Source organism: Scleropages formosus, chromosome 23 (assembly GCF_900964775.1).
Source record: "Scleropages formosus chromosome 23, fSclFor1.1, whole genome shotgun sequence".
NCBI classification, from domain to species: Eukaryota; Metazoa; Chordata; class Actinopteri; order Osteoglossiformes; family Osteoglossidae; genus Scleropages; species Scleropages formosus.
Genome location: NC_041828.1, coordinates 14,758,173 through 14,902,351, shown reverse-complemented (window position 1 = coordinate 14,902,351; position 144,179 = coordinate 14,758,173). Strand labels below are relative to the sequence as shown.

General features: G+C 40.8%; 1 protein-coding gene across 2 annotated transcripts; it reads left to right on the top strand.

The window, feature by feature from the left end:
- Positions 1–59,230: 59,230 nt before the first annotated feature.
- On the top strand, positions 59,231–132,207 carry khdrbs3 (KH domain containing, RNA binding, signal transduction associated 3). 2 transcript variants are annotated; one of them, XM_018731860.2, is made up of 10 exons: positions 59,231–59,624; positions 96,500–96,618; positions 105,922–106,038; positions 109,213–109,359; positions 109,979–110,103; positions 111,567–111,753; positions 118,151–118,233; positions 127,880–127,938; positions 129,805–129,938; positions 132,188–132,207. In XM_018731860.2, the coding sequence occupies exons 1-9, from the start codon at positions 59,534–59,536 to the stop codon at positions 129,894–129,896; spliced, it is 1,020 nt and encodes a 339-aa protein (XP_018587376.1). In that variant the 5' UTR covers positions 59,231–59,533; the 3' UTR covers positions 129,897–129,938; positions 132,188–132,207. The 2 variants fall into 2 exon arrangements, with proteins under 2 accessions (XP_018587376.1, XP_018587375.1); XM_018731859.2 differs by lacking the exon at positions 132,188–132,207 and having other exon boundaries at positions 129,805–130,227.
- Positions 132,208–144,179: the final 11,972 nt, after the last annotated feature.

Sequence of the window (144,179 nt, the reverse complement as noted above, 5' to 3'; positions counted from 1 at the left end):
AACAAGTCAACCACCTTGCAACCCATGCAGCAACAAAACATGAGGAAGGGAAAGAAGGTTCCTCTAGAAGACAAGAAAACACCACTGACATTAAACACACAAAGAGCGCAAACAGAGAAGTTTACCATAGAAAGACCACTTTCTCTCACTTTCACTTTTGTTATTACACTTAAATGGCCAACCCTGGCCAGCTTTCCTCTGTGGGTGTCATTCCAAGGTATCATGGTGTGTCTTCGGCATTAACTCTGTACTATATTTTCCAAAAAAATGTTAAAAAAGTAAAAAAAAAAAAAAAAAACAACAGAATTGAAGGACACTAATGTCCTCACACTTACCAGCTGTATCAGAGGACACTGTATTTTTTTTATATTATTTATATTCTATACTGTCTTTCCATAGAATTATATTTGACCGGACTTTTTAAAATGTCTCAGCTGAGATGGTCCATATTAGTGCTACATTTCAGTGCTGAATGGTTGAGAGTGACGTTTGAAAAATGTCTAAAAATGTCAGTGGTACAGTTTCAAAAGTCCATTTAAAAAATAAATCAAAGTAACAAAACTTTTACAGAAATGACTCACAGCCTGAGTCATTCTTTAACATTTTTTGAGTCTGTGTTCAAAGCTAAAACTGGCACATACTGTGCGTACAACAGTAGCGCAGGTTGCACTCATGTAAGACTTGCCACAACTCAGCGGGACGTGGTGTGGGGATCACAGGGATCTTAAAGCGCCTGGTTCAGTATTGTTTGGCCAGCAAGCCCCATGGGGGATGACCGTCCTGCAGGGACCGCAGACAGAACACTGGTATATGCCAAGCCACCGAGGTCAGTCTCATGTTAACAATGTTCCTTGTAATTTTCAATCTTGTTAGACTGAAAACTACCAATTCCACCCAAAGGTTCACTTTGGCTTACAGACCTTACATTTTTCTTCAAATCAGACAGCATTAAATATTCTAGTTATACTTTATTAAGCGTAGAGGGTCAACTAAAAAAAAATCGTGAGACCTGGGGCCCTGTACTATTTTATTTCAAAAATGTGCAAACCCTTGGCCCCAGATTAATAAAATAAGATTCAAAATGCACTGATTACTCTTCCAAGGACTTTACAAATATAAAAAGATAGCGAATGTGAAGGTTTTTTTTTTTTTTTACTTAAGTGAGCCGTTTTATAAAAGTTGTATTTTATTTTAACAGTCCATGTTGGGTTGTAGTTTTGAAGGGTAGAGTTGGTTAAGGAATAATGTTTTTTGCTATATTCGTTGTTCATTGAAAGCCACTTATAATGAAAATAAATTAAAAATGAATGACAAAAAAATGAGAATGTAACTTTTTTCCAAGGAACACAATTCTGTCATACCTCTGACACCAATACAGCCTACTGTATGTTGATTGTGGTATTATATATTTTGTCCTCATTGCTTCAGCTTTTTTCTTGCGGTATGAACAGAATGGGTGAAGTTTAAGGGGGGACATGTGGGAATGATCTAACTTGGAAGGTATGTACAAGATGCGTCTTTGTTTCCTCTAATACACACAGACACACACACACACACACACACACACACACATTGTCTACAACAGTTTGTCCAGAGCAGGGTCACGGTGAGCTGGAGCCTAACCCGGCAACACAGGGTGCAAGGCCAGGGGTGGAAGGGACAGGACTCGAACCCCAGACCCACTGCAGAGCAGGCCCCGGCCAAGCCCCCTGTGCCACTGTGCCACCGTACCCCCCCAAGTAGAAAATAATATAAAAAAAGGTTGCTGTTGGTTCCCAGGGCCTGTAGAGTCCCTCCGACTCCTCCTCCTCCTGCAAAGACCTGCACAAACTCAGGGAGCGACAGACATCTGGAGGCCCAATTTAGAGTGCCGAGCGAAGTGTCGACAGGAGTCACTTGGTCTTTTTCTCTTCTCCATCGCAGGGCCTCCCTCGTCCTGCTGGTCCCCATTGCAGTGCTGCTCACATTTACATTCACGCACTCCTCTAAAGTAACATACACCACAGTATAGAAAAGTGTACTCAAGAATAAATGAAGCACTTCGGATAGAGAGAAGTATCAAAGTTCGGCCCGTTTGTTTGATGTTACCATTTGCTGGTACATGTTACCCAAACATGGGAGTGATGTTTAAATAACAAATGGCAGCAGATGGGCTTTCCTGAGTTGCCAGTTCATTCCTTTTTAACATTCTGTTGTTCCCCTCTCTACAACTTATTTCCTCCATTCTGTATTTCAAAGTCGCTGCTGTCTTTCCCAGAGCCCTTCCAGGCCCACTTGTCCGTTTGTTATTCTAGAGCTGATCCACAGTTTAACCGCAAAGGCGACTTCTGTCCTTCTCATTAGCTCTTGTCTTCCATTCGCGCGGCATAGATTCAGACGTGAAGCGTGGTCAGACAGAAGTTCCTGAATAACAGTTTACCTTCGTGATAAGAAAGAATCACAGTTTCTGTTGTTTCAGATAACGTGCACTGATGGAAGAACATCATGTTGAACAAATCACGTGACCAGAAAAATGCCATGTCAGCGCTACCGAAGGATATGCTGCGGACGTTAGTTGTAAAGTATAAGGATAATCACGTGCTTATTTTCATCACTATTTTTATTAACTTAATTTGGTGTTTATTTTACAAAATTAACTGCTTAAAACTTTTTATTAAAAACACTTTACAAAAAAGTTTATTTTTATTCATATTTTTAGTATTCAATAAATTTTTCATAGAAATTGACCATACTTTCAACTGCACCACATTTAATATTTCTGTAAACAGAAGCAATAATTTACGTCTGATAATTAATACATCTATTATGCCCAGTATTAATTCTACTACCAGGCAATTATGATGAAAGAACTAGAAAGGATTCTTTTACTAAAAACAAGAGCCAAACCAAAGTTCTTGCCCAGCCACTATCTTACTCTTTCCTGCAGTCATGTTCTCAGTCACTCCCCAAACTGCAAAGTCAGTCATCCGTACTCACTGACATTTACTTCCTGGCATAACCTATCCGACTATAATATTCCATTTTCATTTTCTCCGATAATGTTAAAACACAACACCAAGTAGCTTTCTTCTGGATTTGCGCCCGACATGATTTTCCAGTGGTGAATTTAATCTTAATTAAACAATACACATATTTTATGAGCTGCTGGGCATTGCACATTATTCAGCTTAATATAATTGGATCAATGGTTCTCATATTCATTCAAGCCATTAGACTAGGTTGTAAAATATAACAGGAATGCACTGTTTGTCCATGTATGGTATATTGCAGTAGACGCCACCAGTGTTAATTAATTTAGCAATAGAGCCTCTGGAGGTAAGGAAAGAACAATTAATATATCATGTATCATGATAAACAATGTGCTTGGCAAGTTTTTATTGACATCATAAGCCAGGAAACCACGTCTGAGACCAACAACACCCATATTGCCCACAAATGTTAATTATTTTATTTTTTGTATGTTTGTAATGAAAGGTTTAGTCCTTTAACAGAGCTATTTAACCTGATGGCGAAGTAAGAACTTGAAATTGTAACAAATTAAAAGGCTGCTTTCAATGTATTAAATCATTTACTTTTTAATGGAAATAAAATGTCAAGTCCTGCGGTAATAAGCACCAAAGACAGTGTTGCACAGTATAGACAATATATATATTTTTCCTTTTTTGGCTTCATTTGACTTTTTCAAAGGTCTCACCTAAGATGATTGCTCTTAGTGCTACCTTTCACTACTGAACAGAAAACACTGAGCTCTGATAACAGTTCCACCCTGCAGGAAGACACCTATATTCATATTATTTCATATCTATTCCCATTAAAAGTTCAGTTCTTTAAAAAAGTTTCTTTTAATTTTTTTTTTTTTTTAAACTAGCCTTTAAAAATGCTAGTATAGAAAAACATAAAGACATTTTTCCACAGTTTTATTTGCTGCACAGAGCTGTCATAGTAGGGGCTGCTGTTTAGTACTGGCTGTGTCCTTGCACTCCTTCTGTAGCATTTTATTCAGTTTCCCATGATGTGAGATGCTGATGCAAGGAAGGTGGAGATGGTTGAGCAAATTAGGATCCATTGAAGTTTCTCTCTGACCGTGCATTATTTTCTGGGCTGCGGCAGCCTCCTTGGCAGTACGCTGCTGTGAACAAGAATACATGGAATGCCAACATTCCCCATTTTTAATGGCACTACTGTTAAACCAGCAGGAAAATGTTGAGGGACACCATACACAGACCACATTAAAGGTGTGGCATCTTAAGAGCACAAAGTTGTAAATGGAGGAGAAATGTTTGAAATTCTGCAGGAGCTGTATTCCTGTATTCAGTAGAAGGCATGAATGCAGTTGTGCCACAGTAATGCTCTTACCAATTCTACTACAGCAGCATTATAAATCACAGGCCTAGACTCCGAATGTAAATGAGTTCAGCCCTGGAAAGGAAAGTTTCATTTGACCACAGAAAAGGTAGCTGAATTTCCCCACTTTGCCATCAGAAAGGTTTAAATTACAACACATGATGAGAAGTGTTGGGTTTCACAGTGGCCCTCCATCCTCTCTTTCTCCCCTCACCGGGGCTGCAGTTCTTCTGTGGTCAGACTACACGGCTAAAAAGTGGACGGCGAGGAACCGGCCAACGTCTCCTTACCAGCACATAGCAAACAACATGTTTCATGGTCTTCAATCCTTAAATGCTGCAAAGCAGTGGCAGTGGTATGTGTGTCTGTCTGTGCCTGTGTGTGTGTGTCTGTGTGTGGGCTGAATTGCACTTTTTTAAAATACAGAGAAGTAAAACCTTAGCGCAGCATTTTCCTGCAACAGAGCACAGTAGTGCTGTGAAAAAAAGAGGCAGTCCTGCCTTTTAGATATTGCTTGCTGCGCCGATACGGATGTTCGAAATAAGAAAAATTCACGGGTGTGACAAAAGGCACTTCCTGTATTCAGGAAGCGATATTTTAGCACAACATAGAGTAAGGTGAAAAATGAATCCTTTTGGCTCAACCTCAGGAGTCGAAGTCTGATTAACACGTTTAATCAAGTGAAACATTTTTCGCTCAACATTTCTAATTAATTTTTATGGGCAATGACCTCATGATATTGTGCGTATAATAAAAATGATCCTGGGTTACATTTAGTTAAAGGTGACAGCAAATGCCATTACGGACCAACTGCTACGTATTCATTTCTCAAATACACTGGCTGGTCTGTCTTGCTTATGGCACATTCAGAATGATGGAACTGAAGCCTCTGCCTTGTGTCTCCCTCTTCAGTAAAAAAAAAAAAAAACAAGAAATTCTCCAAAACACTGGAGTGCAAAATTGAAATGGCCCAGTAAACTAGAGTATTAGTCAAAGAATAGATGAATTAATGCATCGAGGGGTGTTTTGATATCTCATGAAAATTCAATTTATTTTTAAATATATAAACTGTGGATTTTGACGTAATCTGTCAATTTTCATAAAATATTCCTGCATCCTGCAGGGTTAATGTACAGTTAATACTGAAGCACATATAAATGAGTTGACAGTGTCAATAAATTCTAACCAACATGAGACTGCATGAATTTACGGCGTTCCCTAGGTTACTGTTCGGCAACTGCCACATGAAGATGGTCATGGTGTTGGTTGTGTGGAGAAGTGTGAAAATGCTTTGTAAAGGAGAAGTTTATATTTTGAAATAAATCATTAATGCTTCACTACTATGAGCAGTAACTTTTAAGCAAGCAGCATCCAGAAAGCAGCTCAGAGTATGCAAACTTTGGCCTCAAGCTCAATGCAAGCCACTGTAAATAATAGAATTTTTGCTGCTTCAGTGTTCTGGTTTTCATTTAAGGCTTTAAGTTTTTTCCTGCCATACTGAGTGCAGAAAAAGAAACATTTTCTTCTGTAATGTCTTTTTGGTCCTCTATGTACTAATTTACACAGTACGAGTGCACCTATTCTGATCTATACGCTATTTTGCTGTGTCTAAATAAAACCTGACTAATTAATGTTCTCTTGTGTAAGAATGTTCCTGTTTGTCTGCCTAAATAACAATTATCTGCCGTGGATACCACTCATTAGCTCAATGTTTGTCTCATGGAAAACGTATTTGTACCAAGAAAAGCCACATTCTGTTAAAAGGATTAATGCAGAGTTCTGCTAATCTCATATTCATGCTTATTAATTTAGATGTATACTGGAAATCCTAATCCCAGACCCAGGCTTCAGGAGTTCCATATTCCGTGTCAGTTATTAAATGCAGTAGGACAAGTAAATTGAATATCGTGGCCTCAACACCAAGTTAGACGAGAGCCGGTGGCAGAAGAAGGGTTAAAGCAAATACTGCAGCAAATAAGATGGTCTCAGTCTGGACTCAGCCAGGACAATATCTGAGAAGCAAGTCATGCTTCAAAAACACCTACTCTCCCTTCTTTAAAATGCTGACAACAGGGAAATAAAATTGGTGCAATTGGAGCACATGCCTGGTACCGTTTCAAACTGTTGGATAACGGCAATCTATAGCTATTTTTAGTGTAAACTTGCTGAAATAACGCATTACACATTAAAAATGAGCTGCGGAGTGAATTAAAAAAACGTTAAAATGTTTTAAAATTGCGTGCGGGTTTGTTCACAGATGTGAGCGTTAATGAATATGTACTTATGAGCATGGTCCCTAAAGCGAGCATTAGGAACATGACTGGTTGTTAAAGTGTGCCTTTCTTCATTGAATGAGACATCATCTGCATAATGACTGTACTGGGCTCAACTATCCAGAATAATGACTATGCACAAGTTAGCACAGCTAGCTTAACGCAAATGTAGGCCCGACAGCAAAGATGAACGGCACCAAACAAAGAGCAGCAACGTGGCCTCTGAGATAACATTTCTGTCCTTTCTCCTTCTCCGTACCGTCCCTCTCTAGGCTGTCAAGTCCTTACAACAGAGGGACGCACAATGAACGCATGTCTCGCAAACACTTTTCAGATCCACGGTGGCTGCAGAATCGGAGTGTTCACAGAACAAACTCCCTTTGATTAAGAGCTGTTGCTGATATCCGTCTCGGTCACATCTCACTGGAGGCGGTTTGTGTCGTTTCACTGTCGGTTGAGTACGTGGTATCGAGACAAGTTAATTTCAGTAAAATCATCAGACTGTTTGCCTGCAAAGGCAGTTTCACTAGGCTTTGAGTTTTTATATCTACTCTGAATGTGTTATAGTTTACCCCCTTGCTTTCAATAACCGCCTGTCCTGGTCAGGATCACGGCAGTCTGAAGCCTATCTCTGAATTACTGGGTGCAAGGCTGTGGGGTACACCATGGACGGGACACTAGTCCATCAAAGTGTAGCCATACACATTCACACGCTACAAGCAATTTAGCATGACTGATTTGCCTGAACTGCATGTCTTTAGAGTATGGGAAGAAACCCCTGCAGACAAAGGGAAAACATGTAAACTCCATACAGATGGAGCTGGATTCGGACCTACGCCCAAATAAGCTAGGCTGTAAGGCTGCACCACTACCTGCTGTGCCACTGTGCTGCCCTTTCATCAATTCAAATAACTGAATTCATAACGGGAGGGGTGCGGTGGCGCAGTGGGTTGGACCACGGTCCTGCTCTCTGGTGGGTCTGGGGTTCGAGTCCCGCTTGGGGTGCCTTGCGGCGGACTGGCGTCCCGTCCTGGGTGTGTCCCCTCCTTCTCCACCCTTACGCCCTGAGTTGCCGGGTAGGCTCCGGTTCCCCGTGACCCCATATGGGACAAGCGGTTCTGAAAATGTGTGTGTGTGTGTGTGTGAGAATTCATAACATTAAGTGTTTCACCTTACTTTTCACAAGAATGATATATATAAAAAAACGGGAATAATATTCTACACAGGTTGATTAAAAACACCTCGAAACAAGTGCTCATAATGAACTATTTCTAATACTACAGCATTTATTAAATGCCATCACAAAGTCTGTAAATAATGCATAATGTGTGTTTCCCATTTTAATACCATCCATAAACCAAGAAGCCCATTCATACAAAGTTAACCTTTCATTGTGCTGTATGGTGATTAATGAGGCACATAAAATTAAATAAACCTACACTATAAGCCTTTCTCACTCGAGACTATAAAACAGAAGGGCATACACGTGGGCCTTAGATTCTTATCCTTCTTACAGATTATGACATTTCATGTGCACATTGAAATGATTCATTTTATTATTCAGGTTATAATCTATTTAAATAAACATACAGTGAAGGGCTGGGAAATATCGTGCATATTTCGGATGACAAAAGGAAAAAGAATGGATGCTTTAAATGTCACACGTTACCATTTCTTTCATTTAAACGTAGGGGTTCGTCACAGCCGGCTGGTCTGACAAGCGGTCATAAAAAAGATATCATCCCCACAAGCTGTTTGGATTGTGAATCCAATTTAAATGTAAAAACCCACAGTGATAATGAACATCTGGGCTAGAATTAGACTATTTGATGTGTGGTGTCAACTACATCACTTGGATATTTATATATATCCAAGTGAAATAGTGCGTTTCTGTATATAAATATTATTACTTCTTCCCATTCTCCTGGCGATAAAATGCTTAATTTAAATCATTAGGCCACTCATATATCCTTATTCTGCCACAAAATAAATTGACTTCAAAATTAAAAGCATAAACTTCTTGATAGATCTTCAATGACTGCAGAATAGTTAACCCACAGTTAAGTACTATGTGGCATGTTTCATGCTCTTGATAGTGTAACCAACTATTTGACTGATGAAATTTCACTCTGGGGCATGTTTGCAAAATATCCCTAACAAATAACACGTTTGTTGTATCAGACATGTAATCCCTCACTGGCATAAAAAGATAAAAAGGCTGTGTGTGTCCGCAACACTGAAGTGGGTTACATAAACACACGGCACAAAGCAGACAATGATGGCTTCCAGTGGGACAGAGTAAAATGTTTGGATGTGACAAGACACAATAAAACATAAGTACTGCCCTTGAGAAAACTCTGGCAAGCAAATCAGTACCCGCAACTTCTTTATAATGGCTTTATAATGGTGTAGGGTCCACACTGGGCCACAGCCACAAGGCAGGAGTACTCTATGTGATGTTTCAGGCAACAAAGATATTCTTTATTAAATGTTGGCCTTCTTGCTTTTTGACGCAAATGTGCGAAAGACAAACATGAATATGATTTTTAAATTTAAAAAACATCTTCTTTATACTGATAAACAATATACCGGAAAACATATTCAGCTTTTTGTGTAAGTAAGCTCATTAAAATAAAGCTCCTGCCAGTTCCCTCCTGCTAGATCTGTTCAACTGTAACAGAGTGCTCCAAGTGGCAGAAAACGCTTGGAATTCGTTTCCATCTGCTATCCAGATTTACCTGAAGCTACACTGAGACCATCGCAACCGTTCCTGGGTGTTCACGGAAAGTCATTCAGCTTTAATTTCTGCATGCATTATTTATTCGCAGTGTTGTGAAAAGTATAAAGTGTTTAATGTTTCATTCCCTGGTTTTAACACACATTTCCTCTTCTCTTAATTTGAACACTTCATTTGGTGCATTAATATAAATTCATTATTTATTCACTGGACAAGCACCTTTACCAAGAAGCGCTTACACCCTTCCGTCACTCATTTCCACAGCTTAAATATCCCAGTAATTTCTTGGCTTTGAACTGGTGTGTAATTTAGTTGCCCTACCTCTTTCCTACAGTTCCCATGAGATTGAATGCTTGACTTCATTCGATCCCCCGTTTTATGAGGGACCATCTAATTAATACTCACATATTAATTGGTTACTTGAAAACTTCCTGTTAACAGCTGTAATGAATTCTCTACCCACACCAACATATACCATTACATTTATTCATTTAGCTGATGCTTTTCTCCAAAGCAACTTACAATGTTAAGGTTACAGTTAGCACAAGCTTACAATTATTTACCCATTTATACAGCTAGGTAATTTTTCTAGAGCAAATTAGGGTAAATACCTTGCTCAAGGGTACTGCAGCCAGAAGTGGGGAATTAAACCTGCGATCTTTGGAGCCAAAGGCAGTAGCTGTGACCACTACACTACTGGCTGTCCCGGTAGTCCAAACATCTGCATACCTGAGAAAAGAAATAAATCAGTAACGATTAAACTTCTGATGAAAAGATACTACGCAAAACCATGCATTAAGTATAATTTAGCTGAAAATAACAACAAAGCTCTAAAAGTGCCACAGGGTACAATAAAAAATTGCCCTCTCTCACAATCAGCAAGATCAGCATGAAGCAGACGCACTTTTATTTGTTATACTAAACTGGAAAAAGACTGCATTGTGACAAATGGAGTTCATGTCAGCTTGATCATCCGACTGCGATAAAAGCAGGTCTCCTATAATAGCCTTAAAGCTATCCTGGCATATTCAGTTCATAAATGTCATGCACTTGCCTGCCTTTGGCCACTGATATCAGTTGCAGATGCTAAGTTTTCATGTTCACGCTTACTACTTTATCAGTACCTGTTTAACACTTTCTTATGTACATGCGTCCAAAGCGACTTGCAATGTTAAGGTACCTTCAATTATTTACACAACTGGGTAATTTTCACCGGAGCATTTTAGGGTAAGTACCTTGCTCAAAGGTTCTACAGCGGTAGGTAACAGTCGAACCTTTGCTAATAGCTGTAACCACTATGCTATCAGCTAACCCGCCGCCCACTACAAGCTATGAACTGCATGTAACTATAAACTTAGTAATCCTACTTTACTCATCATGGTGCTCCTAACTTCTTATAAACCACTGCTGTGTTTGAAGTAGAAACCTGAGGATGAAGGCAATCTTACCCTTGTTCCTCCATCTCAGAAAGAAGGCATTTGTTTCCACTGTTGTGCATCACTGAGTACCGAGCACATTTCACGCCAGTAATTCACTACTTATCTCTGACCTTCAGCTAAATGCTGGAACCAATCTGGTTGTGCTAAATCAGTAGCATTTTTAAACATCTTATTATAATTAATCCATCATTGTAATTTATCCATTTCCCTTTATCTTTTGTATGTGCCATTATTTCACTCCTTTTTATTTTTTCCAACTTTACATTATTTTGCATTATTCATTGAAGATTTTATTGGTGTGAATTAAGGAGCTTAATCACCACTGGGGTTGTTTTATGAACTGCGGATATTGCCGCGGGCTGTGCATGGGAAACCTCACCTTTCCAAGTAGCTGACAACATCTCAGCTTCAAGGAAGTGGAAGGTCACGGTCAATGTCACCATGCTTGCAGATTCAGATTGTAGTAAGGAATCTGGCCCATTCAGTGGATGATAAAGGGAAATATCAGTTCTGTGATCAGCCTTACATTTCAATCAGTAGCAATCTCCCTCAAGTCAAATGTGAAGAAAAAAGATGAGAGATAAAAATATGTGGTTTTTACACCAAAATGTCAATGTATTACTAAACCAATGTTCTTCACCAATGCAAGTTTTAAAACTTCTTGGGGTCCAGACCATTTACCTGTGTTTTCAGACTGTCTCCCAAAAGAAATACACTACTGCAATTGCAAAGAAAGCCATATACAGTTATGAGAAAAATCTTTGGTGTACTCTGGATTGCTGCATGAAATGGATCCAAAAACGCAATTTGACCTTCATCTCAATTATAATAATAAACACAGTCTCATTTAACAGACAACACACAACATTTTACATTTCCATATCCTTACTGACGTAATGATGTAAACAATTAAGATCACTGGTGTGAACCTACCTCTAGGGTAATGGTATTGTCACGACCATGCCGCCACCTCAAGCAGCAGCACCTGACTCTAGTCAAGCACCTGACTTCAGTTGAAACACTTGGCCATAAAAACCACCACTCAAGCATCTTCCAATTGTGGAATCTCATAGAGACAGTTGTCCTTCTTGTGCTTCTGTCTTGTTCTTCTTTATCCCTGGTTCCTGATCCTTGTTCCCTGGCTCCTGACCATTTGCCTTGCCCTCTGACTTCGTCTACGGCTCCTTGCTCTTACTCTGACCACCGATCAACCTACTCTTCATCCGACAACAAGAACTCTATTGATCCCTTAGTTTCACATAATCTCTCCTGCACTTGGGTCCAACCTTCCCCATGTCCTCTGTTCTGCGTGGCAGGTATCTGGAAAAGAGGGTAATTGGAGGCAGGTATTAGTCAATGAATCAGGTGTTTCAATAAGTTCAGGTATGGGTTTCACCTGTCATACAAACAGCCATGCAATTTTGGTTACCCGCTCTTCACAATAGAATTCAGTTAAAGCACAATATGACCCAATCAAAAGAGATTTCAGAAGAGCTCAGAAGAGGAGTTGCTGATGCTCATAAAACTGGAAAGGGTTACAAAGGGATATCTGGAGACTTGGAAGAAATTCAGCAACACAGCTACTCCCTCTAGGAGTGGGTGTCCTACAAAGATCAGCGGGATGACTTTCATAAAACCCTCAAACGATGGCGAAGAACCCTAGAGTGACAGCTAAGGGTTGCACTTGATAACATCTATGTTCATGAGTTTACTATAAGAAAAACACTGAAAAAGTGGTGTTCATGGGAAGTTACCACAGAAGAAACCACTGCTCTCCAAAAAAAAAAAAAAAAAAAAATCACTTATCCAAAACTCAGAGTGGCTCAAACAGTAGAAATTCCATATTCTAAAGGGTTCACAAACTTCACTTTGCAACTGTAAATTTACAAAAAATAAAAAAAATTAAAAAATTAAAACTGACATAATAAAAATATAGTTTTCTTTAATAAATTTAATACAGGCTAAACTATTACATTTATATACAGATTCAAGATAGTATTAATGTAATATTTTTACAGTTAAATTGAAATTGCATGACAGTTGGCACTGTACACCAGCCTTTAAAAATCACAGTTCTAAGAAATGGGATAAAGCAGAGGCTTTCCATATGAACTGACAGTTTGAAGGAATATTTACTTTCCTTTCCTGGGCAATACCTTTATTTCCATCACTGAGAGATGAACACTGCTAGGGGGTAGATATCTAATCCAATAAATCATAACACTGTTTGTCATGTTCCCCTTTGTGCCACTTTTGCAAAAAGTTATACAAAAAAACCACCCAAAAAAACTGGGGATAGTAAAGATCTTCGAATAAGGAGACAGGCACTGGTACAGGATTGTTTTTTGTTCCAATTTCCTGCTGGCACATTTTACAGTTTTTGTTTTCAAAAGAAGCCACAGTCTTGGTAGCCAATCTTGAAGTCTCCTTCTATAGAACATTTCTTGACTGGCAATATGGGTCCAGAGATAAACAATTACAGGAAGAGAAATTGAACTGCTGTGTAGACTGCCATGAATGCAGAGCACTGTTTCTTGTCAACTGCTAAGGAACCACTGCCTAGCAACAGCAAACTTTTCCCTGTCTCAAAAAACAAATGTGTAATAATATTTTTGCCTGAGTTTAATGAAGAAAATTATGAGGATTCTATTCCCATGCATAATAAAGATATTGCAACACACTCAAGAACATTTTAGGGAGGTCACTTTGGTTCCATTCTTTTCGCAAATCCTTCTGAGAGATCTAATACACACTATTTTAAACCACTGCCTAGCAACAGAAAACTTTGCTCATTCTCAGATATGTATTTATTCTGCCTGAGTTGTATCATGACAACTATGAGAAGTGTATAGCCATGCATAATAATGATGCAAGGTACTCAAAAAATTGTTGGGTCCATTTGGTCCTACCCTGAGAGATTTAATATGTGCTATTTTAAAGTTCTCCGTCGGAGTATCAGATAAAATTAATGAAACACAGCACAAAACCATTTTGGTTTCCTGGGTATTACTACACACCTCCCCCGTTAGCCAAAAGGATAATGCAAGTGAGATTTAAAATGGGCAATTTCATTCACCAGGGAAGAAGAGCGCGGGGATATCAAAGCAATATGAACTGAGGCCGATACTCGTTTCGGAAGACGCTCCAGTCATTCCCATCTGAAGCAGTCATTGATCTTTAAATGGGATTGTGGGGAACTGGCGGACGGGTACATTTGCACGTGGGTGAATGGAAGACGCATGTGGGGGATTGGATAACAAGATGCACCTTGAGCCGTTTGAGCCGGTGGGAGCGGGCTAATTATGGAGGGGATAAATATGGGGCAGTAATGGCACAGTGAGAAAATGTTGAGGGAGAGGATTTTAGAGGAAGAGAGTGGGTGAACACACCCCCGTGCTTTTTAGAAACACATCGGCAGGAATTAGCTCTGTGGGACGACGCACGTCTCAGGGCGTCTGTTTCCATGTGTCAGCGTGAGGCCGACTTGCAAAGACAGGCGGCTGGGGAGGGAGTTCGCGCACCCGCAAGAAGTGTTGAAGACTAAACCAGGTCGATAAAGATGAGACGGCAGAGACCCTGCAGGAAAGAGGTGAAAGGACAGCCGGCTTTGGGCGTGAGAGCTTCCCTGATAAAGGATCATCTGAGAGCACCAGAACCTGAAGCTGTGCAACTACGGGACCACTGAGTCGAGCTCCGGTGCTATTTTGTGGCCATCGTGGTAGCGGTCAAACAAACAAACAAAGAAAATCTGCATCACTACATTCGTCTATGGGTATTATGATTAAGGATGAAGTCGTTTGCAAAGCGTAGATCCCTGATGCCAGTTCTATGGATTTTGAGCTTGAGATGTCAGAAGGAGCATTTCTAGTTGCACAGCTGGTAACGCAAACACGATATCGGGCCCTGTTTGCATATAGATTCATGGTCTCCCCGAACTCCTGACGCAAGCAAAAAAAAAAAGAAAAAAACTTAGAATTCAAAAGATTCTACAGGAAGCAAATGAACTGTCATGCTGAAGCAATTACAAACCATTTCCCTAGATCGGCTCAAAAAGTCTGGCTGCCACATGTGTGTAAAAAAAAAAAAAAAAAAAAAGAAAAAAGCATGATGCTCCACTTTGCGACGTGCCTTATTCGTACAACTTCGCCAAAACAACATTACAGCAACACCCATGTCTGCGCTACTGTGTGTGGATAAGAAGGAGGGAGTTGCCTGTATTCCACAGTGTTATTATTTTTTAAGTTGGCTGTAGAGAGGTGCATTGTGGGAGGCGGGGGAGGGCAGAAAGTAGCTTGGGAATGTTTGGACTCTGCTTTTCTGGGAATTGCTCCATAGAACAGCTACCCTTCATTTCTACCGTGCAGTGAAGCGCTGCTTGCTTGAACACGACTGTGAGCCGTGCAGAAGGAGCCCACGGAGGGGCGCTCCCACTCCACTGAGGCAGCTGGGGGACGGCCATTCTTTTATTAATTCCCTAATAAGCAATTAAGAAGCCTGCGGTCAGGGAGGCAGTGTTTAACTCAGTGTGAGGAGGGTGACAAGCATTCCTCAAAGTGGTGGTAGGCGCTGCTGACATTATTAGTATTCCAAAAGCAGTTTCATTTGCATAAAATCCTCCATCTGAAAAAAAAAAAAAAAAAAAAACCTGAAGAAATCCAAATGAGATGTAACAGTGTTAAAACACAGTGACACCGTTTTCTCACCCCTCAATACAAAAGTGAAATGGTTGGGAAACAAATATAAGGTTTTTCATTGCATGCGTTCGAATAAAATGAAATAAAGAAGGAGAAAAAGTGCTCTATTCCTCCAAAGGTAATGATGGTTTTGTCCTTAGGGATAATTCAACGTCGCTCTCTATCAGCTTAAGAAATAGGAGGGAAAGCTATCATGGCTGGACCGTAAAAGGGAAAAATCAATAGTTCCCTTACGGAATAAAGAATTGCTGTTTAAGTGCGAGTGCAGTTTCATAATGCAAATCTAATTTCAAATTCAGCTCGTACCAGCGGCTCCTGGAGAAAAGAGTGAGCCCAAATGAAAAGGGTTTTTAGGAGGCATTTTACAGCAGCGCCTTGAGGATCAGCGGAAAAGGAAAAGGCCTCGAACGGGCCCTGACGGAGCGGCGCTCAAGGAAGTGACGGGAAGCAGACGCTCGCCTTGCCGACACGGTGAGGACTGTGGGCCTTCGCGGAACGAACCTGCTGAAGAAGAGGCAGGAGAAGCAAGGCTAACCTCTGGGGAGGTCGCCCTCCCTGACAGCGGCGTCGCCGCCTCCGAGACACCGGGTGACACGCTCTCAAATTGTTTCTCGGCGCGCTCAGATCTTTTCTCCCAAAAACAAACAAACAAATAAATAAATAAAAGGTTCCACGTTGAAGAAGTTCGCCGAGCTAGGTGTGCTTCGCTGAGCCTCAAGTGATACCGGCGTTCAGAAAGGTATATACCCCTGTGATTGCGCCTCGAAGTCAGTACCTTGACAGTGTCTCATTCCTTGTAAATTAAAAACGCCCATATGTACGGGCTTTTAATTATACATTGGCACACAATGATGGTGATGGTATGCTGATGAAATGTCAAATGTCATATTCTTCGTAATTACATTCCGGAGAGCCGTACAGATTCCTGCCAGGGCTCTTGATGATTTGCTTTGAATCGCTCCATTTCGGCGGGAAGACGGAGGGCTCCAGCCCTTTCTGCTAGACGACGCAGCTCTGGCCTCATCAGCTTGGATCGCTGCTCCGTTCACTTAGCGAATCCCCTAGTCGTGCAGATTACGTGACATTTTCCCTTATTATGCTACTGTTTTTAATATGCACCACTTTAGGCTGCTGAGATGATGCTCAACTTCAGTATTGCTGCTGGGCAATATGTGATGTGCATTAGGGCTCTGGAAAGTAGGTACCTCACAGCTTCATCCCACATCAGCATAGCTGTTTTACTGCTATCAGATCCAACTGGCTTGATCTTGCCTCTTGTAGTAATTTTTACCGGGGCGTACCTTTTGCTGACGCTAGAACATTTTCTCCTGAAACTCCAGCTGAACTCCAGAAGCCTTGTCTTGCAGAAGATCCGGCGATGACTGAGCTCAGCGCACACCTTCGGGTGGCCTTTGCACACAAACGCGACGGGCTCACGTACTCCCACCCTGCGGATGTCAGCTGCCCGTCACCGCGTTCATGCGGTCGCTGTCCGGACGCTCTTTCCCTTTCGATTGTCAACAACACTGGGTCACGGCAACACAGAAACAGAAGCAGTAACGCAGACAGATTATGAATAAATCCGTATATAGAGCAAGGGCAAAACTTTACACTCATTTCAAAAGTGTAACCAAGTGCCATTGTTCAAGAAGTCCGCTCTCCAAAACTGTGTCCCAAGTTCGTACGAGTTATCACACATTAAACGCATCTCTTGGGTCATCCATGCGTTGCCTTTATAGGCGGAACATCAGGTATGGGCCGCAACAGCCAAATATTACTGTTCATTTAGTACAGGTAACGCAGGTCCTAATGTGTCTACGACGCATTGCTGAGCACACCGATTTTCCATGTAGTTTACGAATATTTAACCACATTCAAATCCTCCTGTTTCTAATTATACTGACAACCCAGGTAATCATTCAAACTCTGATAATTTTACCGTGAAGCAGTGCAGCAGCAGAGCAATAACACAGCAGTGTAAATAAATGTGGAACACCGTGGCGACGGTGACGCGGCTGCCACACGAGCAAAGGGCCGCAGAGCTCCAGTCAGATGGAATAACAAGATACATATTAATAAAGCTGTCTCACTCAGACAGCCTAACAGCTCTAACAAGAGCCTCCTCGTTTTGTACACTATTTCACCTGTGTGTTTATCGCCGGGGGTGCGGTGGCGCAGCGGGTTTGGCCGAGTCCTGTTCTCTCGTGGGTCTAGAGTTCGAGTCCTGCTTGGGGTGCCTTGTGATGGACTGGCATCCTGTCCTGGGTGCGTCCCCTCCTCCTCCAGCCTTGTGCGCTGCGTTGCCAGGTTAGGCTCCGGCTTGCCGCAACCCCGCTTGGGACAAGCGGTTTTGGCCAGCGTGTGTGTTTTCATCGCACGTGTATAATAATGTTTGGTTTGCATTGATTCTGTCCATCTTTTTTTGTCATTGACATCACATTTAACACAAACTGTTACTCTTCCCCATAATGCTTACATTCACACAATATTACCTGAATATTAATCCCTTTTTTTTTCCGATGAAAAACATTTGTGTGAAACGAACTGCAGGCACACTATTCCTTGGCAGCCTCGAGTGCGAAAGCTGCTACGTGAGAGCGCACACCATGTTTTGTGGTACAGCAGTGACATCTGCTGCTTATCCTAAGCAAAGGATTGTGGGAAAATAAGTAATTCAAGCGGCAGCTGGCTAATATGCTATATTAAAGGCAAAGGCAGAAGAGAGAAAAACAATGAAGGAAATGACAGAAAGAAGCAGCTCGTTACATTTCTTATTCCAGCCTCTGTGAGCAAAGTGTCTGCTTCGGCTCCTCGTGCGTGTGGACAGGTATCCCTCACCTGAGTCACCAAGACCCCACGTGACCCCCCTCCTTCGAGGAGCGAATCCCCTCGACGCTCTGCTCTCCCTCCTCCCTCTCCTATTCTAAAACACGTATTTCTTACACAATTCATTTTCTCTGCAGACTTTCACGTGACTTGAAGCGCTCCCAGTTTCTACCCAATTAAACAATTAATACAGCTGTATATTTACCGAAACTATTCAAGTCACGCGTCTGGCTCGAGGCTACGGCAGCGGCTTCGTCTCCTTTTGTTGAAACCGGCTCAGCTCCTTAACCGCTATGTTGCATTATGTTAATTTAATGCTACTTTGCGTATAATTTATCTAATTTGTTGTGGGGAAAAAAATCAGAGGCTTCATCATTTTCCAACAGAGCCCTGTTTTATTGAACACACCATCTGCTGTAGAGGCTAATGCAGATGCTCATTCATCTTTGTGCATTATGTACTTATATATCCATCACGCGTTTTTCTTTCCACCCTTCTACCCATTGTGAGCAAGTACTTATCCAACGAGGATCTCAGCGATTTGCGAGTCAGTTGCAGGAAACATAGGGTGGGACAGCACTCCGCTAGAAGGCAACTGTTACTGCTACTACCACTGGTACTGCTTAGTAAAATGAATAATGTATTTCTGCAGAGATTATCACCGTCTCTACACTGTTCAAAGCTGCTACATTAAAGTGATTATAATCTATCAGTAATACTAATTGCATATACCCATTCCTTAGACTGGACTACTGCGACCCTAAGGGCAGAATTTTTCATATTCTAATACTGGTTATTCACCTTTTTATTTTACTGAAACATGGAGCAGTGGAAGCAGCCCCTGCTGTGTAAAAAAAACACAGATAAAATGTTGAAATACTCTATACTTTGACATCATCTTCCTGTGAATAAAACAAATGTGTTATTGAATGGACACACAGGTTTCTTGAGGGAGTTTTGTCACTTATTTTGTTTTCTTTAACCCTTAACTTAAATGTGAACACTCGACGTGTCTACTATAATGCAGGGTCAAAGTGGTCTGGAGCCTATCCCTGCAGCATAGGGCATGAGCCAGGGTTCACCCTGGATGGGATGCCAGCCTATCTCAGGGCAATCACACACACCGCAGGCGATTTAGTCGCCAGTTCACCTGAAACACACCTCTACTGCGAGGGGAAACTGGAGCACCTGAAAGTAAACTAGTAAACTATATGAACGCAGGGAGTCCATACAAACTGGGACCCCAGTTTGAACCCACGTTCGAACCCAAAGCCAGGAACTGGAAGGCACAAGCACTACCCGCTGTGCCACCCACAAGTGTAATAAACATAGAAAAAATATCATCTGTGAAAAAAGTGCAGACGTGATCCCAGCTGCTCTGCTGTTCTTGTGAAACACTCACTGATACTACTTGGCAGAACCATTAATCTCAGGCCCTACTCCTCCACAGACAGCTGAAGAAAGATTGCCGTGTTAGAAATGAGCGATGGAGCTCAGGGGTTCACTTCCCGAAAAGCAGAATTACGCAGATTAGAGTTCAATAGAATGTCAATGAACTAATGACCAAAGCAACACTGCAACGCTCGTCTGTGTGACATTCAACACAAAGTGCATCTCACTACAAGCACATCGTGCATCTGGTTTTCGCGCTTCTAGCTGGTATTGATCTTTCCGTGGATCTTCAGCATCAGTTGAGTAATGACGCTGTTAAACTGGTTTGAAAAAGTGTACATTTAAGAGGAAAATCACACCTTTTACCCAACACCTCAGAAGCCATTATTACCGACAAATTCTTACAATTATCCTTTTTGTGTTGAAATGAGGAAAATGTGGATCCATAATGGACACTAAATCATTAAGAGCACATTCTTTCAGCTATCACTTATGCATACCATGGATGCAAAATGTTTCCACCCTTTCTAAGCCATCAGCTATAAAATGATGCATCATGAAGAAGAAAAAAAAAAAAAAAGCCAATTTTTAAATGCGTTCCCCTTAGGGTCCATATTCCTCTTCTCTGCTTCAGTGAAACTGTCACTTGTGTACACCTGTAATATTAACTGTGGTTATTTTCCTTCAAATTTGTATGGCAGTTATGAATGACAAAAGTTAAAACACCCAGATGTTTAGAGAAAGCAAACACACATCATTATAGATAATACATGCTTTATTACTTGGCATATAACAGAATTAGAATGACTCAGAATGCAAAACCCATTCACCACAAGGTATCCATACATGACAGATCAAGAAGCACAACAGGGCAACTAACCTTTTACACTGGGACAGAATTTAAAAATATACATTTCTTTCATTACAGGAATCAATCATACGACGTATTTCACCTTTAACAAAACACCATGATCGAGACAAGTAACAGCTGTTATCTTCAGAACATGGAGCTTCCACATTTGCCCCTGCTGTTAAACTAATGAAGTAACAGTTGTTAAAGTTCACCAAATGCACTAGATCCAATACACTCCCCCAGCGAGCGACTGCATCGACAGGCCTGCTGAGTTTCTCCAAACCAGTCAAAGTAAACACCCTTCCCCCAGCCTTCACTGTTCACTCACAGCTGAGTGTAGGATGTTTACATTAACTAAACTTAGACTGTCGGAAAAATGGAGGAAAAAAAAAAAAAAACAGAACACTTTCAATTAGACTCAGAGGGACGTGGGTGACTGTTGAACACTGCATACATAAAAGAAAGTGTTAAATGTGTTATACTGAAAAGAACAACAAAAACTGTTATATGGCCATAACACCTCTTTTTAAAAAATAAAATAAAAAAAAAAAAAAAAAAAAAAAAAAAAACCTCAGGATTTAACCTGAAATACATTACTGGAGAAACGGCAACTGGGATGTGTTTCCATTGTTCCACACAACAATCAGTCAAATCAGAGGGAGGAAAAAAGAAATGACATTGCTAAAATTCATCCGCTGTCATGACAGAGAACACACTCCCACAAATCCCGGTGCACATCAAGATACTGAAAGTTCTGTAGCTCACAAAAATAAGCAAAAATCACAACAGGCCAGCTTGGTCTGTGCATGTCAGATGAGAGACAGCGGAAGAGGAGAGAACGTCAGACAAGGAGGAAGGACAGTAACACACACAAACTCTGGCAATGTTTTTTTTAGGCCAAATGACAGAGCTTGCCTGTCTCCAAGGCGCTTGAGGCAGTCGGCAGCCGCAAACATCTGACTGAAAGCTTAGATGGTATTGTACAGCTTCCAGTCGGGGATGTTTACAGCGTCAAACAGCCAAATGTCACGTGGCAGGCGAATCAGTTCTTGTAACAATGAATGAAGCTCCATTCTGCAGAGTGACACTCAGAAAACAATGTAAAATACCAGAGATCTGTTGGAAACAAAACACTTTTCACCCCCCCCCCCCCGATGGATCTTGCAAGCAAAGCAAGGCCTTGACTGGTACCTAGAAGTTAAAAACAGTGAAAAGATTTGTTGATTTAATAATCATGAGAATTCCCTCCATTTCCCTCCGCTCACAACTGTAGCATTACAATGTGTCAAGAGGTAAGGAATTAAAGTGTTGTGGATAAACAACAGCACTAGTTATCAGTATCCTTTAAAAATCCTTTCATATCTGTTGCTCCTCTTGAGCAGCACATCTGGTCTGGAAGGTGGAGGGAGGGGAAATAAAATAAAAAACATAATAAAAAAGTCATTATAATAAGGCAGGCCCTGGCCTATTTTCCTCACTTGAAAGCTCCTCTAAGTATAGCAGCGGTTTAACTTTGATCTATCCTCCAGAGTGACTGCAGCAGCTTGGCTGGAAGCGGCCTGCCGCGTGTCCCTGGTTCTATGTGCAGCAGTGTGGCCCTGGACACGATCAACAGGAACTTTTCCACTGGCTGTTTCCTGCTCGAGGCCGTTGCCTATTCTTGTTCCAATTTATGTAGCCTAAATATTTATCGTTCACACAAAAGCCAAGTGTCCATGAATGTCTGCACTGTATGGGAGGTCCACTTCCGCCTGCTGCTCTTAAGTAAATGCTCTTTATAGTTCAAGGCCCACTACTTTGATAGTATCTCTGACTCTACTTTCACTGGGAAAATAGAAGTGCTCACTGTCAACATCAAAAGCTACTGTATGAAATTATGGTCTATGCAAAAATGTAATTTTCAGCTTAATAAATTTTAAATTAGAAACTGAAAGCACATCATTCCTAGAAAATTAGCCATTTCAGACATGGAATTACATTATTGTACTAAGTAATTAGGCAAGTTTAAAAACCTAATAGGCTGCCACCAGGGCTACAGTAACATTTCCTGTGTACTTTTTACTATAGAGTTTACTACAGATCAGTTCAAGCATGTCAACAGGACTCTCTTCTAATGTAACAGCAGCACTGTAGGAGATGAAAAACTTTGTAGAAACATGCTGGTAAGCATTTTCTGGAATGATACAGTAAGCACTAATAAGTTTATATCATGCGAAAGGCAATGTTTGCATCTCAAGTACACATACTTCAGGCTTTCATAACAGCCAATTACTAAAACAGGTATAAGAAATCTTCGCATTATGCCACCTCTAGTGATATCAATAACAACTCAAAGCACACTTTTGTTTGAAATGCAAAAAAATAACCTAGAAGTCCCATTGCTATTTTCCAGTGAAAAGCACAAGAGCATAATTACAGGAACAGAGGTTTCAGACAGCAGCCATATTAAACTGATCAATTACAATGAACACTGTGGATTTAATAACTATTAAAATGGCAACTCTGGTTCCCTGCCAGCACCATAATAGGGTGCTACAAATTCAAAATTCAATCAAACAAAACAATTTATCACACATGGAGGAGTGAAGGTCTTGATATTCGTAAACCCTTCTCTGCCCAACCTTAATGTAAGAGTTTACACAACGAGTATTAAGAGTTGCAGAAAGGCAACAGGAGTAAAGGCTTATTAAACCTTGTACACATGGATAAGCCCAACACCACTTTGCTGTCCTGAAGGCCATGTGTCAATGAATGCTGATCCATCAGCAACTAATTCTTTGTAGCTACTGGAACAGTAGTGACATTCCTGTCGAAAATCTGGGATTCTTCTCCTTGTAGAAAATGATTGCCACCTGTAATTACTATAAGTTACATTTACTACAAGGGGGGGGGGGTACATTTCAATCTAGTGCGCTAGGGGTATTTCATCAAGTGGCATAGCCTGCTTAGCGAGACTAAGCGAGTAAACAGGTGATTATGAAACTGGAATAACTTTTAATTTTCCAGAAAATGAACAGTTTTTACAGAGAGAAACATTTCACATTAACAGAGTGTGGAAGAGTAAGATCATTAATGTATCACATTTAATCACGGCTGAGGAAAAAGTGAGCAGCTCCGTGGGAAAACAAGTTCACTTCCTTATTTACCACTGTCCTAGATCATATTCAAAAGAACAGAAAGAAGAACAAATATTTTGTGGGGCAATTCAGATGACTCAGGTCAACAGGCCTGTCTTTCCTCTAAATCAAATTTATGACCAAATTTAAAAAAAAAAAAAAAAAACAGATCATGTTCTCAATTACAAACACTGACTTGAAGCACAGGAATATAAGAACGTTCTCTGGGTAATTCTAGAAGTACTTAGGTTCGCACAATGGCACTGCAGGCTGACAAAGTTACATTATTCTAAAAATATACTGTTAAAGCTGGGGAGGACTGTTTCTAATTAGTATACATAAAGGCTTTACTAATATTCAATGTTTTTGTGATTGTAAACCCACACAAAAGTGAAAAACTTATAAACCTAACATGCAACACTACAAGTTTTACACACGCACAGCTTATACATTTGATCAAAACATGCTTTCAGCAAATGCAAGAACCACAAACCATAAAGATACAGTTCATTAACCCACAGATCACGTAAAAAGCCCAAGAGCCGAGCTGAGAACGTGGTAAATGAGGCGGCGGCCAAAGCGGCACCAGGTAGCCGTTTGTTATTGGTGTGACATCGGAGCGACCCTCTCCACGGTCACAGCTGTAACCACACTCTCCAGGTGATCCGTAATCTGACAGCACTTCGCATTAGCGACGGGTCACAAATGCACCGCGGCCACGTGCGTTTGCTGCCATACGAGTTTCCGGCGAATTAATGTGCAACGTCTTCAGCCACTGGACACAGCGGGGAGCGGAGTAACACGCTGCCCGGTGCCACCACTTCAACTGTATCACATCTGATCTCTGCACCCAGCCTCACAAGGACAAAGGGGAACTTTTACATATGGAATCTTAGCTGTTACACTGGAGTAACAGAAGCAAACGCTACACCGTGTGTCAATATACCTTGCACACACTGTATCGCCAAGTGAACCTATATCGACTTAAGTGCGACTAAGTTCTTGTATCCATGGAGACAAGAACCAGAAAGGAGCGGTGAAACAAAGTGAACTTTCCTGCCACAGAGTGAGGTCTGGAGGAGCATGTCAGCAAAAAAAGAATAAATCAATGCAAAGCAAAGCCTGAACGCTGGATCAGGAAGCAAACAGCGGCAGCTCTTGAACCACCGTCACCGTGTTCTAGTCCTGGAGGCCCAACCCAAGTGGCTCCTTTCCGCCCCTGGCTGGAAGAGCCTCCTCCGGGCTGGTGCTGCAGTGCCTGGGCGATCAGATCGGTGAACGGTGCCACACTGACTGAGCGCGAACGAACTGAAGTGAAGAGAGAAGAAAAGAAGAGGTGGCAGAAGCAGGGAGGAGAGGAGAGGGCAGGGCACAAAGAAAGAAGCCCGAGAACAAGTAGTAGTGGTGGCAGAACGTGGGGCAGAGAGACCGATCGGTGCTGAAGGGCAGAGCAGCGCGCGCGCGCGAAGCAAACACAGCACAACAACACCGCCACTCTGACTTTGAAAAGGAGACGTCTTTCCAATTCAAAAGTTTGACCACTTTCGACGGAAGCCGTTTTCACGTTTGCTGTTTCGACCTGGGAAGACATTATATTATAGCACTACGACTACATCGCTACACGATGGCCATCTGTCCGGCCAGAAAGGACAAAGTCAGTGTCACTCAGAAATGAGCTAAGCGGCTAATGCTAGCAAGGTTAGTCATGGCCAACTTGCTCAAAACAAGACAAGCGATTCAATTCGGAAACGGCCGGGGTTACTGCAAAATGCAAGGAAGTTCTAGAAGTCAGAATGCACGCGGAAAAGCTAACTTTGACAGCCTGCCGAAGTGACCTGGACTCTTCCCAAATGATACTTGTCCAGTCCAGCTAGCTTGTTCTTCAACTAGCGCTAGTAGCTACAGTTGAAGAAAGACAACTCGACTACGAGGCTTTTACCAAATCCTTACCACACCCTCCAACTCCAAATTCCGGTAAATTGAGACAAATCAGTTTAATCGCAACCAATTGCTTTTAAATCCTCCGGCCTTTTCGGTGCAGTTTAAAAGCCACCTCCGCCATTCTGTTTATTTCCTTCCGTCTCGCTTGTCTTTAATTTGACCTTTAGTTACCCGACACTGATATTGACGTCATTGTCATGGAAACGTAATTCCCCGCCTACAAAATGGCCCCGATTGAAAAGTGGACCATTAGGAGGAGAGAAAAAAACCCACCTACCGCCTCTGCCTGGGGTTGTTCACCAATAAGACCAATCCCAGTTAATGACGTATAAAATAACTCGCACATCTGTGATTGGCCCCGATGTACCAAAGAGAAACTCTAGACCAATCAGCACTGACTGCATACACTGTTCGGTTCTCTCATACACTGACTGTTCTTAAAGCGTGTAGGATGAGCGTCAGCTGAGGTGCCAAACGGAACGGATAGGTGCGAACAGTGAAAGAGTCCCTAAGCGAAGAACTGTTTGTGGCTGGATTTTTCAGACATAAAACCTTGCCTGTGTTAAAAAGGCAAGTTAGTCTGAGTCACAAACAGCTATCATTTTGATAACGCGACGCGGATGGTTCTTATGATATTCTTATATATCTCACTGGCTACTGATACACAAATGACCCTCCACCAGAGGCCACGTCACGTGACGTTGTCCCGTGACTGACAGGTTGAAATACCAGCAGTTTCCTTAAACGCTTGGATAAAGGGTGATGTTTTACATATGTCTGCTGTTTCCCGTGACATCCACAAGATGGAAATGATGCGCCACAGTGAATAACAAGGGTCTCACTCGTTACGCTGAGCAAGGTACTTCCCCTCAGTTACTGGGAAAATAATTGTAAGTAGCTTAGTACACAAACATTGTCAGCTGATGCGGAGAAAAACGGTTATAGATAGACAGATTACATTTAAATTTTAACAGACACCTTTTTTTTTTCTCTCCAAAGCAGCTTCCAGTGAACTCTAGTGTTATCGGCCCACGCACCTTATTCACCGCGGTGACTTACACTGCTAGATACACTACTTACACTGGGTCCCTCATCCAGACATCAGTGGATCACACTCTGTCTGTGACACACACACACACTATGGGGGAACCTGAGCAGCATGTCTTTGGAGTGTGGGAGGAAACCAGAGCACCCGGAGGAAACCCACACAGACAGAGGGAGAACATGCAGACTCCACACAAAGTGAGTGGGGATCAAAACCATGTCCTCTCGCACCACCCAGGCCCTGTGAGACAGCAGCGCTACTCGCTGTGCCACCCAGAGAGATAGAGATCCATACATACATGCATGTATACATACGTGTCATAATTTCAGAGTCATGGCTTTGCATTTCATCCAAAACATGAACAGCATTGCGTTCTGTGAAATTAATGCATGTAAATTTCAGATCCTAGGGGTTTCAATAACCTTGAGAGCACCAGAAAGTGTGACATCCTTGAGAAAAAGAGTCTGCAGTGTCTCAGTGAAGGGGCTGTTTTCATCATGAAGGCCTAGGTTAAGTAGGAATAACCAAAGAGCGAGATACTCGTGTGAAGCACAGCCTCTTGACAACGTAGCAGTGGCAAATTACAAGTGTCCCAGAGACTTACAATCGCTTAGATATGTCTGGTTGGGTCAACAAATTGAAGAGAGCTGGTGATTGTTCATTATGGTGCAAAAAATAAATTAATTGTAATCAAATAGTTTATGGGCGCAGCATGGTGGCCCAGAGGGTAGTGCTGGTGCCTCACAGCTGATGGGTTGTATGTTAGAATTAAAGTTTAAACTGGTCTGGGATCATGCTGAGCTATGGTGCAGGGTCAGTTTAGTTTTTAATACAATTACATTGCTGTGACCCAGTGTCACTGCTCTTGTAAATAAAAAAAGTAAAATAACTATTTAAATTAACAAATAAATAGAGAATGGCAGGTTCAAATCTGCAAATGCATTTCCTTCATTTGCTCTGGTTTCCTCCCAGGGACACATGTTTGAGGTAAACTGGTTACTCCAAATTTTCCCTAGTGTGTGTATGCGTGAGTGAATGAGTGTGTGTGATTGTCCTGTGATGGAGATGCATCCCACCCATAGTGTTCTCAGCCTCATGCCCTGTGCTTTCTGGATAACTTCTGAACTACCATGACCCTGCACTGGACAAGTAGTTACTGATAAAAGATGCATGTAAATTTTAACATTTCAGAATAATAGTATAGTGTTCAATATAGATGTAATACAGTGACTGTATTTTGTTAACTGTATGTCAATTCAGTCGTATGATACATTCATCTCTCTGCATGAAAAAAATGCAGTATTTACTATCTGCTTTACAAATTTATGAAGTGCTTCTTTGCCTGGGTTATGAACTCCACCAGCAACAGTGAGTTCAGATGTTCACTCTGAATACAAATGCAGTGCTACAGAAGGGGCTTGATTTATTTGCAGTCTCTCAACAATATAATTGACTTGCATTGCAAGGAATAAATTGCTGTCGAAAACTTTTTTGTATTCAATAATCTTTTCACGGATGCCTACAGGGACTTCAATCTCATTTTTTTTCTGAATAAAAAAGAGATTAAATAATAAATTGTACACTGTACAAAAAGCACAGCTCAGTGTAGTAATGGAAAGCCCCTGGCAACATCAGATATAGTTCAAATCAATTTTTTTGTGTTTGATTCAATCTACTACGCACTTCAGTTTGACTTCAGAGTTGTAGGTCAATCAATTATAGTATTCAGCAGCTTCAAAGTCAATGGCCGGTGGGACACAGTCAACAGCAGATAACTCTTCTGGAAAGCAGCGGGTAGAATTGGAAATCCAAAAGGAATTATAAAAGGATAATAATAACTTAAATAATTATAACAACATTTTAATGGTTCAGTGAAATGCAACGGCAAACTGGTGGCAGTTGAAAATAAGTGGTTCTGCCTCCTTATGGAAATGTATATTCAATCAATGAATTCTAAAATACATTAAGAGCAGGCTGGTTATATTTAATGTTTTTAAAATGTGAGGCTTTTGTCGAAGAGGTTAGACTCATTTGGAGTGCTTCCGTAATTTCTGGATGGGGAAAATTCTGAGTCACACTGGGTGTAAAATTCTACATTTTCCGCTGAGAGAGTAAATTCCTTGTGTTCCGAAAGGGTGAGGTAGACGAGTGAGGCCATTGAAGCGCAGTGTCGTATGCAGGATGACAACAGAGAAGCAGTTCTGCCTGCCAGGCTAAAGGGAAGGTGTGATGATACCTCTAGGGCCAATTCCACCGAAGGGGTTGTCTGGACACATCGCATCAACTGCCAAACACTAGTTCCCTTCTGAACAGTCTGAGGTTTTTCATTTCCTTTGTTTTCCTCTATTCTTTTGAGAGAGTCATGTTTTCTGGCATTATTATCTTTTATCATGTTCCCAAATAAGAAATACACAAATTCTGGAAGACATAAATTCATGTGCAAATGCTTCAAAAATGATGAGGCTAAACAATCCTTTAGAGACAGCAAGTTTTAAATAATGCAGTTAAAAACATTAAGTCAAATGTAAACAAAAGGAAGAACACTGTGTATGGGGAAATAAGTTATCATGGCCACCAAACTATTAGATTTGTAGTGAAGAATTGAATAGCTTTGACATGGAAAAGCATGCCAATTTAATAATGCGATTTTCAACTTCAGTTGAAAAATCTACATTGCTACAGTGAATCCTATAAAGCTACATTGAAAATGTATTCATAAACAAAAAATAAAATGATTATCATTGTTGCATTAGAACTTCTGATTGGGCCATCAGTGTAGATATTTTTTTTTTTGGGGGGGGTTACAAATTTGTCAGGTATTTCAGAACCAAAACTATATTATCAATTCTTCAAGATGTGCCCTTTCTAATCACGAGAATTCTAATGATGAGGGTTTTTCAGGAATGACCAACCTTCCCCAGGCTGCCATGCACAATGAAGGTGTCATACTCCTTACTACCCATAGAGGACACACAAGTATAACACTTTAGGTAAGGGAACCCTAGTAAAGTGGACACACACATCCTCTATGCATTGCGCTGGAACATGCACTGCACCGCAAAGAGGACAAAAACAAGGTCTAAACACATCATATTTCCACCTTCTGCTTTTGGCATATTATTATATGGCATTTATTATTATCAGTATTGTAGCCTTGGGGCAAAAACAAGGATTGTAATTGCTTCAGGACTTATTACTGCTGTTATTAGGGGCATTTTTAGTGGTATTCCAGCTTTGATTGTATGAATGAAAGTAATATGGCAATAATACCTCGCATTTTCACACAAAGCCGAGTTGTGACAAAAGACATACAGTACTGGCACAAAACTGCAAGGAAACGATAAAAAGCGAAGACATCAGTTAAAATAAGGAATCCCATATGTGTAGAGCTACCTGTCAAGTTAAGACAAGCGTAGTGGTGCAAATTTCTCTGATGTGTCTCTTCATGTTAATTACTACTTCATACATTTAGCCATTAAATATAGTGTTGTCAATTTGTTGTCAACATTATAAATTGATTTCTAGTTCTAGTCATTTCCAAACTTTTCAAATTACAGCGTTTTTAAGCGACAGCCACCCTATTTTTATTTGCCTTTTAAATGAGCAGATAACTGATGGTTCATTAAGAAAAACCAAAACTGGTTTGCATATTTGACAGTGATTTCACGTCACACTGTATCTCCATCCATCTTCTGGTTTGCTGCATCCTCTTTTGGATGCGTGTAAACTCTAATTCCTGCAGAAATAATCTTGAGAGAATTTCAGTACTTGGCAGGTTGAGACACCCTATAAGTCATGTTGCTCAGCAACGGCTATATGACTCACAGACGCGTGATAGAATACATGCAATATAACCCCTTATTAGCGGTATAGGAAAACGACACAGCTAATAATAGTCAATTGCATTATATATGCTGAACCAGCACAGAAATGCAGTGTCTTTCAGCAAATTCAGCTAAGCAGACATTAAGGTTTGAAAGCTGTCCAGCTGATAAGGCTGCAGAACTTTGTAAATGGTGAAGCGTACAGAGAAATAAAGAGCCTGAATGCTGAAGGTAAGAGCAAATATGCCGTGAGGTAATCCGTATATGCACGAAGACCTATCGCTCATCGGTTATGTCTTTGGGAGGAAACCCACGCAGACACAGGAAGAACATGCAAACTCCAGACTGAGCAGGGATGGAACCCCCATCCTCTCACACCACCCAGGTGCTGTGAGACAGCAGCACTAGTCGCTGTGCCACCGTGCTGTGTTATGTGTTGCTCATCTGAATTGCAGAAATCCACTCCCCAGCTTTAAAATGTTCTTTAAAGATTTCAACTTTGCATAAAAGTGGCTACTAACCCTAACCATTACCCTACCACTAACCCTAACTCTAAACATTACCGTATCCCTAACCCTTCCGCCTACACCTACTACTAACCCTAGATATTACCCTATCCTTAAACCTCCCCTCCCCCTACCACTAACCCTGAACATAACCCTATCCTTAAACCTCCCCCTCCCTCTACCTCTACCGCTAACCCTAACCTCAACTTTAACCCTTATTGAAAAAAGCAATAAACAGAATACCTAATAGCAATAGAACACAGCCTTAGTTAACAGGGTCCATTGTTTTAAAGGTCAATGCTGATATAACCATTTGTTTTGGGCTTCTGTTACTGTACGCGGTAGCAGATGACGACATACAAGGCTTTTCCAAACGAAAGAGCGTAAGCTTCTGTGTGGCTGTTAACAGTGAAAACAACAGGGATGTGGAAGTTAGAAGAGAAGAGGCACAATGTGCCACGATTCAGGAAGGTTTTGGGATCATGATTATTTCTGTAAGGAACTGTTTCAGTGGAACACAGTAACAAGAATCACTTTTCATGGATCAGCAGCAGCTCTTCCCAATCATACATTTAATAGTCACGGATGGGAAATTTCAAGGATAAGACATTATGAAGAATTTTTAATCTCTCTGCCTCGTGCCAGGAGACGTTGCCTTCATCAGAAATGGAGCTATTCCAAATTCATTATTCAAAACAAACAGGAGTACCATATAAAAAGAATAGATTAATTTAAAATGTTCAGTTGACCTTTTTTTGGCAATGCTATAGCCAATTTAAGACCTGTTTGTACATAAGTAACTGTTGACCTTAGCAGAGGACCTTCTCAACTGCAAGCGACCTCTAAGGACATGGAATCTGTATAAAATCACCTCGTACATGAGCCACTGCAGTCAAATGTTATGTCATCTGGAAGTATTTTGAGATCACCGCATACAACCAGCTTTCCATTACCAAAGATATATTGGAAAAAGAATTCCATGTCATAAAGGACCTGATGTCAGCAGTACAGTTTGTTGACTTCCCCGGTGGCTAAGTTTGCATTATTTAGAAGGAAATAAAGTAATGCTTATGGATATTCCTCTCTGTTTGTTGAGTTTATGATCTGCCCACTTCCACTGTGTAACAAAATCATTCCCTTTAAAAATAATGTGGGATCTCTTTCGGTGTGCAACTTACAGTGAAATTCAGCATTATTTTAGTTCTGCTGAATATTGCATTTCATTCCCCTGCAACAGGGCAGACCACTGCCTTTATTGAACATGGGCTCCTGGGACTGAAAATTACATTGACAAAAAGTATTAAATCTCTAAGCATCCACACAACAAACTCAAGAGAACTGTTAGCGGTGTAAAATGTGAGGAAGCTGACGAGACCAGTGTAAATGGGCACTGCATTCTGAAGAGCCTTCATATCTTCATGACTGACAACGATGTCAATCAAAGCCAGCCTATTCCATCCATCCATCCATCCATCCATCCATCCATCCATCGTCAACAACCGCTTGTCCTGAGCAGGGTCACAGTGAGCCGGAGCCTTACCCGGCAACACAGGGTGCAAGGCCGAAGGGGGAGAGGACACACCCAGGACGGGACGCCAGTCCATTAGAAAGCACCCCAAGCAGGGCTCAAACCAGCCTATTCCATACAGTATAAAGGTGTAGCGTCGGTCGTTTTGTAAGTTCAGTCTCGTTGTCGTTTCCAACACAAATTGGCAATACTGTTCTCTAACATGCCGGGTAGGCGTATCCATGACCCAGTGGAGAACTCTTCCGTTACTGCACTTCCCTGCATGCCTATTTCCTCCTCATTTTCACACCTTTTTCTTGCCCACCCAAGTCTTATACATAACCGTCATACCCTGCAGAATTAGGTGCTGCCCGCTTCTATGCAATGATCTACATTTAAAAAAGAAGAAAGCGAATCCCTCGCCGAGTGAGCATCCCAGCGGTCACAGGTTTGAGTGTAGAAACGGAGCCGTCAGAGACAGCGTTTCCGCCAGGGAAGCCAATTAATTATTCTCGGGCTTGCAGGCCGTCTCCATGCCCATGCCGCTTTCTTGTAAATTCCAGCGGGGTTCCTTGCCTTTGCAGAGCACCACTGTCCCTGATGGGCGCTGTGCTGCTTGGAACTACACCATAGTTAGGACTGTCATTTCCTCCAGGAGCACACACATAGAAATACATATATACCATGTATAGTGTACAGTATATATATTTTTAAATTAATTTCTCCTACATCTTTCTCCAAAGTGGCATACAGTATAAAGCTAGATTTCTATACAAATCGAGTAACAATCATTTCTACATATACATATACATATACTTATACATAAACTGGCATCTGGTCCAGGTTCCTAACCGTCACCTTATGGGGGGGCTCTCATCTCAGCCAAGGGTTCATTATAGTATAATACAAATTAGTCTTTTCAATGCTGATCTGCAGCTGGCGCATTTTGTTCAGATCAGACATTGAAAAGCTGGTCCATGTCTTTATTTCCAGCACAATAGACTGCTGTAATGCACTGCTCGCAGGCTGTTTGCAGTATAACTCATTCACATTTAATTCAAAATGCTGCTGCAAAAACTGTTACTGGAACTAAGAAGAAGTAACGCATAATAATTCTTCACTATTTACATTGGCTTCTCGCAAAAGTTAAAGATTTATTTTTTTTATATGCATACATGTAACAAAATAAATGAGAAGCAAATACACAAATGCGAAATATACATATATATATATATATATATATATATATATATATATATATATGTATATATTGCCTTCGTTCATGTCATACATTGGGATTGGACTTCTATTAAGTATATTAATACCTAAAATGAAAAGCACGCACAACATGCATAGGAAAGGGAACAGAATGAAAGGGAGATGACTTCATTGCCATGTGGCATTGCTGGTAATTGCTTTCGGCATTTCACAGTGATCTTCTGGTGTGATGTGCTGCACGGTGCAGAGTTATGAGCCTGCACATGCAGGGCAGGACAGGACAGTTGCACATTAGCGCTGGCATCACTGAGCTGTTGGTATGAATTTCAATTGCTTAATGAGAAAACCTTCAGATAAATTCATCTCTTCACCATTTGGTTACGTTTCACGTAAATAGCCATAACAGTTAACGCATTCTGACATAAAGGCTCATGCATGTGATGTATTTTTATCACTGTATTTTATAAATCAGCCTTAATGAAACTACTTAATGACAAAAGAAGGCAATTAATTAGAGTAAAATAATAGGCAAATATTAATAAGGCCAGAGCAGAATTTAGTTATGTAGCTGATGTTTTTCTCCAAAGACTTACAGTGTTAAGGTACTTACAATTATTTACTCATTTATACAGCTTGGTAATTTCACTGGAGCAATTTTAAGATAAGTAAAATAAGGTAAGTACCTTGCTCAAGGGTACTGCAGCAGGCAGCAGCTCTAACAACTATGCTACCAGTTTCCCCCATTTTGCCGAGAGACTTTGCGACTTTTGCTAGCTATAACTTAAGACGCAAATGTATGAATCGAAAAAACCAGTTACACCCACTAATGGCAAAAGGTTGCCCAAGAATGCAGATTTTGTCAGTTTATGAAATCCATTGATTGATTTTGGCCAGAGAGGTACGGAGTGAGTTACTGTTCGGTGTTTTCCGGCTGCGGTGAATCGCGACGGTACAGTCAGTACTTGCACAGCACAGTGGGTCTAGCAAAGTGCACTGTTCATTGGGTTAAGGAAGTAACACTGAAAGCCTTGTGGGAGGATTACATTACCCTGTGAATCACATTACAAAACATGCCTTATATATTCATCTCACTTTATTTTTTATCAATAAAATAAATCTGTTTTTTGTAGGACATTGTCAAATGCCAATATTATTGTAACAGCCTGGTAAATTATGGTCGAAGCTCCAGCCATGCATGTAAGAGTACTTCTTATTACAACTGCATTGTCTCACAACGCACACCATTTCCCTCAATGAATAAATGTAAATGTAACTCTAAATGTAAATGCAAACAGATGCTTGCGTGGTATAAGAAGGTAAAAGGGTGGGTTATATTGGGCACCTGCAGGTACGAAGCACAGAGATTATTATCGTTATTATCATTGATTCATATTTAACATCTTTACCCTCGGCAAATTCCAGGGCAAGATAAACTGTTCTGTAGTACTCACAAGTATCTACTCATCTACATAACAGGGAACGGTAACTCGCACACACACACACACACACACACTCTCACTAAGGTCCATTTAGAGTCACCAGCCCACTTTAAACACGTCTTAAACAAGGAAACTCAAATGAAACCCACATGGACATGGGGAGAACATGCAAACTCCGCGCAGACTGAGCTGGATTTGAACCCTCATCCGAGCCCACAGCCCAGGCGCTCGGTCTTCGCGCGATAACAAGGCCTCGGAGGAAGTACCGCTGCCACTCCCAACAGTACCAAGAGGCTGTTCCCAGAGGTTCTAGCCCGAAATAAAAACACCTTTTCAAACAGTTTTAGGAGGGCGAGAAACGAACGCATCTATACAGAGGTGGTTAATAAGCGGTGCTGCCGAAACTTACTCCGGCTTAAAAGCCTCCACTGGTTTCAGCGTGCCCTGCAAATTCATTCATCAGCCTAGCCTTGGAGGATTTATGTTTTGTGTTAAGTAAAGCTGAAGCTACTCATGTTCTCTCACTCCATCAATAGCAAATACATTAACAATATCTAGTGGCTGCAAGCACACTATTAATTTACCAGGGCCCGGCCCAAGGGGAGGAGAGGGATTGTTGGGAGCAACAAGGTGTATCCATTTCCTCTCCTTGGGACACCGTGTCGCTGCTGGGGAATCGATGCTAATCGAGTGAGAGGAGAGGAGGCAGGCGGGCAGGCGGCCAATGAGGACAAGTCCCGCTTTGGCAGCATTTGGCTCGGGTGACGCTGGCACCCCGGGGGGCCGTGCAGACACAGTGGAGACATCCGATGAGCTGCACCGTGTGCCAGCCGTGTGCTTGCCGGGGCTTGGCTTCTCCGCAAAAGGTCAAAGGGGACACGAGAACATTTAGGTCAACTTCTAAAAATACTACACGCTGAATGAAAGAGAAAGACACAAACTGTTTCATTTAGACCATTATTTTTTAAAATTATTACTTAGCCCTAGTGTGGATTTCGGCTGCTCGCTGTTACTTCTGGCTCAATTTAATTTAGAACCTAGAACAAATCAAAGGACACTAATAAATGTGACATGTTATTAAGTCATAAGCGGTGACTCGGAAACGTTTTCAGACCTTTTACCAGTTATGTCATTTTACTAATTCTGACCAATTTTGACTTTCTGTGTTATGAAAGAAAATACTGCAGAAAATGAAGCACGCACATACACACTTTCAGAACCGCTTGTCCCATACGGGGTTGCGGGGAACCGGAGCCTAACCCGGCAACACAGGGAGTAAGGCCGGAGGGGGAGGGGACACACCCAGGACGGGACGCCAGTCTGCCGCAAGGCACCCCAAGCAGGACTTGAACCCCAGACCCACCAGAGAGGAAGACCTGGTCCAACCCACTGCGCCACCACACCCCACTGTTAACAAAGTATTTGTGAACTATTTTATGTGTTCAGCAAAATGAGGGAATTAGACAAGGGTCTGAAAACTTTTATAAGGCACTGTATATTTACATTTACGTTTATTCATTTAGCAGATGCTTTTCTCCAAAGCGATTTGCATCTCAGACAAAAAAACAAGCGTGCATTACATAAACAGAAGGAGGGATTTGGATGCAGACACATGATTGTATACTGAAGACACTTTATTCTCACAGATGACCTTACTTACCATTAAATAACATTCTTTCATTGTGGGAAAGTGACCCCTTAAATGTATTCTATTGCATTATGTTAAAAGTATGAAATATAGATATTTACATATTTACAAATATATATGCTAAAATGCTAGCTGTCAAATATTATATAATTACATTAATAAACACATACAAATGCAATGTCTACAACCACTTGTCCCAGGCAGGGTCACAGCAAACCTGAACCTAACCCAGCAACACAGGGCGCAAGGCTGGACGGGGGGGGGGGGACAAACCCCAGATGGGACTCCAGTCTGCCGCAAGGCACCCCAAGCAGGGATCGAGCCCCAGACCCACCACAGAGCAGCCCCCTGCTAAACCTGCTGCGCCACCATGCCCCCCTACATTACTATCGCATAATAAAATATATAAAATATTATTCATTAAAAATAATGCATTGTATATGTGCCCCACGGTTCACTTTGTTCAGGAAATGCTGACTGTAATGGAAATGACTACCCTGCTGCTATCATATTCACTGTAGTTATTAGCCTAGCGTTAAGAAAAATATTTTAAGGTACTACATTCATGAATTACAAAGTAATGCTGGCATGGTCTTTGAAATGGTTTGGCCGCTGCTTGAGGTCCCTGATCAATGCATCAGCAAGCTCATTTAAAGGGGATTTAAAGAGGTGTTAATAACAGCGAATGGTGTGTCCCCCGTGGGCCTCAGCAGTCAGCCACCTCACCCACAGTGGAGTGATGGGGTGTCAGGCCTGAGGCATACCTGTGAATGACTCGAGATCACTCATTAAAGGCCGAACGTGCAGTCAAACTCGGTGAGAGGGCCAACTCCCGTCCCCCAGTCCCTAGTCCCCAGTCCCCTGTCCTCCCCCACGGCAGCTATGATCAATAGCAGCTCGATGCTAGGCAGTAAGACTGCTGCTCTTTTGCAGGTGGGGGCATCGCACCTCCAGTTTTTTTCGTCTCATAGCGAAGGGAATTCAAGACACCGGGCCTTGTCCTGCTCACCTGAATGCGCTCCGTCTCTCCAAACTCCGGGCCTTTCGATTGGTCTTTCGAACAAAATGGTCTCTGATTGAAACGTTGAAAGTTAAGAAATGCATCCGCTGAATATAAAAGAGGCAATGAAAAATATTTCACAAGGGTTCCTGTGTGCAGGATGCAAGTCCGTCTCAAAAAATATGTGTAATTATTGACTTTCTGTTCTCAGTACAGGCTTGGCACATGTGCTGTGGTTGGTTGTTGTTATGGTCTCCTTTCACAGCTCCAGCAAGGAGAAAAATCAGAACAGATGTAACTAAACTTCTGCATGTATACAGGCTTGACTCAGTGTTAAGTCTAAGATAAAGCTAAGCTCAGCACTAAATATTAAACCCCAGGACACCATCTAACCGAAGTTTACATCCCCAACAATTATCTTTACAGTAACAGTATCACAGTGTCCTGATGTAACCTAACCCCAACCCTAACCCTAAACTGGAGTTTGCAGCTCAAGGTTATGGTAAGTGTTAAGATTTTAGCAATCCCACATGGTGAACAGGCTAATGTCCTCCCAAGTAAACCGTATTTATACCTACCCAGTCAGTGCTGAACGCTGCATGCAGCTACATTGGTTATGCATCAGAGCACATGCAAGGCATCTGCTGCCGTTTGCATGACATTATCTTGGAGGCTCCTAATTTAAAAGGCACCGAGTAGTGAGGGCGGCTTACCTGTAGCTGATGCGGACGTGTTCGCTATGTCCTTCTTTTGGGAACCATCGGTGCAGATTTGTGACATGACGATGCATGGACAGACCGTTGTCAAAGCAAGAGACGGCTCACCTAATTGTTCTTTCTTCAGGGTTTTCCTTGATGTATCAGTCAAAAAGAAGTGTGCACTGGGGAAGGTGTGTAACACATGTTTTTGATAATACTGTCATGGAGAACTGCAAAAAACATGGAAAGAAATCAGGGAGCCCAAGGCAAAGCAGGAAACATGGAAGTATAAAAACAGCAGCTTCATCTATTACCAAGGAGGAGGTTCTATGGAACAAAATGATCCCGAAGAAGGTGAGGGAAGGTTGTAAAGAACCATCCTGAGAACTTGGTGCAAGAACTTCTGTCTCCTAGAGATATGCATTGAGACTAAGACCTCAGGCTTCCTTGAATTTCTCACTGATCACTAATCAGGTATGAAAATTCAGAGACTGTGTGATTCATATTGTTCAGCGGACCCTGCTGAGGACTGCGCAGGAAGTACAGGCATGAATAACACTGCAGTATTCGCTGATGAGCTCCAGGCCAGTGCTAATACCAGTCCCTAAGTGGGAAAATTAATGACTTTCCGGCAAAGATGAAGGAAACCTGAGTTCGTTCAGCTCATAAATTCCGCTGAAGCTGCAGACCCATATGCTTCCCATCACCCAAGTAAAAGTAATAATCATCCTAGGTCAAGGCTCTATGATCAATGCAGCGCAAGCCATAAGTAATAAAGAAGAGTAGTGGTTAGAGCTACAATCTTTGGACCCAAAGGTTGCAGGTTTGCATCCCACCTCCAACATAGTACCCTTAAGCAACACACACACACACACACACACACATTTTCAGAACCGCTTGTCCCATACGGGGTCACGGGGAACCGGAGCACAACCCAGCAACACAGGCCGTAAGGCTGAAGGGGGAGGGGACACACCCAGGACGGGACGCCAGTCCGTCGCAAGGCACCCCAAGCGGGACTCGAACCCCAGACCCACCGGACAGCAGGACTGTGGCCCAACCCACTGCGCCACCGCACCCCCCCCTCCCTTAAGCAACACACTTAAGTAAAATGTGTAAATAATTGTAGGTAGGTTAATATCGTAAGTTGCTCTGGAGACGAGCGTCAGCTCAATGCAAATGTGATCCCCATGGATCTCCCAGACATGACTCTACACCGGCACCTGAACAAAGTGGGATGAGGAACGACTCAAAGGTGCACGGATATTATATTCTCTCCACAGTCTTGAAATACTCAGCCAATAACGTAAAAGGCTAAACAGAAAGATTGATAGCGCATTGACGCTGGAGCACCCGGGGCTCACAAACAAGGTGTCAGGGAGGCGCTGTGGAGGATGCATGAGTGTGCATAATTGAGAGTCCTGCAGAGAACGGTCAGGGCCCGTGGCACTCGCTCTTGTAACGATTTGAGAAAAGCGAGCGGAATCTCTGTCTCGTTCTTGTCCCGTGTCTCAGGTGGCTGAATTGATCGATCGCCAGGGACAGGCGTGATTTATAACCACACCTGACAGGTGCTCCAGTGTTTGGCGAGCGAAGGTAAAAATGTGTTTTCTGCTCCTGAAGGCCCGTGCCGCTAAGTGACGCTGCTCCTCGGCTGAGAGTCTAGCGCTCCTGTTTTGTTCTCAGTGCCTCATGTGCCAGACTTGCGTCGTAAGTGCACAGTAATTGGTTCTCATAAATCACATCTGGGATGAGACTCTTACTTCTAGTGACAGCCTCAGGGTGCCACATGGTATGAACGCTGGCATCGCTGGATTCCACACACCCAGAGGGTTTGACAGCCAATTCCGAAAAGTGTCAAATTTAGGTTTAGGTGGAATGCTGAGGAATATTAACTTACCATCTTAACTTGTGGAAGAGGGTCTAAGAACTTGGAAAATGACAGCCATCATATGATGATGCTTACAGCCAGTGAGGTTTAAGGTCAACATTTCCATCAGGACTGGTAATTGCAACTAGTAAAGTATCAAGTCAAATACATACCAGGTAATCAAAATGTATTTTGTCTAATAATGTCATGAAACAGGTATGCAACAAATTAAATAATACGACAGTAATGACACATGATTTTAACAAAAGCAGAAGCAAAAGAATAATTTTACTGGAATTTTCTAAATGAATACGCACAGTAATTGCCTCCTAGCCCAACTCAGGTTCACCGTCTATTATGCATTTAGCATGTTTATATTTGCTACATTAGTAAAAGCATGAAAGTAGATGCATGGACAGTCTTCCTGAACGTACTGTAATAGCAGCCCATTCTGCTGACACTGAGGGAATGATCATAACTGACCTTCAGCTAGATGGCCAACACCTGGCTGCAAAGTACCTTCACAATAACCAAATTTAGCAATGCAGTACATTTGTCCATCTGAGATATTGGTAGACATGCAAATAAAAAGGAAGGACATTTGCATCTGCTCTTTGGTGGAGGTTACAGGAAGCCATCTAGTTAAGAAAATAATATATTTTGAGATCAGAAAGCTACATATGAAGTATGAAATCAGTATGAGTATGAAAGAACAATCTTGCTTTGGACAAAATACACAGTAATCAATAATTCTAAACGACAGCAACAAATTCCCTGATCCTGCCATTCATTGCAAGTGTGCATCCATTTTATTGACATCCCCAAAAATCGAGAAGTGTGTACAATTGATGGTTATTGGGCATTATCAGTGTGGTGCTGCATCTTCTTGCAGCATAGCAGGCGACCCACATATACCTCGAGGAGCCAGCTGGACAGGCAGAGAAGCCAGCTGACGTTCACCATCTGGCTGTGGACCTGTGTGCATGGTCAGTGCAGAGAACACACACTTATTATTCAGGCCATTCCTCATGTCAGTAAAATAAGCAGTGCAAAAAGTCCACCGTGTAGTCAGCTAATCGGTATTAGTGGCATTATTTGTTACATTTTTTTTGCAAAGTTTTTCTAGTTTTACATCATCATGCTATGTAATTTATCAATTATAATATTCTGACTTGTGAGTCATCTCCACAACCTCCCATTCAGAGCTAATTGTTGACTGATTCATCACATAATCATATTCAGTGTTTGTCAGTTTCTGGTCACTCACAGCTTTATTATCTAAATGGTTAGCAAAAGCAAAACAGATGTCCCTCGATTTATTTACAGGTGAGTTTATTTAGAAGTCTTTAACATAGCTACAGTAAATAAAACTAAGCTGCATTAAAATTAAAAAAAAAAAAAAGAAAAATGACTGAAAATTTAAATATATTCTCTCCACAAGCTCCCTTTCAATGCCAATTGTGGATTGTCAATTTATCCCATAAACATGTGGCACACTAATTATCCTACTGATCACCAACGTGCACAGCCAACAGACGTGAGCTGTAAACAGCGTGGAAGTGAGTTGGATTATAGCAGTCTCACACGCCCATTCTGTTTCTATTCTCTTAGAGCGTATTTTACTGGCCAGATAATGGCTGGACAAAGAGACAAGGTTTGCCTTATGCCTGTACATGTTTTAAACAGCATTTTTATTAAATATTAAACAGAATACCATACGATTAAATGAAATTCAATATAAGGCTTTCTTTGGTATATAAAGAGCTTCACAAGCAGTTAGAAAACAGTATGGATTAAACAGACATTTTTGAAAGGTTACGCTATATTTCTGGTGTTATAAAGCTCAAAATATTGCCTACGGTTAGAAAGCAGGTCATACTTGTTCCCACTGGATTGTATGGATATTTATTTAAAGTTGATGCTTTTCTAACCACACTATTAATGGTGTGCAGCTCATCTGGAAATATTGTGTTACAATCCTACTGGCAACAAAAAGCTTTCCTTGACCTCTGTGACTCTATTTGGCTTGCAAGTCGATAAAATCTTTAAATTGTGCTCATGCAAATTATTGTGAGATCCCAGAAGTAGGATGAAGGAAATTATTTCCAGATAACATAAACAGTGGAGAAGATTTAAGATATTTGAGTATGTTGTATTGGTATGTTACAAATGCATATGCTGATTATGCACATTTAAACTGCTGTATGGTTTCTTCAACACCCCAGAAAATCAATGCACCAAAGCCATGGGTAGAGAAGAACCACCCTGACATGGTCTCACGACGGAACCTAATTTAGGCGCAGGAAAACCCTTCATAAAATGTTGAAACTGCACGTTCAAGAATAGTTCAATTATTTCAGGTACAGAACTTGCCTGCTGTTAGCAAAAAAAACAGAAGAAATCACTCATCACTTAACATATTTTGCCTATAATGTTTTGTTAAAATAATAAAACATATGCATACACAGTAATATATACAGTATAATACATTAGTAATGCATAGTGCAACAACAGCAACATCAGCAGTAATAATAATAATAATAATAATAATAATGACACTTTCAGTTTATGTTTGTTCATCCAGATTAATCAGACTGTTCTGTTTACATATTGGGAAAAGCTTGCAAGTTTTCACTTCAGAATACAGCAATTGTTACAAATGCGGGCAAATCTTTTTAAATGTAAATTCTTGTTGCCCATAGCTGCGCCTTCTTGTATGCTATTATAAAATGAGCCCAAAAGGAGTCTTACAGTTTGGTGAACTGTAAAGCCTGTGAATCATAATCTGCTGTGAATAGCCCATTTTACAAAGATGCCCATATCAGCAGGTTTTGGAACTTTGGCTGGTACCATGTCAAAAGGGAGAGGCTGCATAAAATCAGAAGAAAAAGAGAAAAGATGACTTTAGAAAAAAGCGATTGCTTGTCGGTTTGTCGTCTGCGAATTGTACCTTGGCTAAACTCTTTACTGAAGAGTGCCTGCAAAATTTTAAGATTTAGTGTAAAATATCTTCAGGATCCTGGTTCATACTGTTGTGTGGACGTTAATTACAATATAACAGAACAATTAGCAGTTGCTGATAATAATGCTTGAAAAAATATAGTGGTTCATTTTTAAAATGCATTAATTCTCTTAATATTTCAGTTGTATTATAAAATCTTGAAAACAAAAAATGCATTCTCTGCGGCGCTGAAACACATGCGCTGTGTCGTGTGTTTTTCCATTGCATGTAAAAACTTAACAAATGCATAAATACATCTGACAAGAGCATTGCTGCATACAGCACGTGTCAAAATGGTATAAATATGAATCTAGATCCATCCCCGGCTGTATAATATTTTGACTTTCAGCACAGGCAGATGGTGAGGTTTAGTCGAATTCCTGCTTTGACAGGATTAGAATTCCTTGTGTCAAATGGCTTTCGGAGTCATTTTAAAGTCCTTGAGTGCTGGATATGACAGCTGAAATTGAGTGCGGTGGCTGATCATGCAGCTCAATAGGTGTAACCACTCGTCTTGACAGCTCGTGGAATTATGCAAGCTGATGAACCGAAAGCTGGGCTGCGTTTCACAGGACATATTTATAATAGCCATCTGAATGCACCCCTTCTCTCTTCTTTTCAGCTTCTTCTCATGCAAAGCACTAATGGAGACACAATGTACATTTTACTCTATTTGGATGGAATGCCCATTTGCCCTTTGTATTTAAAGTGGTCAAAGTAATTTTTTTCTTATTTGTTTTAACTTGTTTATTATAGATCGGGGAATCAGTGCAGCAAGTGTTTGCTTTCATTAGTCTGTGAATAAAAAAATTATGCTACAGAATCAAAGTAATACGTAAAGACATAATTATACATACTAAAACGCAAAGGGAGACCTAGACCACGTTTCCAAATGTTTCAAATTTGCAATATTTATAAATTTAAAAAAATTGCAACGCAAATGTCAAATGATCATGTAGTTTTTCTTCTGATTTCGTTCAAGTCTGAGTCTCATACTGACCAAAAGTTAATCCATACTTCATTTAAACTGGTGGAGAGCTTAAATTGTAATATAAAACATAAAAAGGTTAAGCTGCAATCACAAACTTGAACTGGACCTATGTTGAGGATGGTCTTTCTAGTCCCAGTCGGTGCCCTGTGGTATTAAGAGTTTCTTTGCAAATACTGGCACACAGTATCCTCCGTACTTTTTTCACTATGTATTTTTCTATTTTTATGACATGTTCCATTTAAGCTGTGTAGTATATACAGTAACTGTAATGCATGTGTCATTTTAAATGATGTTATTTTTATAATTTTTTTTGGACATTAATATAACGGCTGACATTCTGTCTAATGATTCTGTTCCGCTGTTCTGAAGATAAGCAGTCAGCCAGTAAGATTGGGATAGGCTCACTTTTTATTTTTTGTCTCTCGGAAGACCTCGTGGCATGCGAAGGAAGCATCGCCGTCTCATTAGTTTGGTAGCCAGAGACAGGAGAGCTTTTGAGATCTTCATCAGACTGACATTCACCTTTCTGTCACGCACACACCTGCGATGAGGTGTGCTCCTGCAGTAACCTGAAGATCCCCTGGTGATTACACTCATTTGCCAACCTCACCCCCCCGCCTTGGGCTGACTGAGGTTCCGGCTCTAGGTTCCGCTGGAAACTGGGAACAATTACAGGCTTACCCTAAACCAAACGAGGGCCCCTGTCTGAACATGGCCAGAAATGCTTTTGCTACACTCTACCTAAAGGAAGAATATTAGGGGCCAATGTTTGTGTTTATTGACTTCCAAAGCAGCCTCTATTAAATGAACTATATTTAAAGCTATAGCAAAAGGCACTTAAATGCTGCAATACTTAATTAATATAATATAAATTAATATTTTATTGAATATCGGTCCAAGCTCCAGTAATCTGGAATGACCTCCCCCTCTCATTCAGAACTGCTGAATCCCTCTCGTCTTAAAATACATCTCTATCAGACTCGCTTCTTTCCAGATTCTCTATCATGTTCATAAATTTGCAGTGCATTATTTGTCACATGAACCTTTTTATTTTCTATCAATTTTACATGCGACAACTTATGCAAAGTTCTCATTGTTATCTGTTTCAAAATTTTTTCGACTCTCCACTAATAATACATGCGTCTTATGCATACCTATGTAATGCATTCTGATTTTAACAGTAGCATCAGACAAACTGACTGTATTTTGAGAATGACACCTGCATCCACAACTTCCCACCTGTTGGTGAAATGCATCTGTTGTTTCCTCTGAATTGTATGCTGCATGGGGGGGGCGCTGGCGCAGTGTGTTGGACCAGGTCCTGCTCTCCGGTGGGTCTGGGGTTGGAGTCCCGATTGGGGTGCCTTGTGGCAGACTGGCGTCCCGTCCTGGGTGTGTCCCCTCCCCCTCCGGCCTAACGCCCTGTGTTACCGGGTAGGCGCCGGTTCCCCGCGACCCCGTATGGGACAAGCGGTTCAGAAAATGTGTGTGTGTGTGTGTGTGTGTGTGTGTATGCTGCATCTACTAAATGAATCAATGTAAATGTACTGTGATAAATCATTGACAACAAGCAGCATCAATAACAACAGAAACATAAAGCAACGCTTAACATGTGCAATATTTGTGGGTACTGATGCAGATTTTATATCAAAAGTGTTATTCAGCATGGAAACGCACTGCAGAGCATGTTGAAACTGTCATGAGAACGTACACGGTGGCTCAGGGTCGACCCGCTGTTCAGGGCAGCCAGCCGTCAGACACGATCAAAACTCGCACATCTGGCTTGCGGCTGCTGTGGGCAGGTGGTACCGGCCTCAGAGACAAGCGGACGGGTGGAAACAGGGAGTCGGGGGTGGCCAGTTCATCAGACAGCATGCTGCTCCTCCGTCTGGGCGATACTGACCGTGAACCTCTACGTTCACATGATCTAAATCTTAAACGGTGAGAATTTCTTCCTTCTGGTTGTTTCTGAGAGTAAGCTTGTATTCGAAAATATCGTAAATATTCCCAAGATAAAATGTTCCATTTTATCCTTATATATTACAGAAACGCTGGTCGTGCATGGTTTTGAGAATCAGTGTTTTAAATTCTGATCCTGTACATCACAAACATCCTTGTTCTTCTCGATGCGGGCGTGCAGAGAGGTGCTGGAGTTTTAACGTGAACAGTATTGAGGGAGAGAATGCAAAGGTCAACACAAAGTACACACTAGCCTGGAGGAAAGAGAGACATAACGGCACAACGGTCTCCCACATCTTTGGCTGTTTCCACCGCAGGAGCCCTGAGGAAAATCAAGGCTTAATGGTTTCTTACTTCTCTTTCTTAAAATGTTGCCCGTCTTTCTGCTGTGACCAGCTCCCTTCACCTGAACATTCAGTTTTCTTTACTTTCATTCATTTAGCTCACACTTTTCTCCAAGGTGACTTGCAATCTTAACAGCACTTGCAGTGATTTACCCAGTTACACAGCTTTTGTTGGAGTAATTCTAGGGTAATTAGCATGCTCAAAGGTGTAACAGATACTGGGATTCAAACCTGCATCCTCTGAGTGAAATGTATCACCTGCTAGCCCTTCTTTTAGTCTTATTTTATTATGACAGACATCTTAATTTGTTATTTATGGATTTAAAAGTGGCATGAATTTTATGGAAAAGCACATTGCAATTATATTTTATAACCGGTGTCCATTGGAAGCCAGTGCAGACTGAGCTCGTACCTTCAATGTCCCATATGTACCCATGTCTTACATTGAGTCTCAGTCATGCCATGTGGATGCATGCTCCATAGTTTCTTTTCAATAGAACATGGGCAGGACAAGGGCAGCACCCAAAGGAAGTGTGTTGTGTTTGGAAAATCATAAATGACAAATCCCAGGATTTTGTAGATTAATTAGCCCAAACTGAAAATCACAGGAGGTAGCGCAAGGATTAGAGTAAATGCACCTGCTGTCACACCCTTGACCAAAAAAACTTAACTTCAGTTATTTCATTGAGAATTACACTGCTTTATAAATGGATAAATACATGTAAACAGACAAATATTTCAAGTGACATTGGGGAAAAATGCCAGGTAATGACTAAATGAATCATTGTTTGGATGGACGATAAAATCACCTGAGTAAATATGTATACTTTACTTAATGAACCACTTTCCAGTCAGTTACTTATTTTCACCTCGAGGACACAGGTGATGGTTTTTATGTCCTAAAGACAACCCCAATTAATTCACATGAGCGCTGGGACTCAGTAAACACCTATGGACCCTACAGCTGTCAAAGGGCACATTTGCCCTCAGGCTCACTTAAGCGAATGCAAGAGGACAGGTAAATTCAAATCTGGCTCCTATGTTACATGTGTACATTCCATTTCCTATTGTATATGAAACTTTAAATTAGTTTATTATGGTTATGTATTGTGCATTATTATTAATTTCTATAAAGGTTTTTCTAGCTGGTCACTTTCAAAAAATTAACACTACCAAAAAAGTTGTTAACATAGCAGATTTCATATGTTTACATGATAAGACAACTCTCTTTTTGGAACTCAAGTCATGGCAGTTAAATTCAGTAACTATTTAATAAATATTCAATATTCAAAAATTATTTCTACAGAGCCCACTGAATAAAGTTACTTCAGATGATCCAATGCTACAGGGTGTAATAAGTGACAGTTAAACTTAACTCTTGTAAAAGCCAGTTGGTAGTTGAGGAGAAGAAAACAAAAAAACTCCCTACTGCAAAGAGAGTTTTACTGTGGAGACGGTGGACCTGCATGGATACGTCTAAAACGAAAAAGGGCAGTGCAACTGTCGAGGCTGGGCTATAGTCTGCGGAAGATAAATTTGTTGCCCCACCTCAAGGTTGCTGATCTTAAATCATACCAACAGGTTTTAAATGTTTAATTTCAATGGCAAATATGAGAAGTACAGAAGGATTTTTTTTCCTGAGAATGACAGTCTGTTTTCTGTAGTGTTTTCTCTGTTCTTTAAGTCTTGCATCAGCTGTTGTGCCGTTACATAAAGTAAGATGCATCGTTGCCACCATCTGTCAGCGCTACCTCTTGCAAAACGTGTTCATCTCTGTGTGTGTGTCGGGGGGGGGGTGCAGAGCAGGGACAGCTCCGAGTGCCATGTGTTACATTTCACCACGCTTGCTTTCTCTCGGCGCCCAGGGCCATGTCCTCTTCTCCCTCTGACCCCTTCTGCTCCTGTCCTTATTCCTCTCCCAGCCCCTCCCCTGTGGACATACAGACCTATGTGGTTTATTCTATACAGAGGGGAGCCCTCTGAGTAGACCTTCACCTCCCCCATCCGCGTCCCAGGCTCCCAGCATGGCCACGGCACTGTGTGGACAGGACTAATGGCTCGCAGGGAGATGGATGAGCCTGTCAGCTGCAGCCCTCTTTATCCCCCAGATCAGTGGCCAGGCTTGGAAAGATGAAGCACGGCCTTCCCTCACGTCCCATCCCTGCCAAGGAGCTCCTTTAGACTGATGTCAGAGGTCTTTTTCGCCGTGACAAGAACATGTAACAACAACATGGCAATATGTATGTATCAGTATATTTTTACGTAAGTTTTGCACTGCGGTGGCACAGCGGATTTGACTGGGTCCTGCTCTCTGGGGGTCCAGCTTGGGGTGCCTTGTGACGGACTGGTGTCCCGTCCTAGGTGTGTCCCCTCCCCCTCCAGCCTTACGCCCTGCGTTGCCAGGTTAGGCTCCGGCTCGCCGAGACCTCGCTCGGGACAAGCCGCTTCAGTCAATGTGCATTTGTGTGTATGTGTGTATTTGAACTATGCCCTGTCCAGTGTGTAGCCTGCCACACATCCCATATGCTTCCCAGACAGATGCTGTACCTCTGCTACCCGGCGTTGAACAGTTACAGATAATGGCTCAATGGATGGATGTAAATTTACACAATTTTAATACAACTTTTTTCTTTAGATGAATAAACTTTTTCTCCCCTTACCATCATGTGGCACATTGAAATAAGATCAACAGCAAAAAACCATGAAATGAGTCATGTTATCGAGGACAGTACACAGGCTGCGTTCTTTAGCTATGAACGGATACGTGAGTGATGAGTTTTTTCGTAGCGAATAATGTTTACAAATGACTAACTTCATATTAAGCTGACATCACTGTTCGTTGTCCGATTATGTAATATGTATAAGATGAAGAACCTTGGCAGTGAGTTCACCGTGAGCTTCACCTCTCAGGATACATTTCGGTGCCATTCTGAGGGGTCGGGGCCACGCTGAAGTCACTGCAGTATCGTTTATGTTTCTGCTATAATAAAAGTGGACGTTATGCGGACTTTAATAACTGCAATAATTTTGCATGGTATGGCAACCCTTAGCAGAGATAGAAGTTCCCGGCGCCCACCTTCGAGTCTCCAGCGACCGCCAGGCAGGGGAGTTTGTGGGAGTCCATTCTTTCAGGGGAGCGACATCACCTCTGTCCTCGGATCAGGGCCGCCCACCGGCCGATTACCCACACCATGGCCCACGCGGGACAGCGCTGCGCTGCGCAGCAACCGCGGAGCTGTAAATAGCCTTATTTACTCACTGTGCGCGGTCTAATCGCCTCCTGTTGAAGAATGTGTCTGTTCTCCTACCCAAAAGATCAGCGCAAACTTTGAACGCCGCAGAAATGTGCCCGGAGGGGTGTGTGGTTTTAACTTTTAACAGTGGCTGTGAACATGTTTCAGAAGTTTATCTCTTCGATGGCAATAAAGGCCAGGTAACAACAATGCCATCATCATCAGCCGCAACCATAGCAACAGCCATAACAATAATTATTACAATAATGCTTTGTTATGAAGGGGTGCGGTGGCGCAGTGGGTTGGACCACAGTCCTGCTGTCCGGTGGGTCTGGGGTTCGAGTCCTGCTTGGAGTGCCTTGCGACGGACTGGCGTCCCGTCCTGGGTGTGTTCCCTCCCCCTCTGGCCTTACGCCCCTGTGTTCCCGGGTAGGCTCCGGTTCCCCGTGACCCCGTATGGGACAAGCGGTTCTGAAAATGTGTGTGTGTGTGTGTGCTTTGTTATGTAGAAGTAAATTTAAAAAAAAAAAAATCGATTCTATAAAAATGGTGCTGTTTAAAGTGATTGTTATCATCGTTATTATTATTTCATTATTTTCGACAGATGTCACTTTGAAGCAGGGCTGACCTTAAGCCCATTGAACCCATATCTGACCCAATGGGGCTTTGCATCAATGGGAGACGACCCAGCATTGGCATCTCCCAAAAAATAAGGAATGTCTTTGATAAGAGGCTGGGGTGGGGAGCCTTTGACAGTGCTGGAATTCCTTGCTTTTGCATTAGGGTTTGAGTAAGGGGTTGGGGTTAGTTGCTAGGGGCTAGTAACCCTAACCCTTTACCCTAACCGTACCCTTAACTCTAACTCGAACCATTGATGTGCCAATGTAAACACTGCTGTGGTCCATTTGAGGACCTTCCCCTTAATCACTACTAAAAGTTAGCAGGTCAGACCCAACCTAGACCTAACCCTTACCCCTAACCCTATTAGGAATGTCTTTGATAAGAGACTGGGGGTGGGGAGCCTTTGACAGTGCTGGAATTCCTTGTTTTTGCATTAGCGTTTGAGTAAGGGGTTGGGGTTAGGTGCTAGGGGCTAGTAACCCTAACCCTTTACCCTAACCGCAACCCTAACTCTAAACCTAACCCCATCTCCAGCTCAAACCATTGATGTGCCAATGTGAACAGTGCTGTGGTCCATATGAGGACCTTCCCCTTAATCACTGCTAAAAGTCAACAGGTCAGACCTCACCGATCACCACAGGTTTTTGAACGACCTGGACGTGGACTCACGCTCAGCGACAGACGGCGTGTGCAGTGGACAGGAAGGTGCGCAACAGACGCTGATAATAATCGTTCTTGCCCGTGGCGCAGAGAGAATCACACAAGAAAACACAAACAAGAGAGGGATTATTAGACATGGGATTTTGAGGTTTCTCTGCGATGTTGTTTTAATGGGAAATGAGTCCGTTCCACTGATGGATGTCGACAATGATGTCCTGCTTTTATAACAAAGTGCTTATGACTCCGCTGCACCTTCAGAAACATTCTCATTTTGGCCTTTGCCAAGTTTGTATGTGAATTGTGCAACACTGTGGGTATTGCTTTCTACATGCACTCCTCATGATAATATCAGCAGTCAGTACTGTTGGAGAACACTTTTTGAATGCCACCGACTCACTATATCGATTGTGAGTGACGACCAAATAGAGACATTCGAGTCCTGTTAAGAAAGGTTAATAACACAGTAAAAAAAAAGTGCTTTATTGTGTAGACTTTCTCCTCCAGGCTTTTATCCCAAGTGGCTTTTTCAGCAGGGTTAAAATTTTATTCTTCCCCTGACAGGTAACACAGAAGACGAATGCACCTAAACACATGAGAATATCCTCCGATATCACGAAACTTTCCCCTGTTCTTTAATGACACCTCCCCGGCGCCTGCTGAAAATTGCCGCGGAGAGGGCAAATGATGACAATTTTACTGTCACGGCTGCATGACGCCGCTGCTTGAGAGGGAGATGGCCGTGAATCAGCCGGAGGTGAGGGCTTGCTCTGTGTGAGCCCACATGCCTCTTTGTTAGTGCCGTTTCACACATAAAAAATGTGTTTGCTAGTAATCTCCGCAACGGGGTCCCCAGTGCGGGTTCGATGCTGTGTTCAGGCCTGTCCGTATGTCTCCATTCCCTCCGTGCTCAATCCTCGAGGATGATAGGCATCCTAGAAATAAAAATGAGAATAATATAATTATTTTTTTCAATATATTCCTTTATTGTTTGAAGTATTCAGTTTTTTGTATGCTTTTAATGAAAAACTTTGCATTGATTCATAGTAGTAAAGCAATAAGAAGAATGAAATAACTTAATGCAATCATTCCAGTGTAGGTGACATCCAATGTGACCACTGTCTCAACTATATAAAATTACTTAGTTTCTACGGCCAAAACACACGTAGCCATTTCATTCCTTGGTGTGTATGGCCATGACATTCTATGCTTTTTTTTTCCCCCATGAAATGCCATTTAACGACTGGATAAGGTTGCCTTAAAGATCAGTTGAAAGAACTGTAATGATAGTTTGCCTATATTGATGGTGAAACATGGAGTTGCAGCGGTAGGGTAGCACCGGTGCCTCGGCTCCTGAGCCGTGCATTCAGTGATGTACGCGTGTGTGTGTGTGTTATACTGTTGTATAGGTGGATGGATGACTTTACGGAGCTCACTGCAGTGTACCTAACTGTGATGGTCACCTTGGATAAAGGTGTGAGCTAACAGTTAGTTAAAGACCTTCGTATGTCGCTTTGGAGAAAAGCATCCGCTGGATGAAAAAAATTAAATGTAAAATACAATGATATTCTAAATTCAGTGTGAATATTTTGTAGCCTATTTTCTTCTCCGTCCAAACAAGGTATTTAACTAATTCTCCTTTCTTGTCTAATTGACAGACTGCAGTGGACTTTTGCCGCACGATGCCAAGACTGATCTGCCCGGAGTATGTTTTGCAGCAACGAGCGAAACTAACGGAAGGCTCCCGTCTGCTCTCCCTTCAATCTGCCGCTCCATTCTTCTCGGAGCAGAGCGGCAGGGACACGGATTTCACCTGCCGCACCCGAGTAGGTGAGTACGGCCGGGCGACGGAGGCTGACCTTGGGAGCTCTTTTTTTCCGGCACCATTGATTTGTTTACCTGAGCTTGGCTGACAGGTTCTCATTAGGTTTCTTTTACACACACTTCCAGGACGAGAGATGAGAGTCCATACGTCGGAGCAGGACGTCTGATCAATGCCCTGATGGATCTGGGTGGCAGTATAATTCTAATGAATACCTATTTAGCGTATGTGTACGCGTCATTGACATACTGCTCCAGCGGTGCCCTCGCACCCCCACGGATTAATCACCTTCGTCGTGCTTCTTCGGAACAAACTTTCCCTGTCAGAGTGACAAAGGGGCGGCCTCACGCACCCCACAGCCACGCTCTCGGTGGCAGTTCGTATTTCGTGGAAATGAAGGCGAGGAGCGCGGAGCATTTGTTTGCTCTGAAGTCATTACAGGGCCCGAAGCAATCCCTTCGGGGATACATATAATTTCCTTTAATGCTCTTGAGTCGCGCCTCTTTTGGCTACAACCATGAACAAGCGAAGTGTGCAGACTGCACTTTCCTGCTCCGTCGGACCCCGGCGGGGTTTCGTTGTTTGTTTATTTTGCTCGGGTGCTGGTGGGGAGGAGGGAAAGCGGCGGGGGGGATGGCGTGGGTAGGGTTTTTTTTGGGCTCCAGCGCTGAGCTCCATTCACAGATTTTTATTCTGCTGCAGTGACGCCCCACAAAGCTAAGGCAGTGAGGACAAGGTGTTACCTGCTGTTTTCAGTGGCACTGCGAGGTCTTTTTAACAATTACTTTTTATAAAGTAAACAACAAATTACTTTTAGACACACACACTTTCTGAACTGCTTGTCCCCTAAAGGGTCGCGGGAGCCTACCCGGCAACACAGGGCGTAAGGCCGGAGGGGGCGGGGACACACCCAGGACGGGACGCCAGTCCATCACAAGGCACCCCAAGCGGGACTCGAACTCCAGACCCACCGGAGAGCAGGACCCGGTCCAACCCACTGCGCCACCACGCCCCCCTACTTTTAGACAAATTACTTTCTATAGTAAAAAAACGCTGTTGGCCTTATGAATGTACGCAGATTTATCACAGCTCTTTGATGAATGCATTGCACTTCGAGTATCATGTACTTTTCAGAGCAGTAATAGATGCACTAATAGATAATAATAGATGCCAAACTTGGTGGTACACATGGTATGAACACATACACCTATGGGGGCAGCTAGTACCATAGTGGTTAGAGGTGCTGCTTTTGGACCCAAGGGTCACAGGTTTGAATTCCACCTCCAGCTGTAGTAACCCGGAGCAAGGTACTTACCTCAGATTGATCCAGTGAAGTTACCCAGCTGTATAAATAGGTAAATGATTGTAAGCAGGTAAACACTGTATGCCAGTGTCAGCTAAAAGAATAAATATAATTTAAATAATTGTAATAACAAGGCAGCTGATGGGCTGTATCGGATGCATGTGTGCCAACACCTGGAGTTGTGGTCCTAGAATCATGCCACTTCAGTTGCAGGCACAACAGAGAAGCAGCACTCCTATAATTTCTGTATAATATAATTTTCACAGGATTTGTAATACCAAGTGAAAATATTTAGTTCCCGGGAAGTGCAGTGGCGGTTCTAGTGGTGGTTCCTGCTCTAGTATCTTTGAGTAAGGTATTTACCTTGATATCACCTGGCTGAATAATGGATGAATAAGTGTAAATAGCTTGGTATACAAAGGTGACAATGTAAGTTGCCTCGGAGAAAGGCGTCAGCTAAATAAATAAATAAATAACAGAAATTAAAAAAAATAGTCTCAACTGATATATTTTTCCTTGAACTTCTGCAGATGATGTCAACCACTAGGAGGCAGTATTGTTACTCCATACAAGGTAATCAGTGCCACGTCTATGGTACACGTACCCTGTGACAGAAAACAGCTCTACATTCCCCTGTTGCAAAGTCAGAAGTCTAATTCTGCACCATTAAGGATCTGGCCCTGAAAATATTATAATTTCAATAAACACTTCTACAGTGCCTTGCAAATAAAATTATACATATATGGGGCAGCCGCCTTTGGCTCCGAAGGTTGGCGGCTCAATCCCTGCCTCCAGCTGTAGCGTCCTTGAGCAACGTACCTGCCCTGCAATTGCCCCAATACCTTCGCCCAGCTGTGTGCCTGGATATTTGGTTATGGCCCTGCAATGGACTGGCGTCCCGCCCGGGGTGTGCCCCTCACCTCCCCATCCCTCTGCCCAGTGTGTCCAGGATAGGCTCCGGCTTGTCACGACCCTGCTTGGGACGAGTGGTTATTGAAATTAATTGGTTGGTTGATATGTGTGTGTGTGTGTGTGTGTGTGTATATATACACTCAGAGGACTGCGTAATTAGCCTGAAAACTCATAACACCATAATGGCTCTTGAGACTTCCACTGGGCACACAGTCATTTCACTTCAAGTGGACAAAAAGCATTGTGTTGAATTTCATTGCCAGAATGTGAAACCTAGAGAAAAAGTGTACTATTATAAAGAACAAAAACGGCAGCTCAGAAATGTACGGACTAATGCTTGTCACTTTTGTTCCGAAAACCTGCAGTGTCGTGTTGGTTTACAGTTACACTGTTGAGGTGACTTTGTGTTAATTATCTTGTGAGAACCTTATAAATACACATTAATACACATAATATAAAACACATATGCTCTAAAATACACATTAAACAAAGTCAAATTGTGTTATTCATAAAGAGTCTATGCCAGTTCCATGGCTCTCTGTTTTAATTTTCTCACAATTATGAAATAATTATGAATACATTTTTTCACAATAATGACATAGACTTCTAATTATTGATTACAATTAGCAAAAATATCTATATATTGAACTTATTAGGTAGCATTCTGAAGAAGGCAGAGAAAGGTTTTTTTTTTCCAATTTGACTTATTCCTTACATTTTAGAATGTAAGAGATATAAGTGCCCTACATTAAACTGACATACATACAACAAACATGCACACTAAAAATACTTTTGATTCAGACGAAAACACAAAATATTTTGTATATTTTTTCGGTGCGTTCAGTTTTATTCAGGTCATTCCTTGTCAGCATTGTGCAATGGGAACTCTCCTTGCTTAAAGTTTATAAGCTAAAAAAAGGACAAAGACGTGCAGCCTGTCAGCATGCCAATGGCATCGTATTTCTTCTTATTACAGTTATTTTTGGATTAGAGACAATTTACTCTCAAGAGCTAAAGCCACACTCAGCTGAACACTTTGACACTTCCTGATTATAAGTTACACTGTGCCAGTGTAGTAGCGTGCGTGGATCAAGAGCCAACCTCTCCAAATGATTATGGCTAGCTAAATTTTCCATTATATATTTATTTATACCATTTATGGATGGTGCTATGTGACACGTGACTTGAAGTTTATTTGAAACTTCAGCATTATTTTAAATCTATACATTATAATAGCAGATACAGTATATATACTTACTGCAGTTATTTAACAAAATCTTCAAATAAAAAATCGGTGAACAATAAGAGGCTCGATGAAGACTGTGAACAGTAGCAGATGGCAAGGAAATATATAAATAAGTCCTTCTTTCGAAAAGGAGATTACCACATTTGAGCCTGTTTTTAACATTCTACAATTCAGATTAAATTGTAAGCTGTTTCATAACAGCTTCTTTTTTTTTGTCTTACAGCAAAAGCACTAGTAAACAGGTGTTGAGACAATTACTTCACAAGGCTCCCGATGGTAGACATGTAGATGTGTGGCTGGAAGTAACTACAGCACCAACGTGTGAAGTTCCTGTCCGTACAGTAAGCAGAACCTCAGGTTATTTCGGCAAATGACGGGATCTCCTCTGCTTTCATTTTCTGACACATGTCGAAACTGAATAGCAGCCGATCATCATGAAGCCCTGGGTGTACGAAGGTACAAAATGAGTGGGATAGAATGAAAAGTGTAAATCTTATATCTTCTCAATGCATCACCTAGACATACAACATCTATTATTGCCATTCTTAGTATTTTATTTAAACTGACAGTGTTGAGACTCCTTTGCCTGTCGTTATGAACACATGAATATATTGTTAATGGCCACTGGAAGTTGAAAGTGAACCAGAACCAGAAGTGGACCACAATAGCTTTTCAAAGATGATGGAATCATACAGTAGACAGAAGAGATAAATATACATGAGACATTTGTGGTTCTAGCCTCTGGTCAGTCCTTATTGTTCTTGAAATGAAAACAGTGCTCTCCAACCTCTGGTTATGTGGATTATGTAAGCAGAGCCTCGCAGCCCACATCGCCCACCCAAGCTCCATGCTTGCATCCCCTCAGCGCAAACCTTGTTTTGTTTCCTGTGTCTCCCACAAGGTAACGATTTTGCTTGAGCTTCTTGCAGTGTTGTTTTACTCCTCCAATCCCGTTTTTTACATATTCTTCTTCTGAGAACTTTTTTCGCTTGTTCTTTCCTACAAATGACACAGATTACAAAAGAACATGCCGAAAACAGTCTTCCTGTTTTTCGTAGATATACAGTGTCTCTATTACATAGGACTAAGAAACAAATACATCCAAAGTATCCTTAGACTGTTACAGTGAGAAAAGGCTATGCTTCGTGTATAGAGGGGACAGTGGTACGAACAGTAAATACAACGGATCGTCATGCTCATGAACATACCTTCTCTTTATGAACAGACAATGCAGCACAATAATGAGTCTCAAAGGCGACATTTTTCATCGTAGCATTAATAACAGTGCAGTGATTAAAATTCTGATTTCATGAGTTCAGATTTATAATCCATCATAATCAATAACATTCACGTTGCATTCATTAAACTCCACTTGCAGACCTAATTAGAGCTAGGTTTATCAAACTAATGAGGGGGCTGCTGCTAAACTAGATCATAGACAAAAATTGAATTTTTCCATAAGACTGTATACATTAGTCATTCAAATTGCTTTGGTTAAAAGGTTTGTAATTCTTTTAACAGTAGTTTAGTGTGCCAGAGCGCCCTACAACCTTTTCATTCACCTTTTCCTTATTACCTCACAGAGAAATTATACGCGCCACTTACATTTACAATTTGTTTTGAACAGTGAGGTCATGTCTTTCATTTCAGATTAAGCAATTTTCTTTTGTGACTATTGTATGATTTCCCTTATATACAAAATAGCATTTGTCGTTGAGTATAAGAACTATAAAAGTGCAGAGTGTTCACTGTTGGTCAAGATATAGTTGCAGTCTAAAGCTGAGGGAACATTATTTCAGATCACATGAAACATTCAGAAATCGCAGGGGCTTGGTGTGGAAAGTAATGCTGAACAGACGGCTTTAAGATTATTTATTCCAAACAATATTATCAAATAATGTTTGAATTTACTCCGCTCATATTCTAACACCCCGTTTTATTATTTTAGCACACTCTGTTTTCTTTCTGTGAAGAAATAAGGAGGAAAACTTAAGTGCAGTGAAGGGACAGCGGTACTGGCCTAGAATGGGAGTTACGTACATGCAGAGCAAAACAAAAAAAGTCAAAGGTTTTTTGTTGGTTTATGTTCATATTCCCTCTTTTTCTGGAGTGGCACAAAGTAAGATAACATTTATTCTTATCATCCTTTTAGGAGCACAACAAAGTTTGTGCGGAATAACAGGTTTCAGATTTGTGAAATTACATCAATCTAAAAATGATTAAAGAAAAAGAAGATTAGTTAAAATATGTCATTAATCCGAAACAAAATGATGTGAGAAATCTAACAATTTCCAACGTAACTGACTACAGAGGTGTTTGAAACCGTAACATTTTAAGTTCTTGTTCATGAAATTCATTTTTAAATGTTAAATACTGAAATATAAAATATTCAAAATATTACTTGTTCAACTCGCACGATAACATAATGAATTTAATACTTTTCAGTATTTACCATCACCTCCCTTTTATCCGTTCTCTTTTTCCTCGTGATGGACATTCATGTCATTTTGTTCATGTTCTTTCAGCCGACGTTAAGTCCTGAGCGACAGGACCATGGACAACGCCGGCTCCGCTCGGGGCAAGCGTCGGGCCACGCCCACCGCAATGATTGACGTGTGCCTTTCTCGCAATCACCAGAGCGCCATTAGCGGCGCAGCCAATCGGGAGCGGGAGGGGGCGGTCCGCTCCGTTGCTAGTGGAAACGGGAGGAGGAGCCACGGGTGCTGTTTACAGAAGAGCGGGGTCTCCAGGAGCTCCAGGTTGTCCCTGCTGTAAGTGGAGCGCTGCGGCGGACACCCCTCCGATGGGATAGAGGAATTCTCCCGCTCAAGGACCTTCCCGAAGCTCCTCGCCGCAATCACCACACATTTACTATGTTGTAGTTTTGGAGCCCAATGAAAATACTGTTTTTGTTTTTTAATTTTGAAATCAGTTGTTGACATTATATTGTTTCTTGGTGGTACGTACTCTGGCTCCTGGGATAAGGCGGAATTTACACGCACAAAAGAAAACACGTATTTTTTTACTTCGACACTCTTATTCTCAGCCTCTTTTTTTTTTGTGTGTGGCGCGAAATGGATAGCGAAAAGTACTTGCCGGAGCTGATGGCTGAGAAGGATTCTCTGGACCCCTCTTTCCAGCATTCTTTACGCCTCCTGGATCAAGGTAAAAAAAAAAGCACAGTTCTTTCGTGCACGGATTAAATTCATTCATTGTGTTCGTTGTCGGCGGAGACGCTACTGCTGCTGCTGCTGCTGCTGCTGCTGCGCTAACGCTCCCTAACTAACGGTCCGTGCGGTGGGCAAACGAAGGGCGCAGGCAGTTGAGTTTGCGCTGGATTCCGACTCACAGGTGAAGTTTGTTCGCGCAGACGCGCCGCCCGCAGCGCCAGTCGGGAGCGCGCGGCGATGCGAGTGCGATTCGCGTTGCGCTAATAATGATGCCCATGGTGTCGCGGCCGCCGCGCTGGGTTCCCACTGCGCGCGCTGTGACGGAGAGGAGGGCAAAGTGATGGAAGTGTCTCTGCCGACTGTGGACCGCGTCCACACCTCCTCACCCTTCCACCAGGTGTTCTTCCAAACTAGTGTCGGCTGTGGCACGAGAAGCACCATCATGTATCCATCCAGACGTTCATACATTTATATATGAATGAATGAAAGAATGAATGAATGAACGAACGAATTCTTATTTTGTATTCTGTTACACCTTTTGTGTGAAAAGAATTATATGTATATAAAATATATATTATATATGACTGTATGCATACTGTATCTAAGTGTGTGTGTACCTGTCTTACTTACAACTTTAAAACACGGGAAATTTATAGCGGCTTTCATTTTTAAAAAAGTGCTTACCATAATTAAAAAAACAAAGAAATAAATAAATAAAAACAAAACATGCTTAATGCTTTGTGCTTAATAACACCTGAAGACTTAAATACCCATGTACTGCATATGGAGTATGAATCTTTAAATGAAAATACATATAGTATGTACATTACAATCATGTACATTAAGGTCATATATGTATTTAGACAATTTACTTGTAGTGTCCTGGTTAGGGCTGTTCCCTTGCATTTTGAAAGTTCTGGGTTTGAATCCCCCTCCTTTTGCAGTGCCCTTATCAGGGTACTTATCCTAAACTGATACAGTACAAATTACCTGCTGTATAAATGGGTTGGTCTTTGTAAAGCTGATCATCTAAGGCTGTTGTCAGAAGTTGCCCTGGACAAAGGTGTTGGCTAAATAAAGGTTCATAATTCATGGCTCTAATATTTGCTATATTTGTGGTGGAAAATGTGTTCATTGCCAGTCATGCATATGGTTTTCTTCCGCTGAAAGTTTAATGGTTTTTAATGCAGCGTGACAAACAAATATGTGATGTAGAGTGCTGGTCCAGGTTGACATGGCCTTAACGGCTCATTTTGCCACATGAAGCTGGACAAGTTTCTGGTTTCCTGTAAATCCCATACCTGGTGGGAAAAAATAGCAGCTGAATGTAATATTTATCAGTGTGGTGCAAGTGTGAATTAATTGTCACTTTGGTTGCAAATTGATTGTCATGGCTGCAGCGGAACACTTTTTATTTTCAGACTGGTCTTTCCATTCATGTGGTGTTGCATCCTGTGTATTATTAGGACAAACTTGAAAAGCGTATCTTCCGAGTATTTAATCCAAATATGAAAAACTTTCACGTAACAGGCCAGTGATACTTAGTGCGACTGCGCATTTCCAGCAATAAAAATAACCTCCACTTAATCACAGGATTTTATTTTAGCTTCTGTTTTGCATCAGTGTCATTGGAGTGGCACATTTTACATTTACATGTACAGTTACATTTACACTTATTTACACTTCATATTTTATCTAACGATGGAGAAAATTCTGATAATGAAAAGATCGGGGAACTGTTTCCTGTTCCCTGAAAGTATCATAGTCTTACAATGACCTTAAGTTTGCTAACTTTCTCTTCGACTAAGATTATCGTAATGCTGCGTTGGTTTTGGGAAGTGTTGTTCCGTATAACTGTGACCATATCCTGGCCCAAATTCGCAGCCTATGGTCCCTTTCCATCTTTGTTCCCATACCACTTCTCATCCCCAAGCTTCTCCCAAGTCTCACCCTGGGCAGTTATGCAATCAGCAATTGAGGCTGCAAAGTGAATAATAAAGAGTCTGAAAGGGTTAGATGTAACAGTGTTGGAGGAAAAGAGGAAGGAGGGTCGTTTTAATTTCCACTCCAAGCCTTTTGCTTCCTCTTGCTTCACAATCACCAGAGATCAGCTCGGACTTGTCAGTCTGCTGTTTAGTGCTGTCAGGTCCTGGCAGTCAGACAGCACCTAAATTGTAAGAGTCAATTTCCCATTTTGGTGTGCGCTTGATTTCATTTTTAGGGTCCCCAAGTGTTTAAATAAAAGCAACCTTTCCCTAAGCTTATTCTGCAAAAATAAAAGAAAAAAAAAAGCTCTGAAGCAAGTGAAAATGTTGAGATTCAGTTTCATCGTGAGTTCATCTGGCGAAAATCCTCAAACTGTAAGCAGGGATCATAGTGAGATATATTTAGTCCAGGACATGCAAAAGTCGCGTGGCTCTTCGGAACATTTATTGCTGGATTTTTTTATGAATGAACTTTGTGCTCATCAGCTTGAAAACAGTGACATCTTACTTTCTGGCATTCGCTGCTTGCCTTCGCTTTTTCTCTTTAAAGCTCTTAGTGTGTTAAAGTCATTATATGAGATTACTGTTTTAAAGGAATGCATTGACACAAATGTCACACAAATTCTGGTGTGTGTTTAGAAGTCAGAGAAGTAATAATTTCTCTGTGCAGTCGCTTTGACAGGCTTCACCTCTCTCCCTGGACTAGCAGCACTACAGCGGTCGCACGCCGTTCAGTATTACACAGGTCAAGAGTTGCTCATGAAGTTTATCATCAGGCCAATATGAAATAGCTCTTTTTGCATAGCTTGACTTAAAAAATTCAAAAAAAAAAAAAAAAAAAGCATGCACAATGTCATACTCCAGTCGTTCCTTACATGTTTGACCATACAAATAATAGCGAACAGCAAGGAGTTTTTCAGCCTGCCTTTTGTTTATGTCACGTCACAATATTAACTTGCATTTTTGGTTGTCCATTATGAAATTAACAGGCATTTGTTTGTATACGCGAAAAAATCAAGAGCCCAGTAAACATGAATTTGTTGCAAATAAAGCCTCAGTAATGTTTGGATAATATTGTGTTTTTCTACAAATGTTAATGGCTACAGCTGCTGCCAAAAACTGTAGCACCTAATGTGCTTTATTAAAAACAGAATATTGTTGCCTTGTATCGCACAGATAATCATAGTAATAGTTTATTCATACATTGCAAGACATTGTGCATGTGGTTGACCCTGATAAATTGCTTGGAAACTATAGCTGGTGTTACATTTTGTTTAGTTTCCCCTGTAACACATTGCTTTGCTAAACACTGGAGCACATTGTGAGGTGACATAGCTTGAGAAAAGATAAGTGCAAGTTATACACACCGGTGGTATGTTTTTTAGTAAGATGCGTGCCTTGATAAAAGAAAGCAATTTATTGAACACATAAACTGATTTAATGAGGTTCGCTCTGTAGAAAAATCTCAGCACCTCAAATTTTTTAAAATAATTCCCAATTAACACTGTAATCCATTGTCCTACCCTGTCACAATTTTCTCAGAATCCCTACTCTCCTGCCCCGTCACACTCATTAAAGACACATTCTAAAAATCGGTGGAAGTCTGTACTTGGTGATGTTGTTGTTTGCCACTGTGTTTCTGCAGATTGTCCGAGACGTTTGGGTGGTGCAAAGCGACTGCGCTCGCAGATGTTAATTGACATGTTACAGATAATTCCTGTAAGTTTTAAAAGCTCAGATATCAGTCAGGGAAGGAAGGATGTGAACATGTGTGTTTTGGTCTAGGCTGGAGCAGAATTACTCCTGGATGACTCTTTCTGTTGTCGGAGGAAGGAGATGCTGACGAGGGAAAGATGTGCAGGAGAGATGCTCCTTAACTCAGGGCAACATGTCAATTGACGGTGAATGAAGGTAAAAAAGGTTAAAAAGAAGAAAGCTTGAAGTGCAGCATATTTGGAGTAAGTGTGGACTGTGTGTAAATATACACTGAGGTTGTGCAGTATGTGGCAGCTGAACGTACCGTGGTGTTTTCGGTGGAAGGGATTACCACTGATACTGCCACTGCTTTACTGTACATGTACTATAGTAAACTGCTGCAGCGAGCAGCTGGACTCAGAGGGGACTTGGAACCTCTTTGTGCTCGGTAGCTTTCACCGGCGCTGTCGCAGTTTCGGAGGCGCTGTCGGAATGCCTTTCCTCGCTTCCCCCCGCTGCTCCCGGGGGGACTCAGACTTTGGGGGGGGGGGTCCTGTATGGTGACATTTAGGCCACGGTAAATACAGATTTGCCTAGTCATAAACTTTAATGGCAGGTTATTTCAAGTTAACACAGTAACATTGATTTTACTGTTAGTGCCCCATTCAAGCATGCGCTTTATGTCAACAGTAATGCTTTTGGTAGTGCTGCTATTTAACGATTCAGACTTTTATGACACATTTATGTTCAGAAGTAATTGCTCTTCCAGGGAAAAATAACTGTTGAGTGTATAAACAGCAGAGACACACACACACACATACACTCCATTTATGCTTTTTCATAATTCCTTTTCCCTTGTTGCGTAGACTGAAATGTACTGAGGGGTTTTAGGAAGTGATCTGGCTATGCAGCACAAATAAGTGTAAGTGAAAACAAAAGGCAGGAAACGTGAACTACTTTTTCCTGAGTAATTTGTAGGCTCTGATTATGTGAAGCAAGGATACATTTTGGAGGAAGGGACATTGGTGTGCATTGGAAGATACCACCCTGTGCACTACTACACTGAGCTTTTTTTGCCAAGGCACCACCGCTGCTCAATGAAATAATTCGGCACTGAGCAGCTGCAGTCATACTCGATCGAGTTACGAAAATTCGACTTCACGAGAAGCTTTTATTTAATACCCTTTTTTTGGCTTACGAGGCATTCCAACACATTTACAAGGACCAAATGTGAGTTTTGCGCGCCTCCCAACAGGTGAACAGCACATGACATTTATTCGCTTAGCGGTGATTATTAACTATTATTTCACCGACACCTTTGAACGAGGAAATATAGTATTTACGCAGAGGCAGACTCTCTACAATCATTCACACACAAACACACAAGCTATGGGCCATTTAAAGTCACCGGTTGACCTGAAACACGTCTTTGGACTGTGGGAGGAAGCCCACGTGAACAGGAGGAGAGCATACAAACTCCACATTGACTGAGCAGGGCTTGAACCCACATCCAGTCGCAGCCCAGATGCTGTGAGACACCATGCCAAGTTGTTCAGTGAGTGCAAGTTCACTTGCATTGTTTTCATTGATTTCTTTCATCTCAGTTGTTCAGTTTTGTTTTTGCATTCAAGGTTGAATTAATATATTAACGTTGAATATTCTGTGTATGTTTATTCTGTTTACACATCTAATAGCTAGGAAAGAGCTGACTCGGCACCGGTAGACAGCCGTACAGTATTACAGAGTAATTAATGAAAGGAAACTTTCCTTTTATCTTTTTTATAATAACTAAATTGGACTCAGCAATGCATAAAAATGTCAACAATTGAAAGTAATTGTAATTACATCTTTCACCCTATAAAAGGTCTTTTGGAACACACTGTGTGTGTAAAGTGGGGGAAGACTGTTGACAAACAAAGTTCTGTGACCACAAGAGCAAGCAAATTGCGTTCAAAAAGTGTATCTTAAAAATTCTACATGCTAATAGTATTTAATTCTACATGTTAATAGTATTTAATACTAATTGTTAACAGGGGTTTTCAGGGGAAACGAGCAATTACGATGAATTCTTCAACCTTCTGATTGGAGGTCAAGATGGAAAATTGTGCTTGTTGTATGGCAATAGAACAGGAATGTGGATGCAGAAGCCACCCCAAGACTGAGCTTCAACATGTCTTATGTCCCTCTGTTTAGGTAAATAAGATGTCCAACCACTTACTTCTCAGTCATGTCTGTATACCTGAAGCTCCCTCCCACTAATAATTATGCTCAGAATTTGCCAATAATTGAGTGCCCTGTGACATGACACCTGCATCTTGCTTTTTAAACAACACTGGCTAGCTGTTTTCTTCCAAAAGGATGAAACAACAGTTCCTGTACGGCCTTGCCGGTTCCTTCCTTGCTGCTGAAAGGATTGAGCCCGGATTAGCCCTTCCACTTCCCGACTGATCCGGCCTATTTGGTGTTATCCAGTTCAGATTTAATTATTTAAAGCTCAGTGGCGAACCCTCAGCCATCGGTGCACTTTACAGGCAAGCAGCGGTGTCTTGTTAGGCTGCAAGCGGCTTTCAGGTGATGAGCTTTTCTATACGTGCACCGAGTAGTTACTTAGATACCTCACAGCAGGGATAATCTTCCAATAAAGATCTGGTTTACGCCGTGTTCTCTGTATGTCCCAGATCACTCGGACGGCAATCAATTCTTGCCTTGCTTGTCAACGTAGTAGCCAACTTAGCTGCCTCATCGTACCGTGGGAGGTAATAAATGACAGGTCCACGCCGAAGACAAATCCTTCTCTCATCCCAGTGGAGTGAGACCCCAACAGAATGCGATGACTCTGTAGGTGCAAAGTGCTGAATTCTATGTGTTATACTGGGGCGGTGTGCACAGTGTATATAATCTTCTTTATTAGTTTTGCGTCTTTAATCCCCGCATGCGAGACCGACCTCACAGTATAAACCTAATAATAGCAGCACAAAACTTTAATTTATTTCTGATGGTTACGTAGTGAAAAAAAAAAAAAAAATCCATCCTGAAGGAACTGTTTCCGTAAGTTTATGTCAATAAAAAAAAATAAGACGAAATGAACGTTTGGCTGTGCTGCGAACCACACTGTGGCGACTGGAAAATTAAATGTATTCAGTCTTCTGTTGTTTGACTACTTTCAGGTTTACAGCGAACGGCCTTTTTCCTTTCTCGTCTAATGGCATTGCATTCTCGATGCTGAAAACCAGATGCTACAAGAAGAGGACAATAGCATTTTATTTTCCCTGAGGACAAACACTTATTGATCATAGGAGAAAGCTCCTGTGCACCCCCCCCACAAAGTTTAAGTTATCAGTAATGATTTGATTTATTCAGAGGTTTTACAACTATGGTTTTCCAAGGCCCCATGAATAAATAAAACAATCCTTGAGTGCAGGACACGAGCTAGAATATCATAAAAACACTAAACATGGTGACCAATAATGGTGAATGCTATCAATATTTAATGTCGAACAGCAGGAGGTAATAGTATATCAGTAAATCAAAGCTGAGTGGATTTTCCTAGTTTCTCTACAACAGGAACACTTCTTCAGTAACATACAGAAAGGCCTCCTGTTCATGCATTTACATCCCCTGGGGCTTCTCTGTATCCTGCAAGCAAGTGCTCTTGAACTCATCTCTAGCGTCTATTTTTAAGAGCTGCTGTTACACTTAATTGTATTCAGATTTTGTGAAAATCTCCACTCGACTAGTTTAAGAGGTCCACAGGTGTGTGCAACCTCTTTTTTAAAGTCCTTGACATCACTCAACATTTAGTGCTGTCGATTTCTAAAGCTCTGTCTGCAGTGTTAATTTATAGATGATATCAAGCTTATTAGTAATTCATTAAAGAATTAATTTCTGAGTACATTTCACAGTATTTTTACATTTTTATTTCATTTAATAAATTGGAGGCAACTTTTTCGGCAGTCATGTTTGATAATCTAGCACTCATATAAAACATAAAAAAGACTCAGCATGTAACGGTAAAAAGATCCGCAGAACAACTGTGACACAAAGAGGCACAGCCATAAAAATGGCCAACTGGTTAACTGTCAAAGGTGACTCATTTTACATCTCAGTAAAAGGTATCTTCCATGTTCCTTCTTTATTACTTTATTTTTTACAAAGTGCTGGTTAAAAGGACTGTTTTTGTAGCACCGCTGTCCTTGGCTCTAATGTCAGAATTACCCAGTAAATCATGTTAATAAATCGGTATAAAGCAGTGTGTGTCGGTGCCTGTCATCGAGCAACAAACAGCAGTGAGTTTTATAAATCACTCGCCATATGGGATTTGATGGACTACAAATCTTTCTGATTGAATTTCATTATGCCATCTCTCATTTGAGCATATGCTGTTTCCACTGACTGTGAGCGAGAGCCTCACAGCAGCCTTTGTGGTTACATTAACCAAACCTAAGCTTCAAAGTTCAATGCTGGAAAGGGTGTAAATGAACTAAATTTAGTTTATAAAATCCCTTATAGAAGAGCCCGTGATAACAGGAGAGCAACGAAAGTTTCCCATCTAGATGGTGTGGAGCGATTAAGAGAGCGCTCCCTGATCGGTTTAATGGCAGCTCCTCTAATAAAGATCTTGACCTTTTCACAGGAAAGGACAGCTTCTTTCTCCCCTCATTAGGGAAACTCGCTTTTCTCAACGCTTGCAGTTACCGAGGTTTAGTATACATGGGGGGACTGACACCATTCACTCTCTGGACTGTATAAGCAGCCATGGGCAGACAATTTTATCACTCTGCAAAGCAAAAATCCAAGCAACCTATACCCTATTATTTATTCTTTTTAAGACTGTGTGGAGACCCTGTAGGCTCAGACCAAACTACAGACATGCGTCGCTTAAGGACGGGGATACGTTCTGAGAAATGCATCGTTAGGCGATTTTGTTGTTGTGCGAATATCATAGAGTGTACTTCTACACACCTAGATGGTGTAGCCTCGATCATAAAGTGTACTTATACAAACCTAGATGGTATAGCCTCGATCACAGAGTGTACTTATACAAACCTAGATGGTATAGCCTCGATCATAGAGTGTACTTCTACACACCTAAATGGTGTAGCCTCGATCATAAAGTGTACTTATACAAACCTAGATGGTATAGCCTCGATCACAGAGTGTACTTATACACACCTAGGTGGTATAGCCTCAATCATAGAATGCAATTATACAAACCTTGATGGTATAGCTTCGATCACAGAGTGTATTTATACAAGCCTAGATGCTATAGCCTTGATGCAGTCAAGAGACACAGTAAACACGAGAGTTATGATGCTGCTGCCAGCATAACACAGCATACTGTTTTACAGTAAACTTTTTCATAAGTAGAAAGAGTACAATCTAAAATAGCAATAAAAGTACAGTATAGTAAATGCATAAACCAATAACGTAGGTGTTTGTTATCTTATCAGTTATGTACTGTACATAATTGTATGTGCTATACTTTCATACAACTGGCAGCGCAGTAGGGTTGTTTACAGCAGCACCACCACGAACACGTGAGAAACACGTTGCGTTACGACGTTGCTAGTCGATAAGAATTTTTCAGCTCCGTTATAATCTTATGGGACCAACGTCATCTCTGCACTCAGTCGTCAAGCAAAACGTTGCTAAGCGGTGCATGACTGTAGTAGAAAACTGAGAGTTTGAACTGTGTGGTAAGAAATGTTTTGTCCTTCCGAATAAATAAAAAGCAAAAGCAAAAAACGAAAAACAAGAAAATCTCTCAGTTGGGCTGCTGGTGACAAGTGTTGACGCTAATTGTATTCAGCATCTCATCCAGCAAAGAACACCTCATATAATAAGAATGTAACTGAGCAGGGGTGGGGGAATAAACAATATAGATTGGCGGTTTATATGTTCACATGTGCAGCTGGTCCTGATTGCCGGCATTTTGCGCTGCGGCCTTGTCAAGCGTTTGTTTTTGCGCCGTCTACCGCATTGACGTTTCTTCTGTCTGAGAGGGATCGTGGGGAGAGGAGAGTTCAGGGAGTCATGGAAGGCAGCGAGTAGCACGGCACGCTGGGCCTCGGGCCGTCATGAGCTGTCAGACAGCCCATGTTTGCTGGATGGAGGGCTGGGTGGACTGAAAGCTGACAGAACTGCGACAGGCGGCATCGGACCTGCTGTGAACTTGGAACCGCAGCCAATCATTGGGATGGACATTTCAAACTCCTGCGAGCAAATGAACAAAAAAAAAAGCCACACGTAATGAAGTCTTTTGTGAGAAAATCACATGTATTACTTCCTGATTCTAGAAAATGAATGTAAAGACATCAACCGGTATGTAATAGCAGGTAGCATCGTGGTTAGAGCCGCTATCCTTGTAGCTGGAGTTTGTAGGTTTGAATCCCCTCTCCTATTATAGTGCTCCTGATCAAGGTCGTTACCCTGAATTACCCTACTTGATGAACGGTAAATAAGTAATTTTGGGTAATTTAACATTGTAAGGTGCTTTGGAGAAAAGCGGCAGATAAATGTAACAGTTGACATAGACATTGTTAGAGATAAAAAAATTCTATATTTAATTTAGAGTGTTACGGATAGATTTTAACTTGCCGCCATCAGAGAATACTGGTTCTTTTTATCTGAGTCATCAAACCCACCAAATAATTATTTTCTTTTCTCTGAGGAATGAAGAAAAAAAGGAACATTAAAAGAAAGATTATTTCATATGTGGTATAATCTGTATTTTACTCCTAACAGAAAAAAGAACATGAGCTGGATTTAGTGCTTAGCTGCTTTGAGATCAAAAACAAGCACACAAATGAACAAGGTAAATAAGTCTTCAGTGCGGTGATGGAGTGGGTACGACGCCAGGTAATCCAGTATTACAGAGTTAAACTCAAGTTTCATCTCTAAACGGGAAGCAATCTAAGTATTTAAGTTCCCCACCTAGAGGTACCTACATGTTTACGAACTGAAAATCATTTGCAGAACACAACATCTCGTTGCATCAGTTCAGGGATTAAAGTTCTTGAGAAGCTCTGCCTGGGACTGAGAAGTTCCACGTGACGACGCGGTGTCCCGAACCTCGACGCTGTGTCGCTGTGCACGGAGACTGAAAACTTTTCTCGAACTTAAATCGGCTGGGAGACTTCTTCGTCTCTCTCTTTGGAAATTTTGTTTCCAAAAATATTTATGGCTTCATTAATTAATGAAACACACAATGCGATGAGACTGAGCTCCTGCGTGACACGGATCAACACCCCCGTTTAAATTCCAGCTACAGTATCAGTCTGATATTGTTCCTCCGACGTAGCGCAGATAACCCTTCCGGCAGTTTGTGGCGTCTGCTTCATTATCATGTTTATTTAAAGCATCTCGTGACCCATTTCATTCTCCTGTGGTCCTGCTCACTGCGATTGAACAGATCCACATCTGAAAGCAGTCCCAGAGGGAGCGCCGGCATTAAGCATTTCTCCGAGGGACCGTTTGACAAAGCGTTATTTTCGAATAAAGCTACAGATGAAACTAATCAATTTTAGACTCGTGTATCTGTCTCCGCTCGTGTTGTGTAGAACGCGCAGGGCCGAGCCCTTGAACCGCTCCTACTAACCCTCAGCGGGGCCTCCTGCTTCGCCCTCTCCCCCTTACCCGCCTTATTTCCCAGGAGCCGAGGTTCAGCCGGGTTCCGTCAGCGGCAGCTTTGTCGCCCGTGTGTCCCCACTCCATGCCGCCCAACCGCATCGCAGATCCACGTTGTCTGGAGCCTCCCTTACCCTACGGTTGTCCACATTAACCCTGCCAATGCTACTGACTCACCCTGGGGGCCCAGGTACACCTGGTCTTTACCGCCTGGTGTCACCACTGGCAAATAGCTTCTGCCAAGTGCCATGAGCCAGACACGTAACCTATTATGTTAAAACATACTAATAGCACTAAAAGGGTTCCATTTTAATGAATTACTGCTCTGCACAGGCAAAGAGTCAACTGTACCCTGTGCAACGTACCTTGTGAGTCCGAGGCCTGCCCTACGGTATGTATGATTTCGTGTTGTGTGGCCAGTCTCACACACACACACACACACACACACACACAGAGCATTACAAACAAGCTGTGAGCCCTGCTGCGTTCCCCCTTGGGCCTTGGTGCTTGGAATTGCTCCACCGCATGTCCAGTGTTCTTCGAGCTCCTGGCACCTGGACCACACACGCTGCAATTTGTAGACAGCCCACCCGCCCACCTGCCTGCCAGGCCCTGCCCAGACCTGCCAAGCCTTCGCACTTCCAAGCTCTCGGAAGAACCGTCCTAAGCACCCCACGTGACTTAATTGCAGGTGCAAGCCCTGACAAGCACAGGACCCCACACGGTTCACACACGGTTCAGGGACCCACTCAAAGTCCAGTGCAGAGGGCTCACGTCACCCTGTTTAGCCCTGAGATGACTCTAACCACTTTGTTCCTGTTCTTTGAAGGATCTATGGGGTGTCTTTTTGACCCTCCCTGACGAGGTACCTTAGAATACTGTCTGCCAAGATTTTTTTTTTTTTTTAAATTCTGGTGTTCTTTATGTATTCGACATGCTTTTGCCTTCCCGCAGGTGATGCTAAAATGCTGGCGCCCCTCAGCACTCTCGGTAAAGAATGTCATTAGATGACCAGTGTTCCATAACAGAATTGTACGAAGCAAGACCAGCATACACATAATGTTATTTCACACCTAAGTGTAACTAATTGGAATTCAAGTTGGTCTGCTACCCAATTGGAATTGTAAAAGTCGACATCTAACCATAAAGTTAGTATTGTATTTTACCTTCCTAGATAAAATTATTATGATAATAATTTGTGTCACGCCCACGACCGTGTGCCCTGCTCCTGCACCTGCAACTGATGAAGGAGGCACGGGATAAAAGGGCCCATTCACACACTCCTGAGTGCGGAACCTCCACAAGAGAAACCGCAGCGTCTAGCCCGAGTTCTTTCCCGGTGTGTTATCCTCCTGCTCGGCTCCTGGACCCTTTGCTCTTGTCCTTCTGGTTCTGACTCCTGACTGCCCCTCTGAATGACATTTGCTGATCAACCGACCTCTGCCAGTCCCCGACGGTTCTCCTGCCTGCCCCTCTGGTTATTCCCGCTACCGCATCTGAGTCCGTCAGCTGGATTCCCGAGTTCCGCCATATGACAGTTTTTATATGAATTACCGACAGTCCGAGTTTAAATCCAGCAAGGATTCTAATCGGACAGCATTACGTTACGATAAATGTTTCGGTAAATTTTTTGTGCCTGGGGAAAGAATTTGATGACATCATTAACAGGACAGAAGTCAAAATCTGATAGTGTTACCATATCAAATACATATTTGATTTCTCAAGGCCTTCAGGCATGTAAATTATGGGTGCATGTGAGATGTTACATAATGCAAATTTACATTTACATTTATTCATTTAGCACACACTTTTCTCCAAAGAGATAGAGGGAGGGAGAGAGAGGCGTGGATGCAGACATGTGATTCTCAAAGTGAAAATGAGTTTGTATGATGTCACCTTTTTACCTGCATACATTGCATGAGTAGGAGCACCTTCTTGAATGTTGAGAAGGATTCAGCAGTTATGAGTGGCAGAGGGAGCTCTTTCCACTACATTGGAGCCAGAACTGAGAACCTTCAGGCTTTTGATTTTGAACCTCTTGGGTGTGGGACCACCAAGAGGACAGCCACACATTACATTTCAAGACTACAAGACCCAGGTAAATCATATGCGTCTCGCTTTTTGTAAAATGACCAGTTATTACCCTATCAGTAACATATACCTTTCTCTCTGGGTGCTCTGAGACTCTGTGGTGAGGAGCTAGGTCAGATATACCACTCAGACCCTCTTTCACACGATTCCAAATGATCCCTGAAGCATCGCTGTAAAAAATGCCGCAAACATCCTCTCATCGATTAATTTTTAATTAATTCACAAGGAAACACTCCCAAGTGCATCCCTTGTCACTGGTACTACTCAGCATTTTGTCAAACGTTCTGTTTCTTACCTTTAATTTGCAAAAATGTGCATGACCAAGTCGGAGGAACATAGACCATTCGGGAACATTTCTTAATGCTTGTTAACACCTGTTTTTTGGGATGCGCAGTTCACTTTGCACTTCACAGTTCTTCCTTCCCATGTGTCTTTTATTATAAGGGCGTAGCCCGACTGGTGTGAGCGATGTGAAGGCACTCACCTTGCTGGCATCAAAACCACAAGAGAACACTCAAGGAAAACAGAGAAGGAGCAGTCAATTTATTGTAGTAATAAGGGTGTACGTATATCCCCTCTCTTTCCCACAGTTTATGGTGTGTTATTTGGCAAACTTGCCATTTATCCAAGTGGCTCTGAATGTGGAGGAATGATTAGGGCAGTATTTTAGAAGTAGTGGCTGTCTTGCAGGTGTGGAGTTGGAATTTTATTGTTGCAGGAAAAGATTATAAGCAGAGACAACCAAACATGATAGAAAGGCTGTTTGAATTAAAACAATTCTTACCAGTTTTTTTTTAAATGCTAAGTAACAGTTTTAGCATTTTATAAAGGAAATTTATTAAGGAATTTTAGCTACGCCACATTAGCTAAGTTACACTTTTATCTCAAATAATAAAATAATCATATTATCGAATATTTTCAAGAAACCCTTTGTAGTCAGTGCTGTACTGGAATATATTTTTAAGAAAAGTAATTTATAAGCAAAACCTATCCCATAATTTATTTACGCTCTCTGTAAGAGCACTAACTTATTCAGACATCAAGAATTTCCATCACTCATCCTCATATAAACGCTCCGTCTGAAATAATGTGGACATTTCACTGCGAAAGCACCCCAAATCTGCTATGTAAAGTTTTAAATATACAAACCGAATGAGTCGCCCGCCAAGAGGCAAAACTAGTCCCAACAGATGAACACACCAACAGCTGTGTGTACAGGCTGAGGATGCTGGGAACAGGCATCAGCTCAGTTGGTGTTTACATAAAATGCTTAACTGAGTTTTCGTAGGCATGTCCTTTTTACTTATTTTGGTGATTTATTTGTGTTTATTTTGGTTGCTCCCAAATAAAGCAAAAAAAAAGGGGGAAATATGGAAAATCTTGGAGAAGTTTAAATAACTTACAAGTCAAGTGATTTGTGCTTTGATGGCTCCTCATCTGTGATGATGTTCTGCATGGTACTTACAGTGAATTGCACCAGCCAGAATACCCTGCTGTATAAATGGATAAATTCTGTATTGTATGGTGCTTAGCGTATAAAGCTAATATGAGCCACATTGGACAAAGATACTAGCTAAATAAAGAACAGTTTTACACACACACACTGTCTGAAACCACTTGACCCATGCAGGGGTCGTGGGGAGTCCGAGCCTAACCCGGCAACACAGGGCATAGGGCTGGAGGTGGCGGTGACACACCCAAGACAGGACACCAGTCCATTGCAAGGCACCCCAAGCAGGACTCGAACCCTAGATCCACCCGAGAGCAGGACCCGGTCCAACCCACTGCGCCACCGCACCCCCTCACCCACCAACTAAAGAACAATTATTCGATTGTTATTATGGAAGTGTCGTTGAGTATTGAGTTTGGCAAGAGAAACAAAGTTGTGGTGATACCTACTGTGTAATATACCTTAGGAAAGAGATCCCTGCTTTAGAACCTATTTTCCTGCATATTTTTAAAGGCGTTGCATCGTAGCCAAAGTCCTCACTCCAGCTCTTGATAAAATATATCCCTGGTTCGCTCTGTTGCGTTTCCATTTTCCACTTTGACATTCCATTTAAATTATGAATACTACATGCATACATTAACAGTGGACAAATAAGCTGTTAAAAATTAGTCTTTCGCTACTGTTTCCATGTAACTGTGAAAATTGTCATGAAACTCGCACTCCACTGGTGAAATATCCATAACACACCACTTCAGTCACATTAGCCTACACCGATAGTAGTGCTTTACGGAACTTGATAATAGGAACAACTGTTTGCATAAGGAGGATGTTCTCTACGATGCTTACGATAATGTGATTAATGGTGCATGCTATGTTCTTCCCCATTTTTGACAGAATTTATTATAATGGATAAAAATTTTCCTATATGAATTAGCAGGACCAGCTCCTTTGGTATCCGTACCCTCACTTTAAGGATGGATTTTTCAGGAATGAAATAGATTCGGATAGAGAGGGATAACAGTACTTAACAATATTAACTCATATATGCGCATATTCGCTGTGTAGTGTTTAAATGACCTGCAGGGCAAGCCTACACATTAACATTGCTGCGTTGTCGTGATGATATACAGCAGTCATACTGTACATTAGAGGTGTTTGTAGTGCTGTGTGAGAGTGATGCCATATGTCACCTGCGCTGTAAATTACCAGTACTGTAAGTTAGCTGTGCTACATATTAGCGATGCTGTAAGTCAGCGGCACAGTACGTTAGTGATGCTGTGTGTTGGTGGTCCTGTATGTTAATGACACTGAGCCTTGGTAGTACAGCACAGTAGTGATGCTGTACGTTGGCAGCACTCTACATTAGCAGTGCCGTACGTTAGGGATTAGTAACATCGCATGCTAGCGGTGCTGTATATCAGCAGTGGCCCATGTCATTGGGGCTTAACGTTAGCAATGCTGTATGCTGCGTGTTGTATACAAGTGATGCTCCATATTACTGAGGTTATAATGGGGAACATTGCCTTCTCTCTAGCCTCCTTCTGCTGAAGAGCCTGGGAGAATAAGCAGCTTGCTAACAACACTGTTAAAATGGATGAGCCCATGGACCCCAACTGATGTTCCTGCTGAACCGTATCTATAAAAGACATTATTAATGAGATTTTCCTCAGGGCAGCTTAGAGGGCCCAGACGGAATTGAAGCCTAAGGCAAATATTATAGATGTGTTTATCGTCAGCCAAACACAGATACAGTAGGGAGTATCAGTAGGACCACTAGGAAATAGGTTAAGAGACTGAGGAGAAAAGCTGAATACTGTAACTTCTATTGCAATATCATCAGCCAAACCATGTCTGACTTGACGTCTTAACTGACAGCTTTCACCGTTTGCCCAATTTCAACGCTTCGTAATGTGCGCTGAAGAGAGTTTATAGCTGTCTGTGATAGAAAAGTTATAAGCAATTTTGACACCGTGTGACACGATTGTGTTTGCACACACACAATTTTCCAGGGCTGCCCACCAGACTCCTCCTCCTTGTGCATAGTTAATTTATACCATTACCATGGAAACACAGCTCATTTATTTTACAGGAAGTTTATTGTATATCTGCAAATGGATGCTCTGTAGGTTCAAATATCTTGATCTTTATTTGGTAATGCATACATATTCTAAGCCTGGAAAACGAGCATTAGTTTGTAATAAACTAAAATATTTTGTTTTAGTGCTCATGCTGTTGGATTTGTATTTTGTCATCCTAAATAATTTCCGGTTCCACACCTTCAAATTTTGTAGTAAATAGTAGCATTGGGATTTTATTTGGCGCAGTGGGTTGGACGGGGTCGTGCTCTCTGGGGGGTCTGGGGTTCGAGTCCCGCTGGGGGTGCCTTGCGACGGCCTGGCGTCCCGTCCTGGGTGTGTGTCCTCTCCCCCTCCAGCTTTACGCTCTGTGTTGCCGGGGTTAGGCTCCGGCTCCCCACGACCCCGTACGGGAGAAGCGGTTCAGACAATGTGTGTATGTGTATGTGTGTGTTTTATTTAGATTTCAGACTTAAGGGCTTGATTCATGCATCGACAAAACTTTTAATCTTTGCAATTCCCAACAAAATATTTAAACAAGTTTATTTACATAACATTTCAAAAAGTCCAGTCTTGGAAAATCCTATCTTAAATTCAGCATGATTTATTTATGGATTGCTAAAGCAGAAAGTTTTGTGGTTGATTAAAATCCTCTTCTGGTATGTAAATAGTCCTCTTTGAACTTCACTCATCAAACTACTTACAGGCTAAAACACTGAACTTCTTAGCACTCATCCCACTATTCAGATATATTTGCACTCTCAATGCACTTGTTATTCAGATCCATTTGCACTCTCGCTCAACTGGTAATGTGAGCTTTGTGATTTGTTATATGTGCATCAGAGTTTCCAGAATCAGGACTGACTGGTAACTTCAGCCAAAGACCTTCAGTTTCATTGTTGTCTTTACAGCAGTTCACCTTTGTCACAGTATGTATGTTGTATGATGCTGAAACCTAGAATTGTTTCTCTCTGGGGAAGATGAAGTTTTTTTTTTTTTTAACTGATTGATTGATTGATTGATTGACGTACAGGAGACTAGGTTTCTTTTACAATGTAGTTGATTAACAGGTTTGATCAGGCAATGAGCCACCAGATCTTCCCAGCTCATCTGCAGCAGTTTTCAGTTCACACTTGTGATTTGCTTTGCTTTCACTGTTCTGTCAAGTTCTTCCCATACAGGTATTTCCCAATTGTACTCATACTTTTTACTGGTACTGTGTAAATGTACTGTGCACATGTCAACTCCAGCAGTGCCAGTCCAAGCTGAAGTAGGCCTGCTCTGGCTGTGTGATTTGCTCGGTCAGTGGCATTCATCTTTAACACTAATGCATGAGCCCATCTCCAGCTCTTTGGTATGGAGGTAGCCACTGTGATACCTGCAGTGATACTAATCCACTAAACCATAGAATGTAAAATGAGATGTTTCCCCGTAGGTTAATAACAGATAGGCACTCCAGACTGACCTTGAATGGACAATATGTTGTGCGTAAATATTTGAAGACTTGAAACACCAAATGTGCATTGTCAAGTGCTGGGTTTTCTGCATCTTCTGCTAGGGATCTTCAGTACATACTGTATTTAAAATGACATTTTCATTTTTAAGTTTGCTGAGACCCTATATCCTCCTTGTGTAAAGTGTTATTTGAAGACAGGAGGCCATTTTCAGTTGCACTGTTGATCAGTCTTGCATGTTTGTAATATGTATGACCATTACAGCTCAAAAGCTGTAATACTCACAGTATGAATTTGTAAAGACAATGCATTCTATCTGTTGAAATGCATAACTGCTAACATGAGACAGTGCGTGTAGCTTTGTCCATCCACCCTATGGCTGGTTAAAGACTGAAAACCTGAGCTGAGTAAAAGTCAGCGTTATCCCAAGGTGGCAAGGAAAAACTCTTCATCCAGAAATAGCCCAAGTCACTCAATATTAACATGGTTATTATACATTTATTTAGCAGATGTTCTTTCTGTGATGACTTTCAAAGCTTAAATTTTCACTTTGCCCATTTGGCTAGTTGGGGCTTTTAATCAAGTGATTTAGATTAAATAATTTTCCCATGGGTGCATCTGTAGGACCCCTCTTGGAGATTTTGCTGTCTATCACTATGCAGCATGTTGCCTTACAGGTAAAAATGCAAAGTTCTCACTCAAACTCATAATCCTTGTATGACAAGCCTGATAATGATGCTCCATTATGCACTACAACCTGATGGCTGATAGAATTATACCTTTTCTAAAACTCAAAATGTATTGTATACAGTAGAACACTCAGGGTCACGTGTTCTTGAATCCCATCGTTACAGGCTTTTCCACACCTGATTAAGACTGACCTAAAAGGAAGAGTATGAAGAAAGTCTGTTACGGTGAATGTGCTCTCTCAGTTGGGCCATCATGGAATCTCTAACAAAGACTTTTGTTTTCCCCCTCCAATTTCCTCTACTTGGTTAAATCTACTCTTTTTTTTTCTTCAAAGGATATATAAGAGGAAAGAGGTCTTCACACAGATTAAATGCCTTTGTAATGAGAAATCTTGTCTATAAAAAAGACACTAATCTCCTTTTGAGAACCATTACCATGGTTGTTCCCAAAAGGTAATATTTCCACGTCAGTCTACCTGTCGACCTCAGATTTACCTCATAGACTAAAGCGCGTACAAAAAGACTGTTGTCCGGTTCAAAATTAGAATCACACCGCAGTCTTCTGTCTTTCGTCCTTATTAACCCTGTTGCCATTAAAACCACATCCCTCTTTCTTTTGTGGCATTGTTTCTCATCCAGTCTGGGGCAAAGACGTTTTTAGACGCTCCAGTGGGTACTTGGCAAGGCTCGCTGTGTGACTCAGCATGCACGGCATTACCAGGCTGACACTATCGCTCCTTCTGCTGGCCTTAAAGCGAATTTAAGTATCACTGATTGATTTAATCAGGCTGGATTGGGGGAACACAGGAAAGCACTGTTCTCTGCTTTTCAACCCGGCTTAGTGCAAGTGGCCGATCAGAGATGGGGATTCTGAGTGTAATGCCATATTTCCTGAGATCGCAAAAGCATACCATTCTGGCAAATTGTTATAGCATTTAAACTTTTAATCTGGTTTTAAATTGAATTTTCATTTGAGGGGAACTGCACTGGCGGCACACAAGATGAAAATCATTTATTGAGTTAAACGGAGCAAAAGGCATGATTTGTCTGGGTTGGCCTGGTGCTTTACTTTCCATTACTTTCCATTTGGCAGTAAAGTAAACCTAAAGACCAAGGGCTCTCTAATGCGTATGTGATGAATATGATTTAGACATAGTGTGTACCACCAGGAGGAAGAGAACTTTATGAAAATAATAGGGATTTGCGTCTCAGCAATTAGAGCTCATTCCAAATCAATGATCTGTTGGACTTTCTTCATTTTTACATTATTTTGTGCCATGATGTGATTAGTATTGGTGGAGAGTTCATCTTCCTGAAAATGATACAAAATTTGATTTGAAAAAGCTCTTTCTGGGTTTTGAGTAACATCCCTCAATTTGCTTCTTGGGGCTGAAATGGAGACTTGCAGGTTAAGTGGGTTGACTACGAGGCTTTCTACCATTAGAGACATTTTGATGATGGTATGGTTTAAGGCATCATGAAGGGAGTGCAATGCAGTGTCGTTTTACCCTGAAGAAAAGGGTCTGTAATATGGGAACCACTTCCCTTTCCACTCTGCTGGAAGAGTAGCGTCTATATTCCAAGTAGTAGTTCCACGTACATTATAAATGCACTTAGTTAATGCCAGTTTACAGAAGCAATATTTTTGATGCCCACACCTGGAATGTCTCCATATTTTGTACACATCATTTATTAAGAAATGTATTATTTGCCTATCTTTCATGAATTAATTTCTGTTTCTTTTTTGTTTAATATAATTTTGAAACACAAGGGAAGGTGATTTTGTACCACTTCTTTTGTAGACTGCTCCCCCAGTTTGTATGTAGTCCTTCACTGGCATAACAAAGCTATAGCAATGTATTGCATGCAAAGCAGGTATAAATTTTGTACAAAAACTTCTTATCATATTTACCTTCTAGCAATGTCAGAGGCTAACTCAACTACAACCTAAACAAAAATGCTGGTAGGTTTTTTTTTTTTTTTCTTTTCCCCATGAAATTCAGAACTTTCAGGTACCTTTAACTTGTCTTCTGGGAGTGTTTGCAAATAAGTATGTTTGAACATCTGCCATGGTTACTCAATATGTATCAGAATGTAATCTTTAGAGTACAAAACAGGTTACCTAAATAAATGCATAATTCATTAGAACATTTAAGGAAGGTCAATGTAATATATATATATATTTATATATATATATATATGTGTGTGTGTGTGTGTGTGTGTGTGTGTGTGTGTGTGTGTGTGTGTTTCACCAGAATGGCATGGAACTGGTGGAACTTGACCATGATTCATGAATGCCGTTGCATGAAAGGCCAGGGTACCTCTGCTGGCAGGGCTCTCATAAGCTGAAGGTTTAGACGGGACTCCTGAATGACACTTTCCCTCAGAGAAAAGGTCTCAGCGAACACCTCCCTGACAGATCTTATCGTCCAGCAATGCCAGAATGGGATTAGGATCCTTTTCCTGAATATTGACTGTACAATCTTATTAGCTTCCTAGATATAGGTACACCCCCCACCGACCTCCAGTGAGTACCGCTATACTTAGGAGCTATTGTCCCCTTTACTGAAACTGAAAGGCATACAAAAAAGTAAGAGTGAGCCTCATCTTGAATGGGCACTCTCAGAAACTGGAGAGCCTGTGTATTGGATTCCTGACCATTCAGCTAGATCGCTTACAGTAAGTTCCACTTGTATGAGGTATCCGATGTCCCTGGGCAGCAGATGGCATATTTAAGTGCAGTGCAAATGTAAGTCAAATAAGACCAGTATCATTGTTTCGGCTTGGCAATGTCACAGATGCTCTTGTAGTTGGCACCGCTCGAATTCTCAAACCTCCTTTTGAAAAATAACATCTTAAATCAAAGTGCCTCTTCTGTCTTCTAGCTGGTTTCTCTGCTGCATTTCTGCAAAAGTTGTAAACACGGGAACAAAGGCATATTTTTAAAGCATTAAAAATAGTGCAAAAGTAAAGCTAGGAAATATTAAAGAACATCCAGTTAGTTTTTTTTTTTTTTTTGCATGTGTGTCCTTCATCTGCAAAACAGCTGGGTGCTGTCAGCTGTGAAACAGTTTGGATGAAACAAGCTTTTTTTTTTTTAAAGTTATCACCTTAATACAAATAAGGGATCTGCAGTGGCTCACACTGTCACACTGTCAGTTTCATTCTTCTGTTATTCACTGTTGAAAGAAAGAATCTTGAAGCCCTGAGAGTGCAGGTGGTGTGCTGCGGTACTACCAGTTGGAGTTTGGAAACACTACATGAAATATTTTTAAAATGCGTAATGTCTAATCAGTCTTAATTATAAGACATGGGTGTTTTTTAAAGCCTTTATTCCTCTTTCAATGGTCTAGTTTTGTCTCATTCTGCTTCCTTTTTGAACCTGTGAACCAATGCGGTGTTTCACATTTTTGTCATTGTTAAACATTTCAAGGCATTGTCATTTCATGGGGTTGTCAGGTGGTAAGCACTTAAACGATGAGGAGCAGGAAGTAATCAAAAATCCGACCCATCATGAATTAAAGCCCAAAGACATCATCAATCCACTATCTGTAACCTCAGGGAATTGATTTGCAGCTTTACCAAACACTATTTTCTAACGCAAATAAATCAAGACACTGAGTAGAAACTGTAAATAGGTCAATGACTGTCAAAATTTTAAAGTTTTCATAGAAAAAAAAACCGGAAACCTTTTGGAGACAGGAGGGAACTCGGCAGTTTAATAATTTTGTCTATTGCGCATTTGTAATCCATTAAAAATCCGTAATTATATTTGAATTTTTAGATTAATCATTTGATGTTTGAATTGCAAGGCTGATTTTGTCCAAGTTTTCATGGAAAAGACAGGGTGGCCCAAGAGTCTCCTTGTCATCTGCAGTTCTAAAGAAATATTAAGAGGGGAAAAAATAGCCCTCCTTCCTGTATTAATATTTGATCATTATGAAATTACTTTAATATCCTTTTTTAATTAAACTTCTGACACTCTGCTAATGACAAATCTCTAAAAATATTTTAAGTATTCCATAACCTTTTAGTCAGTTCTTTGGGAGACCCTAACTAATCTTGCTAAAATACTTATTTGTATGTAGGAATTTTCATAAGTTCCCCTTAGAAAACATTTACAGTAATTTGCATAAAGATACAAATAAAAATAAATAACACTGATGTGCTTTGGCAAAAATACTTAAAAAATTTAAATGAAAATTGCATCTGTGCATGACCCAAATGAAATGTATCAGTATATAATATCCTACATGGCGATAAGTGTCCTGTAAATTCATATAATTTTAAAAAAGGATTTATGGCTTACATGAAGAAACTCTGACCCCAGTGTTGAACTGTTAGTTGTCTTGATTTTCCCTATGTCTCCAGTGCATTTCTTCATAAAAGATCTTTATATATCAGATTCAGAATAACCAGAATAAAATAGATAATCAGAATATATATAAAATAGAATAAAATTTTATAGAACATTATAAAATTAATTATTTAAAATATATATAAATATACATACACATCTAAGTTTGGTTTACTGCTTACTGTAATTTGCCACAGAAACATGAAAGAATGTGTTCTGATTACATGTGGAGGCCATGTTTCTTCTGCCTGCTTGTGAACCTTGCACTGCGCTCCCTCGTAAAACACTCATATCATCGTGGTCTCCATCTCAAATAAAAAAGCAAAAAATTAAAAGGCTTTCAGAGATCTGGCAGCACTTCAGATGTGTGCCCCGTCCTTAATAAAGGCTTGTTTTACTTCTCGGTTTGCGGGATACATCCCTTTGATTGCATACGTATTGTAGTGCATACCTCCTATCCACACATTTCAAATGGGTTGTTTGACTGTTATGAATACAGTAATTCTTTCTAATTTCAATTTATATGCCTTGTGTAACTGTCAGATTTAACCTCTGTAGTCCAGTCCTTCCTGTAGTTTACTGAGTAAAATCTGGCATAATGTTTAAAACTCAGCTGTAATATACTGTACTAACAATATTATCCATTAATATTAATATTAATACTTCCAAGTATTAGCTGGTGCGCTAACTTTCATTATGTGACATGATGATAAAGTAGGGTGCATAATGGTGCCTTTGCAGTATCTATTCTTAGATGACAACTGTAGGTAGACTTAATTATAAATCGAGCATAAGTTATAAGTAAAGGAAGAAACGCTGGGCCCAGACCTGTACTTAATACAGTGTCACGTCTAAAGATAAAACAAGAGCTATAACTTCAAAGTCAGCTCAGGGGAGGAAAAGAAAAATATAATGCTTAATAATGATAATATTAAGTGTCATCATTGACCAAGGATGTACTCATAACAAAAACTGTAAGTTGATAGTGTCATTCTTCGGAGGGACTTCCTCTACAGCTGGAACACAACCCATGGTAAGAGAATCCCATTGACCCAACAGTCTGGACAGACTGTGTAGTTAATTGCTACTATGAGCCCTGTGTATAAAGTTGGTCGTGTCCTATATGATGTTGTTTTAAAGCTAAAAGCGGTCCACTTCACTACGTGCTATAAAACAATGGAGCTGTTGTTGTTCCATTGCCAATCATGAATGAACATCCTCACTTACACACAATCAAAAAAAAAAAAAAAAAAACAACTTCTACTCACTCATTTATAAGCAGCAAAACAAGACTGGCTTAACGTACTGAATAATGTGACCATCTTTGTGAAATCTTCTCAAAAACAAAATTTCATAAGGTCTAATCTTTTTCATGTTTTGGGCAGTTTTTCCTTTAGTACTAATTTTTGTCCAAAATTGCTTTTGCCTATTTTTATTCTTTAACAGAGGAAATTAATTCCATAGGTGTTTAACTGAAAATCCACAGGTCTAGATTTATAGTGTATGTGCTTATTTTGCATTCAAAGATGCATAAATGCACCAATATCAAGTACATAAATCAAAATATTTATTTCTTTATTCCTTTTTTTGTCCTTCTAGACATTTTAAATGCATGTCCCACTTGCAGTTAACTTCCCTACCCTTTACGATGGCAGTACAGGTTACCAAGTCAAAATCCCATCTTTACCACCACTGTCATCCCTTTTGATGGATGCTGATGCTGCAAATGGCACCCAGAAATGGGTATTTCTGATAATGAAAAATAAGTCCCTTATCTTCTGTTATTCCTTGTAATGAGAAATTTAAATCTAGTGCACAGATATGTATGGAATCCTTTGAGCTCAGGTGCATGGATCTGAAATAACTTGGTCTCTTGGTTTCTTGGTCTTAAATTGGTCTCTTGAATTCCCCCTTGTTAGAAACCCGAATGTCTTTGATTAATGGAACGCCATTTAGAGAGCAGGAGGTCAAAACTGTGGCCTTGCACTTCTCAAAAAAGCTTACTATTGCTTGCAAATTGTCCTTAGCTGTTATAGTAAAGAATTATCAAAAACTGAGTGGGATTCCCATTAGCCTTTGGAAAATATGTGCGCTTTCTATCTGCCCTCTGTGCCATGATTACACTTTGCCCTACAACAGAGATTTTGTCTTTGTATGTCTTTGTATATTTGATACCCTCTGTATCTTTGAATCTGTATCATTGCACTGTTGCAGAACAATGTTAAATGCTGGGTTTCAATTAGAGTATTGATTTATTTTCCCCTGCTTTGTTTGATGGTTCATGCCATGAAAAGCACTCAATGTAATCCAATAGATTCAATCCAGGTAGAGAGGTTGTCAACTTTAACTTGCTAATGACAGAAATGGTAAAAATTCAGTCTGTTAAGAGTGCTTCATTATTAATTGCAATATTTTTTATAAGTAAAAAAAATGCAATTCAGGATTATTAGGATTTTAAATTAATACATATTATTGTTGATTAAGAATTATAATTTTTGATTTTGATCACTAAAGGTAAAAACATAGACCATTTATTTCCATAGACAATTTATTTGTGTCACAGAAGGAGAGTTCTTCCTATTTTCTATTAAAATAAAAGCAAATAAATTTATAAAAAGCAAAAAACCCTTGGGAGAGTGAATGAATGTGTTGATAGATGGATTTAAAAACAAATCTTGGGGGAGGGGAAAAAAAAACACTGTAAAAATTATATATATATTGCATAAAACTTTTATATTGAATTATAACTTAACGCCTCTGCATTGTCCTTCTAGGACAGTTTGATATGTTTGAAGATATTCTTTCACATAGGAATGTGTGCCTGAAAAGTAACAGAAGACCAACATTTAAATGCCCCCTGGTTGGGTCTTTAATATGGTTTGAAAGCAGCTGAAACTCCGTGGCGCCGTAACCTTGGTAAACATTCGAAGCGGCTCTAAGGTTGCCAGGGCACCATGACACAGCACTGACCATGCTGTTAACTCCCTCCTTCTTTCATCCCAGTCCTATACAGTATACACGCTACTCCTTTTTACTTTCCTCTGAGTCTTACAGGGTACCACCTTAGACCCTTCCCCTTTTCCTTAATGAACTCTTTCACAATGATAGTGGAAAAGATTTGAAATAAGGTAAGACCGCTACTCTCTCTGTATGATGAGTGAGAGGCTGCAACTCTTGTCTGACATTAACAATGAATTGAATTTTGACTGAGAATTTTATTTTCCATCCAGTAAAAAAAAAAAAAAAACGAACACAACCAGAATTATCTTCTGCTGGACATAAATCCAAGTAGGATCTGGCAGAACCCGGCCACAGAACAACATACTTTAAAAATGTAATATGTGTTAACTGTCAATTTAATTACACGTCCTGTAAAATCTGTAATATTAACATGCAATTAAGAAAAAAAGTCGTTAGGTTGCAGCAATATAGTAGATTTAGTAATGTAGCATGACATTAATTCTTGGCAATTATATACTGTACAGTACATTAAGCTGTATCATTTTTAATTGTAAAGCTAATAGACTTTACCTTTTACAATCAAAATGAGTTTTATAAAAATATATATTTTAAAAAGTATATGCATACACTTTTGTTTTTGTGTGTGACTAATGCTAATTGAATAAATGTAACGGTAACTGGTAAGCTGGGGAGCAATGCTCTTGTCCTCCAACCTCCAAGAGGTGCAAACAAATTGTAACAATTTTTAACAATATTTGTGTAAATACTGGTTTATCTGTACAATGCATTGGTTACTCTAGTGTACAGTCCAACATACATGGTGCAGTTACCATGTCTATCAACATAGCTATTTGACATGGGGCTGCAGGTGGTGTAAGTGGTTACAGTCTTGCACTTGAAGGATCCAGGTTCGACTACCCCTGGGGTACCCTTGATCAAGGTACTTGCCCCAAATTGCTCCAATAAAAATGACCTTGCTGTGTAAAGCAATACATCATCGTGAGTAATTTAATATCGTAAGTTGCTCTGGAGAAAAGGAAAAAGAAAGTAAATGTATTTCAATCTGTTAGTATTTTAATGATGTGTATTTGACTCTTAAATCGTCACGTGTTCCAGAAGACATTAATAGTGCAAAGAGAATTCATGTCTTGCACATAATATAAAATTTATTTTTTGGCATCAATTTGGTGTATGTTTTTTCACTAAATCTGATACAAAATAATGATGGATTGGTGCCCGTAGTCTTATGACAGATAGGTTGAAAGTTCAAATCACGTTAACGGTGTTGTTTCACCTCTAGGTATATGCAATGTATATTCACTTATGTAAATTATGTTACTTTGCAGTCAGTTTTGGTGTAAGGTGTCCACTCAAAGTAAGCAGTATTTTCCAGAATTACTCTTACAAAAGACTCAACGAAAAGATAATGTGGGGTTCCTCAATGAGTGTCACGCAGTGTACCTCTATTATAAGTAACCAGGCAGAGCTGGCAGCTCACACAATCGAGGGGCATTCAATTTGTGAAGCACAGGGTTTTTGTTTCATCTTTATTTGTCACTGTTTGGTGGGACATGTCTTCTAAATAATGTGTTCCTGAACTGTCACAGTCCATTAGCATGGTCTTCTAAGTGTGTGGTTCTTTTGTCTCATTATACATTATGTGTGCCGCATCCCCTCTTCGCTGGGAACCTGACTGTCAGCGGCATCACAAGTGCGCAACGTTACAAACGAAGTGCGGTCTTCCCAGACTTGTGAAGGTGAGCTAAGGTTAACAATTTTGGATTTATGAGAAGCAAACAACATGGGAACAACAGCAGAAGACGCACGGTTAAAGCAGAAAGTTTCCGAAAATATGGAGACTGGAGGCAACTGCAGTGCAATAGTATAAATTAACAGAATTTGTTGCGGAAAATGGGGTATTACTTTCCACAAACCAGTAACAAGGAGATATCTCTGTCCAAAAAATTTTTAAATTTCCGTGTTTTCATTGGTTTTCATCACACATCTGTTTCTCCCAAAAGATCTTTTTCATGGCAGTCGCCACTTTCCTTTAGCACTGCTTGGATTCAGAGACTATCAGCAGTATATTCAAGGAGAAATTCAGTTTATTTACAGAAAATGGTAATCAAAGCCATGTAATGCAGAGTTTTGTGGATGTTTGAAAATCAGCAGGACGCTTCGAGACTCAAACTTTGGTGGGAGTTGGAGCTGTGCCCCATTTGAAGGTTGCGCAGCCCAGCGGTGGAGGGTGGCCCTCAAATCCACATTTCCCGGAAAAAGCAATAATATGTACGCTGCAAGGGGGGGTGATGGCATGGCCCCCACTCCAAAGCACACCTATTGTTTTGTTGTACACCTGAATTTTTTTATTATTGCGCACTGTAAATTATGCACAAGGAATCCTATTAACCTATATAAGTTTTGAGGTAGAGGCCAGAAATAGTGCTGTAGGGTGACGGAGTGGCTCCTAATAGCAAATGGAAATGTACCAAGGAACTCAAACATGCAGAGTTCTTCAGCATTGATGCCAGGCTTGACTTTCCCTTAATATTACACTTACATTGTACATTACTTTATGCAGTATTATCCTGTTCAATTATATCCTGCCCAAAATCATAAATGCATCTGAAATCTGTCGGTAAACTAAAATATTACATAACGTCTGTGACATGTCTTCGGCTCTGGCTGGTTACTGTGGGGAAAATGTTCCTTCTGCGCTGGTTTTTCAGAAATTTCTGATCTTGATACAGTCCTCTGTTGCTGGCTAAGAGTGAAGGAAATATTTCTTTATGTTACGATGAAGCCATAAGCTCAGCGTGTCTCTGGGTGAAAAATGCACTGTGTGGTGCTGCTATGCACATCTTTCTGTAGAGAGATCAGTCTTGATGCAAAGTGCACTGTATGTACTGGGGTTACTAGGATTTGTTAGTGTTTTTTTTCAGTTTAGTTTCATGGAAACCAAGTAGGTGATCATACACCATGGTTTAATGCTTTGATGTCATCAGCTTTAATAAACAAAGAGGCTGAGCCTCTATGAACTGCTTTAGGAAGTATTAGTAGTAATAATAATAATAATAATAATGATAATAATAATTAAGCAGGGTGGTGCTGCCATGCTGGATCAGGGTACTGGAAATACTGACACCAATAAAAACTGAAACTAATCCACATGGCATAATTTACTGTATGTAAAAAGTGGCTTTTACAGTTATTAAAATCAAACCTGCAAATGCCCATTTGAAGAAGAGAGCCTTGTGACACACTGCTTTTTTCGAAGGGGGAATTTTCATGATGAAAACGAGCAGAGTTTGCAAGCAGGCCAATTATTAATTTATATAGTTCTGAAAAGCAGCCATGTTTCCCTATGGAGAATTGCACAGATTTTATATTAGAGCGGAGGAGTCTGTATACAGCCATGAATTAAGAGAACATAGAAAGAATAGTAATCAAGTAATTGAAAAACACAAAAGATTAAACTGTCATCTGCTGTTTGTATTCAGCAGCCAACCCCCAAAAATACAAAGTTTACTTTTTCTGTTTTTTCCTCCCCCTTTCTTCCGTTGCTGATACTGCTGTAAAAGGAACACACAAGCATTTTCCCTTCATACCAGTGGTTGTTTCCCTTTTTCCTGTATTTTAAGAATTTTTCCAGCGCTAAGCCGCATGCTACTGCAAAATACCTTTGAAGAACATGCAAGTTTTAACTATGCCAACCTAAAAAGTACTATGGGAAACCCCATGGATTGCAGGAAAATGGGTCTCACCATTTGATGTGTTATTGTGACTTTCAGAGAGTAACATTGCAGTGGGCAGCACAGGGCCCAGACCTCAGCCTCACTAAATATCCTTGGGATGAGTTGGAATGCAGAATTAGAATGAGGCTAAGACAGGACCCTTCAGTATTGAAGCTTCTTACCTCTATAAAGAGGAGTGGTGGAAAGACTATATATATATATAATATATAGCTTCCTTACGTAAGAATAAAGACATTAAGTTCTGAGAATGAGTTGATGTGAAAAAGAGCAATAATTTAAAATTCACTTGTATTGATTTATTATGTGTTGCTATTCCTATAGGGCACGGTCACAGTGGTCTAGAGCCTGTCCCAAAAGTTTAGGGGAGTGAGCCAGGGTGCATTATTTTGAATACTGCCTTTAATAACACCTTCTCAATGCACTTTACAATATGATACAGGATATACATAGGGGACAATAATATAACAAATAAATTTGCTATAAATTCATATAAAAATCCTTTAAAATATCAAAAGAACAAGAAAATAAAACAAGATAATATGAAGACAAAATCATTTTAAAACAAATGAAAGAAAAAAGGGACCACTGAAATATGTTATTTGAAAGTATTGTAACCCTGAAGTCTTAAGCCTGGATTTAAAGGTACTTAGAGAGGGAGAATCCCTAATATTCTTGGGGAGGGAATTCCTCAGTCTGTGGGTGTAACAGGAGAACATCCTATCTCCCACGTCAGAGCCACATGAAGGAAGCTTGTGTGTTGGGGCACTGACTGATTAAAGGTTGAAACTACTCAGAATACAGAACCTACTCCAAGCTACATAACTACTCTAACCTACATAATTTTTAAAAATAAGAAAATCACCCTGCAGTCAAATACAAGGCGAAAATTGAGTATGAATTGCTCACAATCTGCATCATTCAGATAGTAAACTTAATGAGCTGACTTGAAAATATTAAATGTATGAAAGTGCAGCACTAACAGAATCTTAAAAGCTAAATAAATGTAATTCTGAAGTAGCTTGACTCTATTAGATATGCGTAATAGTTCAAAGGATAAACCTGCTATGCAGGTTGGTCAGAGTTCTGGTGTCAGAGAAGCTCTGAAGTGTCGAGCTGTCAGTCTTTTCTGGAAGATGGGCAGAGACTCAGCAGTTCTTACTGCGGTCAGGAGGCCGTTCCACCATGGGGGGGCAGAGTTCAGAAAGACGGAGGAGCCGCTTCGCTGCCCTTCGGCAATGACATGGCCAGGTGACCTGAAGATGCAGAATGCAGTTCTCCTGGGCAGGTTTTATCGCTGAGCTGCACTCTGCAGGTATGTTGTATCCAAAACCCGAATTGACTGCACATCTGGAGTAGTTTAAACATTCAAAGTTCATTAGCATTTTAGGTATTTCGTGACAAAATCTCCCACCCCTGCTCAACAGTACAGTGGTACATCTTTAACTGAACCCAGTTTTCACAACTTAAAACTGAAGAGTTTCATACTACCAGCTATATCAGAATAAAATATTTATGTTTTATCGCCTCAAGTCAGAAAGCAAGTGATTTACAAATATACAAAAGCATTTTGGAATTTTAAATACAATATAAATATATATTTAAACTAATGAAACTTTTGTATATGAAGAAGTTACATATCTGCCTAGCAAATCTTAGCAAACAGCTCTAATAATGTAACAAAAGATATTCAGCAAAAATAGTTGCCCATGGCGTACTGAACAACTGTTCCATGCAAGTTAAGTGCCTGTTTTAAATGTGGAAAAAGGACCAACAACAGACAGTACAGCGAATAAAGGGCCACATATGATGCACTGACTCCCGTACACATTTTTTGCATGTGCATGTCTTTCAATTTTCCACAATGTTTAGATTAACACTTTGAGGTAGCGGTTGAGTACACTTACCTGAAGGTTTCCAGATAAAACCCAGTTATTGCTGTAGTTCTCTTGAACAAGGTACTTACCTGCAATTCATCCAGTAAAAATACACAGCTGCAGAAAAGCGTAAAGTACTGCTATTCAAGTTTCTTAGGATACGTGTGTCCGCTAAAGAGTGAATAATAATTTTCGGTTAGGAATGTACTGACCTGTCTGTATGCTTGTCACAATGACTACAATTATGGTTCCCCAACAAATGCTCACACCATAATGTATTTTTAAGTGTCAGTTTAAAGTTAACAAAAAATAATAACATAACTCTCTGCTGAGCCCCACTTCGGGTCAAATATTTTTTCTATCGCTTATATACAAAACATACGCCTATATCCCGACGTTGGCTTGTACTGTGCCGGTCCTTTTCAAAAAATCGACAGTTGTCATGGAAATGCACAGACACCCACAGATGTCGAGGGGTCCAGGAAAGAAAGTACAGTACGCGATGAAGCGGGCATTGGACCCGCACCGCGCTGGAGTACCAGCAGGTAGCTGAACTGTGCCATGTTCGCTCTCCGGTCGATACGTCTACAACAAAAGTGTCAGAGATCATAGTGGTAGGAGGGGCGGGGGTTTCAGCATCATGGGGATGACCTGCTGTCCTGGAAAGTGGCACTAGATAAAAAATAGAAGTGAAAAAAAAGCATCCGGTAGCAGGGACATTTTCATGCATGAACGCTTGAGTGTTTCACAGTGCTTTGTGGAAACTGTGAGCAAGACCCACATCACTTACTGCCTCACTTGGAAAAGTATCATCTATGAATTCTTAAATTTGCCAGAGCAGTACTGTTTTATTAATACCTCGTAAAATTGCAAAAATGCAGCAGCGGTCTGCTTTGGTGCCCAGGTACTGTATATCGTGCGTGGTTTGTGTTCTTTGTCATTTTGGGTGCGAGGGGAGGGAAACGGCGTATAACAGCTGAGCGATTGTCAGCCGATTCATGATGCGTGACCATCGCAGCCCTGGTATCTGTCACAGCATCCGTTCGGAGAAATCACTCCTAATGGGAGTTCAGCAGCGTTGCGCTGTCACGAGGTGTGCTTATTGCTTGTCAGACTCCATGGACAGGATTTTATGGCAACAGCTGAACGAAGGCTGTATTTCCTGCCATACATGCAAAGGGATGGTCGTCAACATCAGATCATTTCAGGTTACGTCCTTTTCTCAAAGGCACAACAACATGAATTTGAAAAAGCTAATTTTTCATCTGCAGTTTACTAACCACAGTACCTTTAGGCACCTTACTGACTAATCGACTCTCTGCAATGTTTCACGCATGTGTGAGTTCTTCAGAAGTTTTTTGACAGCGGGTCACGCTGGTGTCTCGCAGCGCTTGGGCTGCACATTCGGATGTGGATTCGAATCCTGCTTAGTCTATGTTGCATTTGCGTCTTCTTTCCGTGTTCATATGGATTTCTTCTCATAGCCTATAGGCACATGGTTCAGGCAAACTGGTGACTCTAGATTGTACATAATGTGTGTGTGTGTGTGTGTGTGTAACATTGCTCTTCTGTGTAAATGAGTGAATGACTGTTGGGAGGGTAGGGTGGCAAATCTAGCATTGCATTGTCATGTTGGAGAAAGGCATCAGCTAAATAATAATTATAATCCAAAAGTATAAAAATGTTTCAGATTTTTTTTTTTTTAAACATTTCTATTTCCAAGCTTTGTGCCTTTGTTCAATTTCATTTAATATATCAATTTTACAAAATAGTAACACAAAAAACAGACAAATGTTAAAAATTGGCTTTCCCAGTTTTGGTAATGTCTATATTTCAGTACAGCTTTTCAAGGAAAGGGATTTCCAGTTCAGTACTACAGGTAAAACTAAGTAGTTTACTCGGCACTGCAGATCATTTGTTATTAAGAGTTTTACTGGTGCGTCAGCTGTGCTACCTTATGTACGTTATGTACGATGCAGCAAACAAATCCATACTTTAGAGCTTAAGTGAAAATGGGGAAAAAAAAAAAAAAGATGCAGTGAGATTAACAGAGTTAAATGGACCGTTTTTCTCAGCCCAGCTCTTCCGCTGTACGGCTCATACAGAAGCCATGCATAATCCTTCAGATCTCTACAGCTTATACATTCTAAGTAGTGGCGCTTCACTGATCTGTTCTAAGTGATTCCATTTTTAAGCAGACAGCAGGATGGACCACCTGCTGGTTTGCCAAAGTACACACTTGATGTCGTAAAAATGTATTTAAAACTGTACATACCATATATATATATATATATATAATATATACACATACATATATGTGCTTATGTATGTATTGCTGCTGGAAGAAGTGTGTAGTTGTGAGATAAAAAGAAGAAATGTGTATAACGTTTTTCTTTGTCTGATGTGTGATTGCCGCCGGTCAGCGAAACGTATATCCGGTGAAGGTGCACAATAAGCCAAATGCATTTTCTCGAGGATTCAGAGTTCATGAGGACACCTACGATTTTCCCACTTGGGTTTTATGAGTAGCAAAGTACCATTTGCATACTCGGTACCCGCACTCTTATTTTACTTTGAAGTTGATTCGTTTACTAGCTTTGCTTGCCTCGGATTGTCATGCAAGAGGTAGCACTTTTTTTTTTTCTTTTTTGTAAAAACAACTAAGCGATTGCAATTACTTGTGTATACCTTTATGCTTAATTATACTTGAAGGTCATTTACCCATTGAGAGTTTGCTGCTCCACGTTGGAGAGAATAACAAGTGACTCTAAGTGAGAGAAGGCTGGAGCACTGGAATTGCCATCGCCCTACATTAGCACCCAGCAAGACAGGCAGCAGTCAGTTTGAGATTTACATTGCGATCAGACCGCATTGTTGCAGAGCTGGGGAAAAAAGATCACGCCGAAGTAGGTATCCGAATGTGACAGTTAGCTCCCGAGGTGTCCAGCAGACTAAGTGTGTCCTTTGCTGCTCTTGTCTTTATCACAGCACTGTTGAAATGGTGATAACCCAGAACGCATGGAGGAGCTCAGGGATCTGGGGGCGGATGGACTGTTCAAACTCGGGGAACTCAGATCAGAATGTGTACTTTCACTGCTTTCCATGTTTGGGCAGAAGTGTTAATCCTGTCCCTGCTTGGGAATGTAAGGAGAGTATTACCCACAGGGTCAGACTCTGGCTTTGCACAGGGCCTTGGTCTACATATACATCTGTTAACATTTGCCTATTTATTTATTTATTCATTTGTTTTATTTTCTTTTATTTTTTTATTTATTTCTCAAGGAAAGTTCTAGAAGTCTTTAATCGACACATCCTTCCTGAATGCCTGCGGGTAATTTATGTATATTTATTGAGCAAGCTGAAAGCTCAGCGCGACGCTCTCTCAAAAGGCTCGCGACTCGCAGTCCGGAGACTGACTTTGAATAGACCTCGAATGATAAAAGCTGTTGTCTAACAGGATTAGTAATGCGATCCTTTTACTGAAACTTACTTCGTGATTGGAAACCGAGGGTTGTTTACGCTCCGCTGAAATATGGTGGCAACGTTTTAATCAAGGTTTCGCCCCAGATTCCCAGCAAATGAGCATAATGCAGACCTGCAGTGTTTAACGTGTCAAGTGTTTGTAGCCATAAGCCAAGTAACCTTGGTGACGTGAATGACGGATGCTGCCTGAGGGCGCTATTAGTGCTCATACTCCACTTATCTGCTTCTGCTCAAATGCATGATTATGACTTTAAGACACAGCCGTCGCCCACACACGCACATAGAGCCGCGACCCGTGCCTGTATGCGAGGGGCTATCTGATGGGGGATCTAGTCCTGATGGACTCGAGACCATCTGTGAATGGAAGGGCGTGTAAGCAGTGCCCTTCGCCTGGAGAATCGACATTTTTTTGTTGAGTCCTCCGTATAGACTCTGAACCGCTGTGACCCTGCATTGCGTGAGCAGTTATTGATAATGCATGGATGGTTAGACTCCCATACTATGATGATTATTTATTCTTCGTGTCCCCCCCCATATGCATTGTACAGTCTTCCAAGAGCAGAAGCGGAGAAGATGCTTCACATCCTTTGGCTGAAACGTGTTACAGGGATGATGTCAGTTCTGCATGTTCCCATGAAGTCTATGGGTCTTACAGACTGCCTTCAAGACAGGCCTCGCTCGAACCTGCAGCTGCCTAAGAAGTGACTGGATGCTAAATGTGTAATTACTAGGAATTCAGCCAGAATCTGTCAGTCTCCCTGCACTTACATAAAGACATCATAGAAAAACACAGTAGTCTGCTTCTTACTGCCAGTAGTAATTCATCATCATAGCTACCAGCTCTTTTAACTTTTAATGTTTTATTTGCTTTCGATGGTAGCTTATTTCTTAAACTCTTAAGCTTTTATAATACTTGTAGCATTTTCTTATTTTATTCCTTACCTATTGATTACGCTGTTAATATCTGACTGGGCATTGTACATGAATCTTAAATAAATCCTCCTTTTTTTTTCTTTTTGTTTCAGTGCCCTGTACGTGACACTGAGAAAAAGGTGCCTCGCCAAATATAAATAAATAAAATGTTACATTTGCGGAAAAGAACCTGAATCCCACCGTGTAATTGTAAGATGTGTGATACACAGATGAAAAGCATCCAATGAACAAAACAAATGGCTGTGCTATATTTATAGCTGTATCCAATTAAATTAGAGCATGACCAAAAGAGGTAATTTCACAGTCAACTGAACAGAAAAAAAGGTGTGCAGATTAGCGACGACTGGTGAACTTCATAGCCATTATTTCAAATCTTACGCTGTTTACGGCGCCGAAGCGGGCATATTTTGATCATCGTGTCTTTATTGTCTCCCTTTTATAGAGATTGACAAAATTCAGAAAGATGAAGGAAAGGAAGACGAGAAGTTCATCGACGTCGTCATCAACAAGAACATGAAACTGGGACAGAAAGTGTTAATACCTGTCAAACAGTTCCCAAAAGTAAGTACTGTGACATTTTGGGGTGGTACTATGAATATGTAATACTAAATGTTTGCATGTTTATTACTGTAGCCTGCATGTGAACGTTAGTTTTATCCTGTCCCCGACTGCTATGTTCATTTCCTACTTTGTCCTCCCTCTGAACTCTGTGAGTTACTATCACCTTGGCAGATGACACACGTGTTCCCATTCCTACATGTGCGCTCCATGCCCTCTGCACCTGCTCGTGGAACATGTCTTTCTTACCAAAGTGCAAATTTGCTTAATTCTAAAGTGCGCGTGCTTAATATCGGGTTCCGGCATTTTGACGACTGCGAGACTTCAGATTTGTTTGTCGGTTGTCTAGCTGATTTTGTTGTCACAGCTGCGGATACAAGCAGCGATAATTACGACTCTACAATGGAAATCCACAGCGGGAAGGCGAAACGCACCTCGGGGAGGAGGACTTACACGTGTACGGCACGTTAGCACTTTGTTCCCTGCCGTTTTATTATTTTTCCCTGTATTTTTACCCTGCGATGGACTGGCATCCCGTCCAGGCTTTAACCCCGCATCCTCCGTCCAGTGATTTCGGGATAGGCTCTGGACCTTGGTGACTCTGACTGGGACGAGCAGTTAGCGGGATGGATGGATGGATGGATGGATGGATGGATGGGTAGATTTTTTTTATTTTATTGTGTTCTGTTTTGTTTGTTTGTTTGTTACTCCGTCCAGGTGGAAATCCTTATATTTAAAAGTATCTGTCAAGCTGACAAGGTCTTTAATAGCACCAACTCTCGCCTTGGGAGTAACAAAACATTTACCGACAGAAACAAGCTGGAGCCGTGATGAAGAATAATGTTGGAACTGACAGTGTCTGGCTATGTGACATGAGAGCTTGGGAGAGCTTTTCAGTTCAGCTCTATGAAGACAAATGTTGTCCAAACAGGGACAGTTAGTGTTGTGGGTCCTCTAGACCCATGACTGGATTCTCCCTGGGAGAGTGGCGGCAAGGCGAGCGCCAGGCCGCGCTATGCAGCTATTCACATGGCGCGCTTTTCACCTCCAGTTCAACACAGCCACTCATCTGGGGCAAAGAAATTCAAACAAAGTCCTCTTTTTGGCTGCGCTCACTTCTAAGACACGGATTTAGAGACTTCGGTGTCTTTGAGGATGCTCTCCTGTGGTGTTGTCTATGGGAAGACAACAATTATGCTAAATGGCTGCAGTCTCTGCTGGATTTTTTTTTTTTTTTGTTTTTTGTTTGACAGCATTCTTAATAACAAACTAGGCCTATTGCTTTGAGAGAAAGCTTTATTGCAATGGGTTTAATGATTCCTGGGGCTTTTTTTAGGGTATTACATTTCAAAGCAGGTTCTTGAAAGCACTCTGCAGATATTCTTACTTATTGCAGACAAACAAATGCGTGCATAAATGGTGATTACATGTGTTAATGCTGTTATATATTCTGTCAGTACCTGACAAACATTAACATATTATGTTTTTATTTATGGTAACAATACATTTCTATTTTTAACAGACAGTAGGTAGCATTGTGGTTTGTGCTGCTGGTTCAGTTCCCAGAAGGGACCCTGCTGCAGTACCTTTGAGAAAGGTACCTAATTGAAGTTGCTTTGGTAAAATGCTTTATCAACACTGATATAGGTTGCTTTATCAATGGATTTAAATGAGCTGGAAATGGGAGAACAATGCTGATTCATGTCATCTAGCCACACATTAAATCGTAGCCATCATCCTCTAACAACGTCCTGTTTAGAGAGTGAACAAAAAAGATTTTATGTGTTTCATCGACGTTGCTATTTTGCATCCACTATCCTGTCACCATGACCCCACTTGAGTTCTCTCGGCCTTGGGTGAGCAGCAAGCGAGTGTTTTCAGAACGAAGAGGAAAAGAGGTGACTGGGGTAACGGGACACTCCTCTGATAGTGTTTGTACATTTCTTGTACTAGTGGTGACTAGTGGAGATGTTGTACGATAAAGTACACGTAATGCGCACGTAATACATAATATGCATAATGGCATAATGTACATGAGTTAGGCTTTAAATGTGCTCAGAGTTTACTGCACATTTCACATTTTGCTGGATCTGCACCTTGACAGAGACTGTGTGATTCAGAAACACAAAGATTTTGCGGTGCCGAAAGGGGGCGATTACAGAAATACAGTTATTTATGAAAGCAGAAAAACAAGAGTGACTGACGATGACTCTTGGATCTTGTCTGTATATCTGGACTCCCCCCAGCGGGGTTGGCAACTTGCCGCAGGCTCAGCCTCCCGTAATGGGCTCACCAGCTTCAGAAATGTACAGAAAACTGGCTTTGAGGGTTCTGGTGATGGGACATTTCCAAGGCATATCCTATGATATTTCTGTAAGTTACAAGTATCTTGGTTGGTGTGGAAAGCTAATGCAGGTGCACTTACGAAGTATTAATTTTGGCTCATTGATATTACTGGTAATGTTTCTACTACCACTAGTACTGCTACTACAATTCTTATTGTTGTTGTTGTTGCTGTTATTATTATTATTATTATTATTATTATTATTATTATTATTATCATCAGGATGAGTCACTTATTTCTGTGGGCTGACAGTTGTCTTAGGCTAAAAAAGCCTTAACTTTAATTTCACATGACTGTCTTCTGTATTCCTACTCCTCTTGTTAGGGGTCAATTTAAGGACAATGAAGGACAAACACTTGCCTGGAGGGACAGGTAGGGTCTTACACTTGACCTTTGACCTTTAAAATTGAATTGGAAAATGCGGTTTAAACCACTAAATCAAGCCGTCAGGCCTGCAAACTGCTGCGTGCGCATAATTATGCGACATTTTGTGACAGAGCAGACAGCAAGTTAAATTAAGACTCTCAACTTTATTGTAAGTTGTTTATTGTAAAATACTATATTGTATAAATATTAGAATTTCTAAAGCAAATGTATCATGGCAGGAGTATATCTCACCACCCACACAACATATCTGTGGTTCTCTGTTCTCCTTTGATCAGATACAACCATTTTTCATCCACTTTTCAATAAAATGCACTTTTAGAAGTTTGGGGCTCTGGTTTCATAGTAGAGTGTGTGTGGACACGACCGAGAAACAGTGGGTGGTATGCGGTTTGTTTCAACCTCACGCTACTGAAATTTCATGCCAGTGCCACGGTTAGCAAATTTCATTATGCACTGTCATCAGCATGGGTGTGTTTTGCCTCGAATGGGTGTGTTATGGATATTCCGCTGGCAGAGTGCAAGTTTCTTGAGGAACTGTCACATTCTGACTGGCAAGGCCTACGGAAACATGGTCTTAACAGGAGTCCTAGAACAATAGTGCTTTGGGACAGCTAGTCTGACAGGACCGTATATTATCGGAACATATTGTGGACATAATTCAAATCGACTGTCAAAACAGAAAATGAAATATTGTACACTGCAGTGTTAGTCTGTCAAGGGCCGGGGCATAGTTTCGGGTAACACATAGTAAATACATACTACACATAAAAGGCAAATGAAAAACGTTATTTTTCTGCAGACATTATTGTGCTTTCTAGCTTTTAGAGGAAGGAAAAATTCCACTTATATGCTGAAGAATACTGGAATTACCATTCTTTTCAAACTTAAGGAGAATCTAGAATTTTCTTTTTCAAACTGTTTCAAAAGCCTCATTTAACAGCCTTTTCTTTGTAGAAAATAAACAGCTGTACTTAAAACTTCGCTGATGGACGGGGGGCTCGTCGCAGTGGATGTGGTCATTGAAGTTACAGTTAAATAACTCTAAACTGCACTTCTCCCCACTGTCAGTGCAGTAATGAGGAAGACATAATGATGGATGATGACAACAGAAGGCAAGAACAGAACCCAAAACCACCAGTGGACCAGGATCCACGCTGAGCACTATCACCACACGATTAAACTCATATCATTTACCTGTAATGTTCCCCCCCCTTACCTACAGTTATACTCCAGCTAGTTTCTTAATTTGTCAGCATCTCCTGAGAGACACTGAAAAGCATCCTCAATTTCAGTCGACTCTTTGGTAAGTTACTATGGTAACCACAGACACAACTTTTAAAGGGACAAATGTTGACATCTTTAGTGGTCAGATTTTTGGCCGTTTTGCCGATGCTGATTAAATAAGTTACCGTCTGATTCGTATCCATAGTCATGTGTGAAAATGGCTTTGACTCCACCAATACCATGGAAGCCTTACAGTGGGAAAGCTACAGTCCTTAGAATAAGGTGTATGTGAGTAGTGCAAGTACATGGCGGTGCAGCGCGTGTTGATGTATAAGCAATGTCGACAAGGAGCTCCCAGCCTTCTCGGGGCTGTGCGGCTAAGCAGATTTACTGCCCACTTTGACATGTCTGATAAGTGGACCAACTAATACAGTGTTTATGGCCTCAACACAGACACAGACACACACACACACACGGGAGGGAGGATAGATGTGATTTGTGTGGTCTGACAGGTTCGAGTCGGGTTCCTCAGCCTGTGCTCGCGTTCCTGTGCCCTCCCTCCCAAGAGGAAGACGTTACATTTGAGTGGCGGTGCGCAGCGGGCATTAGCAGGTGATGTGTCCGAACTGAAGTTTGAGGAGACCACGGTACAGGAATGTAGGAAACGGGGTGGTGATGGGGGGCGTTGACGGACAGAACCCGAGTCCGTAGAGGTTCCCAATTCTCTCATTCAAGTCCTACATTGAAGACGGATCAAGCCAATGAAACTTGTCCTGTTTATCCATTAAACCCGCTTCAATTAGTGTGAGAAAACGATGAACAATATCAAACACATGTGTAAATATGAATGTTATGCCAGTAGACCAGTAGCATTCCCAGGATGTGCATTCTTCCACTTTACTGGGTGTGATTTGTTGCAGTATGATCTCTGTCCAGATCCTGGATAATTCAGTCAGTTGGGATTGTTGTTGGCCAATTTGTTAAAACGCACAGCTCTTGCAGTGAACATCAGCCAGACTTTGATTGGACATGTGTTTTGATGAAGCCGGCAGAGCGATTGAGTTGACAGACAAATAAAACAATCTTTTGCATAACACAATCCCTTCTGATGTCTTGTGTTATTTATTCATTCACTTGCTGAATCTCTTTTTTACAGAAAGAAATGTTCACTCTTTACTGATTCTTTCCCGGGGTTTAAATGATGGAGTCACCCATTTACATGCAGAGCGTGATTATTAACTCGTGACATGGGTAGAATCACGCAGTGCAAGTCACAACATCTGATGTCCTGTTACACTGGTTCCAGAAACATTAATAGAAATTTTGTAGCAGTGGAGAAACTGGGGGCAGCATGGTAGTCCAATGGGTAGTGCCTATACCTCACAGGTCCTTGGCTCTGGGTTCAAGCAGGGGTTCGGATCTCAATCGGTGTATGCAGAGTTTGTGAATCCTCCCAGTATTTGTTTGCATTTCCTCCCACAATCCAAAGATGTGTGTTTCACATGAACTTGTAACTGGAAATTGCACATGGTGTGTGTATTTGTGAGTGAATGAGTGCATGCGATTGCTCTGCAGTGGACTGGCATCCTGTCCCAAACATACCCTGTTTATTGTCATATACTTCCAGAATAGACTCTGTACCACCGTAGCCCTGCACTGGATAAGCAGTTACTGAAAACAGATGGATGGACAGCGAAATTGCCTCAATTCATTATTGTGACATCGAACCTGTGCTTTTCAGCCCACATTATTAGTGTTCAAAGTGTCAAAACCTTTTATGGAATTCAGAAAATCTCAGGGGATCAAAGCACAACAAGGGAAGAGCTTTGTCGAAAACATTGTTGGACATCTATTCCGTGCCAAGTTACAGTAGGTATCATCAAACGAACGCTCACCATTCAAGCACAAGCCACTCCATGACAGATGTTCCTCAATAATTCAGCATCAGCTGTGAGAAAGCTGTCCCAGAACATCAAGTAGACACGCAGAATGTTTATGAGACTCAATCTCTCACGTCCATTTAACAGGTATCCTGTGTGGTCCCTTCATTTATAATGTACTTCCAAACCGAGACCAGAAAGAACAGCGCTCTAAATTTTATAAGGCCACCTGTACCAGAGTGGAATGCATCACTTGACTTGCATCTTGGAAGTGAGAAACACATCCACGCATACACACACAGAAGTTGGCGCTACCGATCAGCGGGGCAGCATTATGTATTCTAAATGCCATTGCTTGCATTGTTTGCTGCATGACTCACTATTGATTTGCTGTGGGGCTTTGATGCTCTAAAGAATGTACACACCTTTCAGGGGTATTGGCAACCTTTCAGAGCCATTGTCTCTCTGGCGATGCAAATTCAGTTATCATACGTCGCCCAAAATGTCATTTTGGAGGGTTTCACTGAAGCAGGAAGAAGGTGAAAAGTCATTAAGAAAATGCTTTCCGTTCATTACCTGTCAAAATCAGGGACTCAGGTGAAGCGCAAGCTCCCAGCCATCAGCGAATAATAAATAAATCAGACATAGGTAAGAAATGATCCCAAACAGGTGGACCATTTCTGAAGTTACTAAATATTCACAGTTGCCCAATAGTCGTGGGTGTCTGTGCTCCAGTGTTTCTCTTCTTACTAATGGCTCCGATTCGTCTGCTTGGAAAAGTAAAATATGTTTTGAAAAACTAATCATATAATGGATTTAAAATATTTGTGTCGTTTTACAAACCCAGTTCATGTAGATGTTTGCCACAATAATAATCACTGTGTTAAGCGTGGGTGAGGCGCAGGGCAGCGTTCAGAGGAGCAGCAGAACCCGTACTCTTAAATATGGTAATTTATTGTGATTTATGGCAGCGCCTTGCAGAGTGCTGTGAGGAATCTTGGTGCAGTGTAGCCAGCTGCCAGGGTTCGAGGAGGCCTGCTGCCCATCCCCCCGAAACGGCTGTGGTGTTTCTCCTCTGCAGCCCACGGTTCTCAGCGGAAACGCTGTGTGCCATCTCCCTCTCAACTCGCCGCTCACAGGATGAGTGTGTTTCCGCGTGGAATTGTTAAAGTAACGAGGAGGCCGTCAGATGTCTTCACTGCCACCCCACCCCAGCCCTACAGCCCCCCCATTAAGTGAATTAAGGAATGAAATTTAAAATGATAATTTCCTGAAAACTCAGGCCAAATGAACCACTATAAGGAGAAAAGTTATTTGCTGACATTAAAAATGTAAACTGTATTTTCTGTGCATTAAAACAACACAAATATGAATTCCACAGTTTCATTCTTTTCTAAGCCCAGACTGGATAAGCAGTTACTGGAAAATGGATATTAGCATATCCATCTAAATAATGAAAAAATGTCATTGTAAACAGTAAAATAGTGTACATTCAAATGCAACATACAACGTTTTACATAACATTTTGCAGGCTAAAATGCATTGTGTTTCGCCATTTCTGTTTTTAGGGCAGTACATCCAGGATTTTGGATAATTTCCCACAGTCCAAAAGTTAGACATAGTTTGAAAATCATTAGAAAGAGATATTCAGTCCCTAAAAGTCCTTGCTTTTTTTGTATTTCGTAAATAAGGGTTGCGAAAATCGATATCAAAACATAGCTAAAACACGAGATGAAAAGGAATTTTCTTTTTTGATCAATTTTAGGAACGGAGGATAATGTGGTTAACAGTTGCTGAGGAGAAGCGCAAAACGAATTCAGTAAACTATTGTGACAGCTTGAGATGCACTGATTATGGGGGATGAAGGTAAATGATCATGTATTAATGGTGGAGCTTTAGAATTCATGTCATCTTTAACAAAGCTACTGTCATCGGTATCCATGTTTTTTTCTTTCTTCTCCTCAGCCAATTAAAAAAATTCAGGTTTTTCACCAGGACCTGCTCATCAGGAGAAGAGCCGCATGTGGCTTCAGCCCCCTTTTATAGATGAACCTTAAAGCTCTCTTTGAACAGCAAAAGGAGATGGTAAAAGAAGAGATATGTATGGATCCTAATTATGGGCGCCTCTCGGCATCTGTAGCCCAAAAGCGGTCCTTGATATTCAACACCTGCGCGGCGGCTAGCAGGCTGGCCACTGAACCTCATCGTGCTGAAGGTCTGGTCTTCAGAAGGCAGCGTTGGCAGGAAACCGGTAATAGGCAAACTGAGGAGACACAGAGGACAGAAGATGTAGGTGAGGCTCAGAACAAAGACGGCCCAGTGTTGTGCTCCCTTTAATTAATGGCTCAAAATATTCCTCCGGACATGAAGCCAGTGCTGAATAAAAATGGCTTTCTCTTCCTTCTTCGTCTGCCTCTTTGCTCCATGTTCACCGCGTGTAAAAGAATCTGAATCATAACGATCAAGTAAATGGTTTTCACATATTAAATGCAGCTGTTTTCCTCAATGAAAAATACGATATTGAATTCGTTGTTATAGCTGATAACCAGACATGGATCACAATTATGTCTTGTTATTAAGCAAATGATAGAAATGTGTGAGAGCGTGAACCTTCGTGAGACTGGAAGGTGTTGGTAGATACTGGACGCCTTCATTGTTTCCTTTATGAGAGACGGTATTACCCTATTTTTTTAAGGGATTTTCCAGGATGTGCAAGACTGTACTGGACGTGCAGAAACGTGGCACAGCAGCGATGGCTTGGTTGAAATGCTCTCCGTTCTATGTGGTTGGCCTTGACTAAACACCACTCAGAGCTCAGAGGTGACTCGGGGGGAGATTGTGGCTCCAACTGTGAGGGTAGTCAAAGGAGAGATGAAATGTTGCCTTGTTTTTTTCCGCATAATTCCTGCAGCTGCAATATTTCGTACTCTGGTGTATAAAGGTTAGACGATGTTGTAGCGTGTGGGCAGATCACATGACACAATCTGGTGAAGCCCACATAAGTACAGTAAACAGGTTCAGACACTGGGTAAAGTTACACTGCCAACACCACATGAAAACCATGTTTTTCCTGTGTCCTATTACTCCTCGGTCAACCCAACCTGTGGCTTCCTGGTATAGTGATGAACATCCGTGGATACTGGCAACTAATACGTCTATGTGTGATTTTGTATTGCTGTACAGATCTGATTTCTGTTATGTGTATATTTTTGTCTTTTGTGGTGTTAAGGAAGTCATGATGTGTAGCACAAGGTAACTGTTATTCCTAAGTGCCTCCCTGTTGTTATTTCAGACCTTTTTATTTATTGTCTTTCTTGCTGAAAATATTAAACAAGCACTATGTCACTTCCAGATTCCAGATCAATACCATACAATATATAAAAATTCTGGATTTTATAGCACAGCTCTGGTAATTGGACTCTATCTTTCTAATTCTTTATGTGCTTTTTTTTTTCTTCTTCATTTTTTTAGTTTAACTTTGTTGGCAAACTGCTTGGGCCCCGAGGTAACTCATTGAAGAGGCTACAGGAAGACACGCTCACAAAGATGTCAATCCTTGGAAAAGGATCCATGAGAGACAAAGAAAAGGTAAGGACATCCTATTAATATGCGTGTTGTTGTCGCCATCACGCCCGAGGTGGGTCCCCACCAGGTAAAAGGTGTCCATGCCAGACTGAACTGTTGGGTTCTGATTACCTCTCAATTTGCTCTGTCATGAGTGATTTGTGGGCTCAGTGATTCTCCAAATCATACTTCGTGTCCTTCCCCTTTGATGGTCAGAATCAATAGCTTTTGATGGCATATGGTTGAACATCTGGTGGAAGATGGCCCGTCAGAGAAATAGGTTCGCCTAACCTACTTCCCGAGTCAGAAAAGGGTAGTCCGCATATGCGTTCATATAACCAAAACGGCATGACCGAGTGATTTATTTTAATTGCTTTTGTATTTCTGACTTAAGTGTAGGCAAAACAAATACAATACATGCCTCTCATCAAGAAGGTGTGATTTACCCATGACTGAGTAGGTGCAGTTTGATGATTTCAGCTTGAATAACACAGGAAAAAAAAACACAAATATATTATTTACAAGGCTTGACGGCAGGATGCAACAGCTCCTTGTGTCCCAATCTTGGATCACAATGGAAGAAAGAACAGCAAGATCCAGACACCTCTGCAGTGCTGGACAGGGATGACCTGCACATCGCTAACACTAGGCACTCAGCAGGACACCTCTTGCAGTGGAAATGTGACTGGATGAATTTATGAGTTTTTATGGGTAGAGGGAACAGTATTTTCCATTTGCATGTAATTTTCTAAATTTTAGTACAGTGAGCATATTAAACTACAGTAGCAGCAAAGAATATATTCAGTCTGTATTAAAATGTCCATTAATGATGTCCATATATCCTCTACACTGCACTGAATCTTTCGTAATTGGACACACATAACATTAGCCTATTAAAAACAATAGCTATAAGAAAAGAGACGACAGATTTTTGCAAGTCTTAATAAAGTAGATGGAACTTGATGCCAGGTACCGTGGGCTAAATGTGCAGAGCAGCTTTGAAACAGTGGAAATACTTGATTGGAAGTACAAAGCAAAGAACTGATAATACACTGAAAAACTTGGTTTTTGCACTGATTTGCCTACCAGGGTTGTTCATATTTAGACAGGGAAATACAAAAAAGTGCATTGGATTTTAATAAAATTGTTATTAAAATGTGTTAGTTACATCGGTTGCTCTATGGAATTATCATATATTTCCATTTTATTATTTGAGAATTATTTATTCATTACTCAGTAATTAAGATTAAATGAGTAATACCGGAATGTTAATGTGTACTGCAGCTGTCAGTAGCAATTTTCAGAGAACTTAAAAATGAAATGCAAATGTACCTGTGCTGTTTAGATAGTAGATATATTTTAATTGTTTTGCAAAATGATTTACACCTTAAGTATTTACTCATTTGCATAAGAATTCCCCTAGCATAAGTGCAATGTAAATTTCAGAAGTAATGAGTGGGTGGATTGCAAGTTTATATATTTATACAGGTTGTACACTTTGACTGTCATTAATATGGACTGAATCAACCTAATAAACAGTGTATACCTCTCCTGATGTCATTGTTAGTACATTATTGGGTAAAGACCATTGTTGACTACTGTGAGTGGCAATTTTTACATTTTCAAGAGCCATAATGGCAAACATCATCAGTTGTATTTAATATGAAATATATTCCAATAAAATTTATTCCTAAAATTGGTCAGTGGCCATGTAATTTTACTGACTGTGCTGACCAGAATTATTAGTCTCTGTGATGGAAATTACCACAATGGACGTGATGATTTCAACAGTTATCTACTGCCATGTAGAAGTAGAGTGGAGATATATTCACTCATGTGGAGCCCATTTCTTACAGCTTGCTGCTTTTGGCTCGGCACTCCCATTTATTTAGGGCTTCGTGTTTCTTTTTCGAGACAGAATTGCACTGATAATCAGATTTGCTGTTCAAAAAAAAGGGGAAGATTGTGCCAATAGATAAACAGAGCAGACACCTCTAATCTTTTGCCATTGGCTCCAGAGGCTGAGCGTGGAGCCTCCGGATTATTGATGTCTGTTATCTGCAATACACAAAGGGCCCGGCTCTCTGTCGGAGGCGAGGGACCCTACGGAGCCACCAGCACCGTCCCCACCGTGCCCAGCATGCCTTTCACCATCCCATTAGCATACTCGTGAGACTGAAGGACACTTATTGGCTGCGACGGGACACCGCGGTCCCTTCAGAATCGAGCTGCCCGGGGATGGACTGCCGCTGAACGCTTCTGACATGTTAGCTCATGTTTCATCGGCAGGTCGTAGCCAAGGAAGTGGGCAAGAACACTTCCGAGACACTAATATCTCACAGCGTGGAGTTCACCTCTAGTTGCTTATCATGTATTTGAATCTTCTGAAGGGTTTTAACTCGAAAACTTCCCTTGAAATAAACGTCCTTTGCTTACACGTACAGGCCTGCGATCTTAGATGGATAATAAAAAGTTGAATTTTCCTTGGATGGTGCGGTAGGAAGGACTCCTTAAAGCTGCTGGGCTCTAGGTTTGGATGTGGGTTCGAACAAACAGTCCAAAGACACGTCTTTTAGGTGAATTAGCGACTTTAAACTGTCTAGGGTGTGGGTGTGGATGTGTGTGTTTGTGTGTGTGAGATTTCCCCGCGATGAACTGCTATTCAGTCCACCCTGCTTCCAGGATCGGCTCCTTCCATTAAGTCAAACTGCACTGTACCAAGGCTGTGTGTCGTGGCTGCGTGGTAAACATAGTGGTACGAGCAGGAGAGATGACACTAATAGCTAGACAGAACTCATTAGTACTGTCTGACAAAGGAGAAGATCTGTGAAGTTCAATTAGTGACCATGATATCACCTTTTAGCACAGAGAAATGAGAACCATGTCAATGAGACAAGAGGGATATTTCTGTAATTTCAGATTATTTACCATTTAGGAAGCTGGGTATCAAGTGGAACAAAACAGTTATTTTAATACTAGAAGACTTTTACAGGTGGTTTTTTTTTTTTTTCTTTTTTTTTTAAACAATTCCAGAGCCTTTCAGGACTAATGCATTGAAAAACTTTTTTTTTTCCCTTGCATTGCAGGAGCCTTTTAATTGACACTCTTCCATTTCTGTGTCGTAGGAATACAAAACAAGAGAAATGAACCGCACTACCAGAAAAAAAGACTAAATTAGAGAAACTGTATGTGTTTCAGGAGGAGGAGTTGAGGAAGAGTGGAGAAGCCAAGTACCAGCATCTGAATGAGGACCTCCATGTGCTCATTGAAGTGTTCGCCCCACCTGCGGAGGCCTATGCCCGAATGGGCCACGCTCTTGAGGAGATCAAGAAGTTCCTCATCCCTGTATGAGTGAAGGGGGGCTAACCACTTTCTTTTCTTTTTAATCTCAGGGAGTGAAATTTGGCTTTCTGTGGGCAAAATTGTCAGAACTACACTGCGCAACATAAAGTCTCTTCTAACCACAGTTATACATCCGGAGGTCCACTGTAATACACGTGTCTTATGTTATGCTGAAAGCGATAAGCACGGTTTCCACATATCTGTACGAACCTCCATCGCAGTCAGTTTGTGATATTACTGTGTTTATTTCGGCCGCGTTGGACCGATTCTCTTCCATCACGATTAATTCTTTTCGGTCATTGCGGGAGATTTCCGTTAATTCGCGGAGAATGTCATCGGAACAGCAGTCGCTACATTTCAAATACCGCGTCTTATTTGCAGCGTTCCTCAGCTTGTAAGTGCATATTACACTCGGAAAGAAACAGGTTGGAATATAATAAAAACAGAAAAAGAGAGTTCTTAACTTATCAGCACGGAATCTGAGAGACAGGCTGCCTTCGGAGAGGTGGTTACAGCACTCTAAGTACATTAATTAGATATTCCCAGGCTGTAACCTGGAGATAAAGGAGGTAATTTAATATGGTGTAATTGAAAGGGGTGCTGTGTGGTGCCTCGTCTGCAGGATTACAATGATGAGATCAGACAGGCGCAGCTGCAGGAGCTCACCTACCTGAATGGGGGCTCTGAGGATGCCAAGGTGCCGGCCGTGAGGGGAAAGCCGGCGGCGCGGGGACGAGGAACGCCCAGGTACCAGTGCCGCTGCCCTGCGACACGTTGGGTTGGGGGACGTGTGACAGCTAGTGTTCAGCGCCAGTTCATGAGGCAGCTACTGGCCGGTGGGAAAAGGTGGAAGAGCTAGTGACGAAACGCGGCTTTCCGCGGTGTTAACAAAAATATTTAAAAACGCCACCGAGGTTCACGGCAAATATTATTGCTCTAGACACGCTGGATCAGGAGTGCCACTGTGTTGTTTTTGAAAAGATTCATTACTGCACACGATATTAATGTCACATATGGTTGTCTTTGACTGGAAATGGAAAAAAAAATATCCAATTAAATACGAAAGGACAAGGTTAACCTTATTAATTTAGTATATAAAAGTGAAATTAATAAATTATGCTAATGAATCTCAGTTTGGTCTCAAGCACACAGTGGGTATGGCAGCTGGAGTAAATTTACCTTGCTGTACATTAATTCAGGTAAGGTTACTTCAGTTTGGTGACCTAAGTAAAGTTTATTATTTTATATTTGTTATTCAGAAATGTCAAGAAAATGAATATAATGACAGAATTTAGGCGGGAAAGGGGAATGATAGAAGTTGTCAAAGTGAATAAGAAGGAGTGTAACTAGTGCCCTGATTGGAGATATAAATGCTGTGGTGTCTTCCTAACAACTTCTGAGATGGTCGTTTTGATTGTGCGGAATGTAGAGTCTTCTGCCATAAAATTAACTATTTAAATTACTAGGCATTTATATTTCATTACTGAAGATATATATTTGTTGAAGGTTTAATTATTCTGTCCCCAAAAGTTTGTTTCATTCTAAAAGTGTTAAATAAATGCACATGGGCTTAAACAGACTGCAGTACAAAGCTGTGGCAAATTATTTATTTGTTTATTTTTTCTTAAGGTGTATCTGTCCTATGCCACAAGTGTGCCTTATTCTAAAATAGTTAAATACAAGTGATCCTGAGCAGATGGGAATAGAGAGCTGGGGAAAATAACACTTTATGTACATGTACTGTACCTTCCACTTATTGAGCTGTTGCAATAATTACTCTTTCAAAAAGTCATCTTCCAAAAGTCTGCTTCTTCCTTTTGTATTTGGAGTCCACTTCATATTACAGAACTGACAGACAAACAGGGTCCTTCCGCTTCCTTCCAGTCCGATGTACACAGTTTGAGTCTTTTTTTTTTTTTTCCCCAGGCGCTCTCTTTCTTATTGTTATAGAGAATCTTTCTGATATTGATGAGTTTCATTTAAAGATTACAATGAAGAATACAGAAAAAGTGGTGTAGTGTCATGGGCTCGAATCTGACTAAGTCTGTGTGGAGTTTGCGTGTTTTCCCTGTCTTTCGGTGGGTTTCCTCCAGGTGCTCTCGTTTCCTCTCACTCTCCAAAGACATATTGTTTTTGTATCATTTATTCTGATGGTATGTTTTTAAGCAAAGTTGGTTACTACTGGCTAAATGTCTGTGCCTGTGGTTTAGGAGTCGCGGAGGTGTGCCCCCTCCGCAGGCTGCTGTCCCCCGTGGCGCTGCCCCAAGGGGAGCCCCGCTGAGCCGCGTGCCCACCACCAGGGGCAGAGGGGTGCCCACCCAGAGGGCAAGAGGGGCACCGCCACCAGCCGGGTACCGGCCTCCTCCTTCCATCATCCAGGACACGTATGGAGAATATGTGAGTAGCTTTAAACAGCATCTGGCTTCAGTATTTCTCATTTTTTTTTACTCATTTGGCAGACCTTTTAATCCCATTTCATAAGCATTGCAAATCATACTGTATAATGATTATTTGCTGTATAGAAGCTTCTTAGAAGACTCTTTACCCCCTTTTCACAGCTTACATTTTTACTCTTTACCAGTGTGCGCTGGCCTTTTTTATGCAAGCCATACAGGAGCACATACTGAAGGCTAAAGGAGTACAGTAGTAGAACCCTCCTGGGACTCGGAAAAGCAACCTGATTTTTCTGGCAAGAGTTTGTCATTGCTAGACTTGTTTTCATCCCTCTGTTTTAATTCTTGCTAGGGATTTAACTTTGTGTATTTTAAAGAGCATTTATGCTGACTTCTAATCACTTATTTTTGTAATAATTGTAATCGGCTCTGTTCAAAGCGGATCTGGAATGCAGGGAAGAAAAGCGGCGCTGATTTCTGCGGGGATTTCTGACGATCCAGTGCCACGTAGCCGCTCTCCGGCCCGACGCCGCGATGCTCCCCGCATCCCATCAGCAGCGCTTGCGAATGGGGCGGGAGACGTTGCTTCCATATCTGTCCCCGAGCGTCCGCTCTAATCCTCGTCATTGTCGTGTCAGGCTAAGCACATTACTCAGCTCAGTAGTTTGACTTGACCAGTGTAGCATTACAGATGTTGGCTGCATCTGTCAAGGGTGGCCTTGGAAGCTCGGCTTAGAAATCTCCTGGTCCTCCCCGGCGGAGCTCTGCGCTCGTGGTTGTATTTTAGGCAAACTCATTTCTGCACCCGTCTATTCTACAGGCGAAGTGTACAGGTAGTGCTTTTGTGTTCGACTTATTTTACCGATCCGCAGCTGGTTTTTTACAGCAAATAAATTATTTACTGGGCAGCAAACAAGGGCCTTCCGTGCAACTCACAGGTGCACAATTATATCAGTCATAAAACTGTCCCGCTGAGACACAAAGGAGACGTGCGGCTGGAACGGCGTCAACAGGAAAGCCAAACTGGGGTGCAGAAGTGTGTCAGCTGATGAAGTGGGCTTTTTTAATTTATTTATTTATTTATGTATTAGCCAGTTTCTTCCAGCAAAATGTCAAATAGTCTCTCTTTTTTTTTCCTGTAAACTCACATTTACACAGGAGCATGGATGTAGAAGCAGTAAAAGCGAGTCTCCCAGTTTCGGTAAATCGCCTGTTTCAGTGTTTATTCCAGTATTTTGTTTCCGCTCTGCACTCCATGGCTTCGGATAATATAATTGCTGCAAATAATAATTGGTGCACAAGTAAACACCAGACACCACGAGGCACAACAGAAAAGTAAAACGTTTGGCTCCCGTGTCTCGTATATGTTTTATCTGCGCCGAGGCAGCATCTAGCTTGGTATCAAAGCAGGTGCCCCAGGTTTTTTGGCATAACTGCTACATACATAGCAGACACGGTGCGAGCGGATGAAAAAGGTCATGCCATCTGGAAATTACTGTGCCGACCCACACCTAACGCCAGTTGATGGATTTATTCAAAGGCAGCGGTTTGAAAAAGAGAGGTCACGGCTAATGCCTGCCGGACCAGCTGTTCCCCATCACTGTCACTGTTGTAAACGGCTCACCTGTGTGTCAGAGGCGACGCCGCCGTCTGGCAGATGATAAATCGAGGGAAACTCTTTAACTCCTGTCCTTATATCGTGACTGAAACGTCACGACGGCTCTCGACTCCCGCCCAGCGACACCCGGGGATAAAAGCATTTTAATCCTTCTGTTGCGGATGGACTTGGGTTGTGTGTTCGAATGCGATTGGTTTTGCCCCCCCAGCCTGCGCTGGGTTCCAGACTGACACGCCGCAGCATCCAGCTGCTCTCTCAACCGTCCATTCAGATACGTGGAAGTGTATTTAAGGATGCTTACAAATAGATGCAAATTTTTTTAAAGGCAGTCGCTGTGAGTGTCACTGACTGGATGGAGCAGAAATGCATGCATGGCCAGTGCCATCTATCGCTTATCATCTGTCTGCTTTTTTTTTTTTTTTTTTTGCTGTTGATACCCATAGATAAAGGTAAGATGAAAGATTTTGAAGCCATCGGTACAGTTGGGATGCCAGAGGAGCAGAAGTGGTGAAGATGATCAGAACTACACTGGTCATGGCACATTTCTTCACACACTTCCCTCTTGATCAAAGATCCATAAACATGTGTCATCAATGCAGTGTATATTTAAGAAGTGGTTGTTTTTGGTGCCTCACAGCTCCAGGGTTTGGCTGGAATACAGTTAATCCTGTGTAGAGTTTACATGTTCTCCCCATATTCACTTGGGTTCCCTCCTACAGTCCAAAGATGTGTTTTAGGTGGAATGGGGACTACAAATTGCCCTTAGTGTGTGTGACTTCACTGTGATGGAGTGGCATCCTGTCCAGGGTGTTCCCTGCCTCACGGACTATGCTTCCAGGGTACACTCTGGACCACCGCGATTTTGCACAAGACATTTACATTTATTCATTTAGCTGACACTCTCCTCTAAAATGGCTTACAATTGTAAGCTAGTTACAACTGTTTACCCCATTTCAACAACTGGGTAATTTTTACTGGAGCAATTTAGGGCATGTATCTTGATCTAGGGTACTACAGCAGTAGCAGAGATTCCAACCGTCGACCTTCAGATCCAAAAGCAGCTGCTCTATCCACTACACTGTCAGCTGCTCCACGGTTGTCACTGATGGATGGATGTGTTTCAATCCTTCTTCGTTAAAATGTTGTTCTATGCAGATTTCTCATGATAATAGTTGTAATTTCCCATCTTTCGAGCAAATCTGCTTGCCGGTCTCTCCCTTCTTGTGATGTGGGTGATTGGGGATGCTGATGCGACTCTGGTTTATTTTGAGGAAGAAAGAAGAGGATGCAGGAGATTTATTACTGCAGACATAGTCAGTCAATAAATCTTGATGTTGTGTTCTTAAATAGCTGTTTGAGTCACAGTTGTATCTGAAATGGATTATCAAGTGTAGCCATATCTGATTGCTGAAAATCGTTAGGATTAAATTTAGAAAAACAAAATCCAAATGTGATTATATACTGTAATTGACGGGGTATTTTAATCTGGTTGCATCGTAATTGGATCCAAATCTCATCCGATATGTTGCCTCGAACTCCTTTCTCTTTCATGATATTAATCACGCAGGACCAGAATAAGGAGAAATAAATGCTTTATTACACTGTGATTTACCAGTGTGCTGCGTCTAAATAAATATTTCATAGAATCAGAAATACCTGTCATTTCCTCGAAGGCTGAGATTTACTACAGTGCAGTGATTTATTTTCCGAAAGGTAATACTGTCATGATCCACGTTTCAGTAGTGCTAAAAGACAGCGAAATGCTGGTAACACGGTAAACTTACAGTGTCTTTGCAGTAGAGTGTTTTTTTTGATAGTTTCAGTTTTTTTTTGTAAAATTTTGTTTGCAGGAAAAATCCCCCAGTTACACATGAATACGGTAGAGATGTGTCATTTTCGTGTCATCAGTTTCAGATGTACAGAAATCATATAGCTAAATTCTTTTTTTTAGTATAAATGTACATTTATGACGTCAAGAATCACTCTCAGATGTATGTCTGTAAACAGGTAGATTATGAGTAATTAATTATATTTCATGAGACACCATATGGGCAATATTTCGTGCCCATCACTTGTTGATGCAAACAGGTTTAAAGAACTGTGTGGTATAAAGAACTAGAGGCGTGCCTTCGCAGCCGTTAAAAAGCGAGCTGAGTCTGTTGCATAAAAACCTCCCAAGTATGAGAAATAGATTTTTGAAGCTGCTGATCCATGAAGCTTTGCAGTCTTTCGAAGTCAGTCACAGTGTACGTTATTGCGGTTCAGAACGCTGACCCTCTTGTCAGGTCTAAGAGAGCAAAATGTAAAATGCATTCAAACAGATTCATTTTTTTTTTTTTTTAAATGAAAATCCATTGTTGCATAACCCAGAACTCCAGCGTGCTCCTTCTATAAGGCGGTAAAAATTCTGTCTGCATGAAAGGTTTCTCACACCCAAGTAATGTCACCTCTTATTTGTACAATATCAGTCTTTGTTGTTTCAGCAATTCGCATTCAGAGCGCAGCGACATCATTGCTGTGGTTCCGACATGCGGGTGCACAGTGCCCTCGGAGAGCAGCGCCACCCATTCTTGGGCTCAGATCGCAAGCAACACGTTTCTCTTGCTTGTTAATCTTAACAATTCAGATTGTCCGAATTGCCGGTTAAGTCCGTCCATTGCTTACAATTAATTTCATTCTACATTTAAATTAGTTTGATTAGTCACTTAATGGGATGCTGCCAGGAATGAAATGTGTCGACACGATTTGTGTTTGCTTCAAAGTAACTTTCTTCAAGTTATTTCTGACTCTGAAAGTTCTGGGCAAATAAAACCGAAAATCGAGCAGATGTAATACAAAACTGCTTTTGTAGGATCTCGCTTTTAAAAATGGTGCTGAATCCGGGCATGTGGCTAATGAAGAGCACCATGTTCCCCAGGGGCAGGGTGCGTGCAGAATCACGTTGGGTTTCAAGGGTGACCGAGCAGAAGGACTCCGTGGGCCTGACCCAAGTGGGCAGTGCACCCCCCCCCCCCCCCCCCCCCAAAAAAGGACCCTTTGGACAGGCGGCTGCGAGGGCGACGTTACAAGGAGAGCTCTTTTATGGACTCGGAGCTCCAAACCAGTGCCTGCCGTGAGGGCCTCGTGGGCCCTGGACTCCCATTACTCCCACTAATGTACTGCAGCATCTCTGGCCATTCTGTGGGATAACTAAGGGATTAGTCGACTCATTGCTCTAATACGGGCGGGAAAGCACTCTTCATAAATTCTGATATCCTAGGACGCTTTCAGAAACCACTCTGCAGGGGCAGTTATGTGGAACACAAAGTCAGAATATTAAAGGGGCATATTGCGGCTTACAGTAAATACCAGACCTTCACCCTTCCCACATCTGTGCATTATGTTTGTTTATGACTGCATTATCATTTTACTTCTACATATGTGTATAAATCAGCAATTTTAATCAGTGGGAAGCAGTTTGTGTTATTGACGTATTCCTTTAATATTACCCCGAAGCAGAGCTTTCCAGGTCTTGGGCCTGGCTCGATTTTTTGACGTTTCAGGGAATATTTGGCAACATGGATTAGGTACAACATGCTTTTACAGTATTTTTCAGAATTAATTTCTGGATTTCTTTTTTTGCCCCTCGCTTAAGCCTCATAGTGTATCTTACATGTTCATAAGTATGGCTGCTGCTATGTGTAAAACATGTTTTTGCTGGTTATGTTTTTTAAAAGGATAGATGATAGGTAAACTTTTGGCCAGTTGTGCTGGCAGTGGTTTGGTGAACAGCGGTGATGCTGGTGTCTTACGGTTCCTGTGGTTTTGGATCTGGGTTCAACACCAGCTCCATCTGTGTGGTTTTTCTGTGTTTCCTATGTTCCTCTTCTACCTGAAAACCACCTTGACTTTGGCCTGATGGCACTTATGTGATGTTAATTTCTTTGGCATTTTGGCTTTCGGAGGCATGAAATTGAGCTGTAGTTTTTGTCAAATAAAATTTTGTTCCTGTCACTTTAAGCTTGTTGTGTTTTCTCATTTGGTCTTTCGTTGATACTGAATATTGAACGATTTGGCAGAAGTTCTGTTAATGATTTTCTTGAAATTACGATCTTTTTAAATTTTTGCTGTTGCACACTTGACCCTCGTTTTCAGTCAAAAAAACTTTTGATTGAAAAGCCTAAGCAATACAGTGTTTTCCTTAAAATCATTATATTTTTTAGTCCTCAATGAGAAAGCCATTACTTTTATTCATTCCAGTCACAGCCATTGACATTAAGAGATAAGCACATGCTCAGCGTTTCAAGGGTTGGTATGTGTTATGATGAAGTTGATGAACGTAGGTCTCATTTAGGCCAAATTATGGCAGTTGCAGAACAGCTTCCTTTGAAGTCCAACCTGGGGGGTTAAGCTGAAGAGCAGGCAGATGTTCACAGCAACGGTTCAGAATCTGTAATAAAACCCAGTCACGGTATTGGCGGTGTCAATCTGTGAGGTCATGATTTTAATAGGAAGTGTAGGCCAGATATGTCCACCATGCTGTCATCAGTCAATACATTTGCATTTACATTTATTCATTTAGCAGCATTTTTTCCGAAGCGGCGTACGTCTCACAGAAAAATACAATGAGTCCAGTACATGAACAGTAATAATATAAAAAAACTATTGAATATCTCACTAAATAGATCTTCCTTGTGTGTTTTTCTACTTTAATATTTTGATGCAAATGAATTTTGTGTTTTTTAAGTATTAAAAGTTGCCTGATATTTCAACATATGTAACAGCCCCGGTCTGTGTCTCCTAGGAATACGACGACGGCTACGGGACAGCTTACGATGACCAGGGCTATGACTCCTATGACAACAACTACAATAATCAAGGACAAAAGTAAGCCATACTTAATATTTTCATGTTAGAACGTCAACTCTGAGACTTTGTGTTTTGTCATTTTTGTCATATTCAACATACAAGATAATCTGACATTGTATTTTATTTTAGATGGGGGTGCGGTGGCGCAGTGGGTTGGACCACAGTCCTGCTTTCCAGTGGGTCTGGGGTTCAAGTCCCGCTTGGGGTGCCTTGTGACGGACTGGCGTCCAGTCCTGGGTGTGTCCCCTCCCCCACCAGCCTTATGCCCTGTGTTACCGGGTTGGCTCCGGTTCCCCGTGACCCCGTATGGGACAAGCGGTTCTGAAAATGTGTGTGTGTGTGTGTGTATTTTATTTTAATGTTGATACCAGTTGAATTCTTGTCAAGAAGTGTGTATGGTTAGTTTTAAGGGTACATCTGAAGGTTAAAGAGCCCTGCAATTAATTTGACTGATCTTAATTATAAACTTTTTTTTAGCTCATTGTAGAATGAAAGGGCAGAACAGTTTGCGTCTGCCCTTATGTTGCTTTCATTAATCGTCAGGTTGGCTTTAGGACTCTCTTATCAATAATACATGTGGTATATGTAGGCAAGGAATACATTAGAGCTATTGTACAAATAACAATGGCCTTTTTGTAGCGAAAATCATTAGGAAGTCGTTGAAATCATTAAGATGTATTATGAATCATGCAAATTGAAGCTGTAATGGGAAAAATAGCATGGGGTACCAGTTGGAGTTTGTGATGTGAACATGCACATTGCCTATTAGCCAATTGTTTGAATAGAAATTAAATAGAAGGAAGGTAAAACTGAAGTCATTTCCACTGCCATCCCAGTAACTCAAAGCCAGTTAGTTGGTGTCTTTCAGCAGTTTCATAACTTGATGCCTCTTGTGTTCCTTGATGTATGTTGTTTCATCCACTGTACTTCTGATTTCTTTGTCAATTTGGGCTGCACGTTGCATGTCTGTGTCCATGCTGTGTTTTGGGATATCCCGTTTTACCACGATTTTCTTCATGCTGTTTGTTCAATGAATGATTTCCATTCACTCGTAATCTGCATGTTTTCTGCTTACAAGCACAGCGCTGCAAACTTATGCATGAGATACGTCTCATGAGGTGCCTCGTTTTGCAGAAAGGAGCAAAAGGTTCTGTACTTGAATATTTTCGGTGTCACGACTCGGGATGGAATTGAAGACCCCCCGCGGAGCTAAATGAGTATTGATTTGCGGCGATCGTCCTACCAGTGTCATCTAAGGTCAAAGGCTGCGATTTGGTGCAAGAGGGCCCGAGTCTCTCCCTTTCATTAATCTTGCTTTTATATTGCCTAGCTTTTTTCAACAGTCCAGCTGCTTTCAAAAAGGGCTGTGACTGTTACTGCACTTAAGATGTCGGGGGAAAAAAAGAAAAAAACGCATTAGCGGAAGCTGCAAGCGCTGAAAAGAACGCATTAAAAGGATGTATTAGCCCGTTGCGTGCTTTTTCGTAAGTGACGCTTGACGTGTTCTTTTGTGCCAGTGTCAGAACCCAGTTGAGGGGTATCTGTGAGGGATCCTCTCGCCCGCGACAGGAACTTGGCGCACGGGTGTATTTAAAAGGACTGGTTCCAGGCGCTGGGGGCAGAGGGATCCATCTCGGACTTGCTGGCTGTTACATGTACAAGCCTGGCCGGTGGAGCACATGCCCAGAGTGAATGTCTGTGTCTTAAAAGCAGCATCTTGAAGAATCGGCAGCAGCTTGAAGGCGCAAGAAGAACATGGTCCATCGTGCATTGGAGGCACCCGGAGGCCTTGTAGACTCAAAAAGATTTCAGATCAGTTATCTCGGTGTGGGGACACAGCTGCTAATGGGGAAAGGCTCTACAGGCGTGCCTTGAGAGACTGCTCTTTCTCGTTATGTGTTTACTTTCTATTACCATATTTGACTTTCAGAGAAGTTGAATTCTTTTTTAATCTTTATTCAAGTTGCGGTGCACACTTGGACTTACGGAGTATGACAACCGCACAAGGGTAAAAGTGACGCGGGGAAAATCCAGCCAAGTTTACTTTGCCATGCAGTCAGTAGAGCTTGTACAAGAGATGGCTCAGTGAATTACATTGATTATATGGAATTTTCTAGAAATACCCTGTGCTGCACCTTAACGTGGAAAGAAAAAATCATTACCATCGGTCCACTGGGAGGGATTATTTTTAACTGTTTTCTTTAAATGTCACAATAAAATTATTTTTTTCTAGTAACAACGCCTATAACAAACTTGCCATACAAATTTACCCTTTCATTTTATTGGAAGAACTTAGGGTAAGAACCTTAATTAAGGGTTCCCTACATGAGGGGGCAGCTCCTGCACTATGGGTCTGTGACCTTAACCACTGACCCACCTACTGTTACCTGCTGGACTAGAGTACCATGTTTTGCGTTGGAACAGCACCACTCTGACCTCTAAAAATGCTGTAAAATCCATTGCAGGGTCAGCATGGGGCAGGGCAAATGTTGAGTTGTTTCAGACTCATTTTCGTGGTTCCGATCCATTACCATTATGTGTTTTACCATTGTGCTCTAGGTCATCTCCCTGTATTTTTTTACACAGCCATTCACAGCTGGTTTCACAGATCATTGTTGTATTTTCTTTTTTTTTTTTAATCTTTTGTACACTGATTAAGAATATAACCTGTTGTGTTTCATCAAAGTAACTCAAAATCCATTCCTTATTGTCTGTCTTATATTGACCCAACAAGGGTTCCATTTAACACATTATTTCATTGGGTTTAGTAATCATCATGGAGATAACATGTTGAGGTCATCCATTTAATCTGCTGATGGACAGGGTGAAGCACACTTTTTACCCAGGCAAAATTTTACCAGCAGGTCAAAATATCCCTCTATGGCCCGGGGCAATGTGAAGCTGGATGCACATATCGTCCCTATCCTAAAAGTGCTCAACACGGCCCAAGGACAATAAAGCCGTCCAATCTCAGAGTTGAGTGCATGACATGACTCAGAGCTGGGGGCTTAACAAGCTGAGCAATTTACCATTTCTGGAGCCCGATATTACCCTGTGCCCTGTGGGTGTGGCTCTTTGTTTCTTCGTGTTCGCATCATCTGGGTCCTGCTTCACATTACTGCATTTAGGGTGAAATAAATGTGTACAGCTGTCAAAGAACATATCAGCAGCATGGGAGCGAACACATTATGGGATAATACAAGCATCCATTTTTTTTTTCGCCCTTATTTTTTTTCTTAATATTTAAATGCCATTTCAGCATCCCTCAGCCCATGCGTGTGTCTGAGTTTTGAGAACAGCGGCAGATGTGTAAGTGCTGGTTAGATGACCTGCATCAACACTGGTGACAGCTCAGATGTGAGCTGCAAATTCAGAGCGGGGAAAGACACCATTTTTCTTGAAAATAGACCCTTAATGAAGTTAATCCATTATAGAAAATTACAGAAATCTGACAAGTGTTGAAATTAAAAGGGACGACTACAAATTCTCATACAGTATATGAAAACTGGAATGATTATCACAAGATAGTCTGACATTGCTTAAAACCTTCTAAACATTGTGATGCAAAATCACAAGGTTTGTCTCGAGACCGAGGAATGTACAGGGCTTCCTTAGGTAGAGGACATTAGAGTAGAGTGCGTCTTTTGGTTGTATCTTCAAAATAATATCTAGACAATTGAAAATGAGAATGAAGTCAGTTAGCTCTTTTGGGACGTAAAACATGTGTTTCTGAGATGTTGAGGGCTGTTATAATATTTGTCCTGAAAGCGGGTAAGGCTTGGAAGACAAATGGAGAGGCTGATGATTCCTGCTATTTCTGGGCTCACAGAAAGGCCATCCAGGGGATCACAGTCTGGAGTCACGCGACTATTATTTCCATCTGACACACTTTCTGACCAAGGGAGTCTGATATCCACGACCTTCTACCACCAGCTCTGCATCTGAATCTCAAACCCGACATATGCTCATCAGGGCGAGTGGTTGCTTCTAGTTGCGGATCATGGAGTGAAAGGGCAAACACAACTGTACAAATACGCTGAGAGACAAAGGGTGCAACACACAGAAATAACAATGATCAGGCAAAATGGTCATTCATTCATTCATTCATTCATTTTCTTTAACTGCTTGTATGGATCATTGTCTTGGAGGTCCGGAGCCTATCCCAGAATCACTAGGCACAAGGCTGAGGGACTATCGCAGGGTAGCCACACACACACACACACATACACATACACACACTCATCCAATTTTTTTTAATTATTATTTTTTATTAATTATTGTTTCCTTCACCTGAAATGTTCAGTGTTCCCCAAAAGCAAGCATACAGATATTAACCACAACCATACAAAATTCTCAACAAAAAAAAGAATACTCGAAACAGCCTGTCAGAATGTAAGCTCCAAGTGTTTGCGTTATATTAAAAGAAGAAAACAAGATCTCACCTGTGTGCTGTGACGATACTCGGTGCCTGCAGTCTCCGAGCTGCTGCCTGTGGCAGTAATTTAATACTTTGGAGGGTGAAGCTCATCTCATGTTGAGAAGGTGTCCAAATTTGTCTTCCCGCTTTCTTTACACTCTGGGAGATCCAGCCGCTATAAAACAGGTACACTAATTCCACTGTTATAGTGCTTTCTTGGCTGTGAAATTACATAGCAGCAAAATGTATTTTTTTTTTTACTCTTTTTTACTTTTTTGCAACATATTGCCACTGCGGTTTATAGACAGCACTATCGTGTAGTTAGCAAACTTTATGTACCATACATATATTAATGTGCTTCAGCACTCTATGTAAACATTGGAAACTTAACAGTTGTAACGGTTGTATTAGTTGTGTTTTACCTAATATATTTTTACACTGCATTCTTTATGGAATATGACTGTGAATAATGAGGCATGATCATCCATACAATCCCCACCGTGTATCGAGGGAAAAAATAAACATTATAGATTAAAGAGCAGACAAAGCTCAGGAATATATTAACATGCTGTGTAGTTCACATACTCTATTGACTGCATTTTATTACATCAGCCAGTTCATATTTACATTTATTCATTTAGCTGACACTTGCTTCTCCAAAGCATCTGACAGTGTTAAGGTTACAGTTATTACAAGCTTACAATTATTTGCTGATCATACAGCTGGGTAATTTTACTGGAGTGATTTAGGGTAAGTACTTTCCTTGCTCAAGGGTACTGTAGCTGGAGGTGGGGATCAAGCCTGTAACCTTTGGGTCCTAAGGCGATAACTCTAACTACTACTCTACCAGCTGTCCCCAAGAAAAACTTATTTTTTGGAAACAGCAAGAGTGGTCTTCAAGGCAACACGTGTAAAGAGCGGAAAACTGTCACCACCAACTTGATTTACTTCTGTATGGCATCGTGGGGAATTCACTGATACTTAGTGGGGGCATTTTCACCTATGGCAACATGGTGGCACAGTGAGTAGCACTGCTGTCTTATAGCTCCTGGTTGGTGCAAGAGGGCAAGGGTTCAATCCCTGCTCAGTTAGTGTGGAGTTTCCATTTTCTCCCTGTGTCTGTGGGGGTTTCCTCTGGGTGCTCTGGTTTCCTCCCACAGTCCAAAGACATGCTGCTTAGGTTCACCCATAGTGTGTGAGTGACAGAGAGAGTGTGTTCCACTGATGTCTGGATGAGTGACCCAGTGTAAGCAGTGTAAGTCACCTTGGTGAATAACGTGTGTGTGAGTTCATTGGAAGTCACTTTGGAGAAAAGTGTCTGCTAAATAAATGTAGTGGTCCATTGTTACTAGTGGAGGGCAACCTTCCTCTTTATACCTTATGCAGCCCAACAGACAAAAATCACTGTTCTGTTGACTGTGTATTTGCATGATGGAAAAAATTATTACAGGTTTTAAAGAATATGTGTGTTTTGTATGTGGGGTAAAGTTGTGAGGTTGGTACTAAATTTTGCCCTCGGGTCTTTCCAACCTTTCTTAATGTGCTCTCCAGTGCTGAGGATTTATTCCCGAGGAATTGAGGAGTAATGGCAATATAAGAAAACAACATCCACCGAGGGATGTGTAGTACATCATTCAGATTTAACATTGCCATCTGGTTAATAGCACTGGGGCAACAACGTGGGCACTTAAAACCAGCCATTCGTGGCAATGACAGATGCTTGGGAGAGCCGCCGTTCCTCGGGAAGCCGGATCGAAATCGAATTCCCGATTGCGGGGCAAGGTTATCTAACAGCGGTTGTGTTTGTGTTCCAAGGTCCAGGCCGACTGCTAAGGCGGATGATTATTCTCTTTGTCTTTGCCAGCTGAGAGGCAGGGGAGTCGCCGAAGCGGGACGTGTCTTGCTAATGAATGTCAAATCAAAGCTTGACCTATTTAGAAAGTCAGAGCAGTTTTGCAATTATGACACAGCCACACTTCTAATGGGAATTAAAACACGCTAGCCATCTAATGGAATGCTTAAACATGAGCACAACACTGGTGTTGTTCGGTTCATCCACAGTGGCGCTAGGAGAGTGACTGGTAAATCAACAGAGTATCTTTCAAATATATGGATAGAAAACGGTACTATTTATTTTTTTTCTATATAATTTGTAGGGATATTGTAATATTAGCCCTGTACTCTTTTAAACATCTTATAAAGCTGTGTTGGTTTCAAAAGGTAAGAGCGATTCCTTCCTCTGCATCAAGCACTGTAATTATCCATCATAATGGTCTCGTTGCATCATCATTAGCTCTTAGGAGAACCGAATGGGCAAGATGTTCCCTGTTTTAAAAATAGATCCGTGAACTAAAGTATTTTAGCACTAAATAGGGAACACGCACCCTGTACCCTTAATTCATCTAGCATCTAAATCCACACCTTTTTGTCGATCGGTGACAATTAATTTTTCACTTAGCTTGAGTTCTTATGGCCAGAACCACAGGCTTGACTGAGGTGCATTTTTGCAGGCCGTTGCACCCAGATTCTCGCCCTTCAAAGTGTTCCCAAGCAGTTACTGACAAGGGTAATTGGGTAGAAGCAGGCATGGGGTGAGGGGCTGCGCAGGGATATTGACAAAGTGTCACAATTGAAATTAGTGGTTTAGCACATAGGATCCCTCTCCCCTCCACCTGGGCCGTGTCCATTTCTCCCTTCTCTAAGGTCTCGGTCTACGCGGCGTCATCTGCCGTCTGCTGGCGTCCGGGTCTTTCCTGCATGACATGTTTCTTTCTGAATGTTTCAGCTCTGGAGCAGAAAATGCACAAATGAGCATGTGATAATTAATAAGGATTAAATATATTATCCAAAACACCTTTTAACAACATCCTAAGTTATTTTTTTAAAATGTAAATGTATGTTATTACATAGAACATATTTCCAACACCTAGCAGACATCTGTTCAGAGTGAATTATTGCTGGACAGACAGGTGGAGACATATGATGGGGCCATATGTACGCAATAAGTTCTCATGCTTGTGGTTCCTTTATTTTCTATTTGCTTCTGATTATTTATGTCTCATAATGGTTTGAAACATGTGTGATGTGGAAATAGAAATGCCTTTGCTGAAAGCCAATAGTGAATTTGTCTCTCCAAATAATGATAATGACGCCTTCTCTGCCAAAGGAACAGAATATGTATCTTTAAGGGGTGACGGGAGGGACAGGTAGTTCTGCCGAGTTTTTGTCATAAACCTAAATTGAAACAATACATTTTATCACGCTAGTTGTTTAATAATAAAAAAGACATTGCATGTATAAAACCTGGTGGAAAAAATAAATTAATGGTACATTGCTGTCAAACTTTGTGAACCAATTAGCAGTTTAATTTGCACAAAAATCGCATTTCGGTTAAGTGCCTTCATCAGGATGCAGGTGCATTAGGTGAAAAGAGACGTGTAGATACAATACATGTAACAGGTTATAATATCTCAGCTGTTAGACAAACAGCTGAAGCCAGTAACTAAATTGTGGATGGTGACATAGTGTGTGTGAGAGTGACAGAGAAAGTGTGTTTGACTGGTGGATGGATGAATGACCCAGTGTAAGTAGTGTATCTAGCAGTGTAAGTCATCTTGGCGAATAAGATGTGGTCTGATAACACTACATAGTGTTCACCGGAAGTCATTTTAGGAAAAAATGTCTGCTAAATGAATAAATGTAAATGGTGTCCATAAAAAGCAATGTATGTGTATGTCGATTTAACAAAAAAAAAAAAAAAACAGTAGGGACAATAATTGAAAAAGTGTTAATAATTGTGGATATCTTGCTATGGACTGGCACCCTGTCCAGGATTTACCCCCAGCCTTGCATCCAGTGATTCAGGAATAGGCCCCGAACTAGGACGGGCAGTCAATACGTGTATCTACAGTATGCATATATGTGAATGAGTGAAATACAGAAAATAAAAAAGCACATCTGTGTTTTGTGCAAATTAAATTTTCAAATTTTCTTTAATTTTTAATACGTTTTTGCAAATTAAATGTTTATCAGTTCACAAAGTTTGAGAGCGCTGTCCCATTCCTTTTATTCCAACTGACTGTATACAGTTGGGATTCCATCATCCAAACATGTTCTATCATTTTTTTATCGAGTTGGGCGCGTCTTTTAGATGTTTCTGCACAAAATTCTGGCAGACACCCCACTTACCAGATTGAAATAAATTTTCACGTTTAGTTTTTTGAAGGTATATTTTCTACATTTGTATCCTTTACCCTCTTATGCCTTCATTCAAAGGTATCGTCCGTAAGGTATAGTAGCCTTAGAGTCAGATCACCAGCACTTGTGTCCCTCTGACGTTGTCTGCTGGGCTTTGAAACCCAGAGAAGGGGAAACATGCTCCTCGTGCAGGGGAGACTGACAGGTGCAGGATGTGGACTCAGGTGCAATAGGTCTTCCAGGATTGATGACAGCCGTACAATAAATTACCACTGTGGGCCGAATGACACGGGCGATGCTGAATGTCACCGGAGCTGGATTGTTTTGTCTGCGAGCCACCAGGGACCCGAACTGAAAATGCTGGCTGCCCTCTTTTATTTTTGATGATCACTCCTATCTCCATATGTGATACAGTAAGACAGTGATGTGGTATTAAGGCCCAAAGAGGAAGCATAACTTGCGCAGGGAGAGTGTGGCAGAAAAGCATGGAGATGCTTTATTTATGATGGTGCTCTACATTTGTGCAGTGAAAGCAGCCGCACAGACGGGTTCTCTATAGCTGGTATCATGAAGGATCATACATGTCACATCATTTGCGGTCTTGTGGCTGGCTTTGCGATATCGGTTGCTGACATTCTGCGGCAGTCATTTACTTATTATTTATCGCTGGCTGGTACTGATTCGTTTTGCGTCAGTGCGTGTGCAATCGTAACCAGTATATGAAGCAACTCTCGTGCTATCACAACGCAACGCATAATTACAATATCATGTTTTACATCCTTACAGGATGCATTTGTAATACATGCACTTCATGTACTAGGGATTCAGCCTGATGTGGCTTGTTACTGGAGCAAAAATCCCCCCATCTACCAGTTCTCTGTGTTTTTGCCCTTAAAATGTTGATTAGAATGCTGAAGATGCTGATACTGTTGATACTGAGGCTTGTACTGGTCTGCATTTATTTATTTTTTGTATTTCTAATATGTTCAGAATTTTTTTATCAGTATTTCTGAAATAAATAACTGTCGTCATTTTTCCATTTTCTCACAGCTCAGAGGACTATTATGAATATGGACACGGAATAAGCGACGACTCCTATGATTCATATGGTGAGTTCAATGGACTGGCTTACGAAATAGTTCTGTGGCTTATAAATACATTGATGACATTCATTTCGTGTTTAATGTGGATTTTCAGTTCATTAATTCAGTTGAGTTTATATTGACACATCATCACAGACCCTGGGCCTTATCATTCTAATTTTTCTTCTAAATATTTTGATATTTTCAAACAAACTTATTCTTAGAAAGTCAGGGAGTTGAGCCCATTGCTTTGTTGCGTTGTATAGCACACCTTTGTTTTATCTGAACAGTTCAGGAGCTCTACCAGTCAGAAGATGAGATTGTCAATACAGACCTTGGAGCACTGTTTTAATCTACCTTTACTGCTGTAAGGTTGGTCTTTGTTCATCTGTCAGACCAGTCCTTTGTAGCCAGCATTGTTCATTTTCTCAGGAGCCTTTACCTTACATGCGTCATTTCAAAGCGTGAAGCCTCTTTGTATGGTGTGGGTATGTTTGCACACCAATAGCACTGCTGTTAATGCTTATTATGGCGCTCTCAAAAAAGCAGGACAACATGTCTGATCTCTAATGCTGTAAAAGTGCAGCTTGCTAGTTGATGCATTTAGCAATTCTTATCTACAAATAAACTAAGAAATGTAGTTAATGAACTTGCCAAAAGTAAAGGGAAGGTTTATGAGTTTTTATACATTTTTTAAACATTTCTTTGAAAATGTTGACATGTACGAGAGTCGAGGAGTTTGTTCAATCATGTGGTCTTAAACAGAGAATGACATCCAATTAAATCCTGTTACAGTCTCTTGAGCTCATCATGTCTTGGGTGTTTCTAAACTGCCGCATGTGAAAATGTTCATTTCAAAGAACGGGTTCGGCTAAGTCAAAATAGATGTCAAATGTCATTGTTAGTGAAAGAAATTCATTTCTCTTATTTCTCCTCTACGCTGATTTGTCATTAAAGCAAATGTCGGGTTTAAAAATAAAGACGGAAACTTGACAAATTAGAAGCTGTTAAGTCCTAACATTGATGTTAGCTCACAGTTCCTTTTCTGGGATCAGATGTCTTTTCCGCTGAAAGCAAATACTTCAGGTCTATCAGATGCCCATTCATTTCCATATTAAGGACTATTTTCTCTACTGGGCGCTCAGCATGTCAGTCCTTTCTGCTGAATATTTTGTGTAACATTCCCACCAGAAATCGTCCTTGACCTCAAAACGATCTCAACGTACACGCATTTTAGGAAATTTCAAAAATCCATTTGACAGCTTAAAGGAGCCCTACAGTGCAATGAATGGAGCTGATGTGCAGTCCCACTTTCAGACATAAGGTTACCTTGTTCAGTCCATTCTTCACAGTGACACAAAGTGAAAGGATGACAGGTTTAATTAAAAACTATTGGTTACCGACTAACAGAAGGCCTGTCCAGAAACAATAAAAGATATGCTTCTCCTCTAACACCCAGTTCCAAGTTCTTGCTCCAGGGATGAGCCTCAGCTGGCTGAAAATCAGACAAAAGAAGCGATCAATGCGGACACTTGTGTCTTGACAGTGATGGGCTTCAGCGAGCGCTGATTTTGGTTAATGGTGATTGTGACCTTTTGCTAGGAGACACTAAACACTCTATTTGAGCATCCTTTGATGTTCAGTTTCAATTAAATAAATGCCTCTTCCCAGGTGAAAGACTAATGCCGCTGCCTGGTTAACGTCACATTTTGCATTACCTCTGGCGACAATTTGTTTGTTGGTTTATTGCAGGAACCAGGGAAAAACGTATAACCTGGCACTGCGGCGTTAAACCCCAAACCTGTCGCGGGCGCTTGATGCAATGCTGTGCAAAGACAAAAGCAACGAGAAAAGCAATAGATTATTCCTGCCTCTCCATTCTTCTTCCACCAGGCCAGGAGGAGTGGAGCAACAGTCGACACAAAGCCCCACCGGCAAGAACGACCAAGGGAGCGTACCGGGAGCAGCCGTACTCCAGATACTGAACTGCTAATAACACGTCCCCCTAAGTCCCCTTGTCATTCCAAGTAATGGATTTTCTATTGAACAACCCCTCCTTTTGGAATAAAACCAACAAAAAACAAAATCTAAAAAAAAAAAAATGTGGATAAAAGAAGGGAGATGGTGAAAAGGCCGAGATTTACTTGTAAAACTTGTTTAAAAAAATCCACTGGACAATATACATAAAATAAATACATTACATATGTAACGGCATCATCTTCTGGAAATACTCCAGCTTGTAAAATAGGTAAACTATCCATATTTATAAACTTGTATTCAACATGAATGAAGCCGTTATGCTCAATAGAGGTTCTTATTTCTTTAAAATGTCATTTGTTTAGTTTAGTAGTTTATTTCTATAGAGGGCTGGGGTGATATAGGTCCTGTTTCCGAAGAGTCATTGGTATACTGTAACTTATGTCCTATGTAAATCTACCTTTACCAATCAAAGCCAGAAAATCATGATGCAAATATTGCTGTAATCTTCCTTTTTTGTAACTGAGAGTTCTTTAGTGTTAAAGGGCTTATAGAAGCACGTTGTGTAATCATTGTGGATTTTATTTCCATTTAAGATTATTTTGGCTTGTGTTGAGTTGCCTGATCCTGTATTCAGTCACAGTAGTTTTCCCTTTTAATGATTGTTATGTGTGTCTTTAATAACAACTAACATTTGTTTCTGATGCTGACCCCCTACCACTAAAAATCACTGAACACTTTGCATAATGTTACAAATATGTTCATGCTGACTCCATTAGTTCTGGACACAGGTTCTTAATGCTGAAAAAGCATCATCATTTTTACTAAATAATTTAAAACGGAAGACTTCTACTCCTTCACTAAGGAAATGGAAGCAGAAAATAAATAAAGGATTCTTACCTGGTAGTAGGTGTTCTAGAGGCAGTGTCTATTTATATTATTAATATAGCTTGTGTAAGCCCTTTAATTAATATTTTCGTCTTGGTTGATAACAAATAAACTTTTTGAAAAAAAACACCCTTGTGTCAGCCACTAATTGCACATATCCTTGTTAAAAATTTCAATAATTTAAACTAACGTTTTTATTAGACTGATTAAATTCCATCATTTTTCTTCAGTAAAATTTGTTTAACCTTAAAATCTTCCTAGTACTCATGGCAGTATCTCCATAGGGAAAAAAGGTACATGCATTAAGGGTTGTTTTGTTTAGAAATAACAATAGTAAATAATCCTACCCAATCTGGGAAAAGCGATATGTCATTTTGTTATTATTATTTTAATTGAATTTTATTCACATGGTTAAGTCTAATATAGTCTATACATGACCTTTACTTAAACTTTTCACTTGCAAACAATATGACAAAATAACATTAATTTTAATTGCCACACTTGTGGTGATGCTTCTGATTTCAGTATTAGTATTTGCATATAATAAGGCAGACAAGTAATATCTCATTAGTACAGTGTAATTAATTAGCAAGTTGGTGTAAATGGTATAAATACAAATGTCTCCATCTTTAGTCTCTATCATTGGAGACTCATTAGGGATTTAACATAAAGCCAGATTAAAATAGATGGAACATTTGTTTTTAATGTATTGTGCCTGTATGTGTGTGTCTGAAGATGAAATACCGTAGCATAACAATTGGGAAAAAAAATAGAACTGTATTCACTGAAGGTAAAACAGTTATGTAAATGAAGACTCCAGTAGCAGATCTTTGTAGTTTTGTTGCTGTTTCTGTTCTTACATTTTTTTCCCTTTGGTTAAGCAAGACTTTTTCAGTGTGTAAACAAGCCTGCTTGCCCAGTGCAATAAAGAGAATCTAAATGATGCTCGCCTTGCCTGAAAATGGATGGCAGTAGCTGTTAAAACGGTCTCCGGGTGACAAGGTAAATAAATCCAGTGACCATTTAATCTTACCTAATTTACCTTGATATAAAAAAAGTTTCCAAAAGTAAAACTTCAAAAATCAGCTTAATAGTATATTTTAAAAAATTGTTTTCCTAAATACTGTTAAATGTATAAAGCTTAAAAAGGAATCGACAGGCAGTGCTATTTGCTAATTAGATTTGTGTTATTAAAACTAGTCTCTTTATAAAAACACTATAAATAACTATAACGCATTTCTTCACTTTTATATACACTAATTTGAGTTTAAGAAATTGATAACAATGTTTCATTAAAAATACCAGTTAAACCATATTTAAATGTAATGCATTTTATCTTTGTATTCAATTTTTATTTTGAGTTTTCACCCATATGTTTTAAAGTTATTTCTTTATCTGCTTTCTGTTGTAGGACATTGATGATGTGGCTGCAACCAAACTCTGCTGTTTCCAGTATTTGGAAGGTAAGACAAAAATTCTTAAATTACGTGGGCGCAACTGTTGGATAATGGGTTCGTGGACAGTATGGTGACAGAGCACACACCCACGCTCTGAAAGTTTGGAGTTCAAGTCCCTAGAAAAGATTATCGTACTTCAACGGGCTTTTTCACCCAAACCTCCTCGGTGAAATAAAATCCTAAACTGTAAAATTCAAAGTAGCTGTAGATCAAAGCATTAAATAAAATGAAATAATAATTGGATTATTGACAAGTCACAGTGAAATGTGGAGAGTGGTAATGATTAGTGTAAAAAATAACGAAAATAGCGCAGTTTATGACAAAATGGGAATGAATCTGCATCGACTATTGCTGAAAGCTGTAACTTGAAACATTAATGGGAGTGAAGCTGAACCTGGTACGAAACACAGTGCGCGGCTCAGGAGTTTCGGCCTCCCGTCCTCGTTGTACCGAATGTACAGTGTATAAAATATGCAGTGGACTCTGCATCCAGGTCGCTCTGCAGACAGCAGTGCAAGTCTCAACGGAGCGCTCTGCTAATCCTCAATCTTCTAAACCTCAGAATCTACTTGAGAGGGCATCACCTCCACACTGATTACTTATACATCGCATTGCGCACACAGAGTTATTAGGTGAACTCCTGGAGCATCACTTCAATTTAAGTGTACAGTGTTCAATGAGTGGCCTCTGTGATTATGAACATGTTTATTCACTGGTCGATAATGCTTTAACAGTTTTTAACTTAAACGTGCCTGATCTTGGTTTTTAATCTGAGCATCATACTGAAAAACAGTTGCGGTGATTGTGATTTTTGCATTATTATTAATATAGCTTCATTTTTTCTTTCTTAGGGTATGTGAAGTGCACACAAACTGAACATGACTTGACAAGGAATGCTTCCCTCTGTCCAAGATGGTCTCTAATGGCTTTTCTGAACAAACCAAGCGGACATACCCATAGTGTTAAACCACTTTTGAAATAAGAAAATGGACAAATAACAGTTTTTTTTTTTTTTTTTTCTCCAGAAATGTACAGAAATTTGAAAAACATACTTGGTTAGGATTTTGCAGAAATGTTTGATATTCAATTTATGGGAATTTCAACTGGGCAGAAGCCAAATATGAGCCGGAAAAGGAACAAAAATTGCATCTGATGTGCATTGCATAGTCCTTTCTTCTTCTTCTGATGTGGCTTTGGGGGATGGATATATATATATATATGTGTGTGTATATTATATATATATATATATATATATATACACACACACAGTGTATATATACACCTATGTTTTTATGTATATACACGTATATATGTATACCTATAATATTTTTTTTATTTTATTTTTAGATAGAACAGGCTATTAGCCCATCTACTGACTGTTTTGTTTAGAGTTCTGTTATTTTTTTAACAGTTTTCTTTGATAAAACCTGTATTCTGGGAATAAAGCACAGTAAATAGTGTATTATAGAGTACACTGTGATAATCGAGAAGAGAACTTGTTTGTAGGCTCTCAGATGATAAGGTTACATGGAGCAGCAGGTGCCTTGTGCTGGAAAGACCCAGGTTTGAATCCTACCTCCTGCTGCAGTGCCCTTGATCAAGATCTTTAACCGACACAGTAAAAAGATTACCTAATTGTATAACTGAGTAAATTATTAGTAAATCACATTGAAGAAAAAGTTTAAGGTATAAAAACAAGTAAATAGAGTGGATGATATGCATCAGAGGCTAGCCAGCAAAAATTGTTACAGCTTGTACATACGATTTCCAACTCTTCTCGAAGGAAATCCAAGGAAACCAAGGAAACATGGAGAAGTTTTTGTGGGATTGCTTCTGTTTTCAGAGAGCAAACCCTGCAGACAGTATTAATGTAAATCATCTGATGACCCAACTGGCCCATTCAGGAAAAGAGAATAAAACCATCTGCAGACCAGATGAGTTCACCAAGGAGCAGGTGCATTATGTGAGGATCACCAACGTCTTTCACATAACACATATTTGCTAAATTTACTTGTTAATCCCACCAGTGTACTATGGTGGAAATTTTTTTTTAAAAGCGACATATGATTGTACGACTTTTTTGTTTGTTTTAATCATTTAAATGAATTAATAATGCCAGTGCCTGAGGTCAAGTTGCTTTAAATGGTTTTATATAATTTTAAAGCATGGAAGTGCTATTTGTAATATGGTGAAATAAAAAATTGTGCATTATAATTGCATTTCATATTTTACTAATTAAATACATTAAAATATTTTTCTTTTTGATAAATTCACTGGCTAAATGGAGTCTTTGCAAAAAAAAAAAAAGAAAGTTGCAAATTATAAGTAGTAGCTGAATATTACAATCATGTCTTGCCTACACCAGTCAAAAGTTTGAGTGCACCTACTGGATGTTTTCTCATGAGTAACTCGGTTCACAGGTTTACCAGCCCACACGTCTTCCCAGCTCTTCTGCAGCCGTGCCCAGAGGTGTAGGACACTTATGTGTTGCTTTGCTTTCACTCTTCTGTCCACTTTGACCCACAAAGGTGTTGCCCAGGCATACTGATACTTTTAACTGTTCCTGTACATCCCATGTTGTGTCTTCTTGCACCGAACAAATTCAAAAATGTATGCAGTTAATTACTTGACCAGACAACAAGCTTAATGGGAAATTAATCCTGCATTTTAATGTTGCAGTAATTTTCAAGCTAACCTTAGTGACCCACAACTTGTCTGAAATGATGCAGACAAAAAAAATTGCCATCTTACTATTTTAGAAGTTTTAGAAATGTTTTAAATGCGAAGTATTTCAGAAATACCCTGAATACACAATTTCTCTTTATTTCAATATTTTCTAATCTGTTCCTAGTTGTTAATTACAGAGCTGTCCATTTGTATTCTCTTTTATAACTAGAGGGAAAATCTCGTAGCTCTGAACTAGAAATTGGTCTTTTACATATAAATGCAAGTTTCCACAGTTAGTAATTCTGCATCTTAGGTTTAACAGAAAATGCCAGTCTTGTTTTTTTTTTTTTCTTCATTCTTCTTCTTTCATGTTTGTGTGTTAATGTAATCTGCCACAGCAATAAATCCCATGTTGGACTAATGTTCTTCAAAAGGAGTCTGATACCATAAGGCCATTGAAAATTTGCCCAGTGCACTGAAACAGACTGGCAGCTGTCATTCATCAGATTTAGAGTCAGCACGGTCCCGGTCACACCGGGGACACCTTATGATGAGACAATTCAAAACATCTCCCCAAAAACACAAGTAAATGCTTTTCACTCTATTCTCTATTTTTCTGAATTTGCAAGCATACATTTTTACAAAAAGAAGCTGTCTCCCCGTATACTAGATTTTTTTAATTAAATTTTCTAATTGTAAATTAGTGTGGTAATGATTTTTCTTGTACCACCGTATCTGGATGCTGCTAATGAAGGAAAATTAGAAAAAAAATATAATTTTGATGAGTACAATGATGTATAGTTGACCAAAGGCTATACATCTCGTTTAGTCAATGCCTCCTTTTGTGACACAGGTGTCTATAGCATGGTTCATCTTCACAGGAAACATGGGGGAATATTAAATATGGATTCCACCTGGAACATCAGTTATCCTCTTACTGAGAAATATAATTTCTGTGTTATCATTGTTACCCATGGCAAGCAATGGAAAACCACTGGGCATACTACCAGGGTGAAAACACTGGCACCGGGATATCTCTGCTGGATGATTAGACTCCGTTAGGCTTCAATTACTGTAGCTTTTCATATTCTTCTAAATCATACTGTGCGATATTGACAGCATTCAATCTTGCTCAGCGAACTGACCATTTTTAGCCCAGCCAAAGTACAAAACTGTCTTTGTAACCGGTTCAACAGAAGCATGCTAATTTGGGCAATCCTGAATAATAATTGGAATGAATCAGGTAGGATTGAGATCCATTATCCTAAAAATACATGCAAATTGTGCACACGTTTATGTTGAGTGGGGGTTCATGTAAGTTACAGACAGAATTTTCATCGGAATGAAGTGTAGTGATTTAAATGTCAAATAAGACCTCACACCAAACTAATATCAGTACAGAAAACGGGTTTGCGTTTTACATCTTATGGTAAAACTGAAATACAGCTACTCAACTGAACTTTTTTTCGTGTTTGTTTCGGCAAGTGCTGCTTTGTACCTGACGGAGACTTTTATTGAGAATGATAGAGCAGAAAAAGACCATTTATAGAACTAGACATGAATGAAGCAATTAAAGCCAGATAAACATATTCTGCTCAACAAGAGAGTGGAATTCCCGTTCTGAAAATGTATAAACGGGCTCACAACCAACAGACAGCTAGACAGCCTTCATCTTAAAATTAATATTAGTTAATAAAATAATTATAATGCGTTAACCCCATGCGGCAAACAATCGAAAATAGCTATTTATTATTATTATTTATATAATGCTTACAGCTGCTGCCTTCAGTTCCAAAGGTTGCCAGTTTGAATTCCACCTACTGCTGTATTATCCCCTTGAATGAGATGCTTTACCCTAAATTGCTCCATTGATAGTTACCCAGCCATAGAAATGGGTAAATCTCTGTATGTTGCTTTGGAGAACAGTTTTAGTCAAACAAATAAATCTAAACAACTGCTATGAAGTTCAGCAAAATGTGAATTCTGAACTGACTGTTGATAGGCATTCAGTAATGAAAGACTATCACTAACATGTGGGAAGATTGTCATTAAATGTTAATTTTGACTTCAAACCAGTTAATGTTGAATTTGGAAATAACAACAGTCAACATGAGATGTTCGTCAAATAATACAAACAATGTTGGTGTTATCACGGGGATGCGGTGGCGCAGTGGGTTGGACTGCAGTCCTGCTCTCCGGTGGGTCTGGGGTTCAAGTCCCGCTTGGGGTGCCTTGCGGCGGACTGGCGTCCCGTCCTGGGTGTGTCCCCTTCCCCCTCTGGCCTTACGCCCTGTGTTGCCGGGTAGGCTCCGGTTCCCCGTGACCCCGTAAGGGACAAGCGGTTCTGAAAATGTGTGTGTGTGTGTGTGTTGGTGTTATCATTACTTTTTCAGAGTGATTAAGGACCTTTCATGATTTCGGACAGGAATCCAGCCCAATCTGGTGAGCCAAAGACATTGTTCTTAAGAAAAATGTGAGGGTGACAGCAAAGTCAAATGTAAAATTGTCTTTAAAATTAAAATAAGAAAAATGTTCAGGGAATTGGGACACAATAAAGAATTTTCAAGTCAGGCTGATGAATTTTTTCCACTGGGAAATTTGGCATAACGGGACAATTTCCTGCCCTTTTTGACTGTATGAAATGACTGTGAATTCTGTGTGCTCTACTATTGTTTAATAAGTGCACTAATTTAATTGCTGCTGTACACACTCTGGGCCTACAAGTTGAGACTAATTTTCAGCAGGTTAACATTACTTCTTACGGACAAAAACAAGCTCGGCGTAGTGACAGTGTGGTAAAACATGCCTGTGCAGTCGTGCGGGAATCAATACAAAATCTTTGCTCCAATTTTAATTTGTCACATTTACTTAAAATTCAAGAGGAGGCAGGTTTATCTATATTAAAACAGTACAGAAAATACGAAGTATTCTCTCTATATTGGTAACATATATGTCAAGCTTTACATTACATTGGTATTGACTCATTTAGTCGACGCTTCTCTCCAAAGCGATGTACAATTTGGCAAAAACAATACAACAGTGCATTACACCAAGAGATGGAGAGATCTAGATGCAGACATGTTATTCTGTATTATTGTAGTAATTCCAGATTGCATTTTGTCTCATACCACCATATAGTCCATATACACCAGTATACATTTCACAATATACTGCTTATTTATTTATTTATTTATTTATTTATTTATTTATTTAAAGTACCGGCAACGTTGTACATATTTATCAAGCACATAGGAGATCGGGGAGAACTGAGTCTCATAGGGCAAAGGGCTGAACTGAGGAATTGCTAGGAGGAAAACAAAGGCGGCCCATTAAGAAACCATCCCAGCTTTTTACTGCTGCATTCAGACCCCCCTGGGTGTGTTTTGAGAAAGGTTTACACCCAGCAAGTGCTCAATCAGTCCAGCTTTGTGAAGCTCCCAGATGTTTTCTTCAGTACGGATTGTCTTAAACCAAAACTTAACTCAGGAGTTCATTTGTTTTCTAACTTTTAGCCTTCCATTTAAAAACCTCCATTCCTTCGTTTTCACTGTGCCCATGGAGCCGAATCACTAACCCTTATAACGGTTTTCGAAGCAGGTGAGACCAAGGCACCATGAGAACTAGCTAAGATAACTAGAAGCAGCAGAGAAATAACCAGAGGACTTCCTTTGCGCCCATGTTATATGGTCCTGATGTCCATGTGGTCCACTGCCTGTACATTAATATCTTGACAGTTTGTTGATATTCCACATAATGTGATATACAGCCTTTTCCAATAACTTTTTATTAAAAGGCACCTGCACTAAAATAGTCTGGAATAAATATTTCAGGTTTTTTTAACAGGCTTTTAAATGTCTTCATCTGGATTAAAAACTATGTTATTTTATATTTATTTCTCCCTCAGCAGGCAGCACATATATCAAAGCTGTCCCCCCCCCCCCCCAGTGGAAACAAGCTGCAGCTTGCAGCTCAGCTGCCATCATTGATATTAACAAAGCTCAGTCAGAAATTGCAAGTTTTTAACCGAACCTCAAACAGGTATAAGTTTAGCCAACGTATTTGTCCTACATGTAGTACCCATGAAATATCCACAAACAAACACACCTCACTGAGTTTACTTATGTGCAGGAGAAAGACAACTGTAAAATTTGTATTAAATTATGCATTTGAGTACCCGCAATAATGGCCTTAAGCAACAATGTTTCATTTTATAACAACCTTAAACAGCAATTAAAAATTGACGTGTATGTTTTTCCTTCAGCTTTCCTCTCTCAAATAAAGGGGATGGATTTCGCATTTTTAGCAATAAGGAACCAGCTAGTTAATTACCCTTAAATATGACAATATTTCTTTCATAGTCTTGTGGCACTGACTAAATGCCTTAAGCATTTGGCAACATTCCCCGTAGCCTGTCCTTTTCAAAGGAACAACACGCAGTGTCTCAGGGATATTTGTCATACTTTCACATATATATGATATGCTATTGAGTGAATATGATCTTGGCATACACATGTACGTTCATGACTGCATGACTATGGGTGACACAGGCAACACGGAGGCAGAACAGCTTTATCCTTTGCTTTTATCAAAGACAAGGACGAAAGATAACAAGAACTCCCAGAATTTCCTTATTTTATCCTTTCTCTAGCTCCGTTGGCCTTTTCAGACATTGCTTTTGACAGAGGTGTTGGTAATGGTTTGCGGGTGTCTTTTTCATATCGTATTTGAAGAATTCCTTCTACCTTTCATTTCAAGGACGATGAAAACACACGTCCAAACGAAAGAATAATAGTGAAACAAGAATCACGTACTGGACAAATAAAATTGTGTCCTACCATTGGGGGAAAAAATCACATTCTCCTTTCATATTCAGTCTCTTTTTAATCATGTGAACTTTGCACTTTTATGATGCTGTGTATTAAGAAATTAAACTGGGGTTTCTTCTCAGAAGCATTCAGCATGAAGTTGCTGCCAGCAATCTAGAGAGAAACTAATGGAACAGTAAGATCAAAATGAAGCTAAGACTTTGCCAAGGGCTTATAATGGAGAAAGATAATGGTTAGATTGGCTTTGCCCTTGGTAAGTTTCTGTAGGCAAAACGCTAATGGGAAAGTGCAGCAAGGCTCACCTTGGTCTGCTGGAAATACACCGAGCAGCAGCTATGACAAGCAATCTCTGCTCCTTCTAAATGCAAGTAAGTAGAGGTGCAGATTGAGCATGACGGTGCATTTCGAGGAAGCATTGACCTGGCTCAATTTAGGCAAAAAGAAAAAAAAAAAAAACCATTCAAGCAATGCAATGCACTTTCCAGATAAAAAAAAAAAAAAAAAGTACTATGATTGATATGACTGTCAAACTGTGACATTGCCGGGTTCTGATATTTCTTATTTCCTTAAGTTATTTTCTTAAGCACTGGCTTCCCCCACTTGTGTGCTGCTATTCTATCAACTGTTTTTCCTAACTGGATAGCATAACTTATCAAACCAGGATCAATCTAAATGACAATATTTTTCTGACAAAATTAATTTTGCTTTTGCTTAACTGTTAATTATTCATTCTTTTAATGATTTAAAACAGCAGGTGCTATACAAAAGTAAAGTTTCAAACATTCATTTGTAATAAATCTGTAATCCACATATTTTTGCGAATTTTGTAAAAATGCATGTTGATTAAATTATTTTTAGTCTACATATTAAGTGAATATTTGTTTAGGAGTGGGTAGTTTGTGGCATAAGAAATCCTCTAAATTTTTTTTTTTTTTTTTTTTCTGTATGGGTATATTTAACACCACCCTCAACCAGTCAATTTAAACAAGAAAACACACACACACACACACACACACACACACACACACTTTCGGAACCGCTTGTCCCATACGGGGTTGCGGGGAACCGGAGCCTACCTGGCAACACAGGGCGTAAGGCCAGAGGGGGAGGGGACACACCCAGGATGGGACGCCAGTCCATCACAAGGCACCCCAAGCAGGACTTGAACCCCAGACCTGCCAGAGAGCAAGACCCAGTCCAACCCACTGCACCACCGTGCCCTCCAACAAGAAAACAGTTTAAGTTAAATACCTCTTACATAAGAAAATAAACCATTAATATTTGTAAAAATGCCATCTACATAAAATTTCACCTGTTTAATTCAAATAATACCTTAAAGCAAATGCAGAACCATTCACTGGTAGGTTTTTTTTTTTTATTTATTTAGAATTCTGTCAATTATTCTAAAACAGCTCTTAACTGAGTATTCGTTTCCATTAACATTTAAGGTGTTTTGCCTATTTGTTTGTTTGCTTTTCTATGTAATTTTGCAGAACAGAAGGATGTGGGTAACTTCACCGGGTGGTTTTATGACTGAGTAATGTGAACTGTTGCTGACTGTTTCAGGCCATTTCTGTTAAAGTGAGATGAGAAGGTGTTCAAAACACTAAATGAGGGTCTTTTGTAATAGCAAACTTTGTGTTCCAAATGAACACATGAATGGCTACATTTTGTTGGAAACCTGCTTTCATGAAAAGCCCTTGAGGTCCACGATTCTCATATGGGATACGGCCATCACTGTGCCGAGGTATACAGACCAACTCCATGCTGCCACTCAACCATTAAACATTAAACATCTAATGATTATTGAGAAGTTCAGCTTGTTTCCACTTGTCCTTTGTACGTCTATGATTGTATATGTCTTTAAAACAGGTTTGAGTGCTTTGTCTGCTTTTTTTTATTTATTTTTTTATTATTATTATTATTTAGACCTCGAACAATAAGTGCATAAAACAAACTCACTACTGCCATAGACATTGCGGCATATTTCCTTCTTTTCATGAAGCCGAATGTAAATTCACAGTTTGACCTGCACACGCTTCACTGTTCTGCTCTTATCTCAGTGTACCACCTCCATGCAATGTACACTTCAATGGTATTAAATAACCACTTATGGTTGCTGTACAGAAAATCAATTTAGCACAGAACCTCAGTACAAATGTAGTGTTATAATGTCATTCATCTCAGGTAATTGCCTTCACCCTTGTTCTGTACACCAGAGATATCTTGAGGTCCCGAACATAATTTAGGTCACCGCTGCCTGGTACATGAATACTGTACTTGGTGTTATTCTTCACATCAAAGCCTTTGTCTGTGTCATAAACGGCACATCCAACACTAGATCCATAACTCACAAACGCATATGCACTTCTGGTGATACATATTCAGCGCAGCAGGACAGATCCATGTTAATGTACAACGAGTATCTGTGGGTGGAAAGAAGTACTTTCACCCTGAAGTTTAAAATCTGTATTGTATGTTGGTATTTTGTGAACGTCACACAGAACAGAACAGCTTCGATAAAACTCGTGCATTGTTTTATTAGGTGTGTATGTTATAGAAATTGTATAATAGGGCTCTGGAGTGATTTGGTTTTATTTTCAGATGGGATCAACGCACGGTATAACCGCAGTGCACAGTTTATCCACAGCAGCCCTGAAACCAACAAGCTGTTTTGCCTCCGTGTCACATAACAGGGTGCAGTGGTCCATTAGGGGGTATTACTCTACCACTCTGACTCACAGCAATATTGTCATCCTCTTTTTAATAAATCACTTAGGGCCATGATAACGTTTCTGTGCAGCATGATGCCTAACTCAATCCTAAACTTTTGAGGGGGAAAAACATTAATAGGGAATAACGTTTATCTCAAGTCACAGTGTATGATATAAAAGACACAGTAATTGGTTTATATGGGTTACATTTTATAGATTTTTTTGTATAAAATTGTAAAATATACCAATTTAATGTATAAAAACTCATTATATATATTAAATGTAAATATTTCACATTTTCAGAACCGCTTGTCCCATACGGGGTCACGGGGAACCGGAGCCTACCCGGTAACACAGGGCGTAAGGCCAGAGGGGGAAGGGGACACACCCAGGACGGGACGCCAGTCCGTCGCAAGGCACCCCAAGCAGGACTCGAACCCCAGACCCACTGGAGAACAGGACCGTGGTCCAACCCACTGCACCACCGCACCCCCACTAAATGTAAATATATTATATTTAATCTAAAATTAGAAATAACCTATCAAAACCTTCTAACTGGAGAAAGTTGCCAAAAAAAGCCAAACTCATAAGTTCCAGTGATTTGTGTATTTGACGATTCATCTGCAACTTTGCAACATTACTTTATTACAACATTAACATTATAATAAAGAAATTTAAACCATACGTGTGTGTGTGTGTGTGTGTGTGTGTGTGTGTGTGTGTGTGTGTGTGTGTGTGTGTGTGCATGAAACATACTTGCTTTTGGTCTGATAAAATTTTAACAAATTAATTCCAAAAGACCATATATTCTCAGATTAGTGAAATAATACATAGTATATTACCAAACGTCTGATGTAATGATATGGGGGCGCGGTGGCACAGTGGGTTGGACCGGGTCCCGTCCTGGGTGTGTCCTCCTCCTCCTCTAGCCTTACGCCTTGTGCTGCCGGGTTAGGCTCCAGCTCCCCGCGACCCCGTATGGGACAAGCGGTTCAGAGGGTGTGTGTATGTGTGATGTAATGATGTACAACAAGTTAGTGTGAAATGCAAGAATGTTGATTATTGCTGGAATTTGGCTGTAACTTGAGCTTTTTTCATTTCTGTAAAAGGAAAAGAAATAGTATGTTTCTGACCAAGCATCACAAGACCCCAACAAATGGTGAAAAGGTCACCTTTTATTGAGTAATTACTGAGCTTTCTTGGTAAATAAATATACAGGCATAGTTGTGAGCAGCTGTTTCTAAGGTTCATTAAGAGTAGAAGTGTATGAAATCTCATTAAATTCCAGTTTTATTTTTCTGCACATGTTGTCCTCTCCGGTTTCATTCCCTTTTTAGAGTTGGCAGTTGTGTCTTAGACATCTGATCAGTTGTGGACCTGACTGTTACTCAAGCAAAATCAATAGAAAAGGGAAAGATCACCTCTGCATTCAAATTCAGTGGAGTAAATCAATAATGAAGGGAAGTCCTGCTCAAGGTATGAATGTATTCAATAAACTGCCAGAGCACCATGCTCTCCCTCCTTCAGTGGCATTGCTGAAACAACCAGGGTTAGTGTCTCTCTCTTACTGGAGTGTGTTACAAGGGTGTATTTCTCTGGCAAACTGTGATCTGGTGCCAGTGTAATGAGTGAGTGAACTGATATGAAGCAGATGACTCCTCAATACATACTTTGTAAAGAAGGCACAAATCACCATGAGTATCTACTTGTCCAAGGCAGGGTCACGGTGGTTCAGAGTC

Excerpts from the sequence above, each read along its gene's own strand:
- khdrbs3 (XM_018731860.2), top strand. The coding sequence starts at position 59,534 with ATGGATAGCGAAAAGTACTTGCCGGAGCTGATGGCTGAGAAGGATTCT. Across the intron at positions 109,360-109,978 it reads TCAAGAAGTTCCTCATCCCT|GATTACAATGATGAGATCAG; the intron begins GTATGAGTGAAG and ends CCTCGTCTGCAG. Across the intron at positions 127,939-129,804 it reads CGACTCCTATGATTCATATG|GCCAGGAGGAGTGGAGCAAC; the intron begins GTGAGTTCAATG and ends TTCTTCCACCAG.